A 144,179-nucleotide genomic window follows, 5' to 3' on the forward strand; every position below is an offset into this window, starting at 1 on the left:
TCATCAAGGGTACAGCAGCAAAGTCTGCATATTAAGCCTCAATGCCCAGGTTTCCACCTCAGCAACTGTGAAAAGTAACCTAGGACTTTCAAATCATGTATCTGCAAAAGTGAATAGGCACTTTTCATGCACATAGGATTTTGCCAGTTGTTATTGCACGAGTTAGTTTGGTTCCTGTTATTGTTGCACGGTGTTCCCCATTAAAAACAGCACAAAGTTTGCACAGGGTTTCTTCCTAAAAGGCACATGAAATCACCTTGCGATCTTGACTCTTTCAACTCTGAGCTCATCATATTCTGTGCTACTTAGAATATGCTGAGTAGCTATTTAATAGCCAGTCCGTCTTGTGCTTTTAATACTTACTCGTTCAACTGATGACCAACATGCTATTGCACATCTCCCCTATTGTGTACATTTGGTTTGTGGAACACTGTTACACGGTAGCCACTCACTCCCGCGCAAAAAAATGGTGCCTGGCGCTTTCCCCCAGGTAACAATGCATAGGATTGCATTGTCAGCTACAGGCTGGTTGGTTTCTGTTTCTTGTGGCTCTGTGTTACCCATTCAGAATACTTCTCTACAATGGCAAATATTCAATTTTAACCCTGGAAATGAAAATCACACAGATGCATGCTGCATCTCCTGGATAGGGGGTGGCAGGGCAGCTTCAGCCAATCCATATGAATAGGCTACCTGAAAAGTAGTTCAGGCACACACAGATAAAAAATGTGCCTTTTGTATTAATGGAAGTTTCGAGCTTACACCTGACTCTTACAAATGCATTGGTATTTGCTTTGACCTTACTCTGCATATAGAAGTCAGGAAAATGGAGATATACAGTCTTCAGTATGTGATTATGAAGTAGGGAATGTGGAATCTCTTCTCTAAAAACTGACTCAAATGTCATCGCCTTATTTTCTTTTAACTCTAATTCATTAATTTGGTAATGTGCTAAATACCTATTTAATATGAATTATGCATATGCATGCCAGCTATAAAAGAAAGCATTCATAGAGGTTAATTGTTTAAGAGCAGAAGCAACTGGGGAATTGCAGTAGCTTAGTGATGTCTGACATCCACCGTTATAACTTGAAAGTTGAAATGTAACTCTGCGAGCACAAGTCTGTGGCCTATTTTAATGCCAATTTCTACAATTAAGTAGATCAGAACCTCTGAGCTGAGAGCACCTCAGGAATAAGGATGAGGAAATTTTGGAATCAAATTCCTTGTGGAGGTTGGATTCCATGATGAAGGCTTTTTATGTTAGTGCGCAATCTGAGACTTATGTGTCCTCAACAAAGAGCAGGAATAAATGAATACAAAGGAAATAAAAAGGATTATTAAATTGGGGTTGCCTGTGTGTGGAGGAGAGAACAAACACCTTAAGCATAAAGGTAAAGGGACACCTGACTGTTAGGTTCAGTTGTGGCCGACTCTGGGGTTGCGACGCTCATCTCACTTTATTGGCCGAGGGAGCCAGCGTACAGCTTCCGGGTCATGTGGCCAGCACGACTAAGCTGCTTCTGGCAAACCAGAGCAGCACACGGAAACACCGTTTACCTTCCCGCCAGAGAGGTACCTATTTATCTACTTGCACTTTGATGTGCTTTCGAACTGCTAGGTTGGCAGGAGCAGGGACAGAACAATGGGAGCTCACCCCGTCGTGGGGATTCGAACCGCCGACCTTCTGATTGGCAAGCCCCAGGCTCTGTGGTTTAACCCACAGCGCCACCCGCGTCCCCACCTTAAGCATAGAAATAGTCATTGTTGGTTTTTGCAGTCAAACCTTTCATACCTTCTCTCTACATGTGCCCAGAACAAGTGGATGGAATTGAAGCACTTTCCAGTGTTCACACATCCAAGGGAAAATGTGAAACAGGTCATTTTATGTCTACACAGCTGTAAGTCCCATTGAACAGAAGAGGCAGTGGGAAGAATGACCAAGATGAACACAATTCTCCCACCACATCTTCAATATGTATGCGAAAGTAGGCTCAGCATTGGTAGGTCAGGGGCATCATCAGGCACCTGCCAATATCTCAGCATTTTTAGGGGTACTGTTGCAGAAAAGGTAAATCCTAACCTCTAACCATTTGACACTATATGGCTCAGCCCCCACCAACAGGAGTGCAGTGTTTCCCTCCAAGACTTGCGCAAACTCAGTCTTAAGCAAGATTTTGGGAAAGAGAAGGACTGTTGTACCTGAAAGCGTTGACCAAATCTTAAAATTACATTGACTGCTGATGCCAGTCAACAGGTAGTGCTTGAGGCAAATGCCTCTAGATGTTCCTGTTATGGAACAGAAATTACTGTGGGACCGGGATCAACTCTGAAAGCACAAGAGGAGAAGGAACTTCAGTATTCTGAATTCATTCAGCAAGGACCGGGATTGTCTAATACTTAAAATATGAGGCAGAATATTCACATCTGTGCTCCTGAAAAATGTAGAGTGACTTGCATTGCACTAACACTGTATAATTAAGGACTTTTGAAAGGTAGTTTTTTAAAATAATAATAGAATCACACATTTCCCTCCTTGCTTTATGATCATACATCATTGGTCCCACACAGGTTCAACATTTGATCAGAACTGTTGCTTCAACCAAATTATTATACTGCTTATTCTAGTATTTTTTGTCACTTGGTATTTCAAGTTACTTTTAAATGCTGATTTGCATTACCCAACTGATACAGACTACAGTTTCAAACTGAATTACCACCAAAATGAAAAGGGCCTCCCATACGAATGCTTCTCTGTCCGTGAACCGCCCTGAGACCTCTGGGTATAGGGCGGTTACATAAATTCAATAAATAAATAATTTTGTTTAATGTTTTTAAATGACTTCTCCTATAAACAGTGGCTGCATTCCTTCCTGATCAACCTAGAAAGGACCCTTCCAAATGGCCTGCTTCTTGAACCTTCATCCTGATTTGCTTGCACAAAGCTCAGGTGGTGGTTAGATAATGCTTATTTGCATACAACAATGAGCATTCACCCCAATTTGTTTATATAGCTTCCTGTTACCAATTTGTTCAACTCGCACTTTTCAATGGATTCCATTGTCACTTTCCAAACATCAACAACCCTGATACTTTTTGAAGGGCAATGAATCTCTTCAAAACACTTTAACTGCTCAGACCTAAAATTCTAGTATGTACTTGAATCCGCATGCAAAACAGTGACAGTCTGGAGGCACCCAAAGGTAATAAAAACCATTTCGCTGACCAAGTCCCTTTTACGTAATTTGTTTGCATGCAATTGAGTTTGGCACAAATAGGGTGCATGTGCAAGGGGAATATGTACGAGCTTATTGGTGTGTGACTTTCAGATATTCCACTGGACACACTGAGGTTAGAGGATAGCTGGCAGGCAGAAACTCACTCCAGTTAGGGATAGATGAATATGTCAATCTGGATTTTACTCAGTTACCGGTACTTGTTTTTCCATTCTTACTTCAGTTCTCCACAAGTCCTCAAGGAAATTTATAAGCATTTTTGTGTGGATTCCTCCTAGTGTGCATATTTTTGCAAAGCAAGTTTGCCTAACAAAGTGCATTTTTGTGTGTCATTTCCCCTAAGCTAGTATTAATAATAATAAATAATAATAATAATAATGATGATGATGATAATTTATTATTTATACCCTGCCAGGTGGGTATCTGGCAGGGTATAAATAATACCCTCTATGCATTCCCCAGCCACTCTATGCATTCATATGAAGCTTTACCTCATTATATTCCCTTTTTCTACACATTTCTTGGCTAGACAAAGGCATTGCAAAATTTGAAGAAGTACAACTTTTGAAGGATGGTTGTGTTTTGCCTTGCACATTGTTTTAGAAGGTGTGAATTAGGTACATTTACCTTTAAATGTGAATTGAATCGAATTTATTCATCATCCCTAGGCCAACCTCTGCATAGCCAGTGAACCCCTGAACAAGTTTAGGACCACTCTTTTATTCCCATAATCCTGAGCTGAGCCCAGGATCCAGATAAGTCTTGGGCAGGAGCTAGGTGGGGGGCAGGAAAACCTAGACATTTATAAAGGTGCCATAATGAGTCTCCTTGGAATGCTCCACTACTCCGAGCATAAGTTCCAGGAGAAGAGAAGTATGATGCCAGTACACTTTTAATGGGAATAGCAGTAGTAATGGTTTGCTGGTAAGTTACCAAATAGATTGTACTTAATGCTTTACTATTCATGTCGTGTCAGAACCTTGCAGTACTAAACTTTCCAATGTTCAAAATTTATTGAAGTTTACACTTTTAAAAACCTTCTCTCAGCTCCAAAATTAAATTAAAGACAGTCATCTGTTATTAGAATGCAGTACATGAATACTAATGACATCAAATGTACAATACTTGAGGGGGAAATTTCCAATACAGTAGGTGATTATGTTGGCATTACTTGCTGGCAAATGAAAATTTAATATAATCCGAACAGCAGGATGCAAGTATATTGTGGTAAATTGGCACATGGCTAGAATGTTTCACTACATTAATAAATTCTCTTATTTGAAATACCATAATTAAAATGACACAGAATTTGAGGTCACACTGTACCCAAGTTGGTCTAACTTCGGAGATCTATTTATAAAGTTTTCCTTATTCAGGTAGTTAAAAACCCAAACTGAGATTTAGAAATGATACTGTCTTAGAAACCCTGGCCTGAGTTGTTCATCCTCTGGCGACCTCCAGCCTGGACTACTGTAATGTGTTCTACTTGGGGCTGCCCTTGAAGATAGTCCAGAGGCTACAGTCAAAGCAGAATGGGGCTCCCAGATTGGAAAGTGGAGCAGTCTGGTATTTAGAGCACTGCACACTGGCGGACAGTGAGTTACTTGGTCCAATTCACGTTATTAGTACTAGCATACAAAGCCCTAAACAGTTTGGGACACAAGTGCCTAAAGGTGTGCCTTTCCCTATACCAACCATCTCAGGTTCTATAAGCATCAGGGGAGGCCCTGTTGGTGGTAGTGCCACTGGAGACTGTCCACTTGGTTGTAACTTGTGACAACCCTGCTCCATGGTGTTTCTGGGATGCCCTCCCTAGTGAGATGCATCAGGCTCCCCGATTATTAACTTATGATAAAAAAAAGTTTAGCCAGGCATTTTGTGGCTGAAAGACCTGTTCCTGGCAACCATAAAATTGTTAGCTATGAGAGCCATTGCTTTTAAGAGTGTTTAACTGTTTTACGAGGTTGTTTTTAAACCTTTCAAAGTTTTAATTGTATTGTTTTAGTATTGACCTGTTTTCCACCCTAGGCTCCTTTGGAGGAAGAGCGGGATATAAATTTAGGAAATAAATGGAGCATAGTATTGGGCTGGCTCTCATTTGTCCACCCTTTGTCCAGAAGCACAAATATTACTTAAAGCTATGCTCTGTAATCTATGATGATAGACATCCTTGGATATATGGCTGGATGCTTCTTTAAGAGGTGCTGTCAATTTTCCTGTTTCAGGGATTGAATCTAATAACCTATGTATGCGGTCTACTTGTGCCACAGTCAGTTGGAGGTTGCAACACCACTGGACAGGAACATGGCATAGAATCACTTCCTTATGTTCTGCTACTGCCTTTTTTCTAAATCAGTATATGCATTGGCACATCTAGGGGCAGGGGGATGTAAATGTACTTGAGTTCACACCAGAGGAACAGGTGCACCAACTCTAGGGGGCCATGGTATCTTCGGCACCCTCAATATCTGTTGGAAGGGGGCAGAGCCCCCTCAATGTTGAGGGAGTGGAGGAGGCCTAGTGCAGAGCTGAGTGTGGCTCTGCTTCAATGGCCAGCTCCTCCAGAGAGCTCAGACTCCAGACATTGTGACATCACAACTTGGCGCCTCTGCAGAGGAGTAACCTTAGTTTGGACCTAACTCTCGACGTGTTTGCTAGCAAGACTGACCACTACCAATGTAACAACAAAAAGTGACTCTGTTTCTCTTTCAGACCTCCAGTGATTCCACAACATACTTAAACATCTTCATCCAACACTACCGCCCCTCAGTTAAAAATAGTGATAGCACTGTGTTCACCAGAAAATTAATTCAAGGAAGAATATAAAAAACAGAATCCACAATTTGTTATTTCCCTCATCTTCATCCTCCTCCTAGGTAAAGGAGTCTGAACTGGACATTTGCGAATCAGTTGAAGTTACTCAGCATGACATGTACTTTAATATACAGTAGGAATGTTTAGTAGATGTGGATGAATCCCAAACACATTCAGAGGATTTGTGGCTTGTCCACTTTGGGAGGAAACAAAGCTTGTGGGTCTTTTTCCTGAAGCAGATTCAGTTTCAGACTCTGCTCTGAACTAAGCACCCTCTCAAGCACTTCAGACCAAGACTGGCTATTTTCTGAAGTGCCAGATTGGGATTTGAATTGAGTTTTGTGGTTCAGTGAATACCCCTAGAATACACATTACCCATGATATAGTGTGGATGTTCTCTAGATGAAATCTAGTCAGGTGTCTGATTTTTCTGAATAAAGCTTTTGGTGCATTGCATTTATCTCTGCTTCAAAGGTACTTACTAATGTTTATCCTACATATATTTGCTTGCTGTTAGATAGATAGTCCCCTAGTAGCAACTATGCTTTCCGTGGTTACTTGTGTAGGACTATTTACTTATCCTTATTAAATGCATGTGCTCATTAAATTTAATATCCTTAAATATTTCCAGTTTGATCGTCATCTTGAATTATGCCTCAAGAGTAGCTGTAATCCCCTTAAATTTTCTACCAGCTGCAAAAATTTGATGACGATTTTCTATTCATTCCATCAAGTTTGCCTCAACTGGTATACTGCTGCTTCTACAGTTCAGTCAGGAGATGTGTGCAGAGCACCATTTTTATCCATGTTTATTGGCTGAATTCAGTTTGTTGAGGCTGAAAGATGTGGACATGGCACTTGGTGACCTAATCCACACCTTTGTTTGACCCCCCCGCCCGCCATATCTTCCTGATAATATCAGGCAGGAAGCAGATGACCTGCTGGGTGAGAAGGAGGGTGGGCAAAGTATCATTCAGTCCTGAGAGGAAGTTCCATTGAAATCAATGGGGCATACTTCTGAGTACACATGCATAGGATTGTGTTGAAACTTGGTCATTTAAATAATACTCCATGACTACTCAAAAAGTTTCCTGATTAGTAACTCATTTGATTACACTTGTTTCGGTATTAAAAGAAGTTTAGCAGGGCGGCACATCATTTCAACTTGATAACTTCACATATTATTTCTGAGGGTAAAAGGCGTTAAGACCTTTCTGTACAGACCAGCATTTAATTTCCTAAAATATTATAGCAACAGAGAGCTCAGGATTTTTCAGCGCTGTTAAAATTCAAACAGATAATATCAAATAGGATACAGCTTTATTTTCTTGATTAGAGCCAGTGTGTTGCATTCAGTGGCATCTGCTACTCATGGAAAGACTATTAATATAAGAAAGCCTCTGATAATGGAAGGGCATGAGGTGGGAGAGAGGAGGCGGTTTTCGTCAGTCCTCTCCTCAGTCCCCTAAAAACCTGCTCTACAGAGTTGCGCAACCATCTGGAATACCAAGAATTGCATTCAGCATTAACTGAGCTGAATTTTTTCCCTCCACCAAAAGGAGAGTTTTCCCTCCCTGGTCCGATGAGAAGATTAAGGGAAATGCCACTTCTGCCTATTAAGACAGGGTGAAGAAATTTTTGGGACCATACATAAGTTGGAATGTACAAAGCACTTATGGCACAGTTTCAACAGAATGTTTTTAGACACACTGAAATCTGCCTTCACCTGTGCACAATAAGCTCAATGCTGGGGCTCTTAAGAATTTCAAGATGTGCAAAAATAGTAACGATTAAACAGGATGGCAAATGAGAGGCTCAGATAGGTGTCCAAGTTCATGTATGACTTTTCTGAGCAAGTAAACTTCATAACAGGTTTGACCCCAATACAAGGCATGCCCCCTTGGTAGCAATAAGCCAATGATAAACTCTGCTTCTGTGGCAGCTTACAATATGGATGACAATTCTAGCTTCTGTTTTTGTCCAGGTGGTGATCAAATGGAACTCCCAAACTGTCCTTTATTGATTGACAAAAGGTTGATTTCCCCAAGGTCACTTTGCATAGCTTTATGTCACATCTACGGCAGACAGTTAGATTTACTCGATGTTACTTATGCCCTTCAACTTTCGGTCCCTTGAGTCTGAAAGACAGAATAATTGCCGTTAAAGAACCAGAGTTGCTTTTCCTCCTCCAATACAGTGTCATTTATTTTGCAGCCCAATCCTGAGCAGAATGAAGACGCAATTGTATCTTCACACTGTTGGAGAAGTCTGGTTCCTAAGACTTTCAGGATTTGCAAGAGCTGTATCATTTTAAGTAGACAATAACGTTGATTCTTGGAGCAAGTCCAGGCTTCCTCAAACTCTGCCCTCCAGATGTTTTTAGCCTACAACTCCCATGATCCCTAGCTAGCAGGGCCAGTGATCAGGGATGATGGGAATTGTAGTCTCAAAACATCTGGAGGGCTGAGTTTGAGGAATCCTGAGGAAGTCCTTTCCTTTCCCACCCCCCTTGATCCTACTGCAAGTCACTTTTGTTCGATGAGTGGGACTTACAAACAGCAAAGAGGAGGAGGAGGAGGAAGCAAAAGAGGCTTTATGGGTGGGAAAGAATGAGGTGGTGATGTTAGGTCATAGAAAAGATGGTGCCCCCTGACCTGACGGTAATAAAGGTTGGGAACTTTCATGAACATATTCCTGAATAGAGTTATTTGTCTTGAATATCTCCAGCAATCCTATTTCTCTATTATACATGCTGTAAGGGAAAACTAGGAAGCTTCATTTTCCCACAACTTCTCATTTATTCTTTGGTGGAAAGAAGAATTATGGCTTCAAAATAAAGCTATATCCTTGGGGTGTGCATTGGCTGTGTGTGGAGGTCAAATAAAAAGTTGAATCAGGGTGCTTTAGAGGCTCCATGGTCTGAGTTGAAGCATGATGCCAATACCCCCCACCGTAGATCAGCATCCCCACAAAGCTGAAGTATGTCATGGTACAGAATAGGTTTATGTTTTCGTATATCTCTATTTCTCCATTTCTGTTGGGTTTGCAAAAAGTGAGAGAATCCAAAATGTTCCCTGTGGAGCACTGAAGAGCTCAGAATTATTTTTTGTTACACATACCAGTGAAGGATTTTTTTAAAGTTAGAAAAATGGTTTAAAAAATACAAATCCTGTGCTTCTTTGCTTTAGCAAAAACAAAGAAACCCAGAGCTCTTCAGACCTCCATGTGTAGCATTCTAGATAGTGTCACATTGTAAACTCTTTACATTGCAAAGAGGGCTGTGGACTATCAGAGAACACAAAAAAAGGCACATTTGAGGGCAGTGAATACTAAGGCTTGTGTGAAACTGACAACAATTAATTGTCTTAAAACAAGAAAGAACAAAAGATATCCTTTCCTCAGAAGAGCAAGAAAGAAACCTCCACTACCCATTTCTTAAGGAGAAAATTTGGTACTACTCTAAAGGGGCTCCTGCGCCTGCAAATTTTATCTACTTTGGCCAAAAGGGCAAAAATTACAGCCATATTTATATACTTTATTTTAATGAATGCAGAAATTCATAACTTAATTTTATACTGAGTGGCTGAGAAGCCAAATTAAGATCAAAATGGAGAGAGCACAGAGCAATTGAAATAGATCAGAAATTTCAAAAATGCATTGTTTACCAAAAGAAATGTTAACAAAATTTCAAAAATGCATATATACAGGTTCAAGGTGAATCTTGGGGCCTGCAAGCACCTCAGTCTATCCTGTTACAAAGTACTCCTACAAACTTCTGGGTCAGGTTTTCTAGAGACAGACGTCACTGTTGTGTTTCTCAGTGTTCAACTTAAGGGAGCATTCTTTTCTTAATAGCTAAAACAACAACTAACTCTACTTGGTCGAATAAAGGAAAGGCTCAAACAGACCTGAAAGCCACACACAGGAAATTCCCTGGAAGCTCTGCTCTCTTGATTTGTTTGTTATGACATGTCTTTGAGAAAAGTTCAGCAATTCAGTTTCCCAATCAGTCTGAGATAAATAGTCTCAAAAATGAATGATGTGAAATTTAATATAGATTTTAGCCTAGGAAAACTAAGTCCTGAAGCTAGGCAATTTTTCTAGTGTTCAGAGTAACCTGGTTCTCTTCATGCAGAAAGATGTAGATATTGTCCAACACAGACAGGCAGCTGTAAAATGTTAATAGAAAGTCACAGCTCTCAGACTACATCATCTGTACAGTCTAGACTCCAGCACTGAGTGGTTTGCTGGTTATGTGTCTAATCCATTGATCTGTGTTCTGATCAGCACATGGATATAAGGGGAGCAAATGGAATCCTCATCATCCCTTTTCAGAGCAAGTCGGTTCACAGTGAAATTTTCAAAAATCAAATTCCTTAGGTACTATGACATGATAGACCGATGTTGGGTTCTTATGAAATTGGTGTAAGGATTCTTCAGAAGTTTGCTTACAAGTACAGAAACATTTTAGAATAGCAACTTCTTTAGTATAACAGAAGAGTTTTGGGCAGAATGCCCAGATTAAATGAGCTTTAATAGTTTGTATTCAACGTGGATGCATTGAGGGCATTTTTCAGAAGCTTGATTGATTTGATTACATTTGCCAAATTAACAAAAATTGATTAGTTTTTCTTCATATCCATAGTAATACCAAAAGAGCAGCAATGTTGGTAAAAAGCATTCTTAATTATCTGCCAGGAGCATGCAAATGACTTTGTAATTGCTATAATAAAATTGAAAATGAATCAGACTTTGAGTTTCAAACCCAAATTGGTTAACCACATGTAGGTAGTAAATTACCTGTGTAAAGCATTGTATTAACTCAATTTGTTTTAAAAAAGAAAAAATATATATTAACAGCCCAACAGATACCAGATGCTATTTTAAACATTAAATTTACATTCATATTCCAAACACACACTGTGAAAAACCTGCACTTGCACCAGTCTCCAAACTTTCGGGGTTCTCTTTTAAATAGTCCTCTCTTTCAGGAGGTAAGGAAGATGTATAGTTCTGTAAAACATTCAGATGTAAGCATGTACACCCAACTCTGTACATCCTTGATAATCCCAAGCTCATCTTCATATTTCTGTAGACCATGTAAATATGATAAGACATTGCAGCCTATTCTTTGGTTCACAATAGGAGCTGGAATAAGTGTTGTGGCATGATGGGATCACCCTCTCTCTTTCACCCTTACTCTTTTTTCATGACATAGGATTTAAGACTAGACTTCCTAACTCCAAGCTGCAATAATCAATCATGTTTGGCAATACAGAGTTTGACCCTTAAGCAAAAACTTAACTTGCAATAAGGAATAGATTTCCTCCTTGTACAATGTCACTATGGTGTAAATTAAGCTAGGGATTTATGACATGTCTGAGTAGGCAGAACAATGTCTGTTTACTCTTATGTTTTTGGATAAAACAGAAAACTAACATCACACACATCACATAAATACAATGGTAATCCTGTGGGCCATCTTGAAGCATTGTTAAACTTAGGGAAAAATAAGAAAATAAAAGAGGGATCTTCTAGAAGAATAACTTTCCCAAACATTAAACCTCTGCTTTTTCTATACATTTCTATGGGATCCAAAAATATTTTTAAAAGGAGCAGTTTTTGGCTCCTTCAATCCCCTTCCCTACTGCCCTGAACCCCTGGCCTACCTGGCAGCAAGTCAGTATGCCAATTCCAAAGTTTGAAGTCCAAAGGTCAATTCACACAAGTAGAGTCTGAAGTCCAAAATCTAAAGTCCAAAGGTCAGGTAACGAGGTTCAGGGTCAACCCAAGTAGCCAAGTCCGAAATCCAGCAGTCAGGATACAGTCCAGAGTCAAACCCAAAGCACAGTCCTGTGGAGGTCCAGGAACATCCAAGTCAAGATTGATCAACATTAGCAGTTGAGGAAACACAGCACCTCCACTCTGCTGCCCTTTTAAACTTTGTGTGATGATTGCAGCATCTGGGCTTGATGAGGCATGGGACCCTCAACTGTTCCAAGCCTACTCCACCTGAGGAATCACATCCCTCCTCCCAGAGCTAGCAAGCCCCACCTGGCCAGCTAGAGAGCTGCTCGCTATGCCTCAGAGCCCACCATGTTCATGGAGACAGGTACCCCTCTGGTTCTGGTGATGGGTCCTGCATCTGTAGTTCCTGTGCACTGACCCCATCCCTTTGTCATCCTCTATCAACCTTCCTACACCAACCTTTCCTTCCCCAACTCCAGCTTGCCCTGGCGTGTCCCAGTCCTGGCTAAACCCCTCAATGGGATTCTCTCCCTCCTTTCCCTCAGTTCACAACACCTACCCTCTCCCCTTTCCCTCCAGTTGTTCATGTGTTGGGTTTCCATGTGATTACACAATCAGCTGTCCGACTTGAATGGTGCCTTCTCATTGTAGGGTGGTGCTAGCCCAGAGACATGCTTTTTGAGGGAAGGGCCAGCAGTGTGGCCCCGCTCCTGCTTTGATGTGAGATTGTGCTACATGCAAGGAAAGCTGAAGACACACCTCTTTTCCTTGGCCTTTGATTCCTGGGATGTGTGTTTTCAGAGCCCATTCTATTTGTGCAGCTGTAATGCATTTTAACTGTTTTAAATACTGAATTTTAAATGGTTGGAATCTGCCCTTGGACCTTCTGGTGAAGGGCTAAGGATGACGGTGATGATAATAATATAGAGTTATTGTTGTGCACTACAGCAAAACACCCTTCCAGTGATGGACCTTGGGATCTCAAATTTGAGTGACATTCTGTGCAATGCCAACATTTGGTGCCCCAATGCCTGCACTCCATAGTTGTGGCCTCCCATGAGGTTCTGTGCCCAGTGTGGTCACACTTCCCTAAATCTACCTCCAACCTTTCCATAGTGTTTAGTGTTCATCCTTTAAAATAAATGAAGCAAATGTGGCCATTTCAGCAGATTGAATACTTACTTGAAAGTAAGGCTTCTTGCTGTCTTAAGTGGAACTTTCTTCAAAGTGACTGCAGATAGGATTGAAGTCTAAAGCTAATTATAATCACATTTACTCAGACAAATTCTGTACATGTTCAGGGGCATTCATAGCCAGGTGCCCAAATTGATGTAAACAAAAGGCAGAAGTCATAAACACACTCAAGCTCAAAATAGCCAGTATCTCATTCAATTGTCTCCTAATTGTGTTGCAATTACACAACCTATCCAAGCTCTTGTACAAATCACAAGAAGAACCATGGAACTTATTATAGCACTGAACAGATTCTTGTACAACAGTTTACAGAGAAGTGCAAGCCGCTATTTCCCCTTCCACTCATGAATTTTTGGACCTGTCTCAATAATATATAGACTATTTGTAATATATTTTGACACCAACATGTAAATAAAATGAATTAAAGTGCCTTCTAAAAATCCCCAGACAAGTTGGCTTTGGATTCAACTCTTCCTATTTATGAAGGTATTATTTTTCACCAAAGATAGAACAATTCTTAGTATATTATTGTGTCAGCATAGCCTTTATTTCTCGGGGATAATGCAAAGTGGGGTTTTGACAGTTATTGATTTTATCTTTGTCCAGATCTTAAATGTAAAGTGTGTGGTGCTGCCTGGATAAAAGGGAAGCTATGTTATATAAAACAAACCCTATAAAATAACTAGATCATAAAACTTCTGTATTGCAAGAGCTAAAACTTGCAATTATTTCTAAAGATGACATTATAATTCAAAACACCTTTCCTTTGTTACCTACTGAGCTGCATTGTAGAGGCAGGAAACCTACCTGATTTTCCCATCACATACTAAAAGTGGTGAGCAAGTGTGAACTGAGTTTTGGTTTTTAAAGAGAAGAATGGTGCATATTTGGCAAGCATGCAGCTGCAGACAAATTTCAGCACCTCATATGCACAGATGGAACTAAATGTGAGAAAAAGCGCAATCTCTCTCTCTCTCTCTCTCTCTCTCTCTCTCTCTTTTGGGTCAGTAAACTGAGATTTCTGATCATATGCTTTTCTGGCTAAGTCAGTCATCTTGGAATGGTGCCTGCAATAATTGTCTCAAAATCAAGACTGCTACCCACAAAATCAAAGTGGCTTAATCCATTGAATTGGGGTATGAGTGTCTGTGAACATTTCCAGATAATTTCAGGGGAAATTGCATTTTTTTTTGTAACCTTGATGCAGTATGGCAGAAATGGCTATTCCCCAGACCCTAGGCCCCTGTTGAAAGGCATTTGGGCATATCCTGAGTTCACCCTCATTTGACCTTAAAGATTAACACATGCAAATTTAGTTGCTAAGCACAGGATGCTCAACTCCTCACTAGGATCCATCCACGCAGTGTTCAGGTGATTTGAAGACAGGCAGCAGACAGGGATGCCTGGATTCAGATAATGGCTCACTATCACAAGTCTTTCATCCTTTTGTTAAGCAAACAGGATGACCAGTTTTAAGCATTTCTCACTATTCTGGAAGGAATTATGGAAATTGTAGAAATCACTCAGTTCACAGCCCCCTCCACTGGCACACCTTGGCCAAAAGGTATAAAAAACTATTAGATTCAAAAGTTAGTTGTCTCTTCTAGTACCAAGAGAACAGCACTTACCCAGCACTCCCCAGGACTCAGCACATTTCTGTTTCGCTTTAAGAACAGGTATACTTTCCTCACCAGCTTCTCTCCACTTCTAGTTTATGCCCACATTTCTGTAGGCCTTTTTGAATAGTTAGCGAATAATTTTTTTCTTTAATTAAGGTATGTATGTACAGTGGTATCTCGCAAGACGAATGTCTCGCAAGACGAATGCCTCGCAAGACGAAAGAGTTTTTTGAGTTGCTTTGCAAGACGAATTTCCCTATGGGCTTGCTTTGCAAGACGAAAACGTCTTGCGCCTTTTTCTTAAAACTGTCAATGCATTCCTATGGGAAACCGTCAATGCATTTCCTATGGGAAACCGTGCTTCGCAAGACGAAAAATTCACAAGACGAAAAAATTCGCAGAATGAGTTAATTTCATCTTGCGAGGCACCACTGTAATGTAATTTGCTACCTGCTTTGACTGTAACTTTGCTGTCTAAAGCAGCATTTTATATATATATTATGTCACTTGTATATTATATACAGTTGTACCTTGGTTCTCAGACATAATTTGTTCCGAAAGTCCATTCCAAAACCAAAGCGTCCCCAAACCAAGGCTTACTTACCCATAGAAAGCAATGCAAAATGGATTAATCCATTCCAGACTTTTAAAAACAACCCCCAAAACAGCAATATAACATGAATTTTACTATCTAACGAGACCATTGATCCATAAAATGAAAGCAATAATCAATGTACAGTACTATAAAATAAATAAGACAGTATTGTAGATGATTAACATTAATTCCCTCCACCCTTATCTGCACTATCCATTTCCACAGTCACACAATCAATCAGTAGCTGAAATGGGTTCCACACAGTCACAAAAACAAATGAACCGAAAAAGCCTCAAAAACATAAATACAAAATAAATAGCAAAAACAAATGCACCAAACTTAATCCGTTTTGGAAATCTGTTTGACTTCCGAAATGTTTGAAAACCAAGGCACAGCTTCTGATTGGTGCAGGCGCCCCGGAAACAATAGTCGACAGCCGCATCAGACTTTCGGCTTCCGAAAAACATTTGAAAACTGGAACACTTACTTCTGGGTTTTCAGCGTTTGGGAACCAAGGCATTTGAGAACCAAGGTACCATTGTAATAAATCAAGCTTTCTTTATTATTTTTTTGTGTGAGAGCTTCTTGTGGGCATAAGGTTAAGGGTTAACACACTTCCATAACAAGCACATATCATAACTCCAGCAAAAGATCCTAAACCTCTCAGCAGTGTATATATGAACATACATGAGTGCAGGTAACATCAAACACATAGTAAACTTTACAGCACTCCTGTATGGAGGTACGAGGTACAATTGTAAAACCTTGACTGCATTTTCAGGCAGTCCCCTTTGTACCATTGCTCTTGTTCTTTCCTATCCTGTGTTTAGTGAAAATTGTCCAGTTATGCTGGACTGTAGCCCTTCCAGTTTAAGCATAACCTTGTTAAGCCTCTCTGACATTTCAGCAGCACCGGCGCTAGCATGAATGTGCATTTGTTAGGTTTGGCTGCTGATCTTGTACAATTAGGTGATAGGGAAAGTTATTTTCTTCTCCTTTGAAAAGTAGATTCATAGCATTGTTTGACAGTGGAATGGATTCCCTCAGACGGTGGTAGTCTCTCCATCAGAGACTTTTAAGCAGAGGTTGGATGGCCATCTGTCATGGATGCTTTAGTTGATATTCCAGCATGGCAGGTGGTTGGACAAGATGAATTTTGGGGTCCATTCCAACTCTATGATTCTATACAGCCCAACCTCTTGTTACGTTTGGTTCAGGTTACGTCTTTTCAGTTTGCATGCCACGGCGACCTGGAAGTAACAGAATGGGTTACTTCTGGGTTTCGCCACTCGCGCATGCGCAGACACTCAAAATGATGTCACGCGCATGTGCAGAAGTGGCGAATCGTGATCCATGCAGACACAGGTTGCGTTTTGCTCATGTTGCGAACGGGGTTCTGGAACAGATCCCGTTCACAACCAGAGGTACCACTGTAATCCTATGCATATGGCCCTTGGAATATACATGCATAGGGTCAGATTTCATTGTTTTACTAGCTTAGGATCATACTTCCACAACCATAATAATTTACTTCAAGGAGTTATAAGTAGGAACACACACACACTTAAAAAAATAAATAGTTTGTATAAAGAATTTATCCAGGTTAGGTATGTTACAGTGTTAATATTATCTAAGTCTAAGACACTTCAATTAACTCTCTAGTGAGGTTCTGCTGGAGCTATTACTGTGTCAGTGGTAATGTCTAAGCCTCTGCAATTAACTGCCTAACAGACAGATATGCAGGAATGGAAATTATTGTCAAAACATTGAAGTGTATCAGGCATTGCAATTACTATAACATCATAACACAGAGATGGGTGAAATATTGCAATTGACATTGCAATGATTTTGATGTCAACCGGCATACATAAGTCATTGGAACAACATCAGGCACTTTAAGGCATAAAGTGTTCATTGTCTCTGTCTGCAATACTTTAATGGAACCAAAACCCATGCTAGGTCATTGGAATGCTGTAAATTGCGGCTCCTGCAAACACAAAACTGTCATTTCTCAAACGACACATTTCTCTAAATATATAAGATAGAATTTCACAATGGATTTGGGAGACTGGGTATGAAGATTATCATGGAATGGCGGGTGGGGATATTGCAACTGAGGGAGACTCTCGAGTTGCCCCATTGACTACAGGCCACACAAGGCCTGTCTGGAGGCTGAGATGCTGTTGTTTGCATGAGGAGGAGCAGGACCTTTCCACTGGTCCTGTTAGCTGGTGGAGTCACATAGAGGAACAAAAATGGGGATCGTCATCACAAATGCAGCACCCTGTCCCTGAAAACTTAACCTATATCTGGGCCATGAAGTCATACAGCATACTACCATGAACTTTGCAACTAACCATACTAGACACAACCAGATTTGAGAAGACACATTGTATTGTATTGTTTTTGGAGCCTTCCTGTACCCACAGGCTGAAACATTTAAGGCTGGGGTGACTTAACTCCACTTCATAGGTCTGATTCAGTCCCCAAGCAATTTTTGCTCTACTCTCGCAGGACTCCACCAATTTTGTCAATAGTAGCATAAAGAAAATAAATTCATGTAGACACAGTGCTGAGGTGGGTGGAGCCCAGCACCTTGATAGGGAATGCAAATGTCCCCATCATTCTGGATCAACCAAAATATGAGCAGAGAGGAGCCAATAATTGCTCTTCCTCTGCTGACCTGCCCTGTGCCTATGTGTGTTTCTGCCTATATATTTGCATATGCAAGTGTGTGTGTGTGAGAGAGGTGGGAGCACCCAATTCTAGACACATCCTATTTAATGAACGTCAGGGACTACATTAGATTAACAGCAAATCTTCTCTTGTCCGAAAGTGACTATGCAACACTTCTAAGAAACTCACTGATGCAGACCTTTCTAGTACTTCAATCCTAGTTTCACTGTTGATGATTTACTATATAAGGCATTGTCTGTCTATTCTGGGGTACATTTCACTGCACACAGCACTAGCACATGGCCCCCAGAGGGTTGGAGAAGACTGAATATCACCCTCAAGCCAGAAAAGGCTGCCCACCCCTTTTGGAAGGAAATATAATCAGGGCACTTTTCAACAAAGTTTAGTTTACTGCTAATTTGCAGAATTTGTTCTGTGTCTGTTCATAGTATGGAATATTATCCACTGCTCTAGAGTAAGCATTGGGGAAAGCACTGCATACATTAACTAAATTCATTTAAACTGTCAGAATCTCAGCAGTATATTATGCGTTGAAATAGAAGTGCAGAATAACAGATTGAGACTAAAAATTTCACAGAAAGGATGGATTTCGTGCTCACCTCAATTTAACAAATATATGTAATTTAATTCAAGGACTGAATTACATTATCTGCAATCGTTGCTTCTTACATGGTGGAAGAGTTCTCCAATCTGTATGTGGGTTTGCAGCCACATTGCAGTTCATTGGTCAACAAACAGGACAGCAGGAATGGGTCCCACTTAAATTCCTATGTGGCATTGCTACTCAGAAATCATGACAAATGATTGAGCTCATGGTGGTGTATAACTTACTCAAGTGCAGTAGCTTTTCCCCCACATTTAAATTAAGATTTAAGCAACTTTATTCAAGGTTAATATTACACAGATCTGTATACACCTAATAGTTAGTACAGTGGTACCTCGGGTTACAGACGCGTCAGGTTACAGATGCTTCAGGTTACAGACTCCGCTAACCCAGAAATAGTACCTCGGGTTAAAATTTTTACTTCAGGATGAGAACAGAAATTGTGTGGTGGCAGTGCAGCAGCAGCAGCAGCAGCAGCAGCAGCAGCAGGCCCCATTAGCTAAAGTGGTACCTCAGGTTAAGAACAGTTTCAGGTTAAGAATGGACCTCCAGAATGAATTAAGTTCTTAACCTGAGGTACCACTGTAATGTAGTTTGAAAGGCACATAGATAAAATTTTCTCAGTTTTCAAAGTGTGCTCCTACAGGCTGGATGAAACAAAGAGGGATAGGAAGTTAACCCTTGTGTGAAATTCTTCAAGATCTTCTTCTGCATTAACTCAATTGGAAATCATATGACTTATACAAAAGTTACCGCACTCCCCAGCCCATTTCAGTTGATGCCTTGTACAGAGAATTTGGGGTCGGTTGTGTTTCTGTTCTAGCAAATTCCCAATTTTAAAAGCATTTTAAATTCTGGTTTCTTTCTGTCAAAGTGACTCAGAAGTAGCTTTTAGCTCTACAAAACTGCATTAAATCAGACACAAAAATTTAGCCCAGCAAGTACTGTGACCAGCCACAGAAGTTAAATTAAATTCTACTTAATTTGATCTCTCCTTAGCAATTGGAAGGTCGGCGGTTCGAGTCTGTGCAACGGGGTGAGCTCTCACTGCTCGGTCCCAGTTCCTGCCAACCTAGCAGTTCGAAAGTACGTCAAAGTGCAAGTAGATAAATAGATACCGCTCCGGCGGGAAGGTAAACAGCATTTCCGTGCGCTGCTGTGGTTTCACCAGAAGTGGCTTAGTCATGCTGGCCACATGACCGGAAAAACTGTCTGCAGACAAATGCCGACTCCCTCGGCCAGTAAAGCGAGATGAGTGCTGCAACCCCAGAGTCGTTCGTGATTGGACTTAACTTACCTTTACCTTTAAAAAGGAATCTAATTCTTGTCTTAGCCAATTATCAAGCTTGATTATATGAAGAAAACATATCAAACAGAAAGTGTTTTAACTATGACATTCCAAAGTCATATTTCATATTGGCATGCATGTGTGTGTACAGCACACATATGTATCATAGTCTGTTGGATTAAGTAATGTATATTCATTTGAGGAGTAAAGGGATCTAAAAATGTTAAATATAAGAACGCTTCAATTATTTTTCAGACCGCAAGCCTATGGATACTGGTTTTTGTTCCATTTCAGTTAATGTAGCTGGATTTTTAAAAAACAAAACCATCATACCAGTGGGACTAATTCTGGTATAAAACCCAACTGATACTAATCAGAGGTGCAAGACAGGCCACAGGACACACATAGTTCTGTCCTCCAACAAATGGAATGGATTGGCAGGTCAGGATAACAGCAGTACTTTACAATACATTCCAAACATTTTATTTGCAGCTGTATAGCTGAGTCCCAAACATCTGTCACCTGAAGTAGTTGCTTCATTCTGCCTAAGGATAGGGTTGACCATACTGTGAACAGCTATTCATATGCAGAACTTTGACAAAAGAAACAGATAAATGCTTTCAGTTTTCATTCAGGTTGTTTTGCTATTTTACACAGGCACAAAAATGGGGGGGGGGGAGGGGTTGTTTGAGTTCAGTTTGAATTAGAACAATATACACATGGTTGTCATCAGACTAGCTGCCAGACCTGCCCAGTCCCATTACGAATGAATCTGTCAATCTGACATGACTGCATAATCCCCTCTGCCAATTAAACCTCAGGCTCTGCTTCACCTCTCTTCACCTGTAGAGTCGGAATAGGGGGGGGAGGAATAGTCTCCACAATTCACAGAAGTTTGTCCAATTAAAGGTATCAGCCTTACCTCCCGGAAAACTCCTCTTCAGGATCACAAAGTTCAGAAAAATGGTTCAGGAGGACCAGAAGTCAGGCTATCAATCCAAAGATGTATCTGCTCTGGGGTGAGTCTTAGAGGGTTAAGATCAGAACTCAAAATGATCACTTTCAGATAAGTCAAGAGGAAAGGCCAGCAGGCAAAAGATTCAAATGGGGATGAAAGGGAGCTAGGATCATTGAGTATAATGAGCTATTGCCACTACAGTGGCACCTCGAGTTAAGAACTTAATTGGTTCTGGAGGTCTGTTCTTTACCTGAAACTGTTATTAACCTGAGGTACCACTTTAGCTAATGGGGCCTCCCGCTGCCACCGCGCCACCGCTGTGCGATTTCTGTTCTCATCCTGAAGTAAAGTTCTTAACCCGAGGTACTGTTTCTGGGTTAGCGGAGTCTGTAACCTGAAGTGTCTGTAACCCGAGGTACCACTGTACAACAAAGTGGAGATCTTCATCTTGTTCAGGCCTAAGCAGTGAGTGTGACCCATGGAGCTGTTGGAAACTATCATGACTGCTTCTCAGCAATGAGGAGCAGAAACAGGAAATATTTGTCAGCCTTCTTGCTTTTTTATTTTTGTAAGCCCCAAACAGTGACTCACAGACACACTTCTAGCTTGAGGAAGTATGTTACGTTCCAGGTCAAATGTCTGTCTGTGGGTTTATAATGGTTGGGGCTCACATTTTCTGGCACTGAGACCGCTGCAATACTCTCAAGAGCATCATAGACTTTCATCATCTTGCCTGTGAATTGAAGTTGCCTGGGATGGAAGAAATAGTGTTAACTGTTCAGTTTCTGCTGTGAAGTTATGGCATTGTTGTGCGAAAGGCAACATTTGAAACCCTCATCAAGTCAACAAGGCATTAATTATTGAGATTGCTGCATTACCAATTCCGCGGTAGCACTGACAAGGGAAAGAAATGCTAAAGGTGGAATAAATAATGAGAAGCCATCACATGTATCCTAAAGAGATGTGTGTGTAAACAAAGTCTATTTTAGCCTCATTGCTTTGAAAGGGAGCATTTTGAACAGACGATGTCTTGGTTATGAAAATAATCTCAACATTGGAAAATAATCAGAGACTCGTTTTTTAAAATGTAAATTATATATGAATGCTTTCAACCACCTCTTTTTGCTCTGGCAAATATTTATACAGATGCCACAATAATATGGCTGAACAATGGCCGAAGTCAGCATGTCCCAACCTGCCACCCCAAATGTATTGAATTACAACTCCCATAAGCTGTTTAGGGCTGATGGGGGTTACAGTCAAAACATCTGGAGGATGCCACATTGTGGAAAGCTGGTCTATATGTTTGTGTCAAATGAGATCCACACAGTTATACTTGCACAGAGTTGCGCCTTCAGAAAACAGGAATGAGGAGGGGAATTCAATGTTTCTCTCTCCCTGACAAAGGCTGCATCTAGACACATCAAAGAAGCGTTTCAATTAAACACGTTGAAATCCGGTTGGGAAAGACAAGACTTCACAACGCCATCTGGTGTGACAGTGTTATATTGCACACACAACACTTTTTCCTTACCAATCTAGCCAAGTCCAAGGTCTCTACAAAATCTGTTTCCTGAAGCTTGTACATGCATTTTGAGGGATGGAGTCCAGACAGAAAATAAACCTGACAATATTTTACTGGGTAAATTGAACAATAACTGTATATAATATGAGGACAAATAAACAGTATGTTTTGTCTTATTTACAGGCTTTGTTCATAGCAAGAAGATGAACTTTTTTTTTCATGGAAAGGGCAGTAGGGTTACCATTAAGCATGTTTTAGTTTGACCCTGAGACTAAGAACAAGCTAGCCCATTGTGCTAGTGCAACTGTCTTACATTGCAAGAACCACAGTAGCATCCCCCACCCACAAAGCAGTGTGAATCAATTCTTCCCTGCTCCCATAATCTATCTGCAAATGTGGTTCTATTTGTTTATGACTTAATCAAGATTCTGGTTTCCTCTCCTACTATGTGACCAATTAATGTTGGAAAGCTAGGAGATGGGAGAACCTTGTCAAATTCAGTTTCTCTCAGTTTCTCATTTTTCCTGTCCTAATTTCAGTTCTCCACATTTCCACATTTTCCCCATAGAAAAGTTGTCATGAAAATTGTCAGGTTTTTAATGCAAATTTCCTCTAATATGTTTATAGGCAATTTTTGCTAATATACACATTTTTGCAGAACATTTTTTTCTAACACAATGCATATTTGCATGTTTCACAAATATATGCATTTTAATGCATGCTTTACATATATGGTACATTTTGGCACACTATTTTGCTAGAGAACTGTATTGCAAAATTCAGTGAAGTGTGAATTTTGAAAGCTGAGTTTTGGTTTGCATGTTGTTTCAGAAAAATGTGATTTAGGGAGAATCGCTTTTAAATGTAATCTGAATCAAATTTCTTCCCACCCCTACAAGCCACCTGTTGCTGCTGTGAATGCTCATTGTACTACTCTTGTAGGATCTTTAAGCCAGGAGTGGAGAACTTTTCTCAGTCCAAGAATGGATTTTTCCCATGTGCAGCCTTCGTGTGTGGATGGGGGCTTGATGACCAGGCCGAGAGGCAAAAGTGGGCAGAGAAATGGGTGTGACTAATCTGTGTACAGAAGACTACATTCCAGACACTCAAACATCAGATATTTTTGCACACACAAGTACACTTCCATTTAGTAAAAAGAAAGCAGTCATTGTTATGGATTGTCAGGGACTGGACTGAACAGGAAGGCTGGGAAGTATTTTCTTGGTCTGATCAGCTCCTCTCAGAAGAGGAGGGGAAGTAGGAAGATTTTCGCTCCTTGTCTCCAGACGTTTCAAGAGGAGAAGGAGACAGGGCTGAATTACAGCTGAATGCAGAGTTGTCAAGTTTCAAGATAGAAAAGGAGGAGGAAAAGGAGGATGGAGTGAGACAGCAGCCAGAAGAGACCTCCCTAAAGAGTCTGAGAGAACCTCCTTCTCCAAGGGCTCATAGGTCCCTTCACATTTAAGAACAGAGAATGCAGAGGGATATGACTCCTGGGACTTTCTGAAGAAGAAGAAGAAGAGTTTGGATTTGATATCCCGCCTTTCACTCCCTTTAAGGAGTCTCAAAGCAGCTAACATTCTCCTTTCCCTTCCTCCCCCACAACAAACACTCTGTGAGGTGAGTGGGGCTGAGAGACTTCAAAGAAGTGTGACTAGCCCAAGGTCACCCAGCAGCTGCATGTGGAGGAGCGGAGACGCGAACCCGGTTCCCCAGATTATGAGACTACCGCTCTTAACCACTACACCACACTGGCTTTCTGTAGGTAGTCAGGATGTTATCGGGGACGGAAGAGGAGGGACTCAGAGCAGGCAATGTCTCCTTTGTGTGGAAACATGGATTCTTTGTCTTGCACCCAGATGACTGAATAAAAACCATAAATATGAACTACAGTGGTACCTCGGATTAAGAACTTAATTTGTCCTGGAGGTCTGTTCTTAACCTGAAACTGTTCTTAACTTGAGGTACCACTTTAGCTAATGGGGCCTCCCGCTGCTGCCTCTGCACGATTTCTGTTCTCATCCTGAAGCAAGGTTCTTAACCCGAGGTACTATTTCTGGGTTAACAGAGTCTGTAACCTGAAGTGTCTGTAACCTGAAGCGTCTATAACCCTGGATACCACTGTAGCTTGTTCTTCTTGCCTTTGACGCTACCGGGGAAGGAGAGGATTCTTCATGCCTGACCCGGATAAGTACTCAAGGAAGGAGTATAGTCTGAGATCATAGGATAGGGAGATTCCTGCAGGCCTGAGGTCCTTTAATCCTGCTTTAAGCCCTCATAGATTTGTAAAAGACTATCTCTTGGATGTTGTGCCCATTATTTCTGCTTGCCCTGTTGCGCTACTTCTCTCTCTCTCTCTCTCTCTCTCTCTCTCTGTGTGTGTAGTTCCCAGTGGTAGAGTCTCTGTAGTGTAGTTGATAAGAGTGCTGGACTATAGGAGAACTGGGTTTATTTCCCCACTTAGCCATGAAGCTCACTAGGTGACCACGGACCAGTAACCTTCTCTTGGTCTGACCTACCAAAGAGAGTTATGGTGTAATGATAAAACGGGGAGAGATAGAATCGTGTGTCATACTTGGAACTCCGTGCAGGAAAGGCAGGATATAAATGTAACAATTTAAAAAAAAAAATTCTGAGGATAATACTGGTATAGGCTCTAGTCCATGAACACTGATGTCACAGTAAATTTGTTAGTTGTTTTTTGCCTATCAGACTAACAGGACTCTACCCTTCCTAGAAATGATTTCTGCTGTATCAAGGCTTGTAAAACTATCCTACAAAGGTTAAAATGATGGAGGGGCACTCTTTGATTGATGAGGCTAGGTCCTTGGAAGGATGACAGTTAGAAGAAATGTAAGCCTTCCTAGCAAGGAAGGTACAGTTGTAGCATTTTCACTAATGCTGCCATTCTGAGTGCACCTTCTTGGGAGAGTTAGTCCCTTTGAACTCTCATTGAGGCATCCTTCCTATTAAACATACTTGGGATTGGGCTGCACGAGATTCTAGACAAGGCAATGCATCTCAACCAATTCGCCTTTCCAAGAGGAAAATGGAGCTGCTGTTTTTAACAGGGCTCAGAACTTGAACTTCATTAAAAATAGAAAACTTGCTGCTGAAGGTGAAAACATCATCTGCAATTACAAATCACATTGTTGTTGTTTCAAAGGAGGAAAGGGACAAGGTCAACCTATTTTATGTCGCTGGAGTGCACTAATACAGAGGGGAAATTTAATTAGGACACCACATGGATAATACAAAACGAATCATTTATTTATTGTTATTTTCATTATGAAGCATCCTCCTTCCCCTAATCCATGATAACAGATTATATTATTGTTCTGGGGACAAACACCAGTTGCTCTTTCCAGTGTCTTATATATCTGATTGATGGCAATTGAATTTAACCCTTTTGGGGAGGTTACTGTTATGCTGGTGAGAAGCCGGGAAAAAATGGCAAAATTTAGCACTGTGGTGGATAATATTCATTGTACATATAGGTTTTGTACCTGTTTTGTGGGACTTGTGTTGTACAGGCTTACATTTCTGCTTGAGTCTCAAATTCCAGTAGGATTTGACCACATACTCTTCACACTTTGCTTTCTCTCATGATGAAATCACACGCGGTAACCGGGTAGCTATGAGGATTTCAAAATCATCTCCTTTCTTACTGGTCTTCTGAAGACAACATAATAAAATGATTTCAGATGGTGGCTCCTTAGCAGAAACTCAATGCCACATATATCCTTTCTATTCCATTCCAGAACTCCACACACCACTACCAAGTCAAGAAATGGTTCAGAATGCCACAAACCCTAGCTTTCCCACTTCTTACTGACTCCCTCATGATAGCAGGCATCAGGGTAGGCATTGTGGGACACCCACCAAGGCCCACACTCCCACAGGGGAGCACTGTCAACCCTTGGAGTCTTCTGTCCCTGCTCCTTACTGCCACAGCCTGTTTATTTGCTTTTTTTGAGCATGCAAACCATATGTAGAGGAAGGAGAGAATTTCACTTGCTGCATACTTTCCCTCTGAGTGGTTGTATAAATTGGGCCCAGAGAGGAAAAATGAATAGACAGCAGCAACAGGAGGGAAGAGGAAGTGTCTCAGGGGCACCACTAAGGGTATCTTGTCAGGGTTGCCTCAAGGCTTTTTGGGGGGGCCCTTGGCTTCATAGACCCTCCCTCAGAGAGTTTATGCATTTATTGCAGATCAAGAGAGCTCTTGTCAGTGTGCTCCCTGATGGGGTGCAGGCAGATGCCAGTTCAGACTGGCACTTGAGACTGGCCCAAGGGCCTGCCAAACCTGGATCCATTACTGGGTAATGGTTTCCAGCCAAACAACAAGTGTGCCAAAAAGTGACAGTAGAACCAGCCCTCACTTATTCTAGCTACAAATGTTGCTCCTCATATTTATATGCATTTTATGTGAAAGAAGCATGCCTTAGAAGAAACCATGAAAAATATTTGTCAGGTTTGTTTTATGACTTTTCAACAAAGCCTTTATCTTATTTACTTTTAATGTTTTGAAGTTGACTATCAATAAGGTATCTAAACGTCCTTACAAATATAATTTTTACTTTTTCTCATTTGCAAATTAGAATGTCTCCTTCTCCCCATACTTGAGTAGCAAGGCAGAAAAACAACAACTGTATTTCTTGACAGGAAAGAGCATATTTGATGGATAGTGCACAAAATGTAAATCAATTAGACTTTTTATTAAAAAAACAAAAAACACCCCCTCACACACATTTTGTGTGAAGTGAGGTATTGTAGACAAGTAATGCTGTGCCAAAATTCCTTTCGGCATTTTTTCCCAACCACACACTTTTAGTGAGAAAAGAATTGCGTCTTTCTGTAATCTTTAAACTTTTAATAAATATTATTTTTTTAAAAAAAGAGAGAAAAGAATTGTGTTTGAGAATTTTTGAAAGAGAGATTAAATTTCTGAGAAATTCTTGTGGGTTCCCACCATCACTGATCTTACATTTGAGGTGGGTGAGTTTTGTGAGTGTCCCTTCTTTCCTTTTACATTATGGGTGCATACATACCATACACTGAAAGCTCATTTCTCTCTCCCCAAGGTTTCCTGGGAGCTTTACTTTGTTAAGGGTGCTGGGAACTGAAGCTCTTTGGAGAGTAAACTATAGATCACCACCTGGATGGAAGAACAGCAGAGCACCCATAAAAATCTGCTCCTAGAAATAATTTTCAAAAGAATGGGAAATAAGGATACAAAATAAAAACCGAAGGACTTACCTCAGCAACCTCCTGTTAAAGACTTTCAGACCTAACTTATTTTGCCAGATATTGCCAGAAGCTTTGAAGTAGTTTGGCTTATTGTCATTAATCCTGAACAAGATCATGGCCAATTCTGTATGATGCCTTTAATTAAATCTACTGATTGTGATGCTGTTCAGGAACCTTGAAAGACTGGGGATTTTCTGTTTTGATAACCAGCTGGAAGCATCAGCTCAGTCTTTTAATAAATTCTACCTTTTATGGGTGACTCTGCTTAATCCTTTGGCTGCTATCATTGTCATCTCTCTCTGACAAGCAATTTTCTATCAGATTTGTGTTGGCAAAGTGATGTCCATATGTCCACCATGATCTCCTCTAGCCCAGTTTAAGATGAATACTTGCTCTTAGCAAAGTTTCAGTGACATGACATATATTGTCAGTTTATTGTAAACTTTCCTAGTGAGGTCAAATTGCATTGCAGCAAAATCAACACAGATATATTCTTCTTTTTATGATTTTAGTTTTGTGTATGGTACAGGCAAAGTTGAACACATTTAAATCCCATTGAATTCAGTAGAAAAGATTTAAAGATACATTTGACATCCTCATTGAAGTTAATGAGATTCCTTCATGCTGAATCTTGACCTTGCCATTGATAGTAACATTTTTAAAATTTAAAACATTACTGTCCCCCAGAAAACTTCAAAGCTGCCAACAACAACAAGTTAAAAGAGGATCATAAAAAACTTGAGAAATTTTGAAGTAGCAAAGATTAATACAATAGTCAAAGACGATTCAATAAAACACATAAAATGAGTTTCCATCCAATTAAAAACATTTAACCAAAAATCTTTCTAAAAAGGAAGCCAGAAGGCCATTAGAGAGGTAGCAAAAGCATCTTGCTCCTCCACAGCTGGGTCTGTCCCTTTATAAAGCAGCCTTTGCTAATCTGGTGCCCTTCAAATGTTTATTATTTTATTTCACACAATTTATAAGCTGATTTTATAAACTGCTTGGTTGTAGTCACACCTTGAAGTTGAACAAAGGTTGTTAGCTTGGACTTTGTGCCACATGACAAATACAAAGAGAACCAATGTGTGTATGTGCCTTATTTTGATTTGTTATAAAGATGTATAGAAGTTGTGGAGACCCTTTGCCCAGGGCAGTTCTTTTCAAACATGCTCTGTCCTACCGCACAGTAGAAAATAATGTAGCGTGCCTACTGACTGCTTTGCTTTATATTTCTTGGTCCAGTCTTTTATTCAGTATCGCTACCTGGGAAACAAACTGCTTGAATGGATTCTCATGACAAAAAGAAATAAAACTATAAAATTATCGGTAAAAAAAATCTGAAAACAGCTATTTAAAGCATTAAAAATAATTTAAATCAATAAAGAAAACCCATATTGAAACACATGTCAACATCCTACACGTCTAACACAGAATGGACCTATGGTTGAGTGCCATTAACACCAAAGTGAGATGGAATTGACTGCTCAGCCTAAGGCAGAAATAGTGACCTACCTTGCTAAATGCACCTAAGGTTGACCATCTATCAGATGCTTGACAACCACTCTATTCTTTCAGTTCCAGATGAGCCAAAATGTATTACTTTGATACAGTTTCATATGTACATATATTTTTCCACATTTACTGTAATAATATCCTTCCTTCCAAAGGAGTCCAGGGGTGGCAAACAAATGGGAGTACTCTTGAGAATAGTGATGGGAGATTCAGTTGGCCTATCTCATCACCTAAGAACGATATAATTTTAAACCTTTGCCAGACTACAACAGGACATTTTGAAGTGATGTTTTTTGGTGCCATCTTCTGGTGTGAAGTGCTCCTTTGAGATAGATAGATAGATGATAGATGATGATAGGTAGATAGATAGATAGATAGATAGATAGATAGATAGATAGAAAGATAGATGATAGATAGATAGATAGATAGATAGATAGATAGATATGCATGTGCATATAACAAACATTTGCTTCAGGAGATGTTATAGGACATGATTATAGGAACAATACAAAATACAAATCCTTACTAATTAGGGTGTATAAAACAGATAAAATGTTTACTAAAAACAGAAAGAATGATAAAACTGCCTAATTCTATAAAATAGATTTATGTTGATTGGGTGCAAAATGTATAAGAGTCACAAGAAGTACTTAATGTAATATACCCTCTTGTTATACCCTTTGAGCCCCAAAACAACCATGTCATTCATTAAATAAATGAATCTTCTAGATTGGCCCTGTGTTTTGCTTTTGAAAAATAGCCAGACTGCAGTTTGTTTGGGGAAAATGACTAGTACAACCCTTCAGCAAATCACATCTACATGACTTTGGAATGTGGTATATTTTATATCTGCATGCTACCCTATACAGTGGTACCTCAGGTTAAGTACTTAATTCGTTCCAGAGGTCTGTTCGTAACCTGAAACTGTTCTTAACCTGAAGCACCACTTTAGCTAATGGGGCCTCCTGCTGCTGCTGCTGCACTGCCGGAGCATGATTTCTGTTCTCATCCTGAAGCAAAGTTTTTAACCCGAGGTATTATTTCTGGGTTAGTGGAGTCTGTAACCTGAAGCATATGTAACTTGAGGAACCACTGTATAATAAAATACTTAGCATGTAATGGAAAAGAGCTAGCCTTCTTGACGGCATGCTAGCTTTCTATATGTGGGGAAGTGTTTTTGTTTTTTTACACTGCCAATAATGGATTCCCAAATGTGTGATCTCCTCACCTGTTCTCTGAAATGGTACAATCCCAAGAGAGCTGTTAACATATAGTTTGGTGCTGTAGATTTTGTATGCTTCTAGTTTCATTGTATTGCTCTTATGGCAATTGTTTTAAACCACCTGGAAATTTTCAAGGGTGGTGTATAAATGATGTTTGTTTAAAAAACAAACCAAAAAGGCCAAGCTGTCAATATGTGCTTTCCTGGATATGTGGTTCAGCCTTAAAATTAAAAAGGCTGGGCAATATCAGTGTTCTATCACAACATGGGTCTCCATCTAGCTCATTGGCTAGCTTAGTACCATCTATTTGGTCTTCCAGAAGAAGGGATAGGTTACTATGACCAGATGCAAACAGTTTGCCATATGTCACTTACCCCTTCCACCATAATAAGTGGGGCAATAAAAACGAATTCAACCTGAGTTTCACTATGTCGCCAGTCAGAAATGATTTCTGAAAAAAGGAAAGGCTAGCAATCTTAGAGAATTCGTACACAGTAATGATGTCTCTGGCTTCACTAAGCACCTATTGGGTATCATATCCAACTTAACTTTCTGAATTATGGTTGGCTGAGAAAAAGATACATATATATGAAGAACAGAATGAAACAGATAGATTACTGAGGTTCAGGTGCAGGTGCTCTAGGTACTCCACTGGGAAAAGAAAACATAGTAGTGTACTCCGTAGCCAATTCATTCTGCAGAACAGATGGCACATCCCTTTGCTTTACTCATTCTCTCCACCACTTTATGACTCATTATGTCATAACTCATGCCATAGCTTCTGGATTTAGTTTGGCTGCGCAAAACAGAATATTTCATTCTATCTAAATAGTATAGCAAACATGTTGTGCCAAGGGAACAAATTGGGCTAGATCTTCAGCTTGTTGAGATGGGCATAGATCCATTGAAGTCAACAGAGCTATGTTGATTTACACAGATGAGAATGTGGTCCAACAATGATATGTTGCTTGAATGCAGATGGATTCCTGCTGGGTTTTTTCCCAACCAGGCGTTGACTGCTTCCAATATAACCATCACCAAGCACTGAAAGGTTGTAAAAAAGAAACTCATGTGCTCGTCCAGGTAAGGCACACAGCTGTGCACACTGGTGACAGCACAAAGGAGATCTTAAAGATGACTTCTCAAAAAGCATTTGAAAATTCACAATACACTTTTTGACCGAGAAATCTTAATTCCAAGAACTATACACCATAGTAACAGCTGGTATTTCTGGCATTAGGACCAGCTGAAGACACCAGTGACATTGATTTATTCATCTTGTACATTCCATTTGATTGTATGGTTTGTGTTGTGTTTATTTATTTATTCTTCCTATTTCTAGCCCAGCCTTCCTACCAAGGGGGTCCAGGGTGCTTGTACAGCACCATAAATACAACTATTACAAAAATTAAAACAAAACAAAAAATTGCTCCAGGGAGGTGGTGTGAAATTTTGTAATCTATCTCCATCAGCCCCAGTCCTATGCAGTTGCTTTCATTTCACTTCTAGAGATTCCTTATTGGCAGCTATAATGATGTCTCTGGCATCTACTGGCCAAGTGGATATAATGGTAGATTCATGCCCATATGTCTGATCGCTGGAAGCAGAGTGCAGTCATATAAGCCCAGGGTGTTTATTTTATTTTATTTTATTTTATTTTATGGAATGTTAAAGAGCTACAGGAGGGCTCACTGGTACTTTCTACCCATGATTTGATGGAAGGAAGGAAGAGAAGATACTTTTATGCATCAAAGGTCAGAAGCTATAACTTATTTTTGTGTTGGGGACGAGTAATGAAATCTACTTGGACTTGCGGCTACTTCTCTTCAGTACAGTACATGTTCCAATGAATTAGTAAGAGAAAATAAAATCAGCTGCATAGTAAATTCTTTCACCCTTCTTCCTGCCATAAAAGGCAGCAGTCAATTGCTTTTCAGATTAAAAAAAGAAACATGTTTTTTAAATAAATCACCAGAATGTAAAATGGTCTGTCCTGATCAAGTGTCATCAATGCATGAGGTTTATGTTCTTTGAAGAACAGCATGGGTCGAATGCAAAGCCCAAACTTTGTGTGAGTAGAGTCAATACTCCTTGAAAATTTAAACATATGGTCAAATCTTTGTTTCCCAGCCTCTTATCTAAATTGAGAACTGAACACTCTCAGCATATGCCAAAGCTCTGCAAGCTCTCTAAAGCAAACACAGAGGTCCACATACATTGAGGATTCTCATTGTGTACTGTGACTGGAAATGATGCAGTTGCTAAAAGTGATTTACAAAGCCAGGGATCCTGTGGGAACAGAGTTCTATTCACACAGCTTTCCTTATTTTGAAGAAAAGAATCTGTGTGTGTTTGGGGCTCCATGTGCACACTAGAACCCTGGTTCCACATTGAAGAAACTGAGATAGTATTCATATTCACTATGGTTGCTCTGGGTATTTTTAAGGAAGAGACTTCCATGCTCATTTATTCAGACCTAAGGTATAACATTATTTCAGTAATGCTTACATCTACCCTGTAGGCAGTTCTATATTATTATCCTCACACTGAAGATGGATTACCGAAACATAGTGACATGCTTAGGGCTTTTCCTTGTGAGTTCACTGCAAAGCTAAAACCTGACCCAGGGGCTTCCAGCTCATAGCTTAGAATCCTAACCACTGTTCTGCATGTGCTCTCAATTGACATTAGTATAATGAGGGCTCTATTATACACCGATGCACTGTTCCCCTGCCGTGGCAGGTTTCCGTAGTGATCTGTTTGCATATTTATCTCACTTTGTGCATTCTGCGTTGGAGGAGGCAACCAGCTTGAAGCAGTTAATTTAATTACAAATAAATTAGCAGAATTGAAAAATAGCAACATTTCCACAATCCCCTGGCTACTGCAACAACAAGAACAGCAGGAAATAATCCAGAAGCTACTTATGGCCTTTGAATCTAGCTCCTCATAATTAAAATTATCAAGCTCTGCACAGGGATTTCATTTTCCCACATCTAATCAGAAGGTTCCTGTTATATGTATTTAACCCCTAGAGTGCTTTCCCGAGCAAATAGCTCAGCACCCTGATTCAGCACAATTCCTTTCAGCATTCAAGTTAGCTGACCAAGGAAAGAGAAATGCTTTTGACTTTCTGAACCGGGTCTTCAGTTGTAAGGCCCATTTGAAGCTTAGATTAGGTCTCTTGCTTTATTTATTAATTAAAGTAATTGTTCTTGTCCACTTGCCTGGAGCTGTATCTACCATTCTTGTTACTTAAACTGCACTCCTATGCAAACCTACCAAGGAATAAGTTCTATTCAAACTAGAGAGTAAATATGCAAAGGTTAGCGTTGTTCATACATGTAGTTGCATAATGTGTGGAATACGGTGGAGTGGTTAGAGTAAAGATTAGGAGCCCATGGCCCTGCAGATGTTGTTGGACTCCCTACTTGCATCAGCCTTGGCCAACATGTTCAATGGCTAGAGGTGGTAGGAGTTGTAGGCCATCAGTATCTGGAGGGCCATAGGTTCCTCACCCTCTCAGAGTGCTGGATTGAAATCCCCGCTCATACATGAAGTCCACTGTCTGTTAATGTCTTTCTACCTCACAGGGTTGTTACAAGGATAAAAAGGTGGTGACGACTATAGTGGAGAAGACCATATGCACTGCCTTTGTAAGAAACTTGGTTAAATGCAGTACATGAACATTATTAGACACAATGCCTGCTACTTTAGTGCCAAATGTTTAGTTATACCATAGTGGAAATTAATCCTTAAATTACTTCCAACTGTCAGGCCTTCAGTCAGAAACACAATACTGTATTATAAAGAAGATAAAGAGCCTCTCAGCTTCACTCATCTTGTCAAAATCAGCTGAATTCCATCAAAATCCCTCATATCCCCCCAATATGATATATTTGTGTTTCCTTTAAGATAAAATCTGAAGTGATACTAATCTTACCTAGATTCACCCAAATTTCTCCAGAGTTTAGAATTTTCTCCTGTTCCCACAAATGGCATTGATACCTTTGGAATTTTCCACTGCTTCATGTCTTTAATGCACACAATTTGTCACAGAATTGTGCCACTAAAAAAAGCAAATTTGAAGTGGTTGACTGTATCAAAGTCATACATATCACAGATATTAGACACTAAATTTATTTGGTTGGTTGGTTTTTTTAATGTTCCACCTTTTCTCGAAGGAGCTCAAGATAGCATATATGGGTCGTTCGTTCTTTCCCCCAATCAACCTTATGGGGTAGGTTAAGCTGAGAGACTTTGAAGGGCTCAAGGTCACTCAGCTTCATGGCTGAATAGGGATTTGAGCCTTGGTCTGCCATGGCATAGTCCAACATTCTAACCAACCACTATGACAAGGTGGCTCTTGAAATGTTCCCATTTCTGTTTCTTTCTACTTGTTTCCTCATCCCTCCTGTCTTGGTGCCCATTCTTTGATCAACACCATTCATTAAGGAAGGTGGGGTGGAATAAATAAACTGGGCAAAGTTATGAGATGTTCATGTAACTTATCATGAAAGGCACTTTGAGATGCAAGGGAGAAGTGAGGGAATTACTAATAAGATGCAAACACCTTGAAAATGTGACTGGGATTAGATGAATACATTAGAATAATCACCATCCAAGAATATTTAGAAATTCCTCTTGTTTTTACTCAGGCCAAAAAGCAGTAGCCTCCTCCATTCCAACAGACACGCATATAGTTTCTATTCTTTTTTCCTCCTCCCAAAAGAGAACATTTACAAGTAGCAATGTTATATAACGACACTAGAAGACAAGGCAAGATAAAGTGTATCATTTTTCCAAAATATATCCATGGAGAAACAATTTTATTTTAATCATTTTTCAAAACCAAAGTCCCAGGCAAGAAGCCAAGGACAAGAATAGCCTACTTTTTTTCTTTTCTTTAAAAGGAAATGTGGTTCTTCAGAGCTGCAAAGAGAAGAAGAACCAACTATATGTAAGTATAACATATTAGTCATTCAATTCATTTATGAATCACATATGTAAACACATTCATATAGTTTGTTTGTTTTTTAAAAAGTTAAAACAATTTCAACTATAAAAACATTTTTTGAAAAAAACAACAACCCACAATTAAAAATATAAAAACAGTTTAAAACATCAACAGCACATCTATAAAATTAATTCAAATCTAAAACAGGTACCAACCATGATGCCTATCTTAGAAAGCTTGTGGAAAGAGGAATGTCTTTAGCAGCTACCATAAATAAAATAGAGAAGGTATCTAATATGCAATGGGTACTTTCAGCAAAGTTATCATCATCATCACTAATTAGATTTGTATACTGCCCTATACCCATAGGTCTTAGACCAAGCCACAACACAAAGTTACAAAATAAAAGTCCAAAAGACATAATAAAAATAATTAAAGCAATTAAGAATATGAATGTATAAAAACTAATAAAAAAGTGCATTGGCTAGTCAGTTGGAAATTGGGCCATGTCAAAAATGGTAGGTTTCACAGAAGGGCTGCATTCACACATAGAATCTGTTGTGTTAGATTTACTGGTTATAATGCTAGTGCTTCTGTCCCAATTTCTAATGAACCTTTTATACATCTCAAGCATATCTCAGAAATAAAGGATGGCAATTTCCCCTTATTCAGTTCTGTCTGACCTCTCCCTAATCTTAACAAAACATCTTCATACTGGAACCTGGGATTTGACTGTACATATTCTGGACAGTCCAAGGATTTCCTCCCTGAATGCCAGATTGTTGTTGTTTTTTTCATGTTATATGCTTCAGTCAAGGAGAGAAAAAGCAGGGGAAACAGGCTGAATTTCCTTAGTAGGGAGTGGCTGGGAATTTAGTTGGTCATTTCCCCCTTCCAAGTGGAAAATTAACTTGCAGCTCGTGAAGTTCCTTGTTCTCATGAGCTAGAGGAAACTTAGAGTTGGTTGCAGCAGTAAGTTGCAGTACTATGAATGGCCTTGCTTATAGGTAGCTAAGCACGTCTTCACAGTCCGTTCTTCTTGGAATTGACAAAGACTGAATACTTTTAAGCACCTCTGAAAAGTGCTGATGAATTGAGTATTAAGCTGTGCATTACTGCTCTTTGTTGTGTAGGTGTATACAAATAGTATTTTTAAAATGGATGAACACATTCACATTCTGTATCCTTGGAATTTTCTTGGGAGTCTGGCTATGGAGGCTGTTATAAGGAGCTCCTGTATTTCAGAATTTACCACTACACAAATACTGACCGATCAGTTTGTTAGCCAGTACGCAGCATTCTGTCAGCTTGACTTACAATAATTAATATTACACCATTGTGATAATAATTCATGCCGTTCAGTAATACTAATCAGTAATGATTTTTTTATTTTATCAATTTCGCCAAGAGCAACTGTCACATCCTGCCTTGGGACCTATTACAAAATGCCTATGCTATCTCATCTCTCTGCTAAACGGAGCTGAAATGCTAGCCCAAATTAGTTTCTGATTGAAGCAGATATCTCCCATTTGACATGCCCCAACTGGAAAAAGATCTCCTTATAGCAGGAAATTGGGGAAGAGCTTAGTATGGCTTAATCCCATATTCAAGATTCTCTTCCAGAGTATATATGGGTAATTTTTGTAGTTTTATTTTATTTTTATCTTAAGCTGTAGCAATTACGTCACTAAAAATTGAGTTTGCTTCCTCTTTCCTACCAAATCTTTGAGGTGGATTCAGAATGCAATTTGGGACTTAACCAGCATGCATTCTGTTAGTCCTGGTTCAGAGCTGATAGCCCATTTAAGCAGACTGCTGAAATGGATGCTTAGAATGAGAGGGTAGAATTGTACCTTTTGCCCTCTTCTTCACCTCCACACATTGTCTGGAAGATGTGACAAGGGCCTAACTGCATATACTCCAACACATGTATGCCCTGAAGGTGTGGCATGTAAAAATTGCATCATCAGAGCATGTATGTGTTGGAGTGTACATGCATAGACATGTATCTTCTAATCTGCTAATGTTGGGTGAAGTAGGGCCAGAAGATGTGATTCTTGCCTCACTCACACATTTATTTCTACACAATTTGAGCCCAAAAAAGGGAAGCTGCCTTATAGTGAGACTGACCTTTGGTCCATCTAGCTCAATATTATCTAATCTGACTGGAATTGTTTCTACAGTGTTTCAGACTGACTGCTCTTTCAGCCAGCAGGAGATGTTGGAGATTGAACATAGAACCTTTCTCATGCAAAGCAGATGGCCTACCATTGAGGTAACTCTCTTTCTACACAGCCTTAGTTTGTGAAGGTCTGAGACCTGTGAACCTAAATTTCATCTAAGTGACCTATCCGTACTTACATTATGCATAGCACTCACTTGAAAATGGGTATCTCTGTGCTGAGACTACTATTAACAAAAACAAAAACAAAACACCCAACACAAACAATGGAAATATAATATAAATAACAACATCAAGAAAGCAAATGACCAGTTTCATCCTGCTCAGATTTCTATCCACATAATCCCGTCAGGACTGCAAAAATGCTACTTTTAATACTCTGTCACCTGTGTAAATATAAAAGATTTATTACTATTTACCTTTTCTAAATCAAAGCTGTTTTACTAGCAACTGTGCTTCATAGTCTTGGAAGAATAATGATTCTTTGTAAACTAAAATAATGGATATTCCCACTTTGATTGCCAACTTTATGATAGCAGAATTGATTCACATCACACCAAGGGGGCAGAAAACAACAACAGAAAAGCAAAACAAAAGCAATTAAAAATGAATTTTGTGTGCCTGATGGCTTAAAAACCCTGTGACCAATAGCAATAATACAAACGAACAGTTACAAAAGGGAAGCCTAATCTAATACACTCTCCTGTTAGTGCCTCGGGCCTACAGTGAATTTTCAGAGCAATATAATCGTGAGTTTTATGAACCTTCAGTTCATAACAAAATTAGGAGTTGACTATTTGTTACTGCCCATGAAGAGAGGGAGGCAGGCAAAATCAATGTGCAGTTCTCCCCTTATTTTAAGAACCCAGCTTGTAGAAAGAAATGTAATCTTAGCAGAAAAGTCCAGGAACCCTGAGTCATCTGTATAATGGTGGCAGGCATCAAAAGTGTTCTCTGAGTAGGTGTTTGGCGGGAAGCAGCTTAGAAGAAAACACCAACAGAGAATTGAAACTGAGAGCAGCCATCACTGTGGCTTTAGAAATGGTTGCGAAGTGTAGCTAGGGAAAAATGGTTTGATCCTCACTTCATTCCCTTGTGCCATGGTTTTCTAAACTCTGTGGCAGCAAATTTCATTTTGATTTGATGAGGCCTCAGTTTCAAAAGATATTTGCTATTTTAACCCCAGCGTTACTTTGCTTTGTTCTTAAAGATGAGGAGACCAATTAAGAACAAGCATGTTATTGAACCAAAATATAATTGGAGAATGTGTAAGAATATGCACTCTTGGATCTGGAGAGCTCTTGCTACAAACCAGGTTCTTTCAGCATAACTTTATAACCTGTTAATCTAAAACTGCCTCCAAGCAAATCTACAAATAAGGATGGGCTGAGAGGCTGGTTTCATCCCACTTTGTTGTTCCTTGTACTCAGTTATAGGTCCATACTGTTCCATTCCATGTTGTGCTGTTGTATCCTGTTGTTTTCATTTTGTGCACATTCTTCATGTAAAATACACCCTTTTCAATAAGTTCACCAGGAAAATCCATTTTTTCTACATATCTCTTACGTAAAATAATAAACACACTTTTGCATTGAAAATACATTGCAAAATGAAAAGTGTGTAATCCAGCCACAAGTAGTGTTCTGATCCACAAATAAGTTTGAGAGTATTGAATTGGGCCATTAAACAAATTCCTTCCTCAACCCTACCTACAAAAAGATACTATGACTGCATGGGAGATAACTAGATAACTATGACACTCTACATGTAAGAAAGGTTATGCTTACAGTTGCTGTCTAGTGGCATTCCTATTCCATTTGGTGAGTTCTGTCCTGCATTCTAAATACAACCCTCTCTTTCAGAAGAACCTAAGAGCCTGCTGGATTAGGCCAATGGCCAATCTAGTTCAGCATCTTGATCTCACAATGGCCAACCAGATGACTGTGGGAAACCAGCAAGCAGGACATAAGCACAAGTGCCCAGGGAGGCAGAGCACAGCCATCATGGTTAGCAACCATCAATAGCCCTCTTCACCAAGAATGTGTCTAATCTTCTCCCTGTGATCTTTCTGAGAGCCAGCATGGTGTGGTAGTTAAGAGCGGTGGACTCGTAAGCTGGTGAACCAGGTTCATTTCCCTGCTCCTCCACATGCAGCTGCTGGGTGACCTTGGGCTAGTCACACTTCTCTCTGAAGTCTCTCAGCTCCACTCACCTCACAGAGTGTTTGTTGTGGGGGAGGAGGGGAAAGGAGATTGTTAGTCGCTTTGAGACTCTTTAGGGTAGTGATAAAGTGGGATATCAAATCCAAACTCTTCTTCTTCTGCTGCTGCTGCTTGGACCCCCCTCCTCTGTGACAGCTATTTACATTCTCTAAAATGTGTGCATCGAGTGCATTCTTACAATGAACTCTTCTTATTTTAGCATGACCCCGAGAGATATGCTGCTCCCAAGACCTTAACGCATTTTAAAAGTCCCACCTTATACCATGCATTGTGCTTCAAAATACGCCACAGTGCTGGAAATTGAAATGTGAAAGAAGGCTTATATATAAGTATATAATATAAAAAACCAGGATCATTTTACAAGTAAATAGACATCAAATGAACCATATAATTTACTGTGGTTTAACAATACATTAACTTTAAAAACATACCTCTGTGAGCAGCATTTGTTTTCCTGTTCTAACAGTGGAGAGAAATGTTAGATTCAAAATGTTTGCGGAGGAAAGTGTATGGGGTGAAAATGTACTGTTTGAGAGTTGTTCCTAGCCTGACATTCATTCAACTGCTTGATTAATAATTTCCCTTGCACTTTGCTACAGTACTGCTAACTCAGTCATTTTCTAATGGGAAAATCTATGGACAAATTGATGAACGTTGACGACATGTTAGGCTCTGCTATTAGTATGCTGGTGCATTGGAAGAATAATTCAGGATATTGTATTTAAAGCTGAAATAAAGTGGGAAATACTAAACAGGCTTGCAACCAGCTTCATTTACCTGTGTCCAGCTGGAAAACATAGGGCATTTTCAGTGAGGATAGAACCTAGGTTCTATGATGGGTAATCAGAGTTTCAGTGCACGGGAAGACCTGCGGGTTAATGTGAATGGTTTCAAGTGTTTACCTCAGTGGTTCTCAAAGGGTGTGGTCCACCACATTGGTGTGGCAGGAGAGGATGGCAAGATTCAAGGACAACCAAAGAACCATTTGAACATTTCAGCGTAGTGTAGTGTAGTGTAGTGTAGTATCAAAATACTTCTTTTATTTGCAGAATATGGATCAATATCTTTTCCAAACGAGAGCAAGCGCATCAAGTGATACTGAGGACAATCCTAGTTATGACCCAGAATTCCATTGGAACAGAATGCTAGAGAATAGCATTGGCTCTTCTATAGTTCTCCACAACATATTGTTGTGAACAGGGATTTTCAACTTCTGACAAATATGAAAGATCAGAAAAGAGAAAGGCTTCATTGTGTTGATAAGGAGATGAGAGTTTGCTTGTCGCAAATTAGACCTAATATCAATGAAATTACCCGGCAAAGGCAAACTCACACCTCTTATCGAGTTTGTTCTTAAGGACACTCAGTCAACATGGCCAAATAACTACTTCACCTCAATCAGATTTTCGTTTCCAGTCCACTCTCTCACCAGTGGCCATAGGCCCTTTTGGCTATGGATATACTTGACCAGCACACCAGTGAACCATCATTTTTCATCATATTCAAACAATGACAACTTTACACATATTTTAAATTTGTATTTCTACTGAACTGTTAGTGAGTCCATTGTTTTTTGAGGGCCCTGTGGCAAAATTTCAAAAGCTGAAACATGCAGGTAGGTCAATAAATGGACCCAAACCTTTCTAAGGCAAGAAAAAGGAATGGCAATTGTAGGAATGCCTACAAGATAGCAGATCATCTGCCCCTACGTCAGACTTTTGTTTCACACACACACACTCCAACATTTCTCCGATGAAAATAGAGACCTCCTATTCCATAATGATAATTTTACTATTTATACCCCACACATCTTACTGGGTTGCCCCAGCCACTCTGGGCAGCTTCCAACATATATAAAAACATACTAAACCATTAAACATTAAAATCTTCCCTAAACAGGATTGCCTTCAGATGGTTCGGGGGTCGGATAACTCCATACTCACCATCATTTTTCCAATGAAAATAGGGACATCCGAAGGAAAAGTGGGACATTCCAGGATCAAATCAGAAACCAGGATGGCTTCTCTAAATCAGGGGCGTCCCTGGACTTGGAGGGTCTGCGCATATATCTACCCACCAGACTTCTCTCTTTATTGGGAGGGGAGTACAGTAATTACCTTCCAAAACTCTGATGGATATTTATTTTCTTTCAAAACCACAGAAGTGTTTCCACCTATCCCCTCATCACTTGCTCCCCTTGAAGAGACATCAACTGACTGTTACTGACTATTAATTAGTGAACCTCCTAGTGAAGGATATTGTCAGCCATTTGCTCTAACAATATGTAGCAGCCTTGACTGCCCTTGCTGTTGCCACCAAGACTTCTCCAATAAAATGTAGAAATACATAGGTAATGCAACATGTCTAGTGGTTGTGTTTCACACAAAGTAAAAGCAACATTCTTCCTATCTTTAAATACTGATATGAGTATTTAAGGAGTACATAAGGAGTGATAAGGAGTGCAAAATCATGGTCGATCTCTCCCCCCTCCCCCTTTATGCATTTATAAAGCTATTGTTTTGTTGACAGTTTAAGGTATCTATCAGCTCATTACTACCAGCAAGACAGGTGTCTCGCCCATCTGCTGTGGTGGATGGTGTGTGCGGCTATTAACAGTACCTCCCTCCTATTATTTCCAAATATCTGAATGAGATCCTCTCTGATTAAAATGTGCAATTTATAGAGAACATTGCTCTGCCAGATTGCTGCGGCTAAGAACAAGCTCTCATTGTTTTGAGGCAGCTTCCAGACTGCTAAAGGCATATTTTATGTTCCAGTACTTATGGTCACAAATGAGGAGGGATGAAACAATCTACAAATTAATAAGTACCTACCTCTGCACACAGATATAAACACAACTGAGCATATGCACAGGAGCCGGATTAAGGGGGAAATAACCCCACACTTTTGTCTATGGCGAGGCCACTGTTCTACTGCAGCAGAAGAGGAACAGGTGGGGGGGGGAGTGATTGACTGCTTGAAACTGAAATTCTGCACAGGTATGGCATGATAAAAATCTCACTGGAATGCCTGGATATGGCAGTATGCTATTCTGATGGTTCTGCCATTGCACTGGCATACTGTGATGGCTAAGAGAATGAGCTACAAATCAGGAACTCAGGGGTTCAAATCTTGTCACTACTATGTACTCTCTAGGTGACCTTAAGTGACCCAGATTCAGTGACCCTCCAATAACTGAATAATAACACTGACCTACCTTACAATGACGTCATAAGATCTACAGCAAGATGTTATATATGAGATGCTTTAAATATCCAAACATTGTTTTAGTATAACTGTTATTAGGATTGTTTATTCCATGTTAATGCTAAAGATTCTATTTACATAATTTGCAGTTTGTCTTAAGTTGACGTGTAAATAAACTTATAAATAAATATTGCTCTATATTTTTATTCTGTGTTTCTTTTATGTCATATCTGCTACTGAAAGTTATGGATTCTATTAAATGGCAGCTTTGAATTGGCAGAAAGTGTGTTGGGGGCAGCCATTGTTGCTGGTCCCTCCACTGAGCCTCCTGTGTCCCACTCCCCAAGATGCTCTTGAGGTTTGGGCAAACCTCTGAGATGCTACGGAATATGGGATGGAGGACTATATCAGGTAAGAGGATCTTGTCAAAACTGGGGAACTTAAATTGTGCTGTTGGAAGCACTTGCAATCTAAGTCATACTAATTCAAATAGCATTCAAAAAGAGAGCTATGCAACCATGGGGAAGCTGAACAACATACCACACACAGGGCTGCTGCTGAGGAGTACTCTTCCTTGCACTGTGAATTTTTGGCCCCTGTTGGCTGACGGAGGCTAAGTTGTGCTGTGACAATTTCTCTATATAGATTAGTATTGCTATACAGTGGTACCTAGGGTTACATACGCTTCAGGTTACAGACTCCGCTAACCCAGAAATAGTACCTGGGGGTAAGAACTTTGCTTCAGATGAGAACAGAAATCGTGCTCTGGCGGCGCAGCGGCAGCGGGAGGCCCCATTAGCTAAAGTGGTGCTTCAGGTTAAGAACAGTTTCAGGTTAAGAACGGACCTCCGGAACGAATCTAGTACTTAACCCAAGATACCACTGTATATGGGACGCGGGTGGCACTGTGGGTAAAAGCCTCAGCGCCTAGGGCTTGCCGATCGAAAGGTCGGCGGTTCGAATCCCCGCGGCGGGGTGCGCTCCCGTTGCTCGGTCCCAGTGCCTGCCAACCTAGCAGTTCGAAAGCACCCCCAGGTGCAAGTAGATAAATAGGGACCGCTTACTGGCGGGAAGGTAAACAGCGTTTCCGTGTGCTGCACTGGCTCACCAGATGCAGCTTTGTCACACTGGCCACGTGACCCGGAAGTGTCTTCGGACAGCGCTGGCCCTCAGCCTCTTGAGTGAGATGGGCGCACAACCCTAGAGTCTGTCAAGACTGGCCCGTACGGGCAGGGGTACCTTTACCTTTACCTTTACCACTGTACATTATGGGGAAGAGAAGACAGTACTTCACACAGTGATGATAACTTTTGCGACAGTCCCACATTGTACACAGATAATTTAGCCTTGCGATTGAAGACAGATCCAATAACTCTTTACTTGACATATGTAATAAAACTTAACTTTGCGTATAGTAGTGCTGTGATTGAAACATTTTTTCCTGATTCTACCGAACTCATTCAACTTTAGGTATCAATGAACAATGCTGGCCTAATATCTTTTGCTGCCTGAAGCAGAGACCAAATGTTGCCTTCCCAACTTAGGGGAAATACATTAAAAACTGTGTGCTAAACTAATATCCTGAAATGTTTTGTCTAGAAGCTTCCCTGAAATAGTTAAACTTGCTCAGGCAGATGTATGTGGGAACCTAATAATCAACAGAATCCTACCACCAATACAATACAGATCTAGTTAAAATTCAACTCAAAATCTGATCTAAAATTTAAATTGGAATTTAAATCATAATATGGGCATAACTCTTCCCTATAAATATTAATGAAGTGTCTTATAGGAAAACAAAATTAATCTAATAAGTTCTGTTTTTCTCTTTTTAAAACCACCTAATTTAGTCACGGATCATAGGTTAATTTCACATTTGTAATGAACTCACAAAAATGCATTAATTGAAGAGTTCATTTATTTTAGGCCACTTAGCTGAAAATAATAATGAGAGCAAATGACTTAAGCAGCTGATTTAGGTACCATTGTAATGCCAAAAAAGCCAAGAGAATATGCCCATAGTCCAAGAACTTCCAGAGTTTCATACAGAATCTAATACTATTATTTCCTGAACTTCTATAAATTAAAGTATTTCCAATTGAGCAAAACATACATACACTGAAACCTCAAACAATACAAGACCATGAGTGCTGTGAGGGTTGTTGGTTGTTGTTGTTGTTTTAACAACTTCCTCTTCTTCTAAACTAGCAATGAGGGATGGGGAAGAAATCTGATTCAGTTTGAATTTAAAAGGAAACCTACCTAATTCACCCTTTTTGAAATGATACGCAAACTGAGAAGCAACCCTCCTTCAAAATTCACTTGTTTGTGTTTTGTTGTTTGGTGGCAGCCATTTTCAGACAGAAACTATGTAGGGAAAGAAGGAGGGATGGGGCTTGGACAAATCAGGGAACAGGAAAGTTCAGATAAATCAGTTTTTCCTTTGTTTCTCTTGTGCTGGTTGGCTGAAGCCATTTCCAATAAACCTTGGAGTGGACAAATCATGGTTTAGAAATTTTCCCATAGGAAAGACTGGAAATTGGCAGTTTGTTATGCAAACACTCGCCTAACGAACATTTTCCTGGGAATCCATGCTGTTCGGAAAGTGAGATCTGCATGTACAGGAAAATGCACTGAAAAGTGTTGACAATACTTATTACGTCTTCTTTTTTAAAAAAACCTGCACAAAATTAGATGTAACAGACCTTTGATTGTGTTCCAGCAAAACAGAAATGGGATGGAAGTTGGGTACCGGCTTCAATGTGTACAGGGAGCTTTAAAGAAATCCAGATAGATTATGGCTTCTTTATTCTCTTCCAAGACCAAGATACTTTTCTACATGCGCATGGAACCTTTACACTCAAGGAACATTTTCCCTCATGAAAGAATGGGGGCCATGTTGAGATTTAAGTTGTGCCCAATGTTTTTACCCACAAGAGTCCAATAAACTGCATCATATCAATTCCACTCTGCTCCACAACTTTTGAAAAATCCTGGTGTTTACTTTGCAGACTTTACAATGTGACTACAACTTTTACAATGAAAACTGGAGCATGAAAGCTACAGAGTTCGCATTACCTTATTTGTAGTAGCATTAATTCCAGATTCCCACTCATTTGAAAGGCTTGGCAAGTGTAATTTTGTCATTTCAAGATAATAAAGCAGTCAAAGGTTGGGAAATGGTACATTTTAGTTCACAGGGGCACAGTCTTAAAATTAATAGTCATTATGTCATGTTGCTGCTTCCCCCCTTTTTTTGAATAGGAGTTGAAACTGTGGGGAAGTATTGTAAAACGTTCCAAACTGGAAGGCAAGAAAAAAAGTCATTGGTGATTCAGTTATTTCCTACTGAACGAGAAGAAAAGAAAGCATACATTTCACCATTTTGATGAACGGCAGTCGACAGGCCTCACAGTCTGCAGGATACAGGAAATCAAGGGCAGAATATGCATTGTGTATTCATCACTCATTGTCCATTAAAATGTTAAATAATATTGCAGTGCCTCAGAATGCCTAGCACACATGAAAGGTATTGTCTTTGGACTTAATCACACTCAGTACAAATCTTTCCTCTCAGGGGGGAGATGGGGCTTAAATTGCAATGTAAAACAAATTTCCTGTAGCTTATCAGGAAAGGATACAAAGAGCTATATAAAGGTCAGTCAGTGGGCTCTTTGATGTGGAATGATAACAGAGGCAGAGAAGCTCACATGAAAAGAAAAATCCCCACAGGCAGGGAGAGGATCCTGGAAGGATGACCTCAAGTTCAAGTTCATACTGGCAAGGTGGGCATGTGTGCTCACACATATGTAAACCCTCACTATAAGAAGAACCTCTCATTTGGTAGTGTGCTATCCCCCACTACTGCACATGGTGCTCATATTTTAGCTCTGTCCCCAGGCCCATAGTGAGGAAGTCTAAGGGTACAAGAGATTGGGGACAAGAGAATTAATGGGAAACACCAATAGGTTACACATTAAAAAGGCTTACATTTATTAATAGGGTGACCCCATGGGAATCTCAGCTGGGATGAGCATCTTGGGAAGGTTCAGTTGGCTGATTCCTGTTTCAGCCGGGCTCAGCTGGCGTTAAGTCCCCAAATAAATATCCTAACTAAAAATACTTCAAAAAGCAACACGAGAGCTGAAACTTCAGATAAGGAAAGTGGAATCACCCTGAGGGTCCTAATATATCTCTACGAACCTTTCCCTGGGCAGAGAGCCCAAGAGGATATGTGAGTACAGCCTAGCAATACAATAAAGTGGTACCTCGGGTTACAGACGCTTCAGGTTACAGACTCCACTAACCCAGAAATAGTACCTCGGGTTAAGAACTTTGCTTCAGGATGAGAACAGAAATCGCGTGGCAGCAGCGCGGTGGCAGCGGGAGGCCCCATTAGCTAAAGTGATACCTCAGGTTAAGAACAGTTTCAGGTTAAGAATGGACCTCCAGAATGAATTAAGTTCTTAACCCGAGGTATCACTGTACACTGTCTGTGCTCTCTATGTTGCATGCCACCCTAATCTCTGAGTGGTGTGAGATTCCAGGGGTTGCAGGAGCTTACCCATGGTTTGTTTCCTTTGCAATGAGGTACAGAGGAGACAGTAGTGTCTTTATTATATATGGTTTATTTACACATATCTACAACCTGAGCCTATGATGGAAGGGTTCACAGCACTAACACCCCAAGTGGGTCTTGCTTCTCACATGGCTATAGCCTTGGATTCCAACAGAAACCAGGCATAGCTCTGTCTCCCAGCTACCCAGCCTGCAGCCGGCCAGCTTCCAGCTTTTAGCTCACATAGCCCCAACTCTGGCCTTTGTCTTGCTACCAGCAAGTTGAGGGCACAGAGCCACTTCCTTTGTTGCCTTAGTGGCCCACACTTAGTGGGTCATCACCTCACCAGGAAGCTAGGCTGGTTATTCCAGGAATTGAATCCATGCTGGATTCAGGAATTAGAAGGGGATTCAAGCATGCAGCCTACCACTGCCCCTCCTAACTCATAGCAATAGCAATAGCAATCATACAGGAACTGAAAGATTACTTTTGCTGCAGCGTGGACTGGCATAAAATAAGAAATGGAATAATTTGTTTTTGCCTTACACTGACCCTAGAAGCGTTCCCATCAGATATAATATAGTGTAATAATTTTTTAAATCACCACCTCAAAATCCAGATCCAATTATAACTGGAAAAACAATGCTCTTGTTAATATTTTAAGGGCTGATTGTAGCTTTTATTTTTAATTAATTTTTTTTGCTATAATGTTTGTCACATCACTGTTTCAGTCGAGGAGGAGTGAATCTGGGGGTCTCATAAATTCTGTGAAAACACAAAAATGTGTTGATTAAATCTCCTGTACAGCTTCCCTTGGGAATAAGGGACATTTTCTTTCCTCCCCCCCCCCCGAAATGTCTAATCTTCCTTGTGCCTACAATATTTCTTTATGGGTAAAGAAGCAATTGCTAAATGGCAGATTCCATTTCAAAACATTAGAAACAGTGCTGACATTGGCAGTTGCTTACAGCCCTGCCGTCCTCTGCAAAATCAGGGACCCAGTGCCAACTAAGGACAGGCTTCCCACTTAAACCACAAGGGTTTGCAATTTCTTTTTGACTATTCAGCTGGAACGTTTGGAAAACCACCACTGCCTCCTCCATATCCCTTTCCCCCAAAAGAAAACAAAGTGGGAAAATAAAGCGGAATGGTCTCCCTTTGAGGTGGTGGATTCTCCTTCCTTGGATGGCCGCCTGTCATGGATGCTTAATCTGAGATTCCTGCATTGCAGGGCCTAGTACTAGATGAACCTGGGGGGAGGGTACCTTCAAACTCTACAATTCTATGATTATATGGCTTGTGATAGTGCCACAGCTGGTACAACACCTGCTTTCTACACAGAAGGCTCCAGGTTCCCACATCTCCAGGTAGGGCTAGAAAAAGTCCCCTCTCTGAAACACTGGAGGGCTGCTGCCTGCCAGTGTGGTTGGTATGGCTCAGCATAAGGCAGCTGTATATGTTCATCAACCTAGGAACAAGAAGAGGAAGGGCCAGGAAAGGAAGAAGAGGAGGCAGTGCTGGGCATGTATCTGCTAGCTTCTTTTCTGGCACATGCAGAATACCTCAATAAAAATCCACTTTAGTCTTGTGCTTGGGACACCCTTGGGATGCTGATGGACATACAAAAATGTTAACAAAGTTCAATCATCTGCAATTGTTTTGGACAGACACCCTGACGCTGAAAGGGTTGACAATCCAGCTGAAGTTTGCCATGATAAGTCCTATAGGAACAAATTAAGTTGCGACAAACTTGTTTTGTTGTGTTCAAAGAGTCTGACAGCACAATCCTAAATGTGTTCACTCAGAGATGAGTCCCCTAGGGTTATATCCAAATGCTAGTTCTAGTCAGAGTAGACGCATTGAAATCAGCGGTCATGGTAAACTTAAGTCCATTGATTTCAATGGGTTTATTTTGAGTGGAACTCACTTGGAACCAACTCACAGCGTTCAATGAGACTTACTGTCTAGTAAGTGCAGTTTCTCGTTAGTGTGCCTTGGTTATGATTAACCAACATTGGATCAGGGCCATAGTAGCCTGGGCATTCAGGAATATGCTCCCTAGAAAGACTAGGTAGTGGTTTCCATTAATGTTATACTGTTAAGCAGCTTGATGGAAAACAAATACAGTTATATTTTCATCCCCCGCGGATAAAATAGAAGTTATCATCAATTAGGTTTTCACAGCTCCTGCTAAGTTGCTTATGGCTACTTCGAAGCACACATTTGTTTTATAATTAAATTACATAAATGTCTGCTCTCCTACCTAGATTAACTAAATATAGAGAATATAGTTTCATATTGATTTCTGCTTTATAAAGTTCTTGTAACTTTTGTAATTGCATCTAATTTTAAGGTGGGGGATGAGGGGGAGGGAACTTCTCAAGTAGCTAATTCCCCTGCTGATCAATGGAGTTTAACTTCGCGTGAGCAAAGATGCTCACCATATGTTGAGATGAGTTGTAGCTGAATGCAGAGCCCTCAATCCACCTTCCTGTCACAAGTTAGTTTTTCTCCTTTGATTTCCTTGGCACTTCCTCTCTTCATCCCTCCTTTCCTAATTGTACTCTATTGCCTCTTCCTTATCCATGGAGGCCTGCCTTGTGCTGCAATTCCAGGTAGCATGTCATGTCACCTAGCTTGCTGTTCATGTCAGGCCTCCTGTTGGAGGTTGGAGGTTGGGGAGAAGACAAAGCAGCCTAGATGATGCATTTCCCCCTATACAGACAACCCTCCATTTACATGTGGAGAGTGTAAAATTGCATATAACCAGAACACCCATTCAGAAAGCCTGCAAACACTCTGTTCTGTCTCCTTTTTGTGACATTTTAACGATGTTTCTGGGTAACTTCTGGGTTTGGCACAATGTGCACATGTGCGGTTGCACACATATTGGATGTGCCTAAAATAGTCACTGACTGTATAGCATGTGTCATAATGGAAAGCTCTCACAGACTTTCTGGACTGACTACTTGGGAACGTCTCCTTCATGGATCACTGCCTTGTCATGGCAAAGGGGCTTGAATAACTCAGAGAAGCTATGAGCTATGCCGTGCAGGGCCACCCAAGATGGACAGGTCATAGTGGAGAGTTTTGACCAAACGTGATCCACCTGGAGCAAGAACTGGCAAGCCACTCCAGTATCCCTGCCAAGAAAACTCCATGGACAAAGACAACAGGCATATAAAACTTATGACGCTGGAAGATGAGCCCCTCAGGTCGGAAGGCATCCAACATGCTACTGAGGAAAGTGGAGGACAAGTACAAGTAGATTCAGAGCTGATGAAGCGGCTGGGCCAAAGCCGAAAGATCGCTCAGTTGTGGATATGCCTGGAAGTGAAAGGAAAGTCCAATGCTGTAAAGAAAATATTGCACAGGAACCTGGAATGTAAGAACCATGAACCTTGGTAAGCAGGGTGTGGTCAAAAACGAGATGGCAAGAATAAATATTGACATCCTGCGCATCAGTGAACTAAAATGGACGGGAATGGGCGAATTCAGTTTTGATGACCATCATATCTACTACTGTGGGCAAGAATCCCGTAAAAGAAATGGAGTGGCCCTCATTGTCAACAAAAGAATGGTGAAAGCTGTACTGGGATGCAATACTCAAAAATGATAGAATGATCTTGATATGAATCCAAGGCAGACCTTTGAACATCACAATAATCCAAATTTATGCACCAACTACTAGTGCTGAAGAAACTGAAATTGATCAATTCTATGAAGACTTACAACACCTTCAAGAAATGACACCAAAGAAGGATGTTCTTTGCATTATAGGGGATTGGAAGGCTAAAGTAGGGAGTCAAGAGATAAAAGGAAAAACTGGCAAGTATGGCCTTGGAGTTCAAAACGAAGCAGGGCAAAGGCTAATAGAGTTCTGTCAAGAGAACAAGCTGGTCATCACAAACACTCTTTTCCAACAACACAAGAGATGACTCTACACATGGACATCACCAGATGGGCAGCATCGAAATCAGATTGATTTCTCATCTGTCTGTTGAGAAATCTCTATGTGGGACAAGAAGCTACAGTTAGAACTGGATATGGAACAACTTATTGGTTCAAAATTGGGAAAGGAGTACAACAAGGCTGTATATTGTCTCCCTGTTAATTTAACTTATATGCAGAATTCATCATGCGAAAGGCTGGGCTGGATGAATCTCAGGCCGGAAGACTGCCAGAAGAAATATCAACAACCTCAGATATGCAGATGACACAACTTTGATGGCAGAAAGTGAGGAGGAATTAAAGAACCTTTTAATGAAGGTGAAAGAGGAGAGCGCAAAATATGGTCTGAAGCTCAACATCAAAACAACTAAGATCATGACCACTGGTCCCATCACCTCCTGGCAAATAGAAGGGGAAGAAATGGATCAGTGAGAGATTTTACTTTCTTGGGTTCCATGATCACTGCAGATGGTGACAGCACTCACGAAATTAAAAGGTGCCTGCTTCTTGGGAGAAAAGCAATGACAAACCTAGACAGCATCTTAAAAAGCAGAGACATCACCTTGCCAACAAAGGTCCGTATAGTTAAAACTATGGTTTCACAGTAATGATGTATGGAAGTGAGAGCTGGACCATCAAGAAGGCTGATTGTCGAAGAATTGATGCTTTTGATTTATGGTGCTGGAGGAGACTCTTGAGAGTCCCATAGACTGCAAGAAGATCAAACCTCTCCATTATTAAGGAAATCAGCCCTGAGTGCCCACTGGAAGGACAGATCCTGAGGCTGAGGCTCCAATACTTTGGCTACCTCATGAGAAGAGAAGACTCCCTGGAAAAGACCCTGATGCTGGGAAAGATTGAAGCCACAAGGAGAAGATTGAAGCCACAATGAGATGGTTGGACAGGGTTCTCGAAGCTACCAACATGAGTTTGAACAAACTGCGGGAGGCAGTGGAAGACAGGAACTTTTGAACCTCTGTACTGAACTTCAGTGGGAATTTTCTTCCAGAATGTTGTTGTTGTTGTTATTAAAGGTAAAGGTACCCCTGCCCGTGCGGGCCAGTCGTGTCCGACTCTAGGGTTGTGCGCTCATCTCAAGAGGCCGGGAGCCAGCGCTGTCCACAGACACTTCCGGGTCACGTGGCCAGTGTGACGAAGCTGCTCTGATGAGCCAGCACCAGCGCAGCACACAGAAACGCCGTTTATTTTCCCGCTATAAAGCGGTACCTATTTATCTACTTGCACTTAGGGGTGCTTTCGAACTGCTAGGTGGGCAGGAGCTGGGACCGAAAGACGGGAGCTCACCCCGCCGCGGGGATTCAAATCGCCGACCATACGATCGGCAAGTCCTAGGCACTGAGGTTTTACCCACAGCGCCACCTGCGTCCCATTATTACTACTACTACTACTTCTACTACTATTGATATAAGAAATAAAGACTCGCACCCTGTATAATGCAGGGGTAAGCACCACAATGCTCTCCTGATGTTGCTAGTCTACAACACCCATTGCCTATGAAAACTGGCTTTGCACCATGTTGAAGATCGTAGGAGCTGCCATTTAAAGAAAACAAACAAAACCAAGAGGTCTTGTGTGGGTGACTGAGTGCCCTTGGTTTGCTCCTGGACAGAATTGCTTTCTGAATTGTTGTCCTTTAATCCAGCCCTAGCCCTATGCTTTTCGAGAAGTTTTCTGAGTTGTGTTGTTGCTCATGTCTGTTAATCCAGTCCAATTCCTATGCTGTTGAAGGACTTTTCAAAATTTTACCCGGTGCTGCTGCACTTTCTATTTTGCTGCTGTGTTTTCTAGTTTCTGTAGGCTAGACTCTAGCAAAGAAATAAATAAATTAAAATGACCACCAGCAGCTGCCACAGTCTGAAAAACCCAAGATCTTATCGTTGACAGCTAATCAATGAGCAACAAATGAGAAGTAATAATGCCCGACTTGAGAAATACTGTTTGTATTCCTAGCCCGAAGCCAGGGCTTACCAATATGTTAAGATCAATCACCCTTCCTTTTCAGACTGAACTTAAATCCAAACAATCAAACCTACTAATGCAATATATGCAGAGCACCCTCCCGCCTTCAAGCCAGTGTACAAAGCAGAATAAAGCTGTAGCAGGATGAAGTAGAACAGATTTAGAACAGTGCCAAGGGTTGCTTCCAGGTGCATTCATTGTGATTTGTTTGTGCAAAGTTTTCAGGGAGGTTAGATGACATCAGCTCTTTACTTCAGGTCTCTTTGTGGGGAGGTTAGAGGATGTTGCATCAAAGAGGTGTTCTCTCTCATTTTTCCTGCCACTTTCTTATTGGAAAAAGGCCATGTTTGGGGAGAAACAGGTTTGTTGCACAAGGATGCCTAATCAACTTTAATTGTGCAACCTGAATTTGCCAGCATAGGATTGAATCCCACCCCAAAAATAGCAACATTCCTTTGGGCTGCCTGTTTACTGCCAATGGCTCTGTCACTACAATGACTCCAGATGGATTTTAAGCAAAAGTAATGAATGTTCTTTAAGGGATGGCTGTGTGTGTTCCCTGAATGGGATCTGCCAGCAGGCTATGTGTGAGAAACAGCAAGTTTTGCAGTTGGAATGGGCTGGGATTGAGGAGTGATTTAGCCAGGTCATTTTAGACAGAGACAAACTTTGGTCTTCCAAATTGCAACGGTGCCCCGTCTGAGGCCAACATTTGGCATCTCAAATTCTCTTCTGCCCAGTTCACTACATCTTAGTTACAACACCCTGTGGCATTCCCTAGCTTGGCGTCCAGTATGGCAGAACCATAGGGACGTGGGTGACACTGTGGCCTAAACCACTGAGCTTCTTGGGCTTGCTGATAGGAAGGCTGGTGGTTCAAATCCATGTGATGGAGTGAGCTCCCGTGGCTCTGTCCCAGCTTCTGCCAACCTAGTGGTTTGAAAGCACGCCAGTGCAAGTAAATAGGTACTGTGGCGGTGGGAAGGTAAATGGTGTTTCCATGTGCTCTGGCTTCCATCATGGTGCTCCAGAAGTGGTTTAGTCATGCTGGCCACATGACCCGGAAAGATGTCTGTGGACAAACGCCGGCTCCCTCGGCCTGAAAGTGAAATGAGTGCTACAACTCCAGAGTCACCTTTGACTTAACCATCCAGGGGTGCTTTACCTTTACCTTATGGCAGAACCAGCCATGCTGCCCCAAATTCACCTCTGTTTTAGATTCTAGTCTTAATGGCCTTGCATTAAAGTGTATATTACTTCATTGACTTCAAAAATGCTAGCCTTTCTCTGAGCTTTCACTGAGCTACAGCCACTAATAAAGTTCTTACAGCCAGCTCCAGGTCTTATAAGAAACATAAGAAAAGAGGGGGTTGTTTGGAGGATTTGCAGCATGTAGTATTTTCACTTTTTTATATAATATACAGTGAATATATAGTAGCATATATGTAAGTAGCATATATATTGTATTAGCATATGTGTAGTTTTATATAATTTACAATATTTATATGATTTTAGGTATTTCTATAGACATGCATTAGGTATGTCTAAGAATGTACAGTTGAAATACAGGAATTCCTTTTGGAAACTAGTAACTAAAATTTATATTTTTGGAGGGGAAGGGAAAATAAGAAATTCAGAATCCAGTGTTAATATTATTATTTTTACATTTATCTTCTAGTGAAAAAAGAATGGGCTATGCAAAGCTGTGTTACTTTCAAGGGCATATATGGATCTGGTTCTCAATGCTTCAATGTAAAAAGTTTCCACATTAAGGCTGCAAGTCTAACACTTACCAAGGAGTAAGTCCCAATGAATTAAAATAAAATTTACTTCAGGATATACATGTAAAGTATTGCATTGCAATTGCAGATCCATGTTGATGATCATATCAGTTAAACGTTAATTGCTGAAAGGCTTTTGGATAGATTGAGAGGCAAAAGTGGAGAAGTGTCATCACATTCTCCCTAGGTTAGATATATGCCATCTTGCAGGTTTGATGCTTCAGAGACCAGTTCAAGGAGAACATTTGCCATATGGCCGGCAGATCCATCTGGTGGAGGAGCTGTTGATAGGGCATAACTCACTGAGGTGGCATAACTTATTTATGTGACATAATTCACTATCCATGTCATACAGGAAATCAGAACAGTGCCTTGAAAGTAGTTTCTGTGTTTGTTTCCAAAGGACAAAAAGGAGAGTAAATCCATCTCCAAATCAATATTTGAGAATTATAAATTTATGATTGGTGTAATGTGTGTTTTCACTGGATGTTGCCACTGACCTTTTGACTCTGTGGCACTCCTATCGACTCTGCATTCGAAGCGTTCCTGCTTGAGGAATGGCTTTTTTGTAATTGTTCTCCCGCACAACCTTGTTCTGTTACTAATCACAATTACTCAAATTAATTAGGATATAAACACACCTAGAAGGACTGTAAAACCACATTTATGACTGTAATATAAAACAAGACATTTGCCAATGCTAATTGAAATGATAAAATAGTTTATAGGATATGCAGATCAAGTCAACCCTCCCTGCCTTCATGTAATGGTACAGTAAATGCTTACTTTTCTTGATATGATTATAGTTTTAAACAATAAAAAGGGGGGAAATTTCCATTATCTTATGTCAAGCAAACCTCTAGAGAAGATAAAAGCACAGTTAATAAACAGGGTTTCTTCTCAATAGCAATCGCTCTATAACGGAAAATTCACTTTCTAACCTTCTAGCCCAGAATGTTAATCAGTTAATCAGTTCTCTTTCCATAATAATGGCTTAAAGCAGTTCCCTCCCTTTAGTGTAAAGGTGAATTCAAGGATTCTCTACGGATGAAAAGTCAGTGGTGGGTGGATAGAGGAAGCAATTTGCTTGTTATGTGCTTCCCACTTTCCCGATTAGTAAGAAGTTCCAGGGACAATGCTACAGGGTTAGTTTCTTTTAGATGAGAAAGCTCTGGAGACTCATGGTGCCTTTTAAATATTTGTTTTATTTATGACTCTACGAACAGAACATAGTGGAAGCAAATAAACACTCTTACAGCAGGTCTCCAGACAACCACCTATACAGTCTCCTAAGACTGTGGCCCTTCTTCTATCTAGAAATTCAGCTGATAATCTCAAAACAACTGACTGATCTTATCTTTCTACGGTCTCACTATCTCCACTCAATGGAGAAGGATGTGGCTTTCAGCATCTCAGCCAAAGTATTCAAGAGAAATCCCCAGTTATTAAGATATTATCTCCTGTTGGTCTGTTCATTTAAATTCATTTATTTAATGCTTTTTTAACTCCACCTTTTAGAGTAGGTGTAACAACAACAACAACAACAACTCCTCCTCCTCCTCTTAAATGGAAACTTAAAGTAAATCCCCAAACTGCCCAAAGCCTGAGTTCTTGAACATGGCACATTTAATCTAGTTTCTGCTGATGAAACATCACCATCCTGAAACGGTAAGGAATTGTTGGCCAGCAGCTGAAACAAGAGTCAGGCAAAGGCTTATGGGGTTTGTGCAGCCATGTTTTAACTGCAAGAAAGTTTCCCTGGTCCCAAGGTTTCCCTTCTATAAAAAGCAAGTAAGTTTACCTGGTTATTGAAAAAGAACAGATGCTCAGAGTAGCTTGTTTAACCTCAGTAAACACCTCAATGGGATATCAATAAAAATTGTTGGTTCAAAGCAATGTTCCAAAGATGTCTAAAAGAAAGCAGAGACAACTCCTACTGGCATTGTATTGGCAAGGAGTTTTACAGTGCAGGATCCACCATACTAAAAATGCTCAGTCCCTAATAAAGACTGCTATAACCCTAGAAGTGTGCTTGACCATCCAAAGTGCCTGTTTAGAAAATCTCAATGATTGAGGTGGAGCATAAGGAACTATGTAGTCATAGGATCCTAGAATAAGGTAGCCCTTAAGGTACTTGTGGCCCACAAGCATTTACACAATAACCTTGAACTTGACCTGGTAGCAAATAAGCAACCTGTGTAGCTCTCTCAGCAGAGGACTAACATAGAATTGTAGAGTTGGCAATGCAGGAATCTCGGCTAGATCATACAAGGTTGGTTGGCCAGTCAACCTCTGCTTATAAACCTCCAAGGAAGGAGAGTCCTTAGAGGGTGTTTTTTTTAGCAGAGGTTAACTTGTTCCTGTGAGCAGTCTGTTGCTGTATCCTGTTGAAACAGATAATTTCCCTAATGGGTCTTCAAGAAGCTGGATCAAATCCAGAATTGATTTAACATTTCCTCTTGGACCTGTCTCCATAGGAACTGTGGACACTTGCAGGTCAGACTATGTGTCCTTCTAGAGGAAAGGGAATGTGAGTTGTGGACAACTGTGGGGTACGTAGAGCTTAGTTTGCCTTGAACTGGTCCATAGTTGCTAAACTTGCAACTAACTTGCTTAGCACATGTAAGTGACCATCTTTCTGTTTTCCTAAGGATTGTTCTGTAAATAATATTTCTGATTATTTGGAGAATTTTGTGTATGAAAACCTCCCTGAGAGGCAAAGAATCTCCAAGCATGTATATCTTAGATCCTGTAGCAAAATGGCTGCATACCAAATATTGACTGGTGATAAAATTTTATTAGACGACAGTAATGTATACATTTTATAACCATTCTGCCGAGGTGATCTAAGCTAGACTCCCCACCCCCCTCAGTAATGCATGTACCTATTCATTATCAGGGCTTGCAATCTACTGCCTTAAAGTCATTGGCAAAACTACCAGTTACTTCTTGAAGAATGTTTGCAGCTATTTGCATGGCTGGCGGATTTGAGATTTCATTGTGCTCAACGCTGGCTCAAACTATAACATTTTGCATAACAAGCAAAGAAGCCAGCCAATTTCCCTCGAAAGAGTAAATGCCAATACGTCTAACAATTACTGAGTTCAATATACTTGAAGTCTCTAAATTGGAATATGCTCCCTGGGTATCGAGATCCAAGGCCCCAACTAATCTTTTCTCACTAGGTAATATTCTTCTCTGAGAATCTTGCTGTAGTATTAAATAGCACAAATGGAATGCTGTTAGATTTACAGGATGCTTCTGTTCCTGCTGCTCTCAAATAAGCTTCACAGCAAGAAGATTTTCACTTTGCAGGTACATCCATGGTATTATAAGTCATTGGACAGAAAGCCACTGGGAACTTTTGTGCAATTGAAATGAGTGGGAAGTGAAATTGAGCAAGTGTCCACCTGTATTGTGGCCAAAATCCCTCTCATCTCAGGGAGTCTTGCACAGAAGAAGTCTCATGGCTAATATGTGTTGCATTCTGGTGTTAAAACCCACAGAAGAAAAAGTTTCTGCAAAAGACATCTAAATTGCATTTGTTGCAGTACAGTACTCTGAGTGGTGCTATCAAAAAATCCTAGTAGATTTATGTGTGTCATATTCACCAACAGTTTGTTTTAATTAACAAACTATAGAACAGTATCTGATGAAGTTATATTCAAAGTCCATTGAATGTGAGTTAAATTAGTCATACTCTGAGTATGACCAAGTCTAATGCCAACCATAGTTCCAAATATGAGTACTGAGTTATATTTTAAGTTCCACCCTCTGATACTACTTATTTAATTAATATCTTCTGTTTCAGAATATGGTGCCTAGTTCAGTCCAAAATGACATTGCGTGTCGAGGTCCCCAGGGCCACCCCAATAACTCACACATCACACAGAAATTTTTGTTTAAGGTTTTTGGCACAATTTTGGCCACAACTTTATTGAAATACAAAAATGTGAGTGGTTGCTTAGGCATTGGTTGCGACTATCTGCCCCCCCCCCATGGGGGACAGACTGACATTCCGCATGCCTGCGAAAGTCAGAAAAGGGGAATACACTTGGGGGTAGCGACAGAGCAGGGAACCTGCCCTCAGCCCTCCCCAAATGCAACCAGGAGCTCTTGAAATGGCCCGGGCCCCCTTGACAGGGTGGGCAAGCAATAGTTAGCCCCTGATTCCTTGAAAGAGAATTACAACTCTGTTACCAAACTAAAAACTATGGAGAGACCTGGTCTGAATAGAGATATTGGATTCATGTCCCATTATACATGCTAAAGCATGGTCATCTATCCCTTTAAAAATCCCTTGCCCTTCCCTGTGGAACCAACTGCCATCATTAACAGTCATCAACAGCCATAAGGTTGTAGTGACCTCTGCTTCAGAGTATCTGAAGAAGTGTGTATATACACAAAAGCTCATACCTAGAAAGTTGGTCTTTTAGGGGCTACTGGAACATCTTTCAATAATGTTTTTTTTAATCTTTCATCATTGTTATTTGTTGACCGGAATGTTACACCTCTACCACTGCAGATCCTTCCAGTTTGAACCTGTCCACCCCAGGTTCATCACTGGATTTTTCTGGGCAGGGTGGAATATTGGGGGCTTCCTTTTCTTGCTGACTCTTACTCAAGCAATGAGATTTTCTTAAGCACTGGCATGTACCTTATATTTGGCTGTTCTTTAGTCCTGACTTCTCGCTTGTTACCAGGACTTGACTTGCTCCTGGTTTGTCTTTTGGTCATGCCTTGCTTATTGGTTAGTATCACTGACCTATTACTTGGTTCCTAATTGGCAGATCCAGTTAAAAACAGAACTAAAACAATATTCCCCATGTCTGAATGTGTCTTTGTGGCATGTGGGGAAAGTCACTTACATGGTGCCTGATTGTGCAGGGATGGTGGTGGTTACCAGAGTTTTTAGGTATGCTGGGGACATGTCTGCCATTTTAATGCCCTTACTATTTTTTTATTCACGTTTCTCCCTTCCTGGACCGAGCGTGCTTTGGATACAACTTTAGCGTATCCAAAGCTCTCCCCTGTATGGGTTAACGTGAGAATTGGATTGCACTGCCTGAGAAGTTGCTCAGACTAAATTTGGAACTCCACACATAAAAAGCAATATAGCTGATAATTGCCAAGCGTTTGGCTTCATTTTATATGCTGCCAAACAGTCTACAATATTGATGCCTGTAATAATCAATGCCTCTCTCTTAGAGGAAAGGAGTGAGGTGATATTCAAGTCCATGTAAACGACAAACAACAACAAAAGCACAGAAATGCAGACACTGTGGGTGGCTTTAAAAGTGGATGGCACACATGCATGGAGGCTATCAGGGACTATTAACCCTGATGGATATAGGCTTCTCATAGGCACCTATGAGAACAGGGCCCTGGACTAGATGGGCCACTGGCTTCATCCAGCAGACTCTTATGATCTTACAGTCTGAATACAGCCTGTTCAGGAACAGTTTTGCTACCTGATAAACTGTTTGTCTGGAGAGCCTCTAAATGCCCACCCATATTTTACCACCCTCATGCAAAGTGGTACAGAAATTTTGTGGGGATCCTTCTGTGTTTCCCTTATAATAATGGGCTCATCCCTTGGCCATTTGCGAAGTTTCAGAAAGCGAATGCCCCCCAAAATGCGTCTGTCATGTGCAATCAGCAGCCCTCCAGCTAAGGATTCCCTGTGGATATTTATTCTCTCCAGCTCTGTAAGAAATATTGGGCACTGTGCCTTTCATTCAGTGCTGCAGAAATCTTTGTGGACTAATTCCCAGCTCAGTTAGGCACTCAGGCATAAAGAATGAAATGTAACAACTGCTGTATGTACCATCTAACCAATTATACCAAACGCGGACAAAAGGAGCAGGAGAACACAAAAGTGTTTCAAGCATCCATTATAAACAGTTCCAATTTCCTTTCTAAATGTCAAGTACAAAATATATATTTTACATGCAAATAACTCTGGAGGGTGGTTGCTAATATACTCCTGAAATTACATCTTTTTTCTTTCTTTTCAAAACCATGACCTTTCTTGCTAACAATAACTTACATTTTAATTAAATCTGTGGCCATTTTCACTTCACGCCAAATATCCTGATGATATACATTAGAGACTTTCCCTGTCAGAAGAAGAAAGCAAAAGGTCACAGACTTAAATAATTATCAACTCCAACTTTCTTAATGATTTATGTTTCCCCCCTCCTTTTTGCAATAATAAAAAACCCACCCTTGACAGGTGTGTGACTCTTTTACCGGAAGAAGTGGAATAGCATCATAGGTGAGATATGTAAAATATGTGAGTGAAAAATAAAAATAAATAAATCAAAGTTTGCATGCTAGAGTTTCAGTAAGTTCAGACTGTTGAAGTCTGTGTACATTTGCCAGTCTCAGGATTCAGAAATCCCCATGCCTCTACATTGCTTGGAGCTTCATGCTATTGGAAGTCTAAAACTAGAGTTGGTAAAGGTATAAATTTTCTGTATTCTTGGGGAGAAGCCAAGAGCTGGAGAGCTGGCTTTATGCTCTGAGTAAATTGCAAGGGATTGGCTGGAAATGTGCTGGTCCAGGATCTCCCCTTCTGTCCTTTCTTGGGTGGTGACAGAAACTATAGTGGTCCCTCAGGTTAAGTACTTAATTCGTTCCGGAGGTCCGTATTTAACCTGAAACTGTTCTTAACCTGAAGCACCACTTTAGCTAATGGGGCCTCCTGCTGCTGCTGCGCCACCGGAACACGATTTCTGTTCTCATCCTGAAGCAAAGTTCTTAACCTGAAGCACTATTTCTGGGTTAGTGGAGTCTGTAACCTGAAGCGTATGTAACCTGAGGTACCACTATACTAGATAGAAAAACACTGCAGGGTTGTTGTGCAGCAGTGAGGCCAAGAAGTGGGGCCATGAAGTGAAGGCTCTCCTGACCACCCCTCTTTCTTTATACTTACCATGTGATCGTGCCCATCTGGAACTGGGGGTGGTGACCAAGTTGGGAGGCTCTGCTCAATTGCTCCTGTCCATGCAGCATGTCACGTTTAAATGTAGCAATGCTGTGAGATGAAGACACATTAAAAGTGACTCTCACACAACTGGGTACCCTTATGCACCAATGAAAGATTAAACTCTAGGCTTATGGTACATCTAGCATTAACAGAAGTACCTTGATGATTAATATTGTGGCCTTTCATCTCTACTTCTATTACCCACTTGGAGAGAGAGAGAAAGACCATTAAAACATTCCTATCAATATTTTATTCAAGCTCAATATATCTGTGTGCCAGCCTTGTCCTGAATATATTTTCTTAAGAGCAAGTAAACCACACACATTACTACTGATGTCTGAGAAAGAGATGAAGAACAAGGAAAGTGGGGGGAAGCAAACAAAATCAAGAGGAAGAATAGAAAGGACATCTGGAAGTGAAAGGTGCTCATATGATAAACAAAGGAGCATCAAAAAGCAGTAAACACACGGCAAACTTGAAAACTGTTAGTATTGAATCATTCCTTTCAAAATCAGTCCAGCCTATACTTAATAATGCATTTTGTTTAATCGTTGTGGGTAATTTTATCTTAATAATTCCTGATTATTTATATATATTTTTACAAGATCTAAAGCCGTGATTAACAAACAGTACTAAGTGGGATTTAAAAACGATTGGTCATGTAAACACTTTATCATAGCTATCATTTTTCTGGATAGCTTCACTGATGGAAGAGAAGTTCACAGCATGTATGAATTTCCAGCAATATAATTAGCTGCAAGCTATTTGCATAAAATACATCATAAAGGTGTTTGGCTCTAGGCTACATTAATTGCTTTTTGTAATGTTGTCCTGCAGAGTTCTAAAATGCTATCTGGAATGTCCTCCTTCCTTTCAAACACGGTCATCCTAGAAACATATAGGATTTGAGTGACATCTGCTCCAGGTGTAAAAAACCAGGAGTTTTGGACCTTTGTTAGTTTGTTCTCAGCTTCAAAAGGAATAATATTGGCCATTGCCTGTCAACTGGTGTCAGTTTTCTCCAGATGCTGGGATACAGCTTCTATCCACACAAAAAAGGTGCTGAAACCTTGGGGTTTCAAATTTCAGCAGCGCCCTGTGTGATGCCAAAACTTGGCACACACACCCCAGCTCTCATGTTCCATTCTGGATCATAGCTGCAGCACCCCCGGGGCTCTGTGCCCAGAATGGCCGAGCTGGTCGTCCTCCCCTAAATTTGCCTCAGAAAGAAGGTATCAAAAGCCAAGGGGAATCTCAAGGTTTACAGATGTACACACAAAAGAAAAGTTTTTGGAAACCACTCCTCAAAACAGCTCAATGAGGACTGCCAATGGTCAGTGGTTGGAGAACCACTGTGGTGGGTAAGGGGAAAATCATGGGGGGAATTAAAATTGATTCTTCATACATGCAGACAAGGCATTGACTACATTCACGCTATACATTTAAAGCACTATGATGCCATTTTAAACAGTCATGGCTTCCCACAAAGAATTATGGGAGCTGGTGTTAAGGGTGCTGAGAGTGGTTAGGAGATTCCTAGTCTTCTCACAGAGTTGTAATTCTGAGAGTTTCCTGCAAGAAAGGATTACAGTCATGGTTACAGTTATGATTTTTTAAATTTCCTCCCTTTGATTCATTTGATTCTTATTGACTTTACAGCTGTATTCTCAAATATATATATATATATATATATATATATATATATATTCACTAGACACTAAAACCCATGTTAAAAACAAAGGGCAATGATGATTGATTGATTGATTGATAGAGTTTACTTATATGCCACTTTTGCACAATGAGCTGTGGCCAAAGGGGCTTCAGGTAAACATTCAAAACATCAAAATACAGAACATTGGAAATACAAATATACAAAATACAGAGCATGTCAGTAAATTAAAAAATGACAAAAGCCAACAATTTAACGAACACAAAATAAATTCAATATTACAATATTACAAAAAAAAATACCAATCTAGCTTCAAGTATATAAATATGAAGCAAAATGAGTTAACTAACTCTGGTGTTTCTGGTATATCACAACTAAAAATGCATATGTATTATTCATATAATATAGGGCTTCCACCAATAATTCTCCACATGATTAGTCAAGTTCCTTTTAAAAGAATCTGACAACACACAAGTGGCTGAGCAATAAGTGACTGCTTAATGCAATGGGGTCCAATGCAAGCAAAGTTTGGTTGGAACTGCAAATTCTACATATTAATCTTTTAAAAATTGAACATAGGAAGCTGGCTTATTCTGAGTCAGACCACTAGTCCATGTAGCTGAATATTGCCTACACTGACAGGCAGCGGCGCTGAGGATTGAACCCGGGACCTCTGTATGCAAAGCAGAAGCTCTGCCATTGAGCCATGGCCTTTCTCCATTCTTACTCATATGATTTTTCCTCCATTCCTAAATAAAGAAACTTTAACAACTTTTATATATATATAAAAACTTCCTTTTCTGGTAACTCCAGGCTATTTTAAATATCTGCATAAAGTAGGAACACGCAATGCATTATAAAGCTTTATTATCTCCAGTTGTAAAATGGAGAAAACTGAGCTACAGCAGCTGCATAACAGTTTACATTAACCTCCTGGGCTCCAATGTCCCTAGGGAGAAAATATGACTTTAATCTCTAACCTGATCCATATGTCCTGAGCTTTTAAAGCATGCTATGAATAGTCAAATTGGAACAGAAAGTTTTAAGCTCCAGATAGTAATCGGGAAACCTGTAGAGTGTGGAGCACTAATGAACTAGTAAACCTGTAGGATCTGAAAAGAATCCTTTCTGGAAGCTGTTGTGAAGCCAACATTTTATCATCAATACTTGGAAGTCATTCTGACCTAGGACTGATATACACACCATAGCAGTTCCCATGTGGTTGTTTGTGGATAAGAGGGCTGGATCCAATGTTGTGGCTTCTCTGCTGCTACAGCACAATAGGGCTTCCCCTTCCTCTTTGGTTCCCTCCAGCTCCCACAAACCATCAAAATCACCTCAGGAGGAGAGGAGGACCCACCAAAGCAGTTTCTGTGGGTGTATGGGAGGAGGCGAGTGAATTGAAGTCACATTACACCAGCAGAACCCCATGGGTGCAGCACTAGATACAACCCATTAGGGTTGGGATTTTTTTTTTGCGTGTTCTTAGAACCTGAAACAAAAATAGAAGATTTGCAGCAAGTGATAAGCAAAGTAAATGAAATAACAGTTCCAGACAGTTACTGTAGATCCATGCAGCCGGGCTGGAGAAGAAGGAGAGACACCTCCCAAAACACACACATACACTCCCACCAAAGCAGTTGCATTCTCAGTGTGCAGGATGTTGCACATCTGCTTATACCAAATGCAGAGTGGGGAAAGATATGAAACTGAATATTGCCTCCATTTGGGAAACAGCATGGCAGGGTTCAAACCAATCCTTTTCAATGCATGCACAAGGGTGCTGTGGGGGCTTAGTTATAACCCACTAGGGCCAGCCACATATTTGGCAAGCTTGAGAAGAGTCCCTGTGTATGTACCAATGTATGCATGTAGAAGTCTTCTGCTAGGGTGAACTTGCACCCTACTTCACAAGAGACAGCCCTCTAGCTGAAGATAAAGAACCATAAGGAGGGGAAGCAGGGGCTCAACAGTTAGTGCCTTGAAAGCAAACTGAGGAAGCACCTCATTTACTTCTTCTCCATGATTTCTTTTCTCTTTAAATTGCAGTACTTATTTCTAGATCTGCACCTATTCATATAAATGAGCAATTTTGGAACTTTAATGGAAATTCATGACTTCTTTTGTCCTCTTCCTTTGGTTTTTGTGTCAGCAGCCAACCTGTGTTCCATACAAGCGCCACCACTTTGTGGTGCCCTTCTTCACCCCTTTAGAAATTAATGCTAGTGTCAGTGACTGCCAATTGGCCATTTACACACCAAGTTTAAAAACCCTCATCTGGTTCAGGAGCGCCATCAAAGGGCAGGGGAGAAATAAAGTTTCAACACGGGCAAAATGTGTGGTAGATTATTACATGCAAAAATTGGACGTGGATACCGGTGGGACAAAAATGGACTCTGTTCCTAAGACACACTAATTCAGACTAGCCTGGGGTGATGTCCCTTCTTGCTTCCATTGACTTCCCTTTTTCTGTGGGTCTTCAATACTCTCAGTCTGCAGCCAGTGTCTTTATAAACATTTTAGTATGTGTACTGGCTGGGTCATCAATCACTAGAGTGAAACTCATGAGCTGTGGAATAATGTTAATAAAATGCTAATAGCTTGCTGTTCTGCCCAGGGCAACCATGTGCAGGAACTAATATAATATTGATCCTGCGAGGCAGTAATGCAATAACACTAGCAGGATTTCCTCTGAAATACACATTTCTGAGCAGTTCAACAATTATGAGCAATTTTGGGTGCAATTATATTAATTACTGAAAGGTCCTTTAGAGTTTTCGAGCAAGTTCCTCGCATACCTTCTAGGCTTCAGTGACACGGCAAGCGCAGTAACAGCAGGGACAGGAAGCCTGTCTACATTGCCATTCCCACACTCCAGCCCAGTGGCTTCTTGTGCAATTAGAAACTCCTCCCAAATGCACATCTATCCCCCAAGTGATGAATGTGTATTGCTGCTCTCTTCACTGAGAGTACTGGAGAGTTCCTATGGAGCTTTGAATTTGTTAATGTTGTTAATACAAGTGTGAAGTGTTGTGACAGCAGCAGCAAATCAAAGGCAAAGCGCCCTACCATCAAGAACAGATTTAAAAAAAATAATGGTGTATTGAGCTGCATTCTCTGTACTATCACACCCAATGATTCCTTTGTATGTGGTCCCAGCTGAACTAGAGAGTGGCTTCTAAGTCCTCTGGGGTGCATTTCTCTACCTGAAGGAGCGTCTCCACCTCCATCGTTCAGCCTGGACACTGAGGTCCAACTTTGGGGGCCTTCTGGTGGTCCCCTCACTTTGAGAAGTGAAGTTACAGGGAACCAGGCAGAGGGCCTTCTCAGTAGTGGTGCCCACCCTGTGGACCGCCCTCCCATTAGATGTCAGGGAAATAAAGAACTACCTTTTAGAAGACATCTGAAGGCAACCCTGTATTGGGAATTTTTTAATGTCTAATGTTTTGCAATTATGTTATGTGTTGTAAGCCACCTAGAGTGGCTGGGGAAACCCAGCCAGATGAGCAGGGTATAAAAAATAAAATGATGATGATGATAAACTCCATCAAGAAAAACTTTGTTTAACCCAAGAGAAGTCTGGGAGGTTGGCCAACTAACTAAGCAGAATAGTGAACCAAACATGTAGTGGAAAGAAGATAGCTGCAGGATAGGAAGGAGGGGTTACAATGCTTCTGGCAGGGAAACATGAGAGTGTGGGAGAAGAGTAGCACTGCAAATAACCTATTCAATGAAAGTGACCTTCCAAAGGTGCTACTTGAACCAGTCATGGAATTAGTATAGGTATTTATATGTTGAAGCCTCCAAACCAAGATGGTGAAACTTGAAGAGAAACTTGAAGAGAACCAACTGGAGAGCTTAGTTTTAAAGGAGAACATCATTATAGCAGAATGGAAACTTGAAGAGAACCAATGGGACACCGTTATTTTTGAATACAAGCCCTATAGGAAGGAAAGGGAAGGTGTATTGGAGGTGCTGTCATTCTGTACATCAAAGAGCTTCCAACAAGCTAGAAATTACAGGGTTGCTGTGAGCTCCAAGAGTATTTTAGTACTGGAAATTCTCTTTTGCCCTCCTGATCAAAATGCACAGGGTAGTCTTGAAATAGAGAATGAAGCCAAGGAGGCATCCAAAGAAATAAATGCTGTGTTAATAGATCAGTTACTTTAACATAGTCATGTTCTTGTCATTAAAAGAGGTAAAAAATCTAGATACGCTAAATGAAAATGCCCTCAAACAGTTGATCATGGAACTGATCAGAGGATAGCTGACCTTGGATTTAATCTTAAGTGTTGCCTAGATCCTGATGTGAGATGTATTATTGAAATGATGGATCAGTGAACACAGTGCTAATTCATACAACATATATGTAAGTCAACAATTGCTAAGGAAGTTGAAAAAGGCACATTTTACTTTGTAAGAGGGAAAAATGGGGAGATTAATTTTAAAAAGAAAGCTGAAAAGGAAAGTCAAGAGGCTCAAATGTCTCCACAATGCTTGGGGTTACATCCCCCACCAAACCACAATAGAACAGGAGGTTTCCTTTAGAAAATGGAATTCTATTCCAAATGAGGACAAAAAGAACACAGATTTTGGTGAAAGGAATGGAAATAGACAATATGAGATGCAATAAAAGAATTCAAGGAGCACAATGCTAAAAACAGTAGGACTAACAATAGAGATACCCTTTAAATACAGTAGAGGCAGGAAACTGGCTAGGGAGCCAGTTGGACCTTTGGGCAACAAGGGGGTCAAAGGTGTGCTAAAAGAGGCAAAAGTGGTTGCAGGAAATTCCTTGCATCTGTCTTCACTAAAGAAAATGTAAAGGCAGTCTGAAGAACTGAGGGAAATTGAGGTCTAGGTGGCACCCGCCAAAGAGTTCTTAAAGAACTCCAAAGTGAAATTACTGATCTAACACAAATATATAGCTTGTCTCTAACTTGTCTCTAACTTCCATACTCAAGCACTGGAAAGTTGCCAATGAAACGCCATTATTATTATTATTATTAATGGATTGGAGGGGAGGAGTTAGGATGGCATTCAGGAATTTAGTTAGCTTAATATCTGTTCTGGAAAATTAGTGGGAAAGTTTTATGACTAACAAGATTATTATGTATATAGAAGAACTTTCTGAGAGATTTTTTTTTAAAAGAAAATATTATGTCACATAATATTAGAACCTGGGATCGTCAAATGAAGGTGAAGTCTGGAAGAATGAAGGCAGACAAAGGTAAGCAGCTCTTCACATGGCACACATTTAAACTGAAGAATACCCTACCATGAGATGTAGTAATCGCCACTAACTGGTTTGATGTAAAAATGGGATTAGACATTATAGATAGATAGATAGATAGATAGATAGATAGATAGATAGATATACACCTACAGTGGTGCCTCGCAAGACGAAAAGAATCCGTTCCGCGAGTCCCTTCGTCTAGCGTTTTTTTCGTCTTGCGAAGCAACCCTATTAGCGGTTTAGCGGATTAGCGCTATTAGCGGTTTAGCGGCTATTAGCGGCTATTAGCGGCTTAAGGGATTAGCGGATTAGCTGCTAAAAGGCTATTAGCAGCTTAGCGCCTTAGAAAAAGGGGGTGGGGAGCGGAAAAAAATCGCAAGACATTTTCGTCTTGCGAAGCAAGCCCATAGAGAAATTCGTCCTGCGAAGCGCATTGAAAAACGGAAAACCCTTTCGTCTAGCGGGTTTTCCGTCTTGCGAGGCATTCGTCTTGTGGGGCACCACTGTGTATATATATATATATATATGTGTGTGTGTGTGTGTGTGTGTGTATGTATTTATTTGATTTTGCCTCCCACTTCTCCCTAAAGCCCCAGGGAAGGTCTCAGCATTTGAAAATACAATTCATAGGTAATAATGCAATCAGTGACTAACGAAACCATGATGATGCAGGACAAGTGTTGTATAGCAACTACGTCAATCCAGTTGGGAACAGCCTTTGCTTCCCTCTGTAGCTCTCTTCTCCCACTTAGAAAGGCCAGGTTTGCTTCAGAGGGAGACAAATGCTCAAACAGAGGGAGGATTTCAATGGACTACTTATTTCCCCCTTCCTCTCAATTATGTTCTACTTTTCAGATGTGCACTTAAGGCACATGAGGTGATTGATGAATAGATATGTGGTGGGGGTAGTGAGGGAAGTGTAGATTATAGTCATAGTTCACAGCTCTCTAAGAATGCGAGCACTTCATTGTTTTATTCACAGCACCAGGGAGTCTCTTATGATGCTCCCGTTTGAATCCAAACGACACTGAAACATTTCAGGGAGGCCATTAGTTTGCCTTACGGTGTTTTAGTTTGATAGAATTATTATCCTTCCTTTTTCTTTGTTTAGTGAAACAGTATTGCATTTTGTACCAATGGGATTTTCTAGACCAGGCATAGGCAAATTCCGGCCCTCCAGATGTTTGGGACTACAATTCTCATCATCCCTGACCACTGGTCCTGTTAGCTAGGGATGGTGGGAATTGTAGTCTCAAACATCTGGAGGCCAGAGTTTGCCTATGCCTGTTCTAGACCCTTTCAAAAGCAACTCACATTCAGCATGTTACACTGTCACATTACAGTAATCCAGTCTTGGTGTAACCAAGGCAAGAATGGCAATGGCAATATCTGAGTTCATTTCTATCTATGTGAAGGTACCCCAGCTTAAGTGCTGTGCTGAAATTTCCCCTTCAAATTCTCCAAAGTTTTCTTCCCATGCAATAGAAGTTTCCATTTTTCTGCTTCCTTCTCAGAACACTTCAGAATTCCTTTAGAATTTTAGTGAGTGTAGAGTTTTGAGTTTAGCTTATAGAATCATAGAATCATAGAGTTGGAAGAGACCACAAGGGCCATCGAGTCCAACCCCCTGCCAAGCAGGAAACACCATCAGAGCACTCCTGACATATCCTTGTGAGGTGGCCAAGTGTGGGTTGTGTTTTTCTCCACCAGATTGATGTTTTGTAGGTCACTCACAGACACCCCTCAGCCACTGCAAAAGTAAGAAATTCAGCAGGTGCCTTTTGTTTTAGGTTTTAAGTGTTGGCTGAAAAGTTTTCTGATCCACCAAGCTTCTGCAGGCAATTGGTAAAACATCCTTCTGTAGTAATTAGTTGATGATCACTGATTTTATTTTTTTACTCAATTTTTATTGTACAGTGGTACCTCTGGTTGCGAATGGGATCCGTTCCAGAGGCCCATTTGCAACATGAAAAGAATGCAACCTGCAGTGGCACGTCTGTGCAAATGGGGGTTGTGATTCGCCGCTTCTGCGCATGTGTGTGGCATCATTTTGTGCTTCTGCGCATGCGCAAGCGGTGAAACCCAGAAGTAACCCTTTTCGGAACTTCCAGGTCGCCATGGGACGTAACCTGAAAGAACGTAACCTGAAGCAAACGTAACATGAGGTATGACTGTATATCAATGCTTTGATATTTTATGATATAGTAGTATATAAACATATATACAGTATATCATTTTGGTGCAATTTACTTTTGGCTATTTGAGTATAAGTGGTTTTAAAATCACAGTCTTAATTAAGGAAGCAAGCAAGTCAAGTGAGCTCATGTAAGTATCAGTTCCCCCTCCCCTCCCCCCCAAAAAACTATTTAGAAAAGGATGAGGCTGCCAATTCCAAAGTGCATGAAAACTATATTTTCTGCTTTCATAACACATGCATTATTTTAGCAGAACACTATGAATAATCTTTCGCACACGCTAGTAAGCTCTTAAATCTAATCCCTTTTCAACAAGCATATAAACACTCTAGTCAAATTGAATGCCATCTGTTCTTCTAACGCCATCACAGACAAAAAAAAAGAGAGAAAAGTTTAACAGCTTTCCCAACTGGGAAAGTAGAACTTAAAGGGGTGGTGGTGGAATGTTGCCTTGTTTGCTCAACCAGGAACAGATTCTGAGGACCTGTTTCTTTTATTCTTTCCCCACCCCATTTCCCCCTAATTTTGATGTATTCTTAAGGTAACTTTGAAGGTAATAGGTTTTTGTTGTTTAGTCGTTTAGTTGTGTCTGACTCTTTGTGACCCCATGGACCAGAGCACGCCAGGCACTCCCATCTCCCACTGCCTCCCGCAGTTTGGTCAAACTCATGTTGGTAGCTTTGAGAACACTGTCCAACCATCTCGTCCTCTGTCATCCCCTTCTTCTTGTGCCCTCAATCTTTCCCAACATCAGGGTCTTTTCCAGGGAGTCTTCTCTTCTCATGAGGTGGCCAAAGTATTGGAGCCTCAGCTTCAGAATCTGTCCTTCCAGTGAGCACTCAGGGCTGCTTTCCTTAAGAATGGAGAGGTTTGATCTTCTTGCAGTCCATGGGACTCTCAAGAGTCTCCTCCAACACCAGATAATAGGTATCTCTCTCTTAACCACATTCATGTTCCTTTCAGAGATGTGCAAATGAGGGATGGGGTCCTCCTAGGGAGTAATAAACCCTACCATCCTTGCCCAGGAATTAGTTGGATGTGCAATGGGCCAGTTGCACTGCAGTTTGGAAGCACTTCTGAAACTACCATTGCTCTTGGTCCTGAACAGACAGGCAATGGAAGTGCCCATGAGTTCTATTCACAATGGTTATGCCTACCTCCTCTGTTGGAGGCAGTAAGCCTCTGAATACCAGCTGCTGATAATCACATGTGAGGAGAGTGTTGCTGCACTCAGATCCTGCTTGTGGGCTTCCTAGAGGAATATTGTTAGCCACTATGAGAACAGGACATTGGACTAGCTGGGCCTTTGGCCTAATCCTGCAGGGTTTTTCTTACATTCTTTTTTTCTATTTTATTTTGATTTTGACAAAGTAATAATCATAAATTAATAAGAATAAAAATGTGCACCCCCACCACAGAGACCATTCAATTACAACTATTCAACCACCCAAAATTGTGATGGTTTGACCCCTTTCCGTTTTAACAGTACAAATTCTACACCTTCCATATCTCCACAAACTCATTTTTCCTGCGTATTCCCCATCTTAATGGAACATGTTAATTTATCATTAATAGCTATATCCCACGCCTCTTTAAACCATTCTTCTATTTTATATTCTGCTTGCCCCTTCCACTTCCTAGCTATCATAATTTGTGCAGCTGTCAATAAATTTGTGAGCAAACCTTCCACCCCATTGTAAATTGATAATACAGTGTTACCTCGGATTAAGAACTTAATTCGTTCTGGAGGTCCGTTCTTGATCTAAAACTGTTCTTAACCTGAGGTACCACTTTTGCTAACGAGGCCTCCCACTGCCACCGCGCCGCCACCACACGATTTCTGTTCTCATCCTGAAGCAAAGTTCTTAACCCGAGGTACTATTTCTGGGTTAGCAGAGTCTGAAACCTGAAGCGTCTGTAACCTGAAGAATCTGTAACCCGAGGTACCACTGTAATGCTACCTCTGGACTTTCGGTCAGCTTTAACCAAATGATTTCTGTTATCTCCTTAAACAAACTTTGCCAGAAAAATTGTACATATTTACATGTGAACATAATTCCTAGTTTCCTGGCATCCCCTCCAACATAACACTGAATATTCCTTGTTTATTTGATTTAATCTGACTGGTGTTAAATACCATCTCCAAACTAATTTATAATAATTTTCTTTTATTCTTACAGCCAACATTTTCAATGTGCGATTCTCCCATATTTCTCCCTCTCTTACATTATTAACAGTGCCGTGGTGAAAAATTCTCTGACCTATGTTTCCTCTGCTACCATTCTCTATCAATTAATAAAAAAGAAATTGCACTAGAAAGAAGAGGAGAGAGATGAATAGTGAAATTCTCATGATCTGGATGCAAGGTTTTCTGTCAGAGGGATGACCAATGATGCTCCTGGACATGATTCTAGTAATCAAGCTGGGATAGAAGAGTCCAGGTGCTCTTGAAGGTACCCTGGACCTAAGCTGTTAAGGGCTTTGTAAATTAATGCAATCTACTTGGCAGTAGCTAAGCAGCCAGTGTAGATGTTTTAACAATAGTCTCACCTATTGCTGGCTATGTGTCCACATCAGCACATTTTGCACCAGCAAACATTTTGTGATATGCTATATCCTCATGGCACCCATGCTGCTTTCTCAAAATTTCAAATGCACTCACTAATCCCAAAAGGTTGGCAACACCTAGAATCAGTGGTGGAGGAACCCTGTCTGGCACCCGGGGCGGGACACCGAGGGGCAGGGTGAACCACCCAGTGACACATGCGCGATGTCCATACGGAGTGCTCATGTGCGGCATCCCATACGGAGTACGCATTTGTGGCATCCCGTACGGAGTGTGCACACGCGACGACTGTACAGGCTGCTGTGCATGCGGCGTCCATACTGGCTTCTGTATGGACTGCGCATGTAAGGCATCCCATAGTGCGCGAGCGGCATCCCGTACAGACCGATCATGTGTGGCATCCTGTATGGGCTGTACATGTGTGGCATCCCAGATGGCGTGCGAGAGCGGCAGCCCATACAGTTGCTGTGTGAGAGGTAGCCTGTATGGATGCTTGTAAGGGTGGCGGGCGCAAGTGGCAGCCTGTACGGATGCCATGCGAGAGGCACCCATACTGATTGCACATGCCTTGGCCGCTCTACAGCTGGGGGGAAGCAGGGACCATCTTGTCACACACACCCCAGAGTGGCACCCGGGGTGGCCAGCACCCTCCCATAGCTGTCAACTTACAGATTTGAAAATAAGGGACCAGCAGCCTCGAAAATAAGGGATCAGCAGTCAAAATAAGGGATTTTCCAAGCGCAGGTATGTTCAACTTCTGAGCCCCTCCGAGCCAAAGGCAGAAAGCCCAGCCACCAGCCAAACGAAGCCTCAAGCAGTGGTTCCCACAGCACAGCAACCCGGCAAAGGGGATGCAGCAAGGGAAACCACCGTTACCTCTCCGCTGGGAAGTGCTGAGCAAAGGCGAGTCCCCAGGCAACGCGGCCGATTTGATCAGCACAAGGCATGCAAGCTCCACTCCTCAGTCGTTCTTAGACTCCTTATTGGGTGAGCAACGCAGCCAAGCAACACAGTTGGAGCCTCTCTCCTCCCTGGCCGGCAGGGAGGGAGAGGAGCTGCTTCCTTTGAAACCCAGGAAATTTAAGGGACATCATCAATAAGGGACAGCAGCGGGACACAGCACTGGGATAAGGGACTTTCCCACCAAATAAGGGACAGTTGACAGCTATGCCCCCTCCGCCCCCCACTTCGTACGCCCCTGCCCGGAATAGCCTTTCTGTCAAACAAGATAGCTCAAGATATCACTCTGCTCAAGCTAGCTGCAAGCGCAAGAAGAGAATTTGCTATGCTGATGAATCCTTGTATATATCTCACATTCTTAGGATAAAGAAGATCACAGCTCTCTTTGTCCCCTGGTTCACTCAAAAGCTCTGAAGATTTTGCTTCATCTAATATACAACTACCCTATTTAATTTCCTGTGCATGATAACCTTGCTTTCTCTCACATAATAAACGATGGCCAGGGATTCTACTCTAATGGGTTAGAAAAAGAATGTTTTAAGCTCTTGAACAGGACTTTGTGGAGAAATATCACTGTTGGGGGGAAAGTATTGAACATGAACGACAATTTCTCATTTGTGAAAATGAACATGTTTTTTTCTTCTCAAGTGACATGTTTTCATCTGAAAATAAAAGGCAATTTCCACAGGCAAAAGCTGTAACTTTAATGCAAATATGATTAGATATTTCTGTGAAAGTGGCAAATTTTAGCCTCGAGCACTTCTATGAAATTTCAAACTCCTCTATTTGCACCCAGAGAAGCTTAATATTACGGGCTAAGTTGGGGGTGGGGGGATGCATATGTCTGACATGTTTTGCACACACTTCCATAAATGCTGAATTCAATCCATATGCACTGAGATGTACAGGGCTCAAATCCAGGAAGGATGTCCCTTCAAGTGCTCCTTTGTAGATTCAGTCCATGCACACATAATCAAATGAGCCAAGACTGGATACCCTTTTTTAGCCTGAGATCCATATCCCCCTTATGGACAATCTTCTAGGTACTGCATGCCAGTGGTGGCTAGGAAAAGAAATAAAAAGTGGTTGACACAAGAGCCAAAAATAGATGGAGCAATGGATGGGACCATTACTTTCCTACAGTAGATTATATTCCAGCTGCAAAATGGTCCAAGGTTTCTACTTGCTCTCTTGTATTAGTCTATCTTCCATACATTCAAGCAAGAGGCATTATAACTGGTCAAATTCATATTCCAGCCAGGCAAAAGCATTCAAAGAGGGTGCGGAGTAGAACTGATGAGTTGTGCACCCAGGAAGGGTCCAGAAAACCAGTTAGAAAAGCATGGGGAGCCATGTTTGGAACCCAGGCCTGAGCTTCTCCATTTCCCGGCTGGCTGAATTTCCTGGGTAAGGACGCCCCAAGTAATGATGGCATACAATGACACAGAATCATTCCTGAGGGCTGTAGACATTCTGATCCCGCAAACATGGCTAGCTGCAGAGCTTTTAAAATATTCTTTAAAATCCTAGCCATCTTGTCCAATGTAAGGTAAGTTAGGTTTCCTCCCACCTGAATATTTTGGAAAAAATTGTTTACCCGCCCCCTCCAATCTTCAGGAACATTTTCTCCCCCTGAAGTGCCCTCAAAAGCTGGGGCAAATGACTCAGATTGTCAAGGATGCCATTCTGTGCAACAGCAGGGGCCTCTGACCGTGTGTAAGGATCTGTGGAACAGGGCAGGTGTAGCGCATTTTCTACTGTACCGGAAGGGAGTTGAAGCTTTATTAACAGTTTCAGAAATGCTCCTTAATTCTTAATTTTATTCTGGGATGTGATTTCTTTATCTCTCTTTTTTATTATTCAAAAGCTTTAAAAACATAGCTTGAGGATATTTTGAAGGCAAGCCATTAAATCAGATTTTAAAAACTGCCTCTTATGAGGAAGAATGGCAACTTCAGAGATGCAGCACTGCTTAATGTTAAGATTAAATTACAAGGTCATACGCCCAAAGGCATAGACAATTGTTACTGTTATGCATATATACAAACCAATAAATGTATACTGTGCCTCAGAAGACATAGAAATATCCTTTACCCTGAAGGCCTCAGATTCTCACAATGCAATTACTATTGAGGTCACATATAGTTTAACTTTTATTTGGCTACTTTCTCCTAGCAGAGAGCCACTGTGCCTTCATAACAAATATTGCTCTCCAGCTTTTGAAGCAAAAACTTTTCTGGATGAGATGGACTATGAGGAACATCTAATAATTATAGTAACTATTTATTATTTTCAAAAGAGCAAAATAGTCATTCTTATGTTGCTTTTTGATTCAACAGAATTAACATGGCACATGGGTTCATTTTTTCCATTTGTTTATTATCAGTCAAATGAACAAATCCCAAAGAAAATAAAAACTGTACTTGATTCAGTAAATATCAGGCATGCTGTGATGCTGTACACACAACCAGGAGTAAGTTCCATTGAACTCAGTGGGAGTTTCTTCTGCGTTGACATGTACGTATTAGAACTGCACTGTGAGGATAGATTTAAATGTATTTTATGGATTCAGTTCATTTATTGGAAGTGTATACATCTTAATTACAATCATCTCTAAGCAGTGCTCAGGGAATGGACTATAACAAACATTAAAATTGTTTTTAAAAAATCAGAATTCATCCAAAATGTGCACTGAAATCACAGATAGATAGATCAGTAGGCATTGGAAGTTCAACAGGGAGGGGTCCTGTCTGTCCTCAACTTGAAAGAAGTTCCGTAAAACTGGACCCACAATTTTGAACATAAGGCTCCTGATGGATCCAAGCCATGCAACTGTGCCATGGAGCCCCACCAACAGTGACTCACCCAAAGAGTCCCTTACTCAGGGCAGATCCAGTCACATGGATCAAGGGTGCAATAGGAGTGGCAATGTACCATATTTTTCCGAGTCTAAGATGCCCCCATGTGATGACCCCTATTTTTTGAGCCCAAAATTAAGAAATAAACATTTTAAACACCAAACAGAACAACTTTGATATTTTATTAACTATTCAAAACACCGGTATATTTAGTACTGTATATTTAGACATCAAACAGAACAACTTTACCAATATATTGAGTGTCGTAATTACAGCAGGTAATTAAAAAAATATTAAAAAATTGGGGGGTTAGTCAGCATTACTATAACATGCAGTATAAGAACTGGAGCAGCGGCGGCGCTGGCATGGAGACGGACAGCTGAACTGGAATGAGAGCGTGTCCCTGACGGCCGGGAACTGGTCGGCACCGCAATGCAAGAATCATAGCTAACTAATGAACCTTTTAAGAGGGAATTCATATGCTGCAGAAGTCAAATTGCCTTTTTCTGCTCCAAACATCCAGGGGAGCGAACTGCACTCTGCCCCTTGGGCCCAAACGGTCTGCCCGCTGCCTTCCTCCCCCAGCTGCCTCCCCCCCCCCCCAGCACCTTATGGGCGGTGCACACCGCCCCAAGCACCGGAGCGTATTCCTCTACTGCTGTGAGGAGCTGCGATTGCCAGAGCTGCCTGAGTGAGTGCACTTGAGGAATGGGGGGTCTGGGTAGCCAGGGGATGACTGAGGGAATCAGGTGGAAGGGACAATGTCCAGAGTGGGGGCTGCTGGGGCGAGTACCAGACCAGGGTTTGTCATGAGGCCAATAGTTGGGTGGGGAGAAAGAATATGGATGGTGGCATGTATTTATATATTTAATTGCAACATTCCGTGTATAAGATGACCCTAATTTGAAACTTTAAAAAATTGGGGGGAAATATCTTATACATGGAAAATATGGTATATACTGGTTGAGTGTTAATTAGTTAGTTTTAGTTTCAGTAACAAAGATTAATTGAGCATTACAGTGGTACCTCTGGTAACAGGATCCATTCCAGAGGCCTGTTCACATCATGAAAAGAGCGCAACCCACAGTGGTGCGTTTGCCCATGTGCGGGTTGCAATTTGCCGCTTCTGTGGATGCGTGTGATGTCATTTTGCGCTTCTGCGCATGGATGAGTGGCGAAACCCAGAAGTAACCCTTTCCGGTACTTCCGGGTCACCATGGGACGCAACCTGAAAGAACGTAACATGAAGCAAATGTAACATGAGGTATGACTGTACAGACCTGTTACAAATTAATGCAGGAGAGTACAGGATACAGGCTATATGTGGAAAGCACAGATCAACTACAATGCAGCTTTACAATGTGATGATTTACTACAGTGTAATACTTCTGTACTGGTGCTTCTTTATAGTTAGGAGAACAAAAATCTTCCAGCGGGAAGAATGAGCAACCAGTGCTTTGATATTAGAATGAGAGCCAGTGCCTGTAGTGCTGATCTGAATATAAACTCATTCAACTGTCAGTTTCCTCATACTGGCTCAATAACCTAAACTTAGCCCATCTTTCATGATGCTGAGATTCATTAGCTTCCAGTTTTGAAAGATGATCCACAGAGGCGGTCGCCTACACATGTACAAAAGCTTAATTACTTCAATAGAATGGGCCCAGGGTTCCAATCACATGGTGCCATTTTGCAGAACTCAATGAATGTAGGAGTTTGGAAAGGGGGGAGACTCACCGCTGAGCCACATTTGTGCCTATTAAAAGTGAGTCAAAGCTTCATTTTGAAGAAAGGAGAAGCAGTGCTGATTATAGTCCAGGATGCTGTCTCTTGTGTAGTCAGAATCTGAATAGGCTCTCAAAAGTTATGCTATCTCAGGGCATGTGAATGGAAACCAGGCCTGTGAATGGCTGAACATATAATATACTGTACTTAAATAGTTAGTGTTGTCAAAAAAGTGTTCACGAGACCTGAGATTTGGTTACTAGGATTTCTGGCATGAAATGACTGCTCCACATGTCGCCCAGATAATTTACATGCTTCTAATGTGATTTATCTCTGTCCATTAAGTGCAGAGCTCCTGCTGCTAATTTTATAGTTTTGTTTTGCATTGATATTGTAAAGAAAAGCCATTAGTGTCTATTCTTTTTTTTTAAACCAAGCATGGAAAATGTATCTGAAGAAAGACAGTATATTAATTCTCAAAAAATAGTGCCTCACAGATCTAGAAAATATAAGCCTGTGTGTTTAAAGCCGTTTGTTTGAAGTTACAGTATTGTTTGCATTTTTAGAAGTTGCTGCTATTTTTTATAGAGAATAAATCTATAAATCACAGAATTCACCCATATCTAAATTTGATCTTTTCCCAGTTCACTCTAGCAAAGTACCTGGCATCTGCCTTTCTTTCTTTTCCTTTTCTTTTTTGCCAGAACAATAAGGTTACTTTGCAGTGTGCAGTCATGCTCTCTGACAACAGCTGGTGATACTAGGTCCTGGTCCTATGTGAATTGCTAATGTTTGACCTACAGTAAAAGTGTAAAGAATGCAGATGTTCCTATTACAAACAGTAAATCAGCACTAGGACTAGGAGAAGAAATAGATATATATTTATGGAATACAAAATCACCACACTGTATTTGGTTCAGCAACAGCTAGTAACTCATGGATATCATCTAAAGCAACTTGTGGGATCTTGGAGACTATGGGATTTACTTCTGAGATCAAAGATTTTGCCACAGCTATAATTTATGAACATATTGGTCCTCATGCAATGGTAGATTCCTTGTTAGTTAGGAGAACATAGGTGGTGGTATGGGGAGAGGGTGATTTTTTCCACCTTCCGAAGCCCTGTTCAAACTCTCAGCCTAGATCTTTAAAGCCTTGACCAGTTTGGGGCCAGCAAGATATTTAAAGGCCCACATCCTCTTCTATAAACCAACCATGCATTGATTTTTTTGGCAATGCCCTGCTCTGTGCTTTGCCACCACTGAAGATGTGATTGCAGGTGATGTAAAGGTAAAAAGGTAAAGGACCCCTGACAGTTAAGTCCAAATGCGAACGACTCTGGGGTTGCAGCGCTCATCTCACTTTACTGGCTGAGGAAGCTGACGTTTGTCCACAGACAGTTTTTCCGGGTCATGTGGCCAGCATGACTAAGCCGCTTCTGGCGAAACCAGAGCATCACACGGAAACGCCATTGACCTTCCCGCCGGAGTGGTACCTATTTATCTACTTGCACTTTGACGTGGTCTCAAACTGCTAGGTTGGCAGGAGCTGGGACTGAGCAACGGGAGCTCACCCTGTCTCAGGGATTCAAACCGCCGACTTTCCGATCGGCAAGCCCTACGCTCAGTGGTTTAGACCACAGCGCCACCCACATCCCGCAGGTGATGTACAGGTAGCTTTTTAGGAGGTTCTCCTGGCCACCTCTTTGTCCAATGCATTCTTTGTTTGCCAGTAGTTATTATTCCATGTGGGGTATGACCTACAGAGTACCTGAAAGGAAATCTCTGGATCTGGCATTGTTACTGATACGAACAGGGGAAGGGCTACTATTCAGTGGTAGAGCATCTGCTTTGCATGCCACAGGTCGCAGGTTAAATCCACAGCATCTCCAGGGAGGGCTGGGACAGACTGAAATCTTGGAGAGCTGTTGTCAGTCAAAGTAGGTGATACTGAGTTGGATGGACCAATGCTCTGGCTCAGTGTAAGGCAGCTGTTTTACGAGTTTGTTGATGGGTTTATCTGCATCTTTTTTATTGTTCTGCAGGTTGAATTCTTACTAATTTATTTCCATTTGTTACTTGTTATTACAGTTATGTTGTTAAGACACTTTGGGGTTCTTTTTGGGGATTAAAAATATTCAAACCAATCTATCAGTGAATTGTGAGTCTGAGTAAAGGTGCATTATTAGATCACAGTGAGGCATTTATTATTATTTTTTTGCAATTGGTAATACAAGTGCTATTTTTCTAGAAAAAGAGGTGCCAGAACACCATGAACACCTCCCTCGTTCTCTTAGAATAGCAATGGTGCCCACCTGAGAGGTCCCAGAACCCCTGTGTGAGGCGCAGGAACTGAGTTCCTGTGAGTTCCCCCTGAAAAAAGCCCTGGATAATACTATATAAAAGAATCTATCTACCATCATTATAATTGTTCAGCTTTTAAAATACAGCTGTGTGATTCTTAAAGAACCCAAGAGAAAACACAAAGTGTTCAGTTCAGGGCAGACTTTGATTGAAATAATTTTAGTAAAAATCATATCCTTTGCCCTTTATATTGGCACTATCCTTTGTAACAACTCACAATCAGCTGAAGTACACAAGGTTTTTCCCAGTTCTTAAAAAATTGAATTCTAAGAACTGACAAGTATATTAGAAGGTCTAAGTTAGTTTAAGGCCATTCATTTATCCACAGCCAAACGTGTGAAATTACAAAAGCAGATTTCTTCATAGACGTATGAGGAACATATTACCATAACTCACATTATCAGAATTCTCCCTCAAAGCACACTTTTCATTATTGGCAAAAGAGTAATTACTATAATGCAAGAGGTAAAAGGTTGATTGAATTATTTTATATTGCTTTTAAAATTATAGTCTTTATCAGATGACATTGAATTATGCACTTAGAAAATTACAGCTAGTCTTCTAAGACTTTCTTTAATACTAGAAAAACTCACTGTTTGAAGGCGAGTGCTCAATTAGATACCTATCAGTCAATGAGTAAAACTCCCACAGGCTCTTCAAATATGAGATATTGCCTGAGGGTGGGAACCCTAATTCATGACTTTCTCAGTTTAAAATACTTAAAACAAAACAAAACCCAAATCTCATTCTTCATGGTTTCTTCTTTTTATTTCTACAACTCAAGGATGGGGAATCTGTGAGCCTCCAGATGTTGCTGGACTACACCTCCCATAACCATTGATTACACTGGCTAGGACTGATGAGAGTTGAAGTCTAGTATCCTCTGGAGGACCACAGTTAACATGAGAAGGAGAAATGTCCCCGTCATCACCACTTCTGGAAAACTAATGGAATATAGCACATTTCCATCCATGTTATTTGATTCCAGAAAAAAAACATTGTTTGGAGACCCCTTAACCCAGAAATTATCAGGAGTTACCGTAAGTGACACAATGTGCGGTGGTATACCAACATACAGTTCTTTCCTGCTGTTTTCTTGGGTCAAAAACAGGACACATTTGTAGAAGTGGAGAAAATGGTGGAAGATTTGGGTGGGGGAGTAGCAATGTTGATCAATGATACTTGTTGTTGTGTCATACCATGCTCACAGGTGCGAATGAAATTTAGCATGGCGCACTGGTATATTGGTAAAACCACCACCATTACATAACCCAGCAGATACTGTACTGTGAGAGGAATGTTAGAAAACATTACAGAAGTGCTAGCATTATAACCAGGAAAACTAATACAATATTCCCCCAATCTGAATGTACCCTAAGTCATAGAGGACGTCTCAATGAGTATAGAAGGCTGGGTTTTTTGGTGACATCTATGGATTGGTGAATCTGTAAATTTTGGTTTCTCTATGGTTTTCACATCTTCAGTTCAATTCTCTGAATTTCCACAACAGTTTGTGAATTTTCTACGTATTCACGAAAATTCATCAGCATGCTTTTATTGCAGATTTATCAGAATATACACATTTAGCAAAGCAGTTTCCCCTAATATAATGCACTTTTGTTATTTTCACTAATATATACATTTCATACACATTTTACCCTATAACATGCATTTTTGTACACATTTCCAGGCTGGATAACTCAATTGCAAAGCCCAGAGAAGTGCAAATTTCAAAGGATAGATGTGTTTCAGTTCTCATATTGTTTCAGAAAGTGCAAATTGGTTAAGTTCACCTTTTAATGTGAATGGAACTAACTTTCTCCCACACCCCCAGTGACAACATTTGCTAGCACTTACTAGGATATATTTGTAAGGAAATGTGGGAATTCCTGGGTCTAAAGATAAACAGTTAAAAGAGCCAACCCCTTTTCTCTATCAACTCATTGACATTGTTCTCATCCCACTTAATATTTCATGTCAGGTTATTTGATGCCACAACTTATTGACAAGGTGATTAAAATATCAATGCAACTGCGCTTTACATTGCTAATTAGAAAACATTTATTACATGTTAAATGTATAGTTACTAATTGCAGCATTAACAAAACATAGCTGTACATCAATTTAATGAAGTGTGTTTGCTATTTAGGAGGTTTGAATTGCCCTGAAATATTGATGGTATAGTCAATATGTGGCCCAAAATAAAAATGTAAATTGAAAATTTTGGGGGAGGGGCATGATCCTGATTGTAATATAGTGGTTAGTTGATAACTACTATTTTTAAAGCTGAATGGGAAAAAGGTCTAGAATTAGGAGAAGACCTAGTATCCAAGAAGGCATTTCCTTTCATATTAAGGATGACATATAAATAAAATAAATGAATTTGAATAGTTGAAAGAAATGCCTCATGGTAATAGTTAATAAAAATCACAGTTGTGGTTAATGAAACCCCCAATTTTTAGGAAATAATAGTGGCATAGAAGGTAGTAGACTGAGGGAAAAGGTGTGGAGGAGCTAGGAAATGAAGAGCTAATGCAGGCATCTCCAAACTCGGCCCTCCAGCTGTTTTGGGACTACAACTCCCATCATCCCTACCTAACAGGACCAGTGGTCAGGGATGATGGGGATTGTAGTCTCAAAAATAGCTGGGAGGCTGAGTTTGGGAATGCCTGAGTTAATGGGACAGATGGGTGAGGAGGGAAAACACATCTCCACCTGGGGAGGTGGAGAGAGGCCATGCTGGCAAAAAGAGAGAGTAAGTGTAGCAAGGGAGATTTGGGCCATATCTGCACCATGAATTTAAAGCCTGGTTGCGCCACTTTCACAGTCAAGACTTCCTCCAAAGTGTCCTGGAATGGTCCTTTGTTAGGAGGGCTGAGAGTTGCTAGGAGATGTTTATTCCCTCCACAGACCTACAATTACCAGAGTTTCTAGGAAGAGGAATTGATTGATATGAACCACTGTAGCTCTGTGAGGGGATTAGGAATCTCCTAACATCTCTCAGCACCCTTAACAAGTCCCACTAAAACAAACCAATTTCCATTGCAGCTTTCATTGGACGCCACCCCAAATAAGCCACTTCTTGGTGTAATATGTGGCTAGTTATGACATCCACTGATACATTCCATGCTAAGAGAGAATGATTTGACACGAGATAGGCGCAACTCCTCTGGAGAAAAGCATGTGATTCTCTATGAATACTGCACAGGAAATGAGATGGCACCAAAGCACAAATTGCATCACCACCCTAACTGTTATCAGTTGATGAAAAATCAGATTGCTTGCGCCCAATATACACAGAACCAAACAAAACATATGCAAGAATCGATGACAGCAGCGATAAATGCAAATTTATGACATGCTGGGAATGATTTTACATCAAGCATTAATCAGGCTGCTCTACCCACCTGCCCCTCCCCCTATCTCAGCAGCACAGCTCAACAGCTAACAACTTGTAGATCAGCACGAGTGTGGCAGAAAATCTGCTGTTCTGTCTAAGACATTTTGACAGGTACAATCTGTACTGTATCCAAAAAGTGTTCCCAGTATAGCGCTTAGCAGGATGGCTGGGCTGCAAATAGTGAAAATGTGTATCATAAAGTTCTAGGGATTCTAAATTGTTAAATGCTACATTTTAAATCAACACATTTTATTTAACTTATTTAAATCACCACGTTTAATATTTAATGTCCTCTTTGTGCCTCCCCCTAGTTACTTGTGCTGAATGTTTTTAAAATGTATTTTTAATGCAAATCTATTAATGGAAAGGAAAAGGAAACAGAAGAACACCCACACAACAACACCCATATAATGTTAACAATGCAACAAACACTAGTACATCCATCTTATTTGACACATAAAGCTGAATATATGTCATCCAAATGTCCGAATAAGTACCCAAAGGAAGTTGGTGTTTATAAAAAGTATGCTCCTACGTAGCCAGGGCTTTAAGGTTTTCAGATCATTGTGTAACAGATGACAGGTACTGTATTTATTCTTCAAAGCTCAAAAATCTTAGCAGTGATAAGGGCTTTTAAAATCTGTATTTTTATCCTGCCATTAATCCCTGTACCACAGGAATATAATTTTATACTTCATGAACACCCACAAACATCAAGAATTTCACCAATACATAGCTGATATGGGCAACAACTTCAAACCAAAAGCACCAAAGCTGCGCCAACAGTCTGTCAAGAGCCCTGACAACCAGGGGCGAAGGAAGGCGTTGTGACACCCGTGGTGGGAGTGACTACGTAGGGCGCATGAGTGGCGTTGCTACGTTCAGCGCATGCGTGTGCCGCTGCACATGTGCTGTATAGCGATTTGCCTCCAGTGCTGCTCCAGTGCCGTACGGACGGTGCTGGGATTCCTCCGTCACCACTGCAGCTGCGAATGTGTCTGTAGTGATGATGGAGGGATCCCGGCACCGTTCGTATGGCGCTGGAGCAGTCCTGGTGGCAAACCACTATACAGCGCATGTGCGGCGTCACTACGTACAGCGCATTCATGCGAAGCCGCACACCTACGGGAGCGCCTCTCCTGGTATGCCCCACGGAGAGCCTCAAGGTCCTTAAGCAGCAACACCCTAGTGTTCCCGGGCCCTAAGGAAGTTAGATTAGCTTCAACCAGAGCTAGAGCCTTTTCAACTCTGGCTCTGGCTTGGTGGAATGCTCTGCCTCACGAAACCAGGGCCCTGCAGGATCTGATTTCTTTCCGCAGAGCCTGTAAGACAGAGTTGTTCCGCCTGGCCTTGGCTTGGAGCGAATTTGATTCCCTCCCTCTCTTTCTTTTTTCTTTTCCTTCTCCTCCTGCGATGAGGCTACATTTTAATATTTTAATGTTTCAATATTTTAATGTTGTATTTTAATTTTGTTTTTAAGTTGTAATCATTCAACTTGTTTTTAGTATTGCTTGTAAGCCGCTCTGAGCCCGGCCTTGGCTGGGGAGGGCAGGGTATAAATAATAATAATAATAATAATAATAATAATAATAATAATAATAAATTAATTATTATTATTTAGTGGTTTGCTGCTGGCGCTGGGGTCCTCTGCTTGCGGCTGCAGCTGCCAACGGAGGAACTTCCAAAGGCGGCTGTGGCAGTATGATGGCTGCTCGTGCCACTGCGAGCCCCCACGGGGTGACTTCTTGTCACCCCCGCAGACATGGAACCCGGGGCGTACTGCCCCCCCCCCCGTTGTAACACCACTGCTGATATCTTTTAGGAAATTGGAATTGACATGCTGTGCCGTCTTTGAGAGAGTTTTAAATAACATTTTCTCTCATCAGTAGATACTGTTATTATTGACACAAATTTAGGAATGACTTCACAGTACAAAGCAATCAAATTTTGTGTTTTGTAGGGTATGCATCACCCCAAAATATAAAAAGACAGAAGAGGACACAGATTTAGATAGATTTGCATGTGCTAATTTGTATGTGTGCATGCACATTTAGAATTGTGTACTATCACTGAGATGGAAATATATCTCAACATAGCGAGGAACAAGGCTATGCCCAGGTGACCTGTGTGTCTACATATGCAGTCTTCTGTCCAGGTCTCTAACTGTGATTAGACAACTTCAAAATCCCTTCTATGCTTTCTTAAATTTCTTTGTAGACAGTTTTGAACTAGACAGCTGTTCAAAACAGAAGACCCCTTCAAATATATTATGTTTCACTGAGAGCCTTTCAGATAGAGGTCTGTTCTCTCTAAAGTAGGACCCATGGCCACCCTAGTATTTTGGTTCAGGTGGCAAAAAGCTTATTGTTTTCCAAACATCTTCAATTTCAAATGAATGGAAAATCTAGTTATGTGGATAGGCCATTACTTGCAGCCAGATGCAGAAGCCTCTCTATTTCTTGTTGTCTGATTACTGAGCAGCACTTGATGACTCAAAGCTAAATAGGTGAATTGTCTTCATTAAAAATATATTGTCATGATGCTACTTCCAGCATCAGAGGCACCATAACTTGGATGCCAGTTACTACAAACGGCAGTGGAATGTGCTCATGTCTTCGTCTGGGCTTTCCACAGGCATTTGGTTAACTGCTGTGGAAAAAGGAGAATGCTGGACTAAATGACCCTTTGGTCTGAACCAGCAGGATTCTGCTAATGCTTTTGTTATGTATGCAGAGATTAGAGACATTTACTTCTGCCATTTAATCCATGGTGACTATCTTATTCTTGAGAAGCAAATTATGTATTATTATTTTTTAAAAAAGATTTATAGGCTGCCTTATTCAGCCATATATTCCCAAGGTAGCTTCCAACGTATAAAACACAACACATCAGAATCAAAATTCCATAACATGTTTTAAAACACCACCATAAAACAGTAAAAAGAAAAATCTGAAGTTGGACAATAGTCGTGTTTGGACCAACCAAAAATGTGCAAAAAAGTGTTGCGCCTTCCAGAACTCTTTGGGTGGTAGCACTAAATAACACATTTCATCAATACAAAGATTTCTGCTTATATGATGGAAATTTTGGCCCCTGTTTCCTTTCTCCATGTACCACAGATTTGGGGAGTGCACAGGGTGCACATGGGGAGAGGAATGGGGTAACTTCCATGGTTCAAGTGTAACTCCTTGCACTGACAGAACATGTTAGTTGGATACTACCCCCTCATCAAGAAAGATGTTATACAAAGCAATGGGAGTGAGTACGAATATAACGTACAAAAGAAATATGGCTAGATGATGTAGCATAGCACCACTTTTAGACTCAGCTCTAAGATAGAAACTGCAGACTGAATATCTGCCAGGTATATGGATGTTGAGTTACACACCTAGGATTCTGGAATAAAGAAGGAATGGCTGTACCCCACTTTTTAAAATAAACTTACCCAGATTTGTGCCTTGCTTAAGCAAATCACTAATAACCATGCCTCTATATTACATTTAAAAATAGTTCAACATGATTTCTAAAATGATTAAAATGTCATAGCACCCATATCTGTCTAAGGCAGGGATGAGGAACATGTGGCCTCCATATGTCGTTGGAATCCAAATTCCATCCACCTTGGCCAGCATGGTTAAAGATGGTGGTAGTTTTATAGTCTAACAAGTTCTGGATGGCCACATCCCTGGTCTTAGAGAAGGCAACTCAAAGCAAATGGAGTCTTGGCCTGAACTAATGGGGGCATACAAATCTCATTTCTACAAAGTTGGGATCACAAATGTGAAGGCAGTATCGCTTTGAGTCATATACATGCATGTATGAACCTGGACTATGATAAAAGTGTCAAAAGGCTGAACCATTATACCAAAACAATATTGATTTTTCACCCTGAATACTATATAATGTGGATAACATGTAACAATAGCCCATTTATAGATGAAGCAGCTATTTGGATGGTGGCTATTAATTTTCTGCTGTAGAAGTCATTTTAATCAGCTTGGCACATTTCTTCATGAATTTCACTGGGGAACAGAACAGTAAAAGCATATAGATTTATAGCTCAACAGATGCTCCACACAATACATAATGTTTTACTTCCTGGTCCATATTCATCATCCTTACCAACTCCTAAATATATACCCCCATCTTTGAGAACATCTGGTGTCCTTTATTTTCCCCATACTTACAAATAATAATTTGTTTGGAAAAGTATTTTTCCTTGTAATACTTTAAACCCTAGAGTTTATTTTCAAGCCGAACACCCCAAACTGGACTCTTGTAATTAAACCTCTGAATTTATTCTTTCAGAGAGAGAATTTCTGAAAGCCAAAAAAGGTACATGAAAGAGTCAAATGGATGGTGAAAAAGAAAACAAAGATAGATTTTGAAACCATACTATAGGCATATTATTAATATGTTTCCAAGTACCATTAGAAATATTTCCTCTGTAACATCTACTATGAGGAGCAAAAGTAAGGCTTTTATTGATTTGCTTTCATAATCAGTTCCTGTGTAGACATTGCTGATGGCTTACTGGGATTATCTGAATTAAAGAAAATAGGCTCAAGGCATGGAATGAAGTGTGGTACCTTCTTCATATCATGATAGCATGCTGATTTTTTTCTTTTGAAAAAAAATAAAATAAGCCCTGGACTGACTTAAAGATGAATGATTGATGTTCTTGTGCTAGGGGATAGGTCTCTTTAAGGAAATGTTTGTTTGATTGTTTCATTGATGCCATCATTTTCTCCAAGGAGCTCAAGTTGGTGTATATGGCGCTCTCTCTCTCTCTCTCTCTCTCTCTCTCTCTCTCTCTCTCTCTCCTCATTTAATCCTCACAACAACCCTGTGAGGTATGTTAGACTGAAAGGCAGCAACTGGCCCAAGGTCACCCAGTGAGCTTTGTGGCTGAGAGGGGAATTGAACCCTAGTCTCCCATGTCCTAACCCAACACTCTAACCACTACACTACACTGGCTCTAGGAAATACGTGTGTGAATTTCCTAGAGAAATGCTCACCTGTCCCAGTTCATTTTTTGTGGGCACACTGACAGAATTGAGAGATGGACCATCTATGCAGTACACCTTTAACGAGTGAGAGGGCAACTACAGGGAATACATAAAGGATTGGATACATGTGCAGAAGATGCTTATGCCTTGGTTCCTGGCCTCTATCTTTAAAAAGTACCAATAAAGCACAAGAAATTGATGAATCACCCGCATCCGGTAATTACTATTAAAGAATGCCAGTTGGTGCTCATTACAGTAGTTCTTTCCCTCCCCATTCAGATCACACAGGCTTGTTATACTGCAGATACCAACAGAAAGTTTCGTTTACCCAAATATTTGGAACAATATTAGCATTTCCTAGCTAAGAATAAGCAAAACATTTAGCCATAAATAGTTCAGACGCTCCTACTAATGTGTTGGTAATAAATTTAATGTAACATAAATATTAAAACAGTGTACCGATTATAAAACAAACAAACACCCATATTCTGCCCTCTGGGATACGCACACAGCTTTGCAGATGGTCTGCTGACAAAAGACAATCACCGGCATCATCAACAACTGCAGAAATCTATTGAGCTCTCCCCCCGACTAGTGGTGAGCTGCTCAGCATCCTGTCTGCACAGCACCATTGGATTAAAATAATCAATAAATGAAATGAATGCTAGAGGGTTATAAGCATACAGTTAAGGTGGCAGACCTCAAAGCGTATACTGCTATATACTCAAAGAAGTCAAGAAGCTGTTGTTGAAAAGTGTTGGTCTTGGAGCTTCAGAGAGTTCTTCTTCTTATTGTTCTTATTATTGTACCATATTAAAGAATCATTTACTCCAATTCCAAAGGTTCACAATATACCTCAAAGAACATAGGAAAGCAAAGGGGGAAACAAAAAAAGCTTGTTTGCAATTAAGTGGTATACAAATTCTACTAAATACTTCATACAATATAACTCAGATCTTCTACCCTATTCCCATTTCCATAGTCATCCAACAAATCCCACGGTGACCAATTTAGCCCTCTCTTATCACCAGTTCTAGCCTCAGTGCATGATTTAAACTATATAAAAATAGACATCTAACCATTCTGTAGCCCAAAGTACCCTTGTTAGCAAAACTGTTTAGTTGGATATCACTCCAAACTATTTTGAATTGGTTTGGGGCTGTTCTTTCCACTCTTATGTGCAGGTAAATTTGCCATACCCTTATTATACCCCAAAAGATGGCAAAATTGATTTTCCCCTGGAAAAGAAATTTGGGGTGGCATGAGTGGGCAGCTGTCCAATCTGGATGGCAGGGAGTTAGGATATGTAAACCTGTTCCACCTCTAGCCTTATCTCTTTTACCATTGCAGTGTGGGCTTTTTGTCAGTTGCATGTTGAAGGGGCTGAGTAGGAATGGGGGGGGGACCCCCAATTGGCCCAAGTTTCTTCTTCTTTGCTTACATCACATTGTTGGGAGTGATTTTTAGAGTGGTGCAATTTATGGTTTAATCTGGCCTTTAGTTTGGGCTGGAAAGACAGTTTAAGACCTGGGGACCATTAATCCTGAGGCATTACAGAATAGGAGCATCACCCTTCAGTGGGTGATACGGGTGCCCTGTGGGTCTGGCATGCACATCGGGTGAATGCCAAACTAGTGGGGTCACAGTGTGCTTGTCTAATTCACATACCAGGGGAAGAATTCATTCCAATCCTAACTTCAGGGCACAGGTAGTGACTGGATTCATCACCTCAGGAATGGGGAGGGAGATGATCTCTCCTAAGGAGGGAACTTTCCTGCTCAGACTATGCTTTGTTTGCTTGAATTAAATACAGTTACGTTAATTGGTTTTCTCTGCAGATCCTCCAGTTTTCCTTAATGTTATATTTAATAAACACAACCTTTTCCCAACTTAGAGCAACTTGTCTTCCCAACTTGTCTTGAGTCTTCCTTGGGGCAAACCATGTTTCAGGAAGACTGCAGACAAACTGGATGGAATTTCAGAGGTGAGTTAATAATGAAAAACCATGAGGAAAGCATGGTATGGTAAGGAGTTGCTTTGGTTAAGCTCTGATGACTTTCAAGCCAATGCTGATAATCTATTTAAATCCAATTACATTATTATTTTCCTCCGTATCAATTTTCAAAAGACTTGGTGTATGTGCACATCTGGCCTAGTGTGTACCCCATGGTAAGCCAAACCAAGTGAATTTGCTGGCTCCCAGGAAGGAGCTCACATCTGCTTTGCTCTTCTCCAGTTGTTTTAACTTTGTGGTTCTCTCTCTCTCCTCCTTAAGCACAAGCTGTAGCCAAACCAACCAAGGAGAGACCTTAACCATGTTCGATGACATGGTAAGCTTAGCTGAGCTGAAAAAAATGAGGAAGAGCAAAGTGGCTTTGAATTCCTTCCTGGGAGTTTCTGCTAAGCAATGGTTTGACTTAGCATTACACGAGAATGTGACTTTTTATTCATTTTTGGCATCAAAAAATTGTAAGGTTGCAGCTGTGAAATTTAAAGGCTCAGATGATGAATCAGAATTAAAGGACATCTGTTGCTTAAATTCATCACCCGGCTTGAGGTGTGAGTTATAACTGCGCTTATAAAGTAGACAACTTTTCCTTTCTTTTTTTAAAAAAAGAAAATGTGTTTAATCTGCAAAAGAGGTTTCTTGAAAAAGACACATTGTACAAGGACTTGGAGACTTTCCAATGGTTCATGAAAGGGCATGGTATTATAGGTCACATAAATTATTTATTTAATTTATTGCAATTTTAATTATATATTAGATTACTCTACATTTTTTGGGATACTCTACAGTTTTAGTGTCCTTGCTCAGAAGTGACTTATGAATATTATACTCAGAACTATGGTATCAGAGGGTTTTTTTTCCTCCCCAAGTTAGGTTGTGCATATGTATTGAAATACCCTTAGGTCATCCATTTTCAAACTGTGCTTCAATGAATCCTTGACATTTTTTGGAAACTTCTTAGTGGTGCCTGAACATGAAGGCCAACTAATGGTGAATAAACTTCCCCCAAAGCTTCTTCAGCTATCTCCCCCGCTGTCCTGTGCTGTCTTAGAGGAGCATTAGGAATGTTGGAGATGACACAAAAGCCCATTTGGTGAGCCCAATAAGCTTTGTCAGTGCCCTCCATATTGCTTGATGGCCTTTAGGCTTTAAATCTCTTCAGCTGAAAGTCCATGCAGGTGCCAGCACAGATTTGGGGACACATTCTAGGTTCCTTTGCTTGCATGTTTACCAGGTAAGGAGATGAGAATGTTCCACAAACATTTCTCAGGCAAGTATCACATGGTTCTGCTGTGGATATTCAAGATAAACATTCCTTCCACCTCGGGTGATTTAGCTATATATTCAAAGCAAATTTTCAAACAAATATTAAGCAGGTAACATCGATATATAGTACAGGTTTGTTACAACATGTCTGCTGTCTGAATAAGTCATGAAAGTATTTTTGAATTCATTAGACTCTTTTGTGTGTTTGTATAGCATTCCTCATATTAGATTCTCCTGGGAGAAATTCTAATTTAATCATAATATTAGTTAACTCAATCACTCATTCTTTTTCTTACAGTAATGACTTTGTGGCAAAACTAGCAATACTTACCCTAGATTTCTAAGAATTCTTCAAATAATTAGATTAGAAATTATGCAGTGAGAGCCCATTTATAATTCTTCACAGTTCAAGACTTTTGTCAGTGTTTTAATCAAGCAGCAAATGATGTATTTCTTAGCCTACTTCCAATTCAAGTTGGCAATCCAAATTTGTATGCATTACACCACAAGCCTTTTCATGAGGTGAACCAAACCACTGGAGTCGTTTGTCTTTCTCATTCTCCATAGCAAGAGGAAGAGAAACAAAAACAAAGAATTCCAGCAGTGATTTCCAGAGTCAAAACACACCTTGATGCCCAAATAAACAGACATAATTAGAACATAGGCAAACAAGCGGGATTAGAATTAATATAATGCACCTGTAGAATGTATTATCACCCAAAATGAATTGACATAATTGCCTGGATAGTTTATGGAAAATACAGCTCTAAATGTACATGCCTATACTAATCTAGCAGCAGATTTATTAGTGACAAGGGAACACGGAAGGCCTTCCTGCACCACACACTGCTTCTGGTAGAGAAGGAACTTTCTGGAAAGCAGCACAGGATAATGGGAGCAGTGGGGAAGGTCCCATGCAGTGCGAGGTGTGCTGGATGTAGAGAGGTCAGGAACCAAAGGTCTGACTAATCTGGACATTATCTTTAAAAAGAGAGTTGTTTAGAATATCAGACAGTTGCTGAAGCCATCCATTTAAGTGGCACCTCGGGTTATGGAGGTCCATAATTCGTTATGGAGGTCCGTTCTTAACCCGAAACTGTTCTAAACCTGAGGCGCACTTTCGCTAATGGGACCTCCTGCTGCTGCTGCTCTGCCGGCACGTGATTTCCATTCTCATCCTGGGGCAAAGTTCTCAACCTGAGGTGCTACTTCCAGGTTAGCGGAGTTTGTAACCCAAAGTGTTTGTAACCCAAAGCATTTGTAACCCAAGGTACCACTGTATATGGAGCATTTATGACTTGGAAAGGGTGGGTGGGTCTGTGCACCATGAAGACTTAGTGTCTAAGCATCTGCCCCAGTCCCAAAGTGATATTCATCCATGCACAGAAGTAAGAGTCCCTCAGCAGTTTTTCAATCTGACGTAGTACACTTCCGCAAAAGGATGCAGCATGAGGATGCGGTCAGCACCCAGAGGGGTATATACAGTGATTCAGGAGCATTCAGTTTGTCAAGGGGATAGAATCCAAACAATCCTTTCCTGCCCACTCCAACATCAGTGCTGTCAAAGGTGATGGTGTCTTGGAAGCACAATCTTCCCCTCCTGTGTGAAAGAACACTCAACTGTAACTGAAAGTTGTCCTGGGACCGCATTGCTGAAAGGCAGCATGCTCTGGCCTCTGACATCAGCCAAGGGCCTCAGGGCGTCTTGGAAACTGAGGGGTAATTATGGCTTCATCCATTGAGTGGAGAAGGAACAGCTGCAGAGTTTGTTTCCCTGTTCCCTCCTAGAAAAAAGCACTTATAGGAACTTTTTAACTCAGAGCTATGGCCTGAATTTGGTTCCCTTCTCTCCTCTCCCAATCACTTCCTTTTGTGTTGTGACTTTTAGATTGTAAGCCTGAGGGGAGAGACAACCTTATTACTGATCACAGTAAGCCGCTCTGGGAGTCTTTTTTCTACAGAAGAATGAGATGGAGATGCTTTTAATACACAAATAAATTCATCCAACTTGGGGACTATGTAATTTCCCAGTGATAACTATATAATATTTTATGAATAACAGTGAGGCCAAACTTCATACTTCTACTAGTTGTTTGTTTCACAGCAATATTATTGTGCATAGTGCTTTCCAAAGTCCATCAGGGCAGGACTCTACCCAGAGACACTTGCAATCTGAAATTCAGCTCAGGGAAAATAACAGAAGGAGAGAAATGGAAGTATTGTTGCAGTTTAGTCATTTAGTCATGTCTGACTCTTTGTGACCCCATGGACCAGAGCACGCCAGGCACTCCTGTCTTCCACTGCCAAGTTAAATGCAGGAAGAATGTGCAATTATTCAAATTACAACACAAATAGAAACTAGGGTATTGTATCAAGTGCTTCATGGTGAGCGGAGTGAGTTTTGAGGAGGGATTTGTGAGATATAAGAGGATGGCATCGTGGAAGTTTTTTGGGAGTAAGTTCCAAGTACTCCCATCTTACTAATCGTTCTCCACATTGCATCTGTGATGGCAGGGAATCCAGAATGGAGCTGCCACAGTTTGTTGTAGAAAAAAATCTTTCTTATCATGTAATTTCCTGCTAAAAATCACCCTCCTTTTAAACCCACTATTTACCCCTAGTTTAAAACAAAATGTATCAGAACAGCCTGTGTCCTCAAATGTTTTTACTACCAGCAGCAGCTTTAAAGGGAAGGGTGATTCTCATTAAGAAAATGGCAGAAAGGGAAAGTGTTGATTCTCTTAAGCCTCTTGTTTTCCCGACCCAGATCAGGTGCCCCATTTGGCAGCTATTTCGAAAAACCATAAAGGGGTAGATTCATTCATCTCCATCACAGGGTTTGCATTTGCCTATAGCCTTCTCTTTAGAGGGAAACTATAATATAAGAAGAGGCTGTTGGATCAGGCCAATGGCCCATCTAGTCTGGCATCCTGTTCTTACAGTGGCTAATCAGATGTTTGTGGCAAACCCACCAAGCCAGATTCAGTCTATAGCACTCTTCCCTCATGTGGTTTCCAGCAACTGGTATTCAGAGGTATTATTGCCTCTGATCATGGAGGCTAAGCATAGCTATCAAGGTTGTTGTTGTTTAGTCGTGTCTGACTCTTCATGACCCCATGGACCAGAGCACACCAGGCACTCCTGTCTTCCACAGCCTCTCACAGTTTGGTCAAACTCATGCTGGTAGCTTCAAGAACACTATCTAACCATCTCGTCCTCTGTTGTCCCCTTCTCCTTGTGCCCTCCATCTTTCCCAACATCAGGGTCTTTTCCAGGGAGTCTTCTCTTCTCGTGAGGTGGCCAAAGTATTGGAGCCTCAGCTTCACGATCTGTCATTCCAGTGAGCACTAAGGGCTGCTTTCCTTAAGAATGGATGGGTTTGATCTTCTTGCAGTCCATGGGACTCTCAAGAGTCTCCTCCAGCACCACTATCAAGGTTAGTTGCTCTCAAAGCCATGAGCTAGGATTGATCCTCTGCATATCATCTATCTGAAATCATTTCCCATTTAAACCAACGGGCATCAAAAGTGCTTATCTTTGTCTGGATCATGCCAAAGCTCATATTCAAAATTAACAACTAGGTGATCAAACTATCTAGCAGTTTACTGTGGTAATGAGTCCCAGCCACAGCTGATACTAAGTGACACAGAAACAGGCATTTTATCAGTCTGTATTGTAAGAGAGATTGGCTTTCTTCCCATGTCTCCCTTACAAATTATGTAATAAATAGTCTGATCATTTTGAGTGACATTTAGGATCTTTATTGGGAAAGACATTTTCAAATGTATCTGTCTTTTGTCTGGTTTATATCTGACATTTATAACAACCAGCTATTACCTCTCTAAAGCCTGCATCTGAAGTGTTCCCGTCTCTTCATTTCCCCCCGTGCTGCATAATGGTGACATTTCCAGGTTTTCTTTCTGTCTAGGCTTCTCTCTCTCTCTCTTCCTTTTCTTTCTCTTTCTCCCCTCTCCTTCTGCAATCATTACATCGTCTTTAAACCTATTTCAGAGTTTCACAAGCTGCACAAAAATGAGTGTCTCATGCCAAATCTCTCATTGATCGGTCCTTCCCATATGCTATAGAGTGATCCTTTGGACAGGTCATTCTCTGTCCTCCAAATAAATAAAAAAATGGCCTGTGATCTTTCTGTCATCTGCCTTTTCTTTCCTCTTGGCAGCCGAGTTTTAGCTGCTTCTGAGTGGCTCTGCTTTGTTTTCATATTTGTTTGGTCCAATTTATTTGTATTGCAATAAGGTCCTGCGATGCACAGTTCCATGCCTTCCTGCCAGTAGCTTTCTAACGTATCATGTGGTGTCTCTAATCCATGTGTCATTATTGTAAGCTGTGAGATGCCTGAATACTGACTTTTATCTCAGAGGGCTCTAAATGTCCTATACATCTGCCATCTGCAGATTCATCTTGGCACAGTATTGTTATGTGTTCTGAGAGTGATATTTCCCGGACACAGAAATCACTTTGATCTTTTCTTGAATTGCTTCCCTACTTTTTAAACATGGAAGGCCTACTCACATCAAATAGAAGCTGCTGGCGTTTGGAAAGTTTATGACGTGTTTACAGTGTAGCATGCCAAGCCTGCTTTGGATTATGCAGGTCACACACAAAGAGTGAAAGTACCCTTTGCACAAAACAACTTTCCCCCATCTCCTCACCCCATCCCTAAATCTGTCTTGGAGGTTCCAGCAAACAACTGGAGCAGAATTGAAGAGGATGCAACATGTGGGGAGGAGAGGGGGGAAAGCTCTGTGTGCAGGGATCAGCAAACTTTTTCAGCAGGGGGCTGGTCCACTGTCCCTCAGATATTGTGGGGGGGGGGCAGACTATTTTTTTTTTGGGGGGGGATGAACAAATTCCTTTCCCCACAAATAACCCATTCAGGACACATTCTGCTCATGTAAAAACACGCTGATTCCCGGACCGTCCGCAGGCTGGATTTAGAAGGCGATTGGGCTGGATCCGGCCCCCAGGCCTTAGTTTGCCTACCCATGTTCTAGGTACATGCCTGGTGTTTTTTTTTTTGGGGGGGGGGTTAGTGACTAATTTCTAGCACAATGCTACGTTGTGGCTCACAACTTTAAAGCTTTCATTTTCAAACCTTGTGGTGAACTTAGTATTCACACAATTTTTATTTCTGGCTTAGATGAATCTAGACTGTTGTAGAGCTTTTTTTTTAGTTGCCGTTTCCCAGACACTGCTTGAGGCTGCAGTATTCTGGGTATATCCGGAAAATTCTGGACATATGGCAACCCTACATTTTATGCTCTTTTAACAGAAGACACAGAAGAGTAGATGGGGTGGCTGAAGAGGCTTAGAAGTGGTCTTGTAGATTATATACCACAGCCAACAGTTCAAGTGCATGTCTTAGAGTTACTAGCCCCAAATGTCTGTTCAATATGGGGGGGGGCAGGGATAACCCATCATTTCAGCCTAGAACCTTCCAAGAAAAGTGTCTGTGGGTTGTGTTGAATGTTAGTCATAGAACAGACCAGTTAAAAATAATATTCTTTACTATCTTCATTTCAATGGGTCTACTAATTTGAGTAGAATTTAGGTGGATATAACCATATTAAAAATAAGAAGGCTATCTTTTTAATGTCTCAAAACACTCTTACACTCTCAGCAAGGATTCCACAGTGGAAATGTAAAAAACTCATTTACACTGCAAAAATCCCAAGAATCATAAATGAAACTATTCACTTCTGTACAATGTTAGAATGGGTGCTCTGCCAATATTCTAGTTCAGTTCCCCCTGCAGCAACCATTTGCTCGTCGGTAGGCAAAAGGAAATCTTAATCAAAAAGAAAATGGGATGATTCTGGTGAAATTCTTAAGTAAGATGTAAAGTTTGGTGTCTTAGTTGATTAAAAAGTGACTGAGGTATGTGTGTGCTTAATGTTTGCTCTGTTTTGCAATCCCTGCACCTGTCTCTGGCAATCCACAGCTTTTCTGGCTGCCATGTTTCCACACACATGGCACACGGCACACTGGAGAGCAGCACAGTGATTGTAAAATAAATGAGCATATGTAGTATTTTTTACCCTTTGGCTACATTGTATTATTGAACTCCAGACTCTGACTTCCCCAGAAAATATCACAGAAATTTTTCCATCCCATGCTAAATCGGCAAAAATAAACAAACCTGTCATATATTTCATGGAGAGTGAACAGTTTACTGAAATTAATGCATGTGGTATTGGAAAGGGTGTGGCCTAGTCTGACATGGTCTATGGATTCTGGAAGCTAAAAATGTTCTTTCATGTGAACATATGACTGAGGAGGAGGAGTATTGAACCAAACATTTTTCCAGGTTTAATTTTAGCCCTGAAAGTAGTGCTTTCAGAGAGGTGATGTTTTCACAAAACCTTGATCCTTATCTTTTCATGACTGCCACTGCTCACATTGCTTCCCTATTGTTTACCATTGATGGATTTGGAATAGAGGAGGGTCCAGGAGGTATGCACCTCCTTTTGTTGCCTCCAGTGTGCTTTGCTCAGGCTGGTCCCCAACCCAAAGGGATTTTATTATGTGCTAACGAAACCAGCTTGGGGGCCTTATGGAGTGAAAAGCTGACAGAGAAAGGATTATGTATCCTCTTGCCTTATCAAAGTGCAAAGTCCAGGAAATAGAGGTTGTTAGACCTTTAAATGTCCCAGTATTACGCACTCACAATTAAGCACTCCATACAGACCCCTCGGAGTGAATAGACTACAACCTTAAGTAAGTTTAAATGCTTTACTTACAGTAATCAGAGGTCTCGCTCATGCATTGTACAATGCATTGCACAGCAGAAGCAACAGATAAGGTATTATTTGTTAGGATATTTCCATTCCACCTTAAAAGGGAGCAGGTTGTTTGTGTCACAGCCTGCGTATTTCCTGTTTCACAGGATGTTTCTGTTGTGTCTTTGTTTTCGTTTCTCTCTGTGCCAGAACATTGAAGCAGGCAGTCACGTTTTTCTTTGTTCTGACCAACGCTGAATAAACTTGTAAATATGCTCTCCTGCGTGCATCTTTTGCTGTGCATTATCTGCTGATAGAGCGTGCATCGGCTCTGGAATGTGGCAAGCTATTTCTGGAGCTCGTGTCGCTAATTGCTGATACTGCGTGTCTACGGGAGATCGATGGACGTCCGGAGACGACGTGGAGTCATGATGGACTTTATCTCCCTGGCAGTATTCTAACATTATTGTATCTTCAAACATGGAGTCGAGCACAGGAGCTCCAGCCTCATGTGTCTTGTCAGTCACATGGAAGAAGAGGAGGAGGAGAAAGGAACAGGAAACAACCCTTGCTTCCTGCCTCCCTGAAGGTGAAGGGGCATGACCTAGTCAAGCCTTCGCTAACATTTTACAGCTCTGTGGTTCTTAACCCTTTCACTTACTACATAGCATTGATATGAATTGTGAGATTTGACTACAAAATCTCCTGCCACTGAGTGTCTGTGCTTTGTGTGCATGTGTTTTGTGCTGTGTGACTATAGAAACCATTGGCTATGAAGTGTTTCCTTTTTAATAACCTGAAATAGCTATTCACCTTTGTCTGTGGCACTGTTCCTTCTTGAAAACAACTAAAAACTCATGATATTCTGAACTGGAGGGAGCCATGAGATGTGTGGGTGTGTGTTCTTAAAGCCCAATTGAAATTTTATTTCATCAAATATAAGACTTGGATCGAAGATTATCTCTCTCACATCTAGTGTATCCAAAACCAGCAGGACACTCTCCTCTGTACACAGATGTCTATTTAATAGCTCTGGAAACAGTATTATCACAGGTGCTCGGTGGCCAGGAATGTGTAATTGCTTATTTTCATGAAGTCTGGCACGGCCAAATTCAATATGTTATTCCTTGTATCTGCCACCCACTGTATTAAGTGTCTGCAGGCAACTATGATCTCCTATTCTCAGTCTTCCCATTAAAGTACAGCAGCATGTAAGGTGTTCAGCAGGAAGCAAAAATGGCTTTCTTATAAGTAAATGCAACTTTACCCTTGAATTTGCCTTAAAAAGCATGAGAGCTTTTGATTCAGAAGCAATTCTAGGCATTTTCTTTTAGCCCCCACAAGTCTTTCTTGTTGGTGTGTTTGAATGGTGGCAAAACCACAGGTGAACAATAGATACATAGTTTTTCACCTAAAATAAAATTTCACATTTTGTGGTATTTTTGTCTTACTTTCATATAAGGTGCTAGTGGTCACCTTAAAAAAAATCTTATCCTTTCCTTAACTGGGGAAGAGAACCTTGCTGCCACCCTCAGTTGTAGCTTACAAGACATTCTATGGGAATATGGGAGCAGCAGCAGACATATTTTTTCTTACTATGTAGGCATGGAGGAGGTATTGGCCAATCTAAGCAGCTGAAAAATGTTAAAGCAAGAAAAAGACAGCCTTTGACCTCCATGTAAGTAGTGTTGTAAATCTGGGAGGAATTTTAAAGGATTTTTCTGAGGAAAAATCTGGCCACACACAGGACAAGATACAGCTGTGCACAAATGGTTCATGGGACAGAAACAGACTGATCTGTCCATCCCTAGTGAGGAGAAGTGAACAAAAAGGACAAATTGGATGCATATTTTCTCATTTACAGTCTTCATGTTCTAGGAGGTTTAATGGTTCCTACTAAAATGGAAACATTTTATGAACCGATTACTAGCTATTGATTTTTGCATACATTTTTATTATGGCAAATTAATTGAATGCCAAAAAGTTCTGAATGCTCTAGACCATGTCTCTCTTAAACAGCTTATGTCAATAATTCTTTATAATCCACTATAGGTACATCAGATCAGGAGCCTAACTGGACTGTAGTGGCATAAACCCACCATAACAAAACGGAGGCAAAAAATGTACATCAGGGATACCAATTTGCCTTTTCTCTCTTAGCTTTTACAATATCAACCCGGGTTTAGCAAACTGGATGAAAAAACTTGGCAGCTAAAACAGAGGTGTTTCCACCACTGATGAATGGTTTAAGGTACATTTCAAAGGATGGTTGTATTTCAGTTCGCACATTGTTTCAGAAAGAGCAAATTAGGTAGGTTTCTTTTTTAATTGCAAGCGGAATTGAGTTTCTCCTCCATCCTTACCTGCCACTAATGTACATGTTAATTTTACCTTTGAAGGCATTGTGGTTTCTTAGCATGTCGGGAGCTGATTCTATTCTACTATACTTTCCTTTTTATTCACATAGGAGGCAGCTTCATACAAAGTCAGTGTTATATCCTGTAGTGCTAATTTAAAATCACTTAGTGGTATACTTGTTCAGCTAGGCAAAATAGTTGTCACCAGAGCAATGCTGTTGCACAAAAGAATGCAAAAGCAGGTTGCTGGCAACTTTGTTGCACAAATGATGGTGTACTCATTTGTGCAACGAGCTTCTGTGCAGCTAGCGCAACTGTTGCATTGGATTCCTCTGTTGTGCAACTTTAAAACTCACCAGCTAGCACAAAAGCCCTTGCACATGCAGACAGAAAACAGTGGATACAGCCCCATGATTCTAGGTTTATCTAGCTCAGTATTGTCTATTCATTTATTTAGAATGTCTTTCCCAGTCTTTATTGCAACAGCAGTTTCAGAATGAGTAACAACTGTGCTGTAACCATTATGTGTTGTCTGTAATCACCAGCAGTGGCTTTCTAGAGTCTCAAAGATCAGTTTTTCACCAAACCTCTCTGGAGATGACAGAGGTTGAGCTTAGAACCTTTTACATGCACAAAGCAATGAGTTCTTCTTTTGAGATTCTGCCCTTCCCTTCAAGAACAAAGAAGAGACTCCATAAAACATTAGTGCAAATGTGTGCAGTAGTTCTCATATTATGGAATAATTGTTCTTCCCCTTTAAGTCTCATTCGCAGATTTCTTTTCTTTTCCTCGTACTGCCTCAAATGGAAAATTGGACACCTACAGCTAACCTGATGCACACAGACACCATTATTTTTGTAACAGGTGTGTTGTTTTGCATTTCTTGCCCAGAGCTTTTCATAAAAGGTTTTCAGAATTTCAGCCCTGGAGCCCAGGTTGAAATTATGAGCGAAATTAAGGTGCTGATTTTTGCTCAGGATCAGCATGGCTCACCAACTTCAGGGCTGCCCAAAGAACTTTTGAATCACTCAGCCTGCCACTATTAGAGAAAGATTATGACACAAGGCTTGAAAAATAAGCTTTTCAAAATGCAAGTGCGTTGGGTACTGGGGGAGAGAATTGTTTATGATCCAGTTGAATGACATTGGGAAGCAAGGTACTGTATATCAGCCTTACATAATGAATGCAAATTGTATTTCAGGTTCCAAATGGGAAAGCATAAAAGGCTAAGGAAAGCTTTAATTTATGATTTCTACAGTTTAATGCTTCACACCATTAAGTGCCCATTAAATCCTTATTTTATATGCTTCTAAGTGCATCTCTATAACCCAAATAAAAATATTGTTTTAATTCCGCCTGATACAAAATTAAACATTTTAATTAAGGAGATTTGTGATAAATAGGCTACTAGCAAAAAGTATGTTGAGGCTCAGTTGTGACACGTCACCTATATGTTTTGCAGGTTTTGTTTTGTTTATTACTGTGTTAACTGATACATGAATGATCCATATTCGCAGATAACAGTTTTGCAGCCTGGTTTGGCTTTATATTTATATTCTAGTAAAAATAATAGAATTGTAGAGTTGGAAGGGACTTCAAGGGTCATCTAGTCAACTCCCTCCAATGCAGGAATATTCTGAGGAAAACTCTGAGATATTGTGAGTAAAAAAGTATTCTGTTTGCACAACAGAACTTCCCCTTCCTCTCCTCTCCAAATCTGCTCCAGAGGGTGTCTCAACACCCTGGACCAGATTTTGGGGGTGGGGGATACAGGGGAGAAGAGGGGAAACTTTCATTGTGTAATTGGAAGCCAGGTTGTGCTGGTGGAACAGCAGCATTGGATATTACCAGGGCTTTTTTCCCAGATGGAACTCGCCAGAACTCAGTTCCGGCACCTTTCAGGTGGGCGCCATTGCCATTAGAAGAGAACAAGGGAGGAGTTCATGGTGAGTTCCGGCACCTCTTTTTCTAGAAAAATAGCACTGGATAAAACCATATATTTTGAATTCTTTTGACCTTGGAGTAGCAGAAATGGCCCTATTTCTCTTTTTCCATACAATTCTGGAGGGTATGCATTTTTGCTGCCTTTCACTTTTGTTTATCCTCGCAGTCAAATTATTTTTTGATGCAAGATTATAATTGATTTTAAAGTCATCAGCACATCTTTAAGTGGCAGACAGTCAAAGAGGAGCTCTTAGGATCAGTGTTAAACGTCAATGACTTTCTAGCCTTGCTGGGATATACATGTCACAAAATTCAATACAGCCTGGTAGTGACAGTAATAAATTGAAAACTCAGCAAAACACAGCCATTAGTCAACAGTGTCCAATGTCAAAAACACACGCCCAAGTGATTCGGGAGCAACATAGATCAGAATCAGAACCAAGTGGCCTGTAACAAGCAATAGTGCTGATACGGAATCATCCAGATTATTCAAGCAAAGTGAACCTAATTAACAAATGTAGATCAGGTAGTGCATCAGGAAGTTTGGTAAATTGCTTTAAGGTGAAAAGGATCAGGGTTTTACGGCAGAATGATGGCATAGCAGGCAGTATAAGGAATCGGGACAGAGCACAAATGGCAGGACAAAGGAGGCAGCCAGAAAGGTATGACATGAGGCCTAGAAGAATGAATGACTGGTAGTGTGAACAGCCATTGCTAAAACCAAGGGGCAGCAGCAGTAATGACTTTCCATGCTGATATTGTTTTACTGTTTGATTGACTAGTTGATACTGTTTTATTTGCTTTTTTATGGGCTTGTTTCTTAATAGCTTATTTGCTGAGGTTTTTAAATACTGTAAACCTCTTTAGATAACTTGCTCAGAACAGCAGCTTTTAACTACCATAAAATAAATGCATAAATAATGGCATTTTTATATAGGGGCATGGGCCAGTCACAAGTCATCTGAGAGCTACCAGACCAAGTTATACCATAAGTTTGAATAAAACTGCAATTGAAGTGGAAATGAGGCTTTGTGAGGCATTTCCTGCATGATAGTATGCTATGGTAATGCAAGGAAACCACAATGCAAAGATTGAATCCAGCGATACCTTGCAAACTGTGAAGAAGCACTCTCAATAACTACAGTCCTCCAGCTCCTGACAAAAGTAAGGAGATCTCAGAACAGTTGTTGATGTGAGGAATTTGGGGAATTGTGTGAAGGAAGAATATTGCAAGGGGCTGCCCACTGCCCATTGCCCCATTTGTTTGAGTTGAAAAGTGTCCATGCAATGAAAGCCTTGAACATCAGACAAAGCACAAGACACTCTGCACATAACTGGCTTCCACATTTGGGGCTAGGGTAGAATTGCTACCCTGGTCAGATGGGCCAGTATAGTGATCTACAGGGTGGTCACTGCTACTGTTGTTTTGGTTGCTTACCTTCCCCTGGCGAGTGTGGCTTTGCATACTGATGGGGTAAGACTTCTAGTGTCATGACCTTATCTCATTCCTGCCCGTGCATGACATGACTTGTGTGGGCTCTTCTGCAGGAAGATGTGTGGAAGAGCAAACCTTAGGACATGGACTGGAGCTGAAGAGACCTTCTGGCCTATTTCATTTTAAAATTTTCCAAGAAAAAAGCCCACAGAGCATTGTGCAGCTTTCTTTTACTTTCTCTCTGTGTTAGGAACTCTATAATAACCCCCCAATGAGTTTCTTGTGTAACACCCATTAGAATAATTAGTAGCTAGGATTGTATAAAAATCTAGGTAGGCATATGGTAACCACAGGCAAACTATACAACTTGAGCTGTAATTACGCATCTTTGCAACAATGCCGATTCTTAAAACTTTGGTATCCCCAAACCCTCCATACAAGAGCACGCTTCAGTCCCATTTTTTTTGCAGTAATCAGGACAACCATGTTGACTGACACATGTAGGGCTATAGTTTTGATATTCCTTTTTTCTCTTTGTGTGCTGTAACATTTTCTTTGTTGAAAACCACCTGCTGAGCGGATAGCAGAGGCCTTCAATAATGTTTTCACAAGCAATATACCAACTCTCTCTCTTGCCCTCCAAGCTCCAGATAAAACTGGCATGGAAAGACACAGGGAAGCTCAGCCAACACTCAAGGTTGAATCAAATGGACTGGCCTGCAAACACAGGAAACAGCCTCCAGCAATCTAGCCTTTTGACAGACGTGCCATTGGATTCAGATCTCACAGACTGACCTCCTATAAAACAGTGAGGCAAAGGAAAATACCTCTCACCTCGTTCATAAGAATCCATTTGAACCCTAGAATAGCATAGGTGGATCCAGCCCCTTCCTATGTGATCAGAATGCTGCATGGCATAGCCTAGGGTTTATTATGTATATGGTGTAGGAGAGGCAGAAATTGAAAACTATTAAATGGCTTATGAATCCCCAAATTCAAACCCAGAACAAGGCTGGGTCCATGCAACTTGCAGTTACCAACTTACTATCTTAAGGTCCATGTAACTTGCAGTTACCACATGGCCCATTGCAGCTCCATGGTACAGAACATGGGTATGCATGGGGAGGGGGGAAGTCCCAGGTTCATTCCCTGGTATAATCACTTAAAAGGATCACAGTTAGTAGGGCTGGGAACCCTACAGGGCATGGCATTAGTTACATCTATTCAAACATTTCCCTTGAATACAAATTAGCTTCTCTTTTTTGAATTTTTTTTCCGGGGGGGGGGGTTGTATTCTAATAGGATTGCATTCAAGATTTGTCATAATACAATACAGTAAGATAACAGAAACCAATTCAAATAAAAACAAAGGAGAGAGGAAACGCAGAGTCCTGTCTCAAAGTTAACTCTTAACCCCAGGGGCGGAGCTACCTGCCCTGGCACCCAGAGCAGTGCAGGGGCGGGACTGGCCGGCCCGCCGCCCACACATTGGGGGGGGGCGCTTGCTGCCTGCACTGTGAGCATTGGGGGAGGGCTGCTAGTCGCCCATGGCAGCATTGTTCCTAGCAGCCCGCAGCAAGCGTCCGAGGCACTGCTTGCACAGCGAGCGGGGTGGCGGCGGAGGCGTAGCGATGTCATCACTCTCACAGCTGACACCCCTGTGTGCACCGCACCCCCCGCACCTGCCTTCCTCCTCCAGTGCTTAACCCTTGTCTGGCACAGAGAGTGGCGGATTCTCTCAGCTCTCACCTGGGAGCTTCCCTTTCTGCTTCCAGTCTCTTACCCTGGGAGATCTTCCCTTCCCATCCTTTCCCTGCCTCTCACTCATGGTCCTTCCATCTTCATACATGTAATCCTTGGATCCCAATAACAGTCCAGAGCAGAGGACATCAAAGGAAAACAAAAGGGGGGGGGGGGAGAAAGACGGTAACAAGAAGGAAATAATAGAAAAAAGAAATAAAAAGGAGGAAATAAAAATAAAAAGGAGTTCTGACTTTCTGTCTGCCAAAAAAACTATTCAAAACATTTGGTCTAGGATGACATCGAACTGTTCTACTTTCTGTTACTTAATAGTTAAAAGACAAAGGGTGTTTGTACATGACTTTCCTGGCCTATAACCTATAACTGATAACTAGAATATACCAGGCACACCTTAATCTATGGACATAGACCCCACCCCCACCCCAGGAGTTTCTCCTTTTCTTCCATTGCAACTCTGACCTCTATTGATGTGAATATAGATTGCCACACACAAGACATGGGCATGTAAAGACTTTTTGGGTTGTTTTTATTGTAGTATTGGGTTTCTTTTAGCTTGTATACTGCCTTGCAATATTTAAAGTCTAGTCTGAAAGTATTTAAATAAATAAATGTGCACCAGGGAACGTCATGTACTCAGGATGAGGGAACATCTAATGACATAGCTTTCAAAAAAATGTCCAGTATATTCAAGGCCACTCACCTCTTCTTCTTCTTTTTTGTAGCATTTCACATTTTTGATAATTCATTTTGCCATATTAAAAATGTGATGGATTTAAAACTCAGCTTTGTTTGAGATGCCTCATACAAACTTTAACTAACAGCTCAATCTCGGATTGTAAGATTAGACAGACTCCTACTTTATGTGCTGTTCATCCTGATCTCCTAAAATCTGGTCTTCAGCTGTTTATATGCACACTTGTCTGCTGCTTTCTTTTCAGGCAAATATTTGTCTCATCTTCTCAGGTAATCCTATTCCTAACACATACACACTGTGTCTGGATTTGTATTCAGTCCCCTGCTGCCCCACTGTTTACCAGAGTTCAAAACTTGGGCAAATAGCAATTTGTTTGGGCAGAATTAGTAATACCTTATTTTTGGTGGGCACAAATAACCGTGTAATTATTTTCTGAATTAAGAAATTGCCATACTATCTCAGACTCATTACATGGGCATTTCTGATGGTATTTGAAGTGTTACATGCAAATTGGTAACTAGCAACTGTAGCTATTTGTCATCGTCCCCCCCTCAATATCAGAGAAGCAGCAATTAGACACAGTATATTCTCAAGGAGGGGGGAAACACACACACCTTAAAATGGCACATCTGGTACTGATATTTGTGTGACACAAATCAGGGTTGGTTCTTTCTATTAAGCATATGTGTAACATTCTCTTTTTTACTGTGAAAAGTGCTCTAGGATTGTTCATCCTAACATAAGAATTTACATTCAGTGCTCTGCTGGATCAGTCCAGTGGCCCATCTCATTGGGAGTGGAATTTGAAGAAGTAAGGAACTGCATGCTGCCTATCTATGCCTAACCTATATGCTGGCTTCTCACTGCTGCTGCAAACTTCAATGGTTTACATCATGGGTAGGCAAACTAAGACCCGGGGCCTGAATCCAGCCCAATCACCTTCTGGCTTGCGGACGGTCCGTGAATCAGCGTGTTTTTACATGAGTAGAATGTGTCCTTTTATTTAAAATGCATCTCTGGGTTATTTGTGGGGCAAATGAATCCGTTCATTCCCCCCCCCAAAAAAATAATAGTCCGGCCCCCCACAAGGTCTCAGGGACAGTGGACCGGCTCCCTGCTGAAAAAGTTTGCTGACCCCTGGTTTACATTAATCATAGAACCAGCCTTGACCCACCCGCCCCCCAGACAGTTAAGTCCAGTCAAATTTGACTATGGGGTACAGCGCTCATATCCATATTCAGGCTGATGGAGCTGGCATTTGTCCTCAGACAGCTTTCTGGGTCATGTGGCCAGCATGACTACACCGCTTCTGGAGCAACGGGACACCGTGACGGAAGCCAGAGTGCACGGAAACACTGTTTACCTTTCCTCCGCAGCGATACCTATTAATCTACTCGCGCTGGTGTGCTTTCAAACTGCTGTGACAAAGTGACAGGAGCTCACCCTGTCATACGGATTCAAACTGCTGACCTTATGATTAGCAAGCCCAAGAGCCTTAGTGGTTTAGACCACAGTGCCACCCGCGTCCCTTGACGGACAATAGAGCAATACTAGTTTCATTTTTTTTACAAAGGCAAAATATTAGACCTATCCATTGAGAAGCCAGCTAAAAATCTTTCTTTCTTTAAAATTTTACCCTTACTGGTTCTGTTAACTAGTGAAAACACATCATTTTTCTGGTTTTGCTAGCTCATCTGAAACTAACATTCCTCATATGTTTTACCCAGTCACCCAACGTTTCTCATATGTTTTAAATATAGGGACCTTCCTTATAGTGAGCCAGGCTGTTAGTCCATCTAGCTAGTATCATCTATACTGAATGGGGTTTCAGACAGAGGATGTTCCCAGCCCCACCTGGAGATGCCAGGGACCTTCTGCATGCAGAGCAAATGCTATCCCATTGAGTCATGGCCCTTCCCACTGCTATGGGAAAACATTCAGATCTGTTTGAAATTTCACTTCAGATGAAATTTCAGAGGTGGCTCAGGCTCACACAAAGAGATGGAAAATATTTGCTCAGTAGTGAACATTTACCTACTCATAAAATAATTGCTTCTAAAATGTTAGTCATTCGTGACATGATCCTAACTGCGTTATACTTAGGAGAGCATAATGAAACAGGCTTCAGAATTTACCCTGGAGCACTTCTATTGCAATATTGGATTGGGAGCTGTAATTTGCATAAATGAAATGAATAAATAAAAAGATAGAGGTATTTCTCACTACATTTGTCACCAAACCAGTTTATCATTTAAGTAATTAACAAGATGTTGAAAATATAATTCACACATTCAATTGAAAATGAATTAATAATGCTGGTTTCTCTGTATATATGGTACATTTGTTTGCAAAAGAATATTTGTACAGATATACACACACACATACATACAGCAGGGGTAGCCAACGTGGTGCTCTCCAAATGTTGGTGGACCACAACTCCTATTGCCCCTGAGCAATGTCTATGTTGGCTGGGCGTTATTATTATTATCTTATTAATCACCTTCTACAAACCAACTCATATGATGTAGAATTAAAATCACAAAAAAGTTCACACACACACACACAAAAAAAACCAACAAAAAACCCCAGCCAAGACACTTGAGACAAATGTAAACCAATACGAAATAGTTTTTGCCTGGCACCTAAAGATATATAATGATAGCTCTTGGAGAACTTCCCTGGCAGAGCATTCCACAAATGGCAAGCCATCACAGAAAAGGCCTGTTCTCATGTTGCTACCCTCCAGACCTCTTGTGAAGGGAGCACATGAAGAAGAGCCTCATGAAGAAGCCCATAATTCCCTTCACCACTGCCCAGTGTTTGAAGCAGAAATTGCATGATATATGAATTCAAAGTTGCTTTGCTTGCTACATAATAATGCAAAACTCTATGACAAAGCAACAACCTTTCTCAACCCTCTTTTATGACATCATACAGTGGTACCTCGGGTTACATACGCTTCAGGTTACATACGCTTCAGGTTACAGACTCCGCTAACCCAGAAATAATGCTTCAGGTTAAGAACTTTGCTTCAGGATGAGAACAGAAATCTTGCTCTGGCAGTGCGGCAGCAGTGGGAGGCCCCATTAGCTAAAGTGGTGCTTCAGTTTAAGAACAGTTTCAGGTTAAGAACAGACTTCCAGAATGAATTAAGTACTTAACCCGAGGTACCACTGTACTTGCACCAAAGGAAACTGGACTCCCTTATTATAAAAACTAGTTAGAAGGAAGGATAATTTTGTTTGTCTTAAGAATATGATCCAGAACTGGAAAATATTAACCTTAAAGCAGGAAAAAAGGAATAATGAACAGGATTTTTAAAATAAAAATATATTTAATAATATTTATTTATTTATTGCAGCATTTATTTGCTACCCTTCATCAAAATACCACTGGACAATATACAACAGAAAACAACACAATAACTTGGAATAATACCACTGCACAGCACAATAATAACTAAACAGCACAAAAACCTAAAACAATGATTTCAATAACTGAAGCAGTGCATTTTCATGCTCTTCGAAACAGGAAGAAAGACCTGATGTACTAGTAATAGTGATAACATAGAACACAGTTCACCTGAAGCCTGCAAGCCTAATCCATAAAACCTCAGTTGCAACAAGAGATGTGGGGGAGGGAAATCACATTTTTATCTGCCAATTTATTCCGAAGTTATTAGACCAACTGTACCATCAATGTCACACACCCTCCCTTCCTCATTTTGATGCTTTACTGAGAGAGAAATATACCTGCAGTTCTCATAGAAGTGGATATGAGTATTCACTCCCTTACACAATAAAAACTTCATAATATATCAATAGATGGCAGTAGCTGAATTCTCAACTAAGGAAAATACATCGTGGAAAGCCTCTTAATTGCATCCTTTTGCAGACAAAACAGATGCTCCTTTTGCTCTTAAAAATAATTTATGTGGTATCATAAACTAGGGTCAGTGCACAATTTCCCTTATTTCTTTCCTTCTTAAACCTCTTATCATCACATTTCATAATACAGCACCAATTTTGCTGTAGGCTATAAACCTCGGGACACCACAAATTCAACGTGGGATCAAAGACAAAAGGTCAGCTACATTATATGAATATTCTTATAGAAACAGAGATCCAGTCTGTTTACTCATTGGAAAAACTAGCTGTTTTTTGACCAAACCAATGAAAATGCCAAAATATTATTTCCTATCTGAAAAGAAGAAAGCATGCTGGGTACTACCAGGAACTTTTCCCCGTAGAGTGGCTGTGAATATTTTTCAAAGCATACAACTCTATTCAAAGAAAATGCAGTGTTACACTATTTGTCAGAACAAATTTCCTATTATTAATTTAAATTGACCATGGAGGTGAAACTAATAGTGCCTTTAAACACGCAAGTACACAAACAAACAAAATGGAAGTAAATTCCTGTTTAAAAGACACTGGAGACAGATTTACACAACCATTTCAATGTGGGGCAGGTGTGGGAAGATGCTGTATTGCACAGAATTCTAGAACTGGTTGTTTGTATGCATCATTTTGCACTGATTCAAGCCAGGATTTGGCCTTCAGGACAACACTGAGTGAGCATGAGGAATGTCACTGATTTTCATTGTTAATTAGTTCAGAATATGAATCTATCTGAAAACAATTTATCAAAAGATAGTCTATTCATTGTGAGTTTTTAATGGACCTACACATAGCCCATGAAGAACACCCCCCCCCCGAGCTCTGCACAATACTGATTTGGCTAATTTTCCAGGATTTGAAATTTTCAAATTAGATGAGAAGTTTAGTTAGATCTTGCTTGAATATCGACATTAGACAGACTGAACATTTATTTTACTATTTAATAATATAGTGGGACGCGGGTGGCGCTGTCCTAGGACTTGCCAATCAGAAGGTTGGCTATTCGAATCCCCACGACGGGGTGAGCTCCCATTGTTCGGTCCCAGCTCCTGCCAACCTAGCAGTTCGAAAGCCCGTCAAAGTGCAAGTAGATAAATAGGTACCGCTCTGGCGGGAAGGTAAACGGCATTTCTGTGTGCTGCTCTGGTTCGCCAGAAGTGGCTTAGTCATGCTGGCCACATGACCCAGAAGCTGTACGCCGGCTCCCTCGGCCAATAAAGCGAGATGAGGACCGCAACCCCAGAGTTGGTCATGACTGGACCTAATGGTCAGGGGTCCCTTTACCTTTATAGAATGCTCAGTAAAAAAGAACCTTCAAGCATTTTACATGGGCTTTAAAGAAGTAAGAGGATGTGGGTGGCGCTTTGGTCTAAACCACTGAGCCTCTTGAGCTTGTCAATCAGAAGGTCAACGGTTTGAATCCCCACAATGGTGTGAGCTCCCGTTACTCGGTCCCGGCTCCTGCCAACCTAGCAGTTCGAAAGCACACCAAAGAAAGTGCAAGTAGATAAATAGGTACCGCTCCGGAGGGAAGGTAAACAGAGTTTCCGTGCGCTGCTCTGGTTTCGGTGTTCCGATGCACCAGAAGCGGCTTAGTCATGCTGGCCACATGACCTGGAAAAACTGTCTGCGGACAAACGCCAGCTCCCTCAGCCTGTAAAGCGAGATGAGCACTGCAACCCCTGAGTCGTTTGAGACTGGACTTAACTGTCAGGGGTCCTTTACCTTTTCACCTTTTAAAGAAGTAACATTCAAACATGTTTTCTTATTGCTGAGTTATATCCAGCTGCAGTGAATTTGCTATGCTTAACACTTAATATTTCTAGCCTTTACATTTCTCTGTTCCTGCTGTAACAGGTTAGGAACCCTGCCAGGGAACTATCTATGACCATGATATAAAAAATCAGAGTTTCTCCTGAATCCAGTAGTCAGGTTTCAGTAAACAAAACAATTGGTTAAGAACATAAGAAGATCCCCGCTGGATCAGGTCAAAAGCTGGATCAGGCCATCTCACCCTGCATCCTGTTCTCAGAGTAGGCAACCAGTTACCTCTGGGAAGTCCACAAACAGGACCTGAGCACAGCAGCTCTTTACCCACTTGTCTTCCACACCAACTAGTAGACAGAAGCATTGTTGGCATCTGTACAAGACGCCATTCAAATGCCTTAGGCGTGGCATTCTGGATTTGTGTCAGGTATACTCCATAGCCTTTTCTTCTTCCAAAGATGTCCCACAGGGCAATGGATAGAGATTGTTCCTCCTGAGGCCTTTTTAATGGATGAGTATAGCTGCAAAGTCCAAAGATTGTCAAGTCCAACGATTACAACGTACAGTTCCTGTTGGCAGTGCCATTTCATACTGATATCTTCCTTCTGCATCGTCCTATGTCTTAAAAGTGTAACAAACGAAACTTCCTTCTGTATCGTCCTATGCCTTGAGAGTGTAACAAACAGAACTACTTAGTAACAACAAGGCAGCTGATGATAGAGCAGTTCTCAGGATACAGCCTTGTTTCGCCCATTGGGCTTCTTCAGCGACAAGGTTTCCAGGAGATTTTTCAGTAGGTTTTTTCAGCCAAAAGTAGGCCACAGGAATGCAGAAGTTGCCAGTCAGAGATGCTCCGTATCAATTGACAATCTTTGGACTTGACAATCCTTGGACTTACGACAATAATACATATAGAAGGTTAATAGTAGTATGATATGTTATTGCCATCAGGAACTGTGCTTTGCAATTTTTTGATATGATGATTAAATTACAGTTTTATTACATCTAATGTTATGTTACTTTACAACCAGTTACGTGTGTGTTATAGCTGCATGGCAGCAGAGGTTCAGGATCAGAGTTTTCCTTTTGCTTCATGAGCTATCTTCCCAGGTTGACGAATCCCTTCTGCCCCTCATTTCACTCTACAGCATGTGCAGTAACCACTTCCTTGATGTTGGACCCACTATTGGTCTCATCTGCTCAGTCTGCCAGAGCCTGTCTTTGCATGCAGGGGGGTAAACAAATCCATGACTCATTGAGGGTTTCAGACCCATCAGCTATGCTCACCTGGTATAGACAACCAGTTAAGGCTATTTTCCCAGTGTGTGGCTCTTGTCACATGCCGGCAGCTTCTAGGAGCCACAGGTGAGAGCAGAGCACAGAGTAGGTACTAAAGGTAGACAAACTACCCAAGAAAAAGCATGGCATGTAGCCCCACCAGAGGTACTGCCCCTCCCCTAACATACCATACACCATGTTCTTATGGGAAGGATAACTATGTATACTATGTACAATATAATGGCAATATCCATGAAAACTCAAATCCAATCTAAAACCAATAAAACAGTAAAAAAACCAACAAACTTATAAAAGCAAATACAGTTGTACCTCGGGTTACATACGCTTCAGGTTACATACACTTCAGGTTACACACTCCGCTAACCCAAAAATAGTGCTCCAGGTTAAGAACTTTGCTTCAGGATGAGAAAACAGAAATCGTGCTCTGGCGGCGCAGCAGCAGCAGGAGGCCCGATTAGCTAAAGCGGTGCCTTAGGTTAAGAACAGCTTCAGGTTAAGTACGGACCTCCGGAATGAATTAAGTACTTAACCTGAGGTACCACTGTAAAACAGATTTGGGAGATTCCTGAATTATTTGAGGAAGAATCTAGGCTCTAAGAACCTACCAAGTTCTCTGTGCATATACTAGGTCTTAGTTTATGTGTCTGATGAGAAATGTCTACAAACAGGTACATTTCCCATTGATCTCAATTTGCACTAAACAAATAGTGTTTGTCTCAATTGTCACAATTTATTAACTCACAGCAGAGCATTTGTACATGAAGTGTAATTTAGGCAGTCACTGCTAATAATTATGAAGGAGGAAAGAAACAATGGTCTTTTAAGTCAGCATTTTCTGTTTAAATACTGAAGATTGCAAGGATGCATACTAACAAGCAAATAGCAGCTATTTTAAGTATGCTTTAAATTTACAGTACGTTGAAGCTAATTGTCATTGAAATTGCAAAGCAAGTGCTTCACACATAAAAAATTAATGACTAGCAAGTTCCTTTTTTATTATGATGATCAGAAGAATTTGCTTTGTGCTAGATTGTCACCATTTCAGCCACTCACTGTTTTAAACTACTGCAATATACGTTAGTCAGGGTGCTTCTATGTCCTTATGCTCCATCTAATGAGGCAAAACAACAACAAACCCTTGCTTTAAAGTATTTCTATGAGCCTGTGTGCTGTGAGGCAAACCCTATAGGATGCCTAAGAAAAGGGCCCCACGTTCTGCGTAAAGAGCTGCAGAGGATGTTAAGTTGTGAGTCTTCTGACTAATCATGGCAGGTCTTCAAAAAGTAGGATTGGTTCTTCCCATGTTGTGACTAGAAGAAAAAGAGAGGCCTGTGAAAATCTGGTTACATAGAAGTAAGAAGTTATTCCTTTATGTTTATTTATTTAAACAATGGAAAATCACAAATGATTTTGAATATTAAAAGAATTATCCGCAAAGATTAGTATAATATCCATACTTTTAAAAAATATAATAAAGTGACTTAAAACTGCAAATTCATTATTGTAACATATTGCATAATATGTTATTTGTTGTTCCAATACATTCTAAGGTCACCTGCTTCCATTACACAATAGTTGGTGTACATCCCACACTTTCCCCCTAGTGAATACCCTCCAGCAGTTCCTTGTTGTAGCATCAGTTGAGTACAGTCTTAGGCCTTACACTTCAGTTTGTCAGCCCCTTAGGTTCCTGCCCAGCATCTTCTCCCTGTCTCATCTGGCTGGAGGGTTGTCTTCCAGTCATTCTCTACCAGCAATCCCTGCTGACCAGGGTCCTGATCTTCCATCCATGCAGGAGGAAGTGCAGGGGGCAGGGCGCAGTCCCTGGCAGTCCACAGGAAGGTTTAAAGGCTATGGTAGGGCCGAGATTACTGTTTATAGTCAACAAAATTCAAACATGGAAATAGGCAGAGAGCAATAAGAGAGAATTGGTCAATGGCTGCTGCTGTCCCCCTAGTCCTTCTGAGCATTGAGTGTACATTGCCCTTACATTTAAGTCATTTGGAGGGTTCCTGCCCAGTGAAAGATCAACACGTTCCCCAGACACAGACTATTATCTTTCCTTCCTACTGAGGTTTTTAGCAGTTGAGTAAGGGTTTTCCCCAGAAAGATGGATACAAAACTTACACAGAATGCTATCATGGTCATAGGGCACCACCATGTTATAAAACAGAATCTGGGGTGGGGGTGGGGAAACCTATTGTAAATATCAAGTGTAATAAAATCACCCACTTTATTAAAGAGCTAGATGATGAGGCTAAGCCACAGGTAATCGGGGTCATTTTTGTATGGGTTTCTCTGTTTCATAAGTCCATTGCATTAGACCCGTGGGATTTCTCTTAGGTCAGTTTAACTGTACAATCCAGTAAGGCTTTCCACTTGGGGGGTGGGGAATATACAAGAAGAAGAAAACTCTAGCCAAATTGCTACTTTTAAATTCCAGTGCTCACAGCTGTCTGCAAGATAGGAAATAACCCACATGCTTTGTTTTAGTGGCACTACATAAAACTGGATGACTTGCTGCTAGACAACTCTGCTCCCTTAATTTCTAATGCTGTAAAGTCATTTAGGGAGGCATCATGTCTTATAGCACTGTTCACATATTACCTTTTACTAGTGCAGAAATTTCTCCTGTGTTTTTTCAACCATGCTCCACCAGTTAACGAGAAACGAAATTACATCAAAGGGGAGAGTTTGGTACGGGTGTAAAATTCACAGGGCCTGGGTTCAGGGTTTCTGTTGTGATTATCTAACTTTCCAGATGGTCAAGGGGTGACTAATCCCACTAGTGAGCTGTCGTGACAACCAACTGCACAACTGTATCCTTTTTTATACCTCTAAGCAGGGCTTTTTTCAGCTGGAACTCACCAGAACTCAGTTCCGGCACCTCTCAGGTGTGTGCCATTGTCATTATAAGAGAACAAGGGAGGTGTTCGTGGTGAGTTCTGGCACCTCTTTCCCTAGAAAAGTAGTACTGCTTCTAAGTCATTTTTCTCCCTCCCTCCCTGCTCACCTTTGTTTTTTGTGCTCCAACAACAGGGAAGGGAATGGAATGTCTCCCTCTTCCTTCGTCCAATGATGGCTGCTGCACTGTTATAGTAACCTACCACATGTAAGAAACACTGGGAAATTTTAATCTCCCGGTCCAACCACCACATGCCATTTAAGGATACAGGGGAAGGTGAAAGAGAAACTGAAAGCACATTTAAATTTCTCTCCAATTAAGATTTCATACCAACCTAGAGAAAAACCTTTGGATCATAGTACTTGTTTTATACGGAAGAATTACAAATTATGATTTGGAGCAGCATCATTTGATATTACCTGTTTGTTTAGCTAGAGTGACATTGTGAATTGTCTTATGATACTGCTTTGGGGAAGTAACCATTATTGGTGCTGTACTGTGCTATCACTACGATTCCAAGAATCAATTCACTGAGTCTGTTTGGCTTTGTTTAACGCATCCTTATCTTCTAGCCTGTTACTATAAGAAAAAAGCATAGAGATTTCTCTATGTAAGTAAAGGTCAAAAAGCAAAACAAAACACATAGGCTTCATGGACCGAAACAAGATAATGCCATGATCTGTGCTGAGAATGCATATACAGGAAACATATGACTAGAACCAAACATTGTGTGGCTTTCCATTCATCTGATTTTTGTAGGAATGGGGATAGTGTGTGTGTGTGTGTGTGTGTGAGAGAGAGAGAGAGAGAGAGAGAGAAGAATCCTCAAATCTTTAATGACAACACAATGCATTTTGAATTAAGTGAGGGAAGGCACACAAGTTCCTTTTTCCAAAAGTACAGCAAAGCTTCAAAAAAGCCCTCCAAATAATTAAAGTGACTTTATGTTCCTAAGCCAAAGGCTGCTGTTTAATCAATTCCTGTGTTATATTATCATTAGGAACAGGCAGTGATTTATAAGGCACAAAGGGTGAATGTTAGGAAAAACTGAACATGCAGTAGTCCCATGGTTTTTGTGGTGAGGTAATGAGAACTCTTTTATTACCAATGGTAAAAAATGGCAAACATTATGATTTAATACTGTGGAGGGTGTTTTATAACCATATATCATTCTTTGAATCAACCAAACACTTCTCCCCTTCTCTGTCACACACTATGAATTCAAGGCTGCCTCTTTATTTTGTACAATAATGGCTGTTCTTGCCGCTGTAATCCACAGTATTTTCCCCCCAAGACCGCTGATTGCTTCTGCTCAAAATTACTTACTTCACAGTTCATGTTTACTCAAAAGTAAGTCCTACTGTGTTCATTATTAGGACTTACACCTAGGAATGTGTGCATAAGATTGCAGCTTCAGTTACTCAGAAGCAAATGTGAGAATTAGCATGACTGAGCCCTTAGTCTTTCTTTAAAAAAGCCTTTTTTTGGGGGGGGGCAAGAAAATTTGAAACATGGCTAGCATGAAAATCCTTGGAACCACCTATCTGAAAGCTAACAGAGTTAATCCCCTTTGTGGGGGCTACAGTGTCTCCAGGTATTGCCCCCATGTGAAAAAACCAAAAAGTTATGTTCATTTTAATTTTAAAAGTGGCTAGTATGAAAGCCCATGGCTACAATGTCTCTAAATTTCATGCCTCTGTGTGAGAAAAAGAAAGTTATGGTTGCTTTGGTTGTGTGATGCAAGTCAAGGGGATTTCTGCAGAACTGTCTTTTCCAGATCACAATCTGGACCTGGGACAGGTCTGATTTGGTCTGGATCAGTTGGGAGTAAATTAGGTTTCATCTTGATTTACAAATCAGATGTGGGTGGTTCATTGTCATAATAAACATACAACATTCACACAACAGAGACGTAATCATCTCAGAACCAGCCTGAGATATTTTTGCACCTGAACTGGACCCCAAAATGGTGCTGTCCCTCCCCACCAGGAAAGAAGGGGTAAGGAAAGATCTACATCAGGCTGGAACAAGGGGGGAACAAAGATCAGGCAGCAGTTCCAGTGGATCCTGCTATCTTAAACTGGTCACCTCACCTTGCCTCATGGGTGGACCTTCTTTCTTTGGCGATCACTCATAGCCAAATAAGATTGTCTTCCATAAACATGGTTTAAAAAATGAGTCAATCTATTGCATTTTGACTGTGGAGGCCAATTCTGGATCCACATATCCTTCCACAGAGGGGACATAGGTTTCCAGGCAGGAGTTGATCATGGTGAGGGTTTGCCAAGAGTGTGTTCCTCTTAGCACATTTCTCCCTTTCATCCTAAGTTCAAGCATCTTCAAAACCCATGACACCTTTGGTAAAGGTTGTTCTCCAATTGGAGCACTCACAGGCCAGTGTTTCCCAGTTGTTGGTGTTCTTAAGAACACAAGAGTTTGAGCTAAGCTCCAAGGGCAAGCTTAGAATGAGTCAAGATATAAGCATTTCCTATTCACATTGTGCTAATATTATCTCTCATACCGTAAATCCTTCCGTACAGTTTAATTAACAGATTTTTACTTGTATACTGATGAATTTCTCAGGATGTGCTGCCATTCCCACAGTACAATATTGATGCTCACTACACTTATCCTAAAGTGAGCAAGGACTCAACCCATTCTTGAGCTACTAATTTGGGAATACCTGTATTGATCACAAACATCCATCCATTCATTGTTTGTGTACTTCCTTTTTTCTGTGCCCTGCTTCTTGACTTAACAGGTCCCCAATGTAGTAAAGAAGGTGCTTTAGACATAATAACTTTCAGCAGCAATACAATGATCAAACCAGAAGTTCCAACAGTTTAGGGACATAGGGTGCTGTTTTATACTGAGTCAGAACATTGGTCCATCTAGTTCAGTATTGTCCACACTGACTAGGAGCAGTCCTCCAACTTTTCAGACAGGAGACATTCCCAGCTGTACCTGGAGATACCTGGGACATTCTGCATCCAAAGCAGATGCTCTACCCAGCCCAGAAAGCTAACAAAATGTTACCACTCTCTTAAAAAAACACCAAAGGAACAGATCTGGCAGCTGTCCTTTAGGAGAGAACTCAGTGCCCAAGAGGCCACCCTTTTCCTATAGCCACTCTCACTGTTACCATGGGATGCCCAGCCACCTCTACTCCACATACCCATGTAGTTTTTCCTGGTAAAAGGGGAAAAGATTAGCACATGTATATTGGTCTATGCTTTAAATGGGGCTTAAGAAGCCTCCGTAAAACAGGTGTGCTTGCAAAAGTCTAAATAAAATCATCACTGTCGCCATCCTCATCTTTTATTTAGTAACCTCATGTTATTAAGCACTGTACAATTAACGTTAAAAAGACAATTATCCACCTGGGGAGTCACAGTCTAAAAATACACATGTATCCTCACAAACACAGATTCTTCCCTAACACTGAAGGAAAAGAAGAAGAAATGCAGATCTCCATTGTCTGTGTACTTGACCTTCTCTTTCAGGATCAGAAGAGGAGGGGTATCAAAGTCCATTTTGTATTGCATGGGATTTAATGAATCCACAGACCAACAGAACAATTTAGGGACTTAATTACATTCTTGCATGCATCAGTGGTTAAAGAAAAGAGACAATTTCTTAAAGAAGCATATTCCTTCCTTATTAATAGAGATATGAATCTTCTAGTTCAATCATCCACAAAGGGAGTGGCAATATTAAGTAGGAGTTATGTAGTCCAGTGTTTTAGTATGTAGCTAGCCAATACTGGAGGTGGCAGCTTTAGAACAATAAAGGATGCAATAAAAGAATGCTGATAGCAGATTGTGTTTTCATATAATTTATTACTCTTTTATGTTTGTTTGCTTTTAAAAAATCATGATATGCATGTGACTTTCATCCTTATTTTGCCGTCCAATGGAAAGAAGAAGTGGTTTTATTAGGTAATCGTAGATATAAAGATAAATAGAGCAAAAGTGCAGGAATACAAAGAAGAGGAATAAAAAACTCCAACAGCTAATATTGGAGTAAATCCCTGGATGATTTAACCATCCTAGGACCACCTGTATGAAGAGCAGAAACACCTACAGTGTCTATCAGCTCAAGGTCTCTGTGGGAGGCCACGTGGGTCCAGCATCATTTTTGTCTGAATGAGGACTGTTGGATTAATTTCAGAAAATCTGAATGGCATTTGAAGGTAACTAAGCAATGGGCGAAGGAAATTGTTATGCGAGTGCCAGCACAAAATCCCTAGTTAGGTTGATTGTAAATTATGTGTTGTAGCATCTTTGATGCTGTGACAAAGGAGGTGTGACAGTTGAAGAGTAAAGGAGTAGAAATCAAAGATTAAAAAAACTTTGAACAGACTGGTGCCTAAATAATTAATTAGAACTATAAAAAAAACAAAAAAAAGGAGTGAAGCAGAAGTAATTGTTGACACTGATATTTAACAAATATAGGGTTCCTCTCCCCCTCTCCCAAATCACAATTGGGGCTTCTAAGAGCATGTTGCTATCATAGCAAGCATTTCTTGGAACTGCATGTTCTGAATGTTCCATATATTTATTTGGGGGGGGGGGGGGTTGTATGGTGACAGTTACTGAATAATTAGGTTATCCTTTATAACTGGAATTTATTTTTAAAATGTGAATGTGTGAGCTCTCGGCAAAGAATGTGACTGTCTGTTTCACCAGGGCTGGCTTACCCATGAGACAAGGCGAAGCAAACACCACAGACAGCAAATCCACTGGGGCAGCAGGTCTTGATGTCAATGTTTTTTCTCCGTTGTTCCTGATCTAGATCTTCGCTCACCCCTTCTTCCCTGGTGGGGAGGGGGACACCATTTTGGGGTCCACCTCAGGTGCCAAAATGTTTTGGACCAGGCCTGGGTTTTACTCATTATTATTATTAATGCTATTATTAATTAAATTTGTATATTGCCTATATCCACAGGTCTCAGGGAGGTTCACTCGTCCCTGCAGAAGCAGCACATTTTGCCCAAACCCATATTATCATGTGGGACTCCCCCCCCCCCAGGGCACTTTGCAGTCTGCTGGTATCTGGGCAGTCTTTTGGTTTTCCTTATATATCTTGAATACTATTTACACAATCAGAAATATACAAATTTGTCTTTTGAAAATCCAGGTGACAAGCTACAAATGTTTAACTCATCTTATAGTTGGTCTCCCTTAAAATTCCTCAGTTGTTTTGTCTCAAGAGGAAGTCCCAAAGTTACTTTGGATTTTATTTTGGGGGTAAATTGATGGCAACTCTACATCTGACCTTAAAGACATGTGTCATTTTTAATGACTATCGAGATTCTGTATGTTCTTGCCCAGGTTGGAAAGGAGTCGTGGATTAAAGGATAGACTTGGCCTCTTGCTATCATGCCATGATGCTTGCAACACCCTCCATTTTAGATGGGACAGGCTTTGATGGCAATATTATTTGACCCCCAAGGACTCAGGTTTGCATTATGCCTTTTCAATAAAGTTGGAGCCTATTTAATATACTACTCAGCTGTCCTGGCCTTTCTACTTCCTCCCTGAAATATGTATTTCCTATACACTTCATCTTTTAGGGAATAGGAGAGATGTCCCTTCTTCTTTAAAAAACAAAAGACAAATACATTCAGAAAAACAACGGATGCGACATTTTGCCCAAAGAGATATAAAAAAGGAGCACGTGTAATTTGTTGCAGAATATCATCTCAGCCAGAGCAACATCACAAAACTAGTAGAAGGGTTAATGCATTTTGGACTGGAATAGGATTTGGCAACATGCTTTACAAGGCTTTGATATCAAGCAGTCTTTCTTATTTGCTGCTGTACACCTAGCACAGAAGGCAGGAAAGGTTCCTAAGGCAGGATTAATACATTCTGATTTATGCTGCTTGTATCAGGCATCCTTTCATACACACCTGCTTCTGGGTCAGGGCAACATTCCTCATAAAACATTTCTGACGTGGAGCTGAGATATAAATCCCGAGCATAAAGCAAAGGGTTTAAAGAGAACATGAAAAAAGTTAATAGGTAACATAATAAGAGTTACAAACACAATCATTTCTATACGCAAGAGAACTCTACTTCTCTGCTCATACTTATCTTTCTGACCCAGTCCACGAACTAACTCCCCCCGCCCCCAATTCTCTCTCTTTTTCTCCCATTTCTTTAGCTCTGAGAATTGGGAGGGGGAAACAGCATATAAATATTGATTAACTGAAGGCAAAACATATTTGGGAGGAGAAAAATATGTTCCCAATTAATTGGTCACGATCAAGTCCTCCAGTAAACGCAGTGCTCTCCTGGAGCACAAGTTGTCCCAATTCATTTCCAAAACAAGGAATATTCTGCATTCACAGAGAATGCCTGCAGGCATGGAGTATTCTCAGAAACAGATAGGGATAGGGAGCCTCCACTCATACAGGGCTTTGCTTTTAGGCTAGAAAGCACATTCACTGATGCATCAGTTTTTGGTTTCATTTTACCTGGGACAGTGCTTACATTTTGTCTTCCGGTTGATACTGCCATTTTGATATCAGCCAGAATATGAATTAACTCAGTCCTGAAACATAAGCTTGGAGCATCTATAACTTGAATTCAAGCCATGGCACCTCCATCTTGAACAGTTTTCATTCACGCTGTAGCTGTACAGAAAGACTCAAAATATTGGGACTGTGCAATGGCTCTGGCAAAATCCAGGATTCTGAACTAATTCGACCCTTGATTTAAGATATGGCTGGAGTGGGTTGAGGCAGCCCCAGGATGGATCAGGCCCATCCAGACTGATCTGGGACTGTCAAAAGAGGAAGTGGTCTGGTAGCAAAGAAAGGAGTGAGGGAGAAAAAGACATAGACTGGCCACCTGCTTGGGTCTCCTGACTACGTGTTTGGTTAGGTCTGATTAAACACTGTGAACGGTCCCCAAATTTATTCACGGCCCAGATCTGGGTCAACCTCAGATCATCTCTGGTTGGATTGCAGGTCTTCAAAAGTGCTCCAAATCAGGCTCCACAAGAGACTGATGTATTCACAGTCTTGCTGAGTACTCTTCCAATTCTTTCTTTTGTACCTTTTTCTGTTGCAATGCAGGACTCCAGAAAAATGTACCAAATTCAAAAACTTTGCATTTTGGCTACAAGTTAATAATTAGGAACACACTTGGAAGTGCACTCCCAATTTGTCCTTTGAAGCCACAGCTTCAATTTGCCTGCATTTCATGCCATTTTAAGTCAGGCACTGGAAAAGTGGATGTGTTTTCTGCCCAAAACAGTCAGATGGGACAACCTTCAGAACAGATTATTTGTTTGATAGATTTCCTCAAGTTACTTTTGCTGGTCTAACACGGCTTCTGATGCATCCGCAGCCAGCACCAATGAAGGAATAGTTCCCTCCAGCAGCATTTACTTTACTACATTAATGATTCACCCTAGAATTAAAAGATCTTACACATTCTGCAGCAGGGTCAGCAGTAATCTCAACAGTGGCATGGTTCAAATTAAACTGTAGCTACCTACCCAATTAGTTCTGGTTCAGGCCATTCAGTTCATCTACTTTATCTGGCTGCTTAAGAAAAGCTTAATGCATTCGTATTTATTGTCAATTGCCCAAATTCTGTCACCTCCTGCCCAAACACTTCTGAAGCCAATTGCATAGGCAAGACGTAAGGCTGAGCATCTAACACGTCTACATGTTTATTTGCTCTCTGTCTCTCGGCACTTGAGGGCTGCTTGTTATTTCCTTGTTTCCTGCTGCAACATTTCCTACTGCCACCCTAGCTTGATGGAAATATTATGGCAACTAATGAAAACTATATGTTTAAGGGGAAATAATAGAAGCCGAAGGGAGCTTGAATGCGAGCTCCTTGCTCTGTTCACATCTTAGAAAAGGAATTAATTATACTATTCAGTGTTCCCAAAAGAAATTAGTGACTTTTATAACCTTCCCTTCTTCCCTTAAATGTTGCCATTAATGCTCGAGTGTAGGCTAGGAGCTGCTTATTGTGAATTAAAGGGAGGGGGTTTTTTTGGAGAGGGGAGAAAAGAAAGGCATAGCAGTTGGTGTGGATGAATGAAAGCTTGTTTCCTGTACCAGCACAACGTAGGGAATGGCAGCAAGCTGGCTTATCAGTGTCAAAGAGTAGGCTTTCATCTTTGTATGCTGATGGCACCCAGTACCAATTTGCCGTGCCCGGGATTTGACTGTTATGTATTTTGCAAGCCTACTGGAAACTAATGAGCAACCAACCTTTCTGACCTTTCTGAATGGCAGGTGCCTTCTGACCTGCAAGTAAACAGCACCCTGGTTTTAATACCCAGCTCTACATTTCCCCCAGAGAGAAACAACAGACTTTTTGCCCCCCATCCATCACCATCTCATTCTGGAGATTGATTATTATTTTATTTCATTGTTCTCACTAAACACCCATAACTGACAGCCTCCTTCCCAACGAGACACATCTGCCATAGCCATTCGCTGGTTATTTCATAACGAGCTATCATTGTCCACGAATAAATGGATTTTAGCAGCCCAGCTTGTTTCAAAATAGCAGCGGCAAGTACTGTGTGCTTCTTCAAGAGCCTCGATTGAATGCTCTTTCAAAAAAATAGTTTCTTGCTATTGCAATTGCCCCGTACGTTCAGGTCATGCATTTGGTATGTAAATTTCCCGTTGCTGCTGTTTTGTTTCAAATGTTGTTTTCCAGAAAGCCGGATTCTCCAGAGGGAGCTGGAGCTCAGAAGCATGTGTTTAACATCTGGCACACTACCTAGCGCTGTGCCACATGCTTACTTAAGTAGGTGCTCCCCTGCTATCGTTATCTCCCAAATAATTCTTTTCCTAATGCAAGCATTTCTTACAGAGAATTTGGCAAAAGCTACATTGACTCTCCTCCAAACTGGCTTGGGGGGGGGGGAGATTGTGAGAACCCCATAAAAGTACATGGGGGGAGAAGGGGGGGGTCATTCCATCTGGCAAGCCAAAATGCTTTTACTGACAGAGTGATTGCTGTTGTACACAACCTAGTCTCTTAGTGGTGGGAGACTCTAGGGGTTTCTGTGCATCCCCTTTACCCAGGACTTTGTTTCCTTGGAATGCAGGCCAGTGCAGACAGTGGTGTCTTTAGGATACCGTATTTTTCGCCCTATTGGACGCACCGGCCCATAGGACGCACCTAGTTTTCAGGGGGGGAAATCAAGGAAAAAAATATGATTTCCCCCCCGCAGCTCTGGGAGCAGCGGACAGGCTGCATGCAGCCTGTGCACTACTCCAAGACCTTCTCCCTGCTTTTGTGGGAGGTGACGGAATTCCCCCACCTCCCGCAAAAGCCCACAGGAGCCGTGCGCGACTCCTACGGGCTTTTCGACCAGGAGGGAAAAGGGACTGAAATGGCCAGTCAGTCCCTTCTCCCTCCTCGGGGAAAAGCCCCCAAGAGCGGCGCGCTCTTCAAAGGGTTCGTGGCTCCTGCTGGCTTTTCTACGAGGTGGGGGAATTCCCCAACCTCCTAGAAAAGGCAGCAGAAGCCAGGGAGCCCCTTTAAAGAGTGTGCGGCTTTTGCCTCCTTTTGCGGGAGGTGGGGGAATTCCCCCATCTCCCGCAAAAGCCCACAGGAGGGAGAAGGGACGGACTCAGCCAGTCAGTCCCTTCTCCCTCCTTGAGGAAAAGCCCCCAAGAGGGGCGCGCTCTTCAAAGGGTGCGCGGCTCTTGCGGGCTTTTCTGCTAGTGGGGGAATTCCCCCACCTCCTAGAAAAGCCAGCAGAAGCCCCGGAGCCCCTTTAAAGAGCCCGCGGCTTTTGCCTGCTTTTGCGGGAGGTGGGGGAATTCCCCCATCTCCCGCAAAAGCCCACAGGAGGGTTGGAGAGTAGGGGGAAGGCGTCGCGCGCCTTCCCGCTGTCCCCCATCCTCTGGGGCTGACGATGGGGGAGGCGCTCCTTCCCCCCCCCCCAGCCTCAAAGCCGGGTTGGAGGGTAGCAGGAAGGCGTCGTGCGCCTTCCCGCTGCCCCCCATCCTCTGGGGCTGACGATGGGGGAAGCGCTCCTTTCCCCCCGCCAGCCTCCAAGCCGGGTTGGAGTGCAGCAGGAAGGCGTCGCGCGCCTTCCTGCTGCCCCCCATCCTCTGGGGCTGACGATGGGGGAAGCGCTCCTTTCCCCCCCACCAGCCTCCAAGCCGGGTTGGAGGGTAGCAGGAAGGCGTCGCGCGCCTTCCTGCTGCCCCCCATCCTCTGGGGCTGACGATGGGGGAAGTGCTCCTTTCCCCCCCGCCAGCCTCCAAGCCGGGTTGGAGGGTAGCAGGAAGGCGTCGCGCGCCTTCCTGCTGCCCCCCATCCTCTGGGGCTGACGATGGGGGAAGCGCTCCTTTCCCCCCCGCCAGCCTCCAAGCCGGGTTGGAGGGTAGCAGGAAGGCGTCGCGCGCCTTCCCGCTGCCCCCCATCCTCTGGGGCTGACGATGGGGGAAGCGCTCCTTTCCCCCCCGCCAGCCTCCAAGCCAGGTTGGAGGGTAGCGGGAAGGCGTCGCGCGCCTTCCCGCTGCCCCCCATCCTCTGGGACTAGCCATGGGGGAAGCGTTGCTTTCCCCACCGCCAGCCTCAAAGCCGGGTCGGAGAGTAGCAGGAAGGCGTCTCGCGCCTTCCCGCTGCCCCCCATCCTGTGGGGCTGGCGATGGAGGAGGCGCTGCTTTCCCCCACCGCCAGCCTCAAAGAGCAGACTCTCCTGGCTCCAGCGGAAGCAACGCAAAGCCTCCAGAGCACAGGCTTTGGAGGCTTCGCGTTGCTATCGCTGAAGCCAAGGAGCCTGCATTCGCCCCATAAGACGCACACACATTTCCCCTTCATTTTTGGAGGGGGAAAAGTGCGTCTTATAGGGCGAAAAATACGGTATATGGGTTTATCACAGATGATGATGATAATAATAATAATAATAATAATAATAATAATAATAATAATAATAAATTTATTATTTATACCCCGCCCATCTGGCTGGGTTTCCCCAGCCACTCTGGGTGGCTTTCAACAGAATATTAAAATACAATAACCTATTAAACATTAAAAGCTTCCCTAAACAGGGCTGCCTTCAGATGTCTTCTAAAAGTCTGGTAGTTGTTTATCTCTTTGACATCTGGTAGGAGGACGTTCCACAGGATGGGTGCCACTACCGAGAAGGCCCTCTGCCTAGTTCCCTGTAACTTGGCTTCTCGCAGTGAGGGAACCACCAGAAGGCCCTGGGCGTTGGACCTCAGTGTCTGGGCAGAAAGTTGGGGGTGGAGATATGTACAACCTGAGCATGAGATGGAAGGGCTCACAGCATTGACAGAGCTTTCCTGCCCACTAGGTACCTAATGGGAAGAGAACCATCAATGTGGGAGGCAACATACCTAGGGATTCCAGTTGCTGAGGATCACAAGTGGGGGAGAAAGCAGGGTTTTGTTCTCATGTCCTCTGCGGGCTTCTCATAGGCCCTTGATTAGGTGGGTTTTTAGTCCAATCCAGCAGGGCTCTTCTTACGTCTTTAGATAGTAAAGCAACATCTGAAGATCCCAGGCACTCCTCCCCGATGTAAGTGCATTGGCAGCAGAACCTTAAACGTTTTAACTCAAAAGTAATGCTTATTTCATCCAATGCTTTAGGATTATGACCTCAATATAGCAGACTCATTATGAGATTACATGCATATAAATAAAGTTCCAGTTCCTAGTAGGAATCAGTGCTGTGCTCTTCCAGCACAGTAGCTATCTCAATTTTCACTTTCACAGTCAACAAGTTTGTTTCTAAGAGCTTGGCAGAAGGCAATAACAGAAGCAGGCATACCCTCCTGTCTCTTTATGCTGTTCTTCTGAAGCTGGCAGGAATACAAAGCATGGGGCCTGGCATGGATGCTGCACATGTCTTAACAACTGAATGCAGCCCTAGGGTGGAAGACTTTTAACTATTAATATTGCCCCCCCCCCAGTAGGCTTTTATACAATATGACATTTATGGCAGTGGTCATGACTTTGGCACACCCATCCTTGGCTGCCTCTGAAATTTCATTAAAAGTATAATGCATTCCAACTTCAGCGTGCTGTGATTTAAAGTGACATCAAATAATCTGCTTGGTGTGGAACTATTTTCAGCATCGTGTGCATTCAAAGTTTCTATTTGTTTCCAAACCTTTTCACTACCTCATTCTCAATGAAACAGATTTTGACTCAAAAGATGCTCTAGGGCTGAAATCTTTTACATATACTTGGGAGGGGGAGGCAATACAAACCCAGGATCCACTAGGATGAGTGGGTTAAGATCTGGTGGATCTTTGGCTCCGCCTGCTGAAGCCTGGCTTAGCCAGGGCTAACTGGCATAAATCCCCAACCCCAGTTCCAGCAGAGATACACCAGATTAGGCCAGTGTAAGTCCGCCCCTCACCCAAAAAGGGTTTGGGGGGAGTAAGTGGTGGAGGGGAAACCAGGCTGTGCAGGACATATGCTGTATCCTAACTCTCTTTATCTCTGTCACATGACCTGGCTGTTGGGATGCAGCCAAGGAATCAGGGGCAATTGGCAGGTCCCTAGCTGGCTCCAGCCCACTCTATGCACAGAAGTGGCAGGAGACGGCTGTATGAGCACATTTACAAGTAGTTTATTCAGCGTACAGCAGGACAAAAGGAAAACATGTCCGATCCCTTTCGTGTCCAAAAGCAAGCAGCTAAAAGCAAAAGCTATACACAAACAGAAGTTCCCAGCAAGCTGTGCTGGAGTGTAAACAGGCATGTAACACACAACAGTCATGCCTGTACTTAAGGTGTTACGGAATATCCTAACATTGACAACTTGGGAAAACTTACACAGGCAAAACGGTGGTGTCAAGCAAGCTCTATTTTAATAATAATAATATAACAATTTATTATTTATACTCCTCCCATCTGGCTGGGTTTCCCCAGCCACTCTGGGCAGCTTCCAACGGAATATTAAAATACAATAGTCTATTAAACATTAAAAGCTTCCTTAAACAGGGCTGCCTTCAGATGTCTTCTTAAAGTCTTGCTTTCCCTCTGTGAGCTTTGGGCTGGCTCAGCCAACAGTAGGGTTGCTCCTGAGTAGGGTTTGGGTCAGATATACTTTACACCAGTTTAATTTAAACTGGCATAAATCATGTTGGCCTCCCATAGTTAGGATCGCTCCCATACATGGGAGTAAATCCCACTAATCATAGTGGGACTTACTTCTGAGAAAACGTGCGCAGAGCCACTATGCTATTCTTAAGTTACAGAGACCCATCTGGCCTCAGTTAGAAGTTAGGCATTTAGTGCTGCCATTCCCATGCTGTGGAACATTCTTCCACCATCAGAGACTTGGCAGGCCCCACAGACCCTCCATGTGTCCCTATTTTCCAGGGACACCCCTGATTTAGATCCCCGAATATCCTACTTTTCCTTAGGATGTCCCTATTTTCATTGAAGAAGTGTTGGAGGGTATGAGGTTATCTGACCCCCTGAGGTGTCTGAGGTAATCCTGTATAGGGAAGGGGTTTTTTTAATGTTTAATATTTTATTGTGGTTTTTTAATATTCTGGGAGCTGCCCAGAGCGCCTGGGTCAACCCAGTAAGATGTGTGGGGTATAAATAGTAAAATTATAATTATGGAATGGGACATCCCTATTTTCATTGGAGAAATGTTGCAGGGTATGGGCCCCATTGCTTTTGACTTCCTTAGAGCTGTTTAATCTTTATTTTTGATTAGTCAATCACCTTAATTATTATCTGTATTTTTTAATAGTGATTTATGTTTTACTGGTGCACTCTAGTCTGATATCTTATGATACGGTGGCACAGAAACAGTTTTATAAAACAATAAATCAGAGCCACAGATACCGCTGAACTGAAATTTCCCAGAAGACATTTTTCAGGGAAAATTTCTTAGAATTGTTATTTTCTCATACACAGAAAAGGCCAATTTGAAGCACTTTATCCAAATATACGCCAGCATTTTCTGTGGTGGCTGTCTCCCCATGCTCAATAATGATGCTGCTGTCTGTGGCATTGTGGAGGATGCAAAATTACTGGCTAGGGTTGTTGTTGTGTTTTTTTAAAGCAACAACAACGTCAGCCAAAAATAGACAAGCAAAACTTAGGAAAACAGAAAGAAGCCAGACAACTGCCTTTGCAAATGGTGGGCCCACTCTGATAAACTGATGTAGAATTTTTCTTCCCCTTTTGTTAGATCATTCCAGTATGTTCTTTCTACAACTGGATTGAGAATAATGAGAGACCCTTTTCACACACTTCTGGTTACAGGGTTAGCTGTAAACTCTCAGTGTATCAAGCTTAAGGCAAAGTCTATATTAGGGACAGAGTTACCTGACCATGCCCTTTGCCACTATATTTCTTCCACTAATAATTCACAAAGATGTTGTCTGTGAGTTCTCACAATTGCAGTCTCTTTATGAAGCAGCAATTTCGCCATCAGGAAATCACTCCCGCCCCTTTTTTTTTAAAAAAATAACCCCTTCATTATTTTTCAAGCTCAACACTGTGTGTAGAGAAAGTATTACCTCTATGACGATGCCTCAGGGGATAATTACTCAGGAAACTACAAGTTGACTGTGTTCCAGCAGGTGTATTGCCAGTAGACAATACTGTTTGGTTATTTTGAGACGGGATGCAAAAATACACACCTTGGAGAGGAGGGATTGCATTTCCTAGTCACTTTGCTCTTGTCTTATTTTTCCTTAGCACTTTTTGAGACAAACTGTGATTCCTGGTGTAGATATATTATTGTAAAGGCTCTTGGCTATGCACAATAAAGATTGACTGATGTACCGGTAGATATATGAATGAGATTTAAAGACATGTAGATTTGGGTAGCATCAATTGGTAAACAACATAGTAATTCTATATAATTAGTTGAGGAAAATCCAGGATTTTTCCACCAACCTGTTTTGCTCTATTGCCTGACAAACATAAGTTGATGTATGGAACTTCTATTAGAAATACCTTACAACTGCACTTCCCTTGCCAGTCTCTTTATTTTGCAGATAACTCCAGGCTATAAAGGTCTTAATTACTAGAGGCATGCATCAGCTCTGTGTACCCTAAATAATGAGGCAAAATGGGGTGATTTGGTTGATGATCTCATATTCCCAAGTCAGATTGCACTGATTTCTTTTCTATGTTTTCTATGCTCTGCTGCCACTTCATCCAACCATCTGACAATTTTAAGAATTGCATAGTGCAAGCACTCATTGTTGGGCTCAAGTTATTGTGCTTCCTGAAGTGAGCTCTGCTTTTTAAACTATACCAAAGTTCTTTGTAACCATGAAGCAAAGGAGCCAAGAGGGCTGGTTAAACCATTAGGGAGAGTGTGACTGCCACCTCAGGTGGTAGGTTGTGTGAGCTACTTCATGTCAGAACACGCCTGGGGGGCACACGTAGCCCCCGGAATGAAACAAACCTCTCCGGGCTTCTTCCTTATGAAGCACAGCTTGGGACGTCCATAAATCTTCAGTCCCAGCACGCTTCCAGAGACACATATCAGAGTTTAGCAGAAGCGAAGTGGAGCGTTGGTGTCAGCATTCTAAGTATTTGTGTGTCGAGGTCCCTAGGGCCACCCCAATAACTCACACATCAAACAGAAATTTTTGTTTAAGGTTTTTGGCATAATTTTGGCCACAACTTTATTAAAATACAAAAATGTGAGTGGTTGCTTAGGCATTGGTTACGACTATCTGCCCCCCCTCCATGGGGGACAGACTGACATTCCGCACGCCTGTGAAAGTCAGAAAAGGGGAATACACTTGGGGGTAGCAACGGAGCAGGGAACCTGCCCTCAGCCCTCCCCAAATGCAACCAGGAGCTCTTGCAATGGCCCGAGCACCCTTGACAGGGTGGACAAGCAATAGTTAGCCCCTGATTCCTTTAACGGAATCCCTTGCCAGCAGCAGAATCAGAGGGGCAAGCACAGCCAATCCATGCCCCTCAACCAACCAAACAATAAACCAATGCCTAACCGCAACCTTACAGGTTGTGACGATTTGCTAAGCAGTAGGCAAAAACCAAATGGCCCCAGCCAATCAGCCAGATAGACAAAATTCCTACCGGGCCCCTGCCCCAAGAGCAGACGACCCCATGACAGGCATAGCAAGGTCAAAGCGAACAACCCTAAATATAGGGAGGGGGGGGTCGGGCAATCTGATGCACGGGTGAAAAGAGGAAGCCCTAGCCTCGTGCAAGGAATTTTAGCATTTCTGGCTGTCAATCAACAAATGGCAACATTAACTTCTTCCCAACAACAAGGGAAGCCCAATCACATCAGTGGCCAACAATCAATTAGCCTGCCCCCAACTTTGGAGTGTCCTGGCAGCCCCCACCGCAACACGTGCTCTCCATGAAGGAGAACACGCTTTATTAAGCAATACATACAGCACAAAGCAATTATGGCGATTTCCCTCCTTCTTTTCCAAGAGAGAGAGAGAAAGTAAGTAAGTAAGTAAGTAAGTAAGTAAGTAAGTAACAGTACAACAGTACAACAGAGCGGAAGAGATAAGACTGGCTTCTGTTCACACACTTTCCAAGCCTAGAAAGTAAACACAGACATGTGATGTAACCATCACACATCCAACAATGGAGGAGTGAAATGCTAACACTTGGTCTGTCCTGCAGTCTCTAAGGCCCCATTCACAACATACATTTAAAGCACTATTATACAATTTCAGCTGTCATGGCTGACCCCAAAGAATCCTGGGAACCATTGCTTGTTAAGGGTGCTGAGAATTCTTAGGAGATTATCATACAACTTTAACAGTCATGGCTTCTCCCAAAGAATTCTGGTAACTATCAGAATTGAGGAGCTGAAAGGGAGCTCATTCCCTTCACAGAGCTACAACTTCCAGAGTCCTCTGGGAAGAGAGATTGATTGGTAAACAACTCTGAAAACTGTAGCTCTGTGAAGGCTTTGACCCAATCTTCAAAGGTGACATAGTGCATGGGGCTGCCTTTCACAACTGTACTTAGCAAAGAATACAGATGCTTGGCTACAAACAGGGACAGACCATTGGGAACAGATATGACCAGAGCTTAAAGGGCCTAATTCACCCCAGGTCCATTTACAACCATAATTCAAAATGTTGGTGCTTACTATATGGTACTATATACTATTACTACTATCCCTATATGGTTTGAGATCTGGACACCTGAGGAAATGTTTACATCACCAGGCATCTGGAACCTCTTTGGCCTGAGGGCCACACTCTCTTCTGGGTCCTCTTCCAAGAGCCAGTGACAAAAGTGTACTTTTTACAGTAGACCAGTTTCTATGCACCCTCCTCCCTGTTTCCTATCCAGACAAGCAAAAAGCATTATCAGAATTCAAGGATGCATTTCAGCTGGTCCAAAACACTCAGGGTGTGAAACAGGTCCAATGAGTGGTGTGACCCGTGGAGAAGGGACTGTTAGTGTCTGCCAGGGTCCTACTCGAGTGTAGGCTGAACTCCTGACAGGGGCATGGCCAAGTAAGAGATAGGCTTCTTTCTTTCTTTCTTTCTTTCTTTCTTTCTTTCTTTCTTTCTTTCTTTCTTTCTCTTTCTCTTCTTCTTCTTCTTCTTGTTGGAGCAGATGGGAATTAAATATACTCTAGAATGTTTGGGTGGGAAGAGATAGTCAAGATATTTTCATTATGTTCCCAACTATTATGTTATGCTACCTTAACTATTTAGATCGTATCACCAAATGAATTATTCAAGTTCTTGCAGTCTTATTTCAGGTTTGATCTAATCAGAAAAGGATTAACATTTCCCATATCTCCCTAATCCACCTGTCTTCATAATTTCCAACCTAGGCTGAGTCTGACAGAAATAATGTTCAGCAGTTTGAAAGTATGTCAATATAGTAAATATATCTGAAATTAAGGGGTTTTCTGGAGGAATCCTTGTTTTGGTGTCCATTTCTTTTGCAAGAGAAGAGCTATGGCTCAGTGGTTGAGAGCATGCTTTGCATGCAGAAGGTCCCATAGCCACTGCCTGATATCTCTAGTTAGATCTGAGAAACACCCATTGCTGTGCCAGCTGGGGCTGATTGGAGTTCAAAATATCTGGAGGGTACCAGGTTGATGCAGTCTGGTTTAGGCAACACTGAGGTAGATGGTTTGGCTTGGTATAACACAGCTTCCCATGTCCCTAAAGGTAAAGGGACCCCTGACCATTAGATCCAGTTGTGACCGACTCTGGGGTTGTGGTGCTCATCTCGCTTTATTGGCCGAGGGAGCCGGCATACAGCTTCTGGGTCATGTGGCCAGCATGACTAAGCTGCTTCTGGAGAACCAGAGCAGCACACAGAAACGCCGTTTACCTTCCCGCTGGAGCGGTATCTATTTATCTACTTGCACTTTGACGTGCTTTCGAACTGCTAGGTGGGCAGGAGCAGGGACGAAGCAATGGGAGCTCACCCCGTCGCGAGGATTCGAACCGCCGACCTTCTGATTGGCAAGTCCTAGGCTCTGTGGTTTAACCTACAGTGCCACCCATGTCCCTTCCCATGTCCCTAGCCCCAGTGGCGTAGCATGGGGGGTGCAGGGGGGCCGGCCGCACCGGGCGCAACATCGGGGGGGGGGCGCACTCGCACTCACAGCTCTCTGCCCCTACCTGGCTCACTCACTCTCTCTCACTGCAGTGCTGGCTGTGCGAATCCGATCCGAGCCGCCGGGTCGCCGCCCACTGTGGAGGGGAGGGGGCCAGGCGTGTGGTGCGGTGCGGAGAGAGAGCAAGGGACTATCAGGGGGAGGGACAGTGCAGCGGGGGGGGCGCAAATTACTTGCCTTGCCCCGGGTGCTGACAACCCACACTACGCCACTGCCTAGCCCTACTTAATTTATTTTTTAAGTCTCTGAATATTAACAACCATCACTAAAACTCTCCAGTTACGTTTGTAGGTATACTAGGTATCAGGCTGTTGCTAGAGAATAAAAGTTATGGTGACAAGGCCTTTGCTCAATATTCAAGATAGGTGAGCTGCTTCTTGACAAATTATTCCTGCACTGTATTAAGCAATTTGGTTTGATCCATAAAAGCACGTAAATGCATGCTTCGTATTAATCACCTTAGATCCATGGCAGAAAGCAAGGGCCTAATGGTAGACTTGAGTTTACATGTCATTGGATCTAGCTAAGGGTTGTTTGACACAAATGCCTGAGACCATATCTCACAACAGCTTTTGAAACCAGGAAACACTCTTTCAAGTCACTTTAGCACCTGGAAATTGATGTCTCTATGGTCTGAAACAAATATACTAGCAAACTATGGTTTGGTTCCATATTTAGTCATGCTTAGAGTGGACCCATTGAAGTCAATGGAACTTACATTAGTCATGACTAAGGACTAAGAACAATCAATTATTCCAATTATTCAAAGGTGAAAATAATGAAACTCACAAATTTTAACAGCCATATTTTCACATCATAGACTCCCCATTTATCACCACTTCACTATTCCACATTGTGGAACTATCTTCTTTGATTGCTGCTATGGTATTTGAAAAAGCTCTGGGCAGAGAAGTCTCTATTTCTGACATTAATATTTTCCACAATTCACTTCTGTAACTTTTTTTTTTTAATGGAGTGCCCACTTGCTCAGCCTATAAAGTGCGTTGGAATGCTTGACTATTCAATCAAGAGCAAAAAACTTGACTGGATTTTCAATAGTTTAACTTGAAAAGCTGAGCAGTTGAATTGGCCATGCTGTCTGGGTCCAGGAACATTGGGAGGGCTAGAAATCACCCAGCCCTTCCCTGGGCTGTCATGTGCTAATTCCTTATTTTATCTGCATTTTACTTTCTCGACTCATTTTATCATCTTGTGTCTAATCAATAACAGATTTGTTATAAACAGGAGCTGCTTTTTAATATTTAATATCAATATACATTAATGCTAATGCATTCTTACTAGCATTCTGGTGTTTAATTGTTTGAGGTTTCCATCTGAAAGAGAAAAAAAAATCTTTGTTCTGACCCCTTTCAAATGACCTTGCAAAATCTGGCTCCAAGCTGTTATGCTAACATTGATATAAAAATGGGGAAATAATTTTACTTTACACCCTTGAGAAACAAGAGTGAAAGCAATATTCGGTTTAACTGCCCATATGAATACTTGAAGTTGTTCTGGAGTATTTATGCAGCAGATGAGCATTGCTTGCTGTGAGACAGTTCAGGCATCCCTAATCTGGAGAGACTAGAAGCTTGTTGTATCAACCCTTGTTACAAATTAGCATCTGTAAACATTCTCAGCAATGTTTCAGCTGCAATATTTTAACAACCAAATAAATGGGTGATAAACTATAATAAAAAAGAGTTGCCCTTTTTTAAATCTAAACCAGATTTTAAATAGAAGAAACTCACAAAATATAATGCTGATAATCAAAGTAAACAACTTTCTGCCATCTGTTCTTAATCCATTTATTTATACATCCAAATCATGTGATGAACACTTATTGAAGGACAAAAAATCATGAATGATGTGAACAGGAAAAAGCATGTTCACAGTGAATAATTTTACCACTCTTGTAGTTTTTACTGTTCACTTTATTCAAGTGCATTACCTTCCACTTGCCTGGTTCAATCTAATTGAATTCTTACAGTTTCTCATGCTAACATCTCTTAAATTCTTTATTATTATTTCTGTCCTTATGGTCTGCCGGAAATCCAAGGACAGTGTGATTTACATTTTGAGGGGGATGAATTTCTGCAGGGCTGTTTGAAGTTACCACATAGTATATACTAAAATAATGCCCTAAGGATTGCATTTGAGGAATAGGGAACCTGCAGCCATCCAGATGGACTACAACCCCAATTTTCTCTGACCATTGGCCATTCTGGCTGAGGCTGGAGTCCAGGTAGGGCCACACTGATTGCTGAATGAAAGCAATGCCATGCTTTTTGGCCCACCCTCAACCTTTGTGAATGGAGCCTACATGCAATCTGATATAGTAAAATGGACTATCACACAAATCTGATTGGATGTATACACATACTGTAGAACCTTTGTAATAGGACCTTTGAATGATTGCAGGGTCATTGGATGTGACCCCTATTTCACGGGTCAACCATGATGTTAATTGTACTCAGATGAATAACCAAACCAGGGCTAAAGACAGCTAACAAATAAGGTCCAACATTATTAATTTGTATTGGTTATTTCTTGTCTAACATGATGCTCCCTTTCTGCCATTCTGGAACCCAAGATGCTGCATATGTAGTTCCAATGAGGTCTCCCATCCAGGCACTAAGCATAAGGCACACCTACTTGGCGTCAGATACCTTCAGATGCTTTATTCACGCTCATCAAAGGCATTCTCACAGTCTGAAGAAGTGATGAATGCAACATTCTTTTTTGAAAAGGTAAATACAGTTCCAAATACAGGGTTTTTCTTAAAATGAGCTCCTTGTGTATATACAGTTTTGTTTAACCCTTCCTTTACTGGTACTGTCATTACACTGCTGTGTTACTGAGAAAGAAATCACACGAGACAAGCAAGTTTCAGAAAAAACAACGTCACCATTTTCATCAGGCTAAGATGGCATATGATGGGCAATGGTAGCTGCTTAGCCTGCCTGCTCTATGTGCCCTGTAAACACTTTGTAATTGTGCAGTGACCAGAAACTGCTACTGGATCAGTGAGCACTTAAGATTCTATTAGTCTTGTCTGGTTCTATTTTATTACCTTTATTATTTGATGAATTGTGTTTGCTGTCCACAGCCATTTAGTGGGAAAACCACGAGGAAAATACTGAGAGGGAGCTATGTTCTAATTTGTTGAAGAAGGCCTCACAAAAAACCCATCAACTTTTTTCTTTGGTATAAAATAAGAATGCTGAATCCCTGCACATTCACCAGACTTCTGTAATCTAGTCCCCTGCCTCTGATGTGGCAGAGCCCTAAAGGAGGTGCAATTTATGAAGGACATTTACTACCAACCAAAAAACAGAAATCATGAACCACTGGAAATAGCATTTTACAAATTTCAAATAACTGTATATAATCTACACATTCAAATAGCTGATATATTTATTGCATTTTATTCTGTTCTTTAAAAAGCACTGTCTGAGGGGGAAACATCCTTCATTTTAACCTGACAACAACCTTGTGTGGTTTTTGCTGCCACTGTTTATTGGGTTACTTAGCCTCCCCTTACCATAAGGTCCAAGGCTGGGTTACAATAATATAAAAATACAATATTAAAGTCAATTAAAGTGATTTAGCATCGGGGGGGGGGGGGACATATCTCATCCACCAAAGGTGATTGAGCAAGCACCATGGCTGCATATTACCTGTTGAGAATGAGAGCCTTCTGGCCCCACCCCTTTTGCGGCCTTCCCAAGGATCCACCTCCTCCATCCATGACCACATGTTGGGACTGAATGTTTGCAGCAGGGAGCCAGCTCTACCCGTGGAAGCTTCTCCACACTGTTTAGAATTCTGCACCACAAAAGCTATAAATTTCAAAAAAACAAAAACAAAACCCACCAAAAACAACCAGTTCCCCTCTACAGACATTCCACTTGTATAAATCACTTCCTATGAGGCACTTCAAAGCAATTTACCACACACATGCACACACATACACTACACATATAAAAATAGTTAAAATAAATGCATATAAGAAGACAATTTTATTTTTTTAAACCTCAATTATATATAAAACAATTTTAAAAAGAACAATCATTACATAATGTAGTATATACATGATAGATGCCAAACATTATATATTACATTTCATAATGGAAACAAGGTCTGGTCGGTGTCAAAATCAAGAGCATGCATGTAAATATTGTGTGAAATGGCATAAACAGGATATGATAGGATTGTCTTTCCTTGACCAGTCGCTAGACAGTGTGTGTAGGCACATCATTTATTGCTCAAGGAAAGAAACCAAGGAATTCATGATTACTTTCACAATAATGTCACTGTTCCATTGAGAATTATATCTAGTTATACAAAGAGTTATTATTCGTAATGTCTCTGTGTTTTATGTTCATATATAAAGTTTTATAAAGGTTTTCCAACAAGGTGCTGGAGGATGCATCATCTTATCTTGGCAATAAAACTAAAATAAAAATAAAGCAGAAACAGCAACAAACAGAACAGTTTCTGAAATGTCAAACTTGCAATTGCAATGAGACCTGATATTCCAGTGCAGAAAGAAGATAATGATTTTGCACCAGATAAAAAGCCGAAATCGCTTTGGTCATCAAACAAGGAGATAAATAACAGGTTACTCATAAGGTCAATAGCTTGTGTAAGCTTCCATTAGGAAATGGAGCATAAGAGAAGACTATGCATACCTTCCCATTCAGAAGGTTCCCCCATCAAATGTGCAGGGGATCTTTTTCTAAAAAATGAATGATTGTACATAAGAATGGAGGGCATTCTGATAGCTATTGTTAATCTGGGTTCAATAAAAATAAACATCCTGAAGTATATAATAATATGCTGCTTGCTTAGTGCTGTGTTGTTGTTCTTTTCTCTCCCAATTTTGTGTTAGTGACCACAGAACACAAAATTACCCACCTACTTCTCACTCTCTTTTCAGAACATAGCTCCTGCGATATTATGTTATTTAAGAAAGGCCATCACCAACTTTAAAAAGTGTGCAATATGGTGTTTCTCCATAATGTCCCAGGGGAGCAAGTGCTGTATTTAATAACAGCATGCCTCTTGCTCTAAGGCTGTACACAAAACAACACAATTGCTGATATAGTCTGCTTGTCAAGAAATGTGGAGCAAATGCATGAATTCTGCTCAGGTTATGTTTCAAAATAGGGAGGAAGACTTGCTCAAACTTCATGTTGTATTAATAGATCCCATTGCAACAGAGGAGACAGGAAGCTGCCTTATATAGAATCAGACCATTGGTCCATGTTGCTCCATATTGTCTTCAATGGCTGGCAGGGATTGAGATGGAGATAGTTGCAGCTGGCAAGGCAGGGTAGGGTGGGGCAGGATTCCTTACCTGCTTTTCCAACACTGGGCTCGCTGGGAAACTAGACATGGGATTGGAAAATCTGCCAATCTCATTTTTCCAGTCTTAAATTCCATTTCCAAGTCAACCTGTGATCATACACCTTTTTTTTTTGAGCAGTTTTGCCCAACATACACATTTTTGCAAAGCCATGTTCTTGGCTGAGAGACTACCTGGGTGAAATCCATCTGAAATCTTCTCTGAGTTTCCTTGGAGCAAGGGTGGGGTAAAAGTACAAGACAAAATAAGGTCTTGTGAGGTTTGTTATCCAAACTGGAGAGCACTGGGTGGATTCTGTATAAGGCCATGGGACCTTGAACACAGACTACCGATGAAAAAAACGGCACCTCCCATGGAATACAAGAGAGACAATATGGCTGAAACTTAGCAGCTTCATTTTGACCATCAAGAATCAGTGATCAGAAGAAGTTCGTGCTTTATTGTAGGATAATGAGAGACAAGGATTAATCCCCTGATCTCAGAAGCACAGAGGATCTTGAAGTAGCCATCTTGAGTTGGAGATACGAGGAGCTAGATCAAACTCTCTCTTACCAATCCCAAAACATGGAGCAGTATAAAACAAAAGAAAGCTGAGTACAGAGAGAATGATGGGGACAAACCAAGAGGAGAACATGGAGGTGAAACAGATAGAAACTGAGAGATGGAGAGAAAGATATTGGCCAGCTTTGAACATGCATTTTCTCAAACACCTTTCATACCCCTCTATTTTCAGAATGTACAGCGCTGTTTGGGAGCTGCCCTTTAGAAAGTCTGAATTATTTTATTTTTAAAAGACCTTGATACAATAGAATCTCTGAAGTAGGGTTTTCTTTAATGTCCCAGAGGCCATATGCCTATCAACATTGTGAATCTGGATAGGGAGTCCCAATTTGGACTTGTCTGCAAGAGAAATCTGTTGGATCTATTGATTCTGACAGTTGTATTGGGTATTTTACAAACTACTAGCTGGCTTTGTTCAAAGAGTTTCTCCTGCTTGATCTTTCTCCTGAATCAGGTCAACTGAACTGAAAGTGACAGTTCTGTTTACTGATCTTATTTAGGGAATTGGGATGCCAAGTCCTATTTCAGTGATTTCAGAGTGAATTGCTGTTGGAGAAGTAATGCAATCTGAAACAAGACAAAGTGCACACAGATTTTATTTTATTGCACACAGTCTTATAAGATGAGGACTAAGAATATTTATGTTATCACTACCACAAATGATAATAAATTTTGCATACATTTAAATTTTCAATAATGTCCATTTCCTTAATTCTCTTGTGGCTCCCAAACAGGGAAGTTAGACAAACAGCACAATTCTCTGCTCAGAAGTCTCTTTGAGTTCAATGGCAAATATAGGATTGTAGCCAAAGTTGATTGATTGATTGATTATTTCTCAGTGATATATTAAAAACTGAAGCAACAAAACAAAACTATTACAAAATACACAGTTGCATATGGTTAATACAAAGTTACCAATATATAAAAATTTAAAAAATCAATCATTTTTCTTCTGACATACCCCCAATTTCAGCCTCCAGGTGTCCAAACAGACTCTCAACTCACCTGCAAAAGTCTCACAATGAGAAGAGTTGCTGGAAACAGTGGACATCATTCTAGTCTCTCACTCTAGACTTGCTTTTTATGGGCAAGGCCAGGGTGGATGCTAGTTCCTCAGGCTGCCCACAGCTGTGTCCCATTCAGCAGCACTCTCAACACCCATTTCCAGGTACAGCAGGTTTGTTGAGTTTCCCAGGGGGTCCAGAGGATGGGAAAAGAGCCCATCTTGCTCACAGCTCTTTCTTCATCCTCTGTCCTCTCCTCCTCCTCCAGCTGCCATTATGAGTGATACATATTCCTATACTTTTAATGGGCAAAAAGCAAAATATTTCAGCACCATAAAAAAGGTCATAAAATAAGAATAATTTCTAATTAATCATGAATGAAATGTATAGTGCTTCATGTGATATGGGATTTTAAAAGGGGTGGGGAGGGACTATGGCCTTCTGCTTTGGGAAATAAATTACTCATACCAGTACAGTGGTACCTCGGGTTACAAACGCTTCAG

Source organism: Podarcis tiliguerta (genome assembly GCF_965153285.1).
Source record: "Podarcis tiliguerta genome assembly, chromosome: 9".
In the NCBI taxonomy this organism is placed as follows: Eukaryota; Metazoa; Chordata; class Lepidosauria; order Squamata; family Lacertidae; genus Podarcis; species Podarcis tiliguerta.